The 121896-nt window shown below is 46.8% G+C and overlaps 10 protein-coding genes and 1 non-coding gene across 24 annotated transcripts in view; 5 read left to right on the top strand and 6 right to left on the bottom strand.

The window, feature by feature from the left end:
• Positions 1-6418: 6418 nt before the first annotated feature.
• Positions 6419-20296, bottom strand: SLC25A10 (solute carrier family 25 member 10). Its single transcript, XM_033139085.1, has 11 exons — positions 19999-20296; positions 15139-15258; positions 14029-14143; positions 13892-13940; positions 13243-13284; positions 12853-12896; positions 11552-11622; positions 10380-10472; positions 9171-9248; positions 8828-8884; positions 6419-8418 (listed from the first exon to the last, which is right to left on the bottom strand). The coding sequence occupies exons 1-11, from the start codon at positions 20230-20232 to the stop codon at positions 8317-8319; spliced, it is 1005 nt and encodes a 334-aa protein (XP_032994976.1). The 5' UTR covers positions 20233-20296; the 3' UTR covers positions 6419-8316.
• A 3338-nt stretch (positions 20297-23634) lies between these two features.
• On the bottom strand, positions 23635-30767 carry MRPL12 (mitochondrial ribosomal protein L12). The gene is made up of 6 exons (XM_033136042.1): positions 30753-30767; positions 30068-30249; positions 28689-28875; positions 28412-28486; positions 25006-25143; positions 23635-24035 (listed from the first exon to the last, which is right to left on the bottom strand). The coding sequence occupies exons 1-6, from the start codon at positions 30765-30767 to the stop codon at positions 23919-23921; spliced, it is 714 nt and encodes a 237-aa protein (XP_032991933.1). The 3' UTR covers positions 23635-23918.
• Positions 30768-31730: 963 nt separating this feature from the next.
• Positions 31731-34941, top strand: LOC117040940 (methyltransferase-like 26 B). The gene is made up of 6 exons (XM_033139084.1): positions 31731-32143; positions 33252-33411; positions 33495-33554; positions 34155-34222; positions 34535-34613; positions 34810-34941. The coding sequence occupies exons 1-6, from the start codon at positions 31950-31952 to the stop codon at positions 34861-34863; spliced, it is 615 nt and encodes a 204-aa protein (XP_032994975.1). The 5' UTR covers positions 31731-31949; the 3' UTR covers positions 34864-34941.
• Positions 34942-35153: 212 nt separating this feature from the next.
• On the bottom strand, positions 35154-48222 carry HGS (hepatocyte growth factor-regulated tyrosine kinase substrate). Of its 5 annotated transcripts, none has more exons than XM_033139075.1 (21): positions 48092-48222; positions 45964-46048; positions 44466-44541; positions 43933-44025; positions 43456-43579; positions 42851-42966; positions 41694-41762; positions 41413-41537; positions 40848-40926; positions 40653-40751; positions 39994-40089; positions 39521-39559; positions 39238-39381; positions 38644-38857; positions 38142-38314; positions 37856-37996; positions 37561-37738; positions 37309-37442; positions 36550-36654; positions 36254-36349; positions 35154-36041 (listed from the first exon to the last, which is right to left on the bottom strand). In XM_033139075.1, exons 1-21 carry the CDS (start codon positions 48126-48128, stop codon positions 35928-35930), a joined length of 2337 nt encoding a protein of 778 aa, XP_032994966.1. In that variant the 5' UTR covers positions 48129-48222; the 3' UTR covers positions 35154-35927. The 5 variants fall into 5 exon arrangements, with proteins under 5 accessions (XP_032994966.1, XP_032994967.1, XP_032994968.1 ...); XM_033139076.1 differs by having other exon boundaries at positions 38644-38854; XM_033139077.1 differs by having other exon boundaries at positions 40662-40751.
• Positions 48223-48293: 71 nt separating this feature from the next.
• Positions 48294-56185, top strand: ARL16 (ADP ribosylation factor like GTPase 16). Of its 4 annotated transcripts, none has more exons than XM_033139083.1 (6): positions 48294-48352; positions 49017-49086; positions 51013-51126; positions 51489-51604; positions 51874-52066; positions 55931-56185. In XM_033139083.1, exons 1-5 carry the CDS (start codon positions 48309-48311, stop codon positions 52040-52042), a joined length of 513 nt encoding a protein of 170 aa, XP_032994974.1. In that variant the 5' UTR covers positions 48294-48308; the 3' UTR covers positions 52043-52066; positions 55931-56185. The 4 variants fall into 4 exon arrangements, with proteins under 4 accessions (XP_032994974.1, XP_032994972.1, XP_032994973.1 ...); XM_033139081.1 differs by lacking the exon at positions 55931-56185 and adding an exon at positions 55770-55905; XM_033139082.1 differs by lacking the exon at positions 55931-56185 and adding an exon at positions 52301-52391.
• On the bottom strand, positions 53502-53575 carry TRNAI-GAU. Its single transcript has one exon. It is a non-coding gene; the product is annotated as a tRNA-Ile (tRNA).
• On the bottom strand, positions 53598-81423 carry TMC6 (transmembrane channel like 6). 5 transcript variants are annotated; one of them, XM_033139070.1, is made up of 22 exons: positions 81392-81423; positions 78870-79032; positions 74390-74521; positions 72097-72221; positions 69976-70107; positions 69661-69819; positions 68993-69098; positions 68550-68643; positions 66130-66384; positions 65430-65626; positions 64810-64954; positions 63852-64007; positions 63228-63400; positions 62317-62398; positions 61657-61754; positions 61159-61254; positions 60188-60263; positions 59490-59623; positions 57551-57727; positions 56649-56727; positions 55731-55809; positions 53598-54086 (listed from the first exon to the last, which is right to left on the bottom strand). In XM_033139070.1, the coding sequence occupies exons 3-21, from the start codon at positions 74443-74445 to the stop codon at positions 55753-55755; spliced, it is 2397 nt and encodes a 798-aa protein (XP_032994961.1). In that variant the 5' UTR covers positions 74446-74521; positions 78870-79032; positions 81392-81423; the 3' UTR covers positions 53598-54086; positions 55731-55752. The 5 variants fall into 5 exon arrangements, with proteins under 5 accessions (XP_032994961.1, XP_032994963.1, XP_032994962.1 ...); XM_033139072.1 differs by lacking the exon at positions 78870-79032 and having other exon boundaries at positions 81392-81410; XM_033139071.1 differs by lacking the exons at positions 78870-79032; positions 81392-81423 and adding an exon at positions 81317-81369.
• A 1930-nt stretch (positions 81424-83353) lies between these two features.
• On the top strand, positions 83354-98532 carry TMC8 (transmembrane channel like 8). Its single transcript, XM_033139068.1, has 16 exons — positions 83354-83620; positions 85694-85854; positions 86269-86417; positions 87765-87917; positions 88050-88129; positions 88659-88798; positions 89785-89932; positions 90731-90901; positions 91573-91721; positions 92702-92825; positions 94020-94117; positions 95104-95287; positions 96379-96509; positions 96605-96760; positions 97665-97743; positions 97899-98532. The coding sequence occupies exons 2-16, from the start codon at positions 85706-85708 to the stop codon at positions 97959-97961; spliced, it is 1974 nt and encodes a 657-aa protein (XP_032994959.1). The 5' UTR covers positions 83354-83620; positions 85694-85705; the 3' UTR covers positions 97962-98532.
• A 3863-nt stretch (positions 98533-102395) lies between these two features.
• On the top strand, positions 102396-107517 carry SYNGR2 (synaptogyrin 2). Its single transcript, XM_033139067.1, has 4 exons — positions 102396-102572; positions 104488-104725; positions 106204-106343; positions 106661-107517. The coding sequence occupies exons 1-4, from the start codon at positions 102456-102458 to the stop codon at positions 106859-106861; spliced, it is 696 nt and encodes a 231-aa protein (XP_032994958.1). The 5' UTR covers positions 102396-102455; the 3' UTR covers positions 106862-107517.
• Positions 107518-108439: 922 nt separating this feature from the next.
• TK1 (thymidine kinase 1) lies at positions 108440-114390 on the bottom strand. The gene is made up of 7 exons (XM_033139066.1): positions 114241-114390; positions 113379-113410; positions 112480-112593; positions 111929-112022; positions 109945-110034; positions 109743-109862; positions 108440-109608 (listed from the first exon to the last, which is right to left on the bottom strand). Exons 1-7 carry the CDS (start codon positions 114304-114306, stop codon positions 109414-109416), a joined length of 711 nt encoding a protein of 236 aa, XP_032994957.1. The 5' UTR covers positions 114307-114390; the 3' UTR covers positions 108440-109413.
• Positions 114391-118699: 4309 nt separating this feature from the next.
• Positions 118700-121896, top strand: part of AFMID (arylformamidase) — a 7038-nt gene continuing 3841 nt past the window's right edge. Inside the window, exons 1-7 of one of the 3 annotated variants that reach the window (XM_033139064.1) lie at positions 118714-118863; positions 119803-119893; positions 120465-120569; positions 120720-120768; positions 120884-120969; positions 121055-121127; positions 121810-121896. The exon at positions 121810-121896 is cut by the window's right edge and continues 11 nt beyond it. In XM_033139064.1, coding sequence (XP_032994955.1) covers positions 118834-118863; positions 119803-119893; positions 120465-120569; positions 120720-120768; positions 120884-120969; positions 121055-121127; positions 121810-121896 — 521 coding nt within the window. In that variant the 5' untranslated portion in view covers positions 118714-118833. Of the gene's footprint in view, positions 118864-119802; positions 119894-120464; positions 120570-120719; positions 120769-120883; positions 121135-121614 lie in introns of all 3 variants that reach the window. The other 2 variants (XR_004425909.1, XR_004425908.1) reach the window with 2 other exon arrangements.

The following is a 121896-nucleotide window of genomic DNA, read 5'->3' as shown; positions in this document are numbered from 1 at the left end:
AGGTACCTGTGGGACTTTTCTGCCTCAGCGGCCAACATAACTTCCAGTCATTTTGTTAATTCTTAATTTGTCTAATTCTCAATCTGCTTTCCAGTAATTTATCTTATTCTCCCCCCCCCCCCAAAAGCTGTCTGAGCTAGTGGCCATCAACACAACCTATTGGAAATTAACGCCATCAATTATCTAGGAGGCACTTTTTATTGTCCTGAAAGTTACACTTTTCTCACCAGACAACAGTGGGTCTTAGCAGTCTGGGAAACAGAATTACGTTATTTGCCTCTTGTTTTATTTTATGGTTTTATATCTTTGCCTTTTGCATTTTCCTCAAGGCAGTTAACCAATAGTATACCACACAATATAAAACAATAATAGAACAGCAATGACACGTCAGGAATAAAGTGACTGAGAAGCCACAAAACGATCCAGGGGCAGAAGTTATTAAACAGCAATCAATAAACGTCAAAAAGGGGGAGTTAAGATAAGGTAACCAGATTTTTTTTTTCAATGAATCCGGGGACACTTTCCAACTTCAATGACTTTTGTATGGGGACTGGTTTGTAAATCCGGGGACTGTCCCTGGGAAACGGGGACGTCTGGTAACCTTAAGTTAAGAACCATCGAACAAGAGAATAAGACAGTCTTTGCATGGAGCCAAAATATAGGAACATGGGTACCAGGTGAACACATCTATTCTTCTGCCACCACCACAGAAAAGGCCCCTTGTCTGACAGCCATCATTATCCAAAGGCTTTGGCATCATTGCCAGAGAAATGTATCCAAACACTATCTTAACTGATGGACAGGCTCACCTAGAGAAAACACAGGTTTCTAAAAATGCCACTTTTTAGAACAATCTTCTCACAAAGCAGTTTGCAATACATTAAATAGCAAGTTGCAACTGTAAAGCTGCTGAATCCAATTGTTGTTGTTGTTGTTGTTCAGTCGTGTCCGACTCTTCGTGACCCCATCAGGACCAGAGCACGGCAGGCACGCCTATCCTTCACCGCCTCTCGCAGTTTGGCCAAGCTCATGATAGTAGCTTCGATAACACTGTCCAACCATCTCATCCTCTGTCGTCCCCTTCTCCTTGTGCCTTCCATCTTTACCAACGTCAGGGTCTTTTCTAGGGAGTCTTCTCTATTGTAATCCAATTACAATAACACAATTTGGGACTGCAGAGTTGTTCCACAGCAAGGCATTGTGGTTATGGTGACCTTAAAGAGTGCCTGCTCTGCTGCTTCTTTGTCACGACCGTGACAAGTAGAGGGAACTCTATTTAAAGTTTTAACAGTTTCCTGCTTGCTAAGCTGTATTTCCCAGAGCAATGTGGAGCTGTAGGCATTCTCCATGGCTCCCTCTCCCCAAATGCCGTGCTCTGCGGAAGGGCCCTGTAGGATAGTGCCACGGACCCTTTTGTTGCAGCTGCAAAATGGTGATGGTACTCTTAGTGCTAAATGGTGACAGGCAGGTGGCTAGATCAGTGGAAGGGTGCAGAAATTCACGGTCTTACCCATAGCACCATCCGAGACAGGCAAATTTCTATTCTTCCCCCCCACACACACTTTGTACTTCTACAAATCTCTGCTGTGTTTCTCCTCTTTCCACCCTGGTCATCTTTCTGCAAACAAAGAAGAAGAAGAAGCTCCAGGCGACTATTTCAACATCCCGACCAAGTGTGAAATGATGAAGTTCCCAACCGTTATTGTTCAAGCATACAGCTCGTTCTGCACTCAAAAGAACATGGCTGGCTCCTACCATGCATTTAACAGTAGCTGGCCAGTGACATCTCTCCCATTCTCTCCTCCCCACTGTGTTAGGGGGCCGGCTAAGAGCCAATGAGAATCCAAAAAGAGCATTACGCTGCCCGGCTTGGTGCTCTTAGGAAGGCTTCCAGAATACTTATATCTGCTGCGGGAGCCACTATGGTGGAAAACCTGGCAAAAAAAAAAATTGTAAGAAATATAGCAGCAAAAGGATGACAACAACATCTGTGTTTTCATCTATCAATTTGAACACTTGTCTCATTATCCCAGACGAAAGAAAACGTTTACAAAATGTCAGTAAAATTTTTATTACATTACCCGGAGGCTCATTTTGTGGTACGTAGTCTGAAGTTTTTGTCTGTTGCATTTTATTTATTTATTTGATAAACTTTATATACTGCTTGATTGTAAAAAAACAACAAAAAACAAAAAAACAAAAAAACAACCCAACAATATCAAATGGGGTTAATATCTCACCTTTCTTCCAAGACTTTCCAGATGGAGCACACAGTCCCTCTGCCCCCCCTTTTATCCTTCTAGCAACCCTTTGGGTTAAAGGTAAAGGTAAAGGGACCCCTGACCATTAGGTCCAGTCGCAAACGACTCTGGGGTTGCGGCGCTCATCTCGCTTTATTGGCCGAGGGAGCCGGTGTACAGCTTCTGGGTCATGTGGCTAGCATGACTAAGCCGCTTCTGGCAAACCAGAGCAGCGCACGGAAACACTGTTTACCTTCCCGCCGGAGTGGTTCCTATTTATCTACTTGCACTTTGGCATGCTTTCGAACTGCTAGGTTGGCAGGAGCAGGGACCGAACAACGGGAGAGGTGCAGTGGGAGCTCCCCCCGTCGTGGGGATTCAAACCACTGACCTTCTGATTGGCAAGCCCTAGGCTCTGTGGTTTAACCCACAGCAACAGGTCAAAAGAGGATGACTGGCTAAAAGTCACCTAGGGAGGGGCATGGCTGATGGAGTTTCAAACTGGTATGCCCAGCCCCAGGCTGACATTTTAGCCACATGACAGCAGGCCTCACACCGGAATGTGTATTATATATTGAAACATGTTGCACCTTAAATGCTTACACATTTGTCATGTGAAAGAGAAGAGTGCAGGGAAGGGAAATGTTTCAGGAGGGAGCACTGAAATTATATGCAGCATGAATTGCTACGGCAGCCTTCCTCAACCTCGGCCCTCCAGATGTTTTGAGACTACAATTCCCATCATCCCTGACCACTGGTCCTGCTAGCTAGGGATCATGGGAGCTGTAGGCCAAAAACATCTGGAGGGCCGAGTTCGAGGAAGCCTGTGCTACGGTCTCTGCAGGGAAAACTTCACAGATTGATCCTGTATCAATGCATAAACCCACCCCGAGGGTTCATAAGCACCAGTGCTGAACAGCTTCAGTCCCAAGTACCGATAGGAGCCAATTCGTAGGGGCTGAGGTCCCTTTGCCCCCCCTAAAATATTTAAGTGGGCTAGCATCCCCCAAAGTTGGTGGGCATTGCCTTTCAAATGGTGTGTGCCACATCACGTGACTGATTATGTGGGGCAGGGCTTAACCTGGGTTTACCCCCATATTTTATTCAAGTTGGCACCCCTGCCAGGTACCCTTGCTTATACTACTCAGGGCTCCTTATGCTACCTAAACCAAACTACGCTAGTCAAATGGAAGCAGTAGCAGTCGTGAAAGCAAGTCAGACTACCCTTTTTGTGGTCTAGACCACAGAGCCTAGGGCTTGCCAATCACAAGGTCGGCAGTTCGAATCTCCGTGACGGGGTGAGCTCCCATTGCTCGGTCCCTGCTCCTGCCAACCTAGCAGTTCAAAAGCACGTCAAACTGCAAGTAAATAGGTACTGCTCCAGCGGGAAGGTAAACGGCATTTCCGTGCGCTGCTCTGGTTCGCCAGAAGCGGCTTAGTCATGCTGGCCACATGACCCGGAAGCTGTACGCCAGCTCCCTCGGCCAGTAAAGCGAGATGAGCGCCGCAACCCCAGAGTCATCTGCGTCTGGACCTAATGGTCAGGGGTCCCTTTACGCTTTACCTTTAAGCACCAACTCAGAACAGGGGCTGAGTTTGAGACGCATGTTGGTTGAACTAAATTACACACCCCTTGCCACTGACCCAGTGGGCATTTGTCATATGTGCCATTTCTTCCATGGCCAAGCAAAGTTACACCACTATGACCATTAAGTCAAGCCTAATGAATACTAGAAGCTGAATACCTGATCCCAGTGCCTAGGTTTGCTAGAGCGACACACAAATAGGAGAAATAATGTGCAAAGCTAAGACACTACTCAAATCAGGGATTGTGCAGTTCTGTTCAGTGTTTTGTAGCTCTCTCCACACTCATTTGGCAGTTGTTTTGAATGGCAAGTAGAGGCATTTGCCAGCTTCCTCCTGGCTTCACCCCACCTTGGATAAGCCAGGATATTGTGCAGTCCTTGCTCCATCCTAGGAACAACCAGCGCCCTTCGTAGGAAACACCCAACTATCCTGGCATGTATTTTGTGAATTGACAGGGGTGCAGTTGCTGGACCAAACCATGTGGCTTAGGTTCTTGGCATCTCTGAATGATGTCGCATATATTCATAAAAAAGACTGACTGACCACATCTTCTTTAGTGTTCTGTGGTCAGTTTTACACATTATACAGCAGCAAAGCAAACTACCTGCCATGGTGGATGAATACTGTTTCCAGGACATGTTTCTAAAAACCAGCAGCTGGAGAACAGCAGCAAGAGAGGGGTATTGTGTTTATGCCCCACCTGTAGACATCCCAAAATTCTCTGGCTGGCCACCAACAAGGCAGTTGCATTATGTTCAATCCTAGCTCCCTGACAAGCATAGCCGAGCAGACCTACATTTTTTGACCTGCATTTAAAGCACCATCAGGACATGCCTCTAAAGAAATGCAATGTGTGATACCTCCCTCTGTCGTGCTGCAACACAGGTCAGCCAGACCCAGGTTATCCTGGCAACGTGCTGGAAGGGGTGAGAGAGGAGACAGGAGTCACATATGCTTATCTCCTCTCCAGCACTAATTGGGGCTACGGAAAGCACAGTCGGCACCCAAGCTCCATCTGCTGAGTGCCGACAGTGCCTGGAGCCATCTCCACGGCTCCAGTGCTTTATGCATCATGCAGCAACCTAGCACTGAATGCATCAAGCTGGGGAGAAAGGAAGAGCAGCACACTTGCCTCTGCGGGCAGTAAGCTCTCTGTGCTGTGTAGAACAGTGCAGCTTTCTGTATCCGATATGCATCCTACTTGGAGAGGCTAAATAAATTGGGGAAAGGAACACATAAGTGCCAACAAACAACTGCTGGCCCCCAGAATCACACCAAGACATAGGGATCCACTGTGTCTTAAAAGGGGTGCAAGTCAGATCCCCAGGGGTGAGGAACCTGCGGCTCTGTACATATTAAGACTCCCAACTCCCAGCTGCCACAGTCTGCATGACAAATGGTCCAAGATGATGGGAGAGTTGCAGTAAAAAGGTAAAGGATCTCTGGACGGTTAAGTCCAGTCAAAGGAGACTGTGGGCTGCGGCACTCATCTCGCTTAAGGGCGAGGGAGCCGGCATTTGTCCACAGAAAGCTTTCTGGGTCATGTGGACAGCATGACTAAACCACTTCTGGCGCAACTGAACACCGTGACAGAAGCCAGAGCACACAGAAACGCAGTTTACCTTCCTGCCACAGCAGTACCTATTTATCTACTTGCGCTGGCATGCTTTCGAACTGCTAGGTTGGCAAGTTCAAGAGGCTCTGTGTTTTAGACCACAGCAGCACCCGCGTGATATATGGCATAGGGCCACCCGTCGCCTACCACAGCATTACAACTTCCTGTCTTTTTGTTGCTATGTGCCTCAGCCACTTAAGAGGTCCATAGGTTGTTCTTACCTGGGGATACTGGAATGCGGCCCAAAGAGCAGGGCTGGGAACAAAGCGCTGTTATTGCCAGACCTAATTAAGCTTTGTTAAGATGACGAATTTGCATTCCCTTGGCCTTCTTCTACAGCCCAATTAGCGCCTTGTCCAGACGCACCTCTCATACAAGCCCCACAGTATGGGGTAGATAAATGTTGGCAGCCATGGCGTAGGGACAACACCTGTGTTTGAGACACCGCTTCCTCATGCTCTGTTTGAGACAGAACAGGGCTGCAGATCCCAGGGACTGAACCTGGGACCTTCTGTATGTAAGGCGGAGGCTCTAACACTGGTCCACCCCCTACGTGGGTTTACATTTGCCTCACACAATAAAGGGACTCAATCTTAAGTCCTGTAGCTTCCCGCTGCACTTTGTACCACAGCAAGATACTGCGCAGGAGAAAGTGGATCTACACAATTTGGACATCAAATTCTTTAAAGTCTGGCAACAGAAGCAACTTGCTGCGACATAGACAAGCCCTGCTCACTCAACTATGCTAGGTTGGCACCTCTTGAAAATGAGAATACTTCTCTCTCTCTCTCTCTCTGGAAACTTAACTCAAAATGGTTCAATACACCACATCTGAGGGACATTTCAAATAACAGTACTGTACAAAACTGTTTAGCCTTCTAAGTCATTTTCCCAACAGAGCGAACTTGGAGGATGTAAATCCAAAGTCACATGACACACGTTGAAAGGGTCTGGCGCTACAAGAATGAGCAACACCTGCTTTTCACAATTACTTTATTGTCATGATTACAAAAGTGCTGATTTACTTGCTCTGGTTCTTCGACCCCGCAGAGTCACGACCCTCTGGAATGACGCTTCACACCGGGGTGTGTGTGAGTGTGTGTTTGTGTGTGTGACTGGTGATGGGGGCACCGTATGCTGGCAAAACGAAGGCCAGCAGAAACAAGGGACAAACGGCCGATACGACAATCACTTCATTAGGCATGGGCTGGATCCAGAGGCATTAAAAAAAAAAAAATCAGTGCTACAGAACGGGACCTTGAGAACATCACAGAAAAAGCAAGGCAACGTGGAAAGATTTCACAGCCCTCTAGGCTCCCACCAAAGCTGCCAAGAGGCTCAGAGGAACTGCCAGAGGATAAATCGGGCAGGGAGTAGGGAAAGCTTGGCAGCTTAAGAGGCACACAATGTCTATCTGTGACACCTACTCTATAGTAAACCTAGTAAACAAGAGGGCCTCCCCCTGCCCTGCAACCTTAGCCCATGCCACGGGTTCAAAATATGGACCGTGTTCTCCCCGTCCCAGATCCTCAGTGAAGGCCTTGCTGACTTATAACAGGCCCACCACCCTTCCACCATCATATGCCAAGAGGCCTGCTCACTTGGGGTACATGAGAAGCGAAGGAGGTGTCACAAGGGATTCAAACGTTCTCTCCCCCTGGCTGAGCTAATTTGGCTCTTGCTAGTTAGAGGAATACCTCAGAAACCTATTCTCATTAGTGCCCCCCCGCAGGAGGCCCTTTGGTTTCAGGAGGCTTTGGCTGAACAAGGTTAAAGCGAGAGGCAAAATGAAGGCGGCAAGGCTCGCTAGGCCGGCCGTAGACTGCGGTGTCGCTTGCCCTATGCTACCACTACTACCAGTCACAGTAAATACAAGGGGCCATCCCTGCCTCACACAGTAGACCTGAGGGTTAAGAGGAGACTGAGGTAGGAAAAAGGAAGGAAGCCGGACGCAGTGAGGGAAAGCTTTTGTTTGTAGAAACATTTAAAAATCTGGGACACTGAAGGGTAAGAAGGAAAAGTGCCCGCCAGGTGTATTGCTATCGGCAGCCCCACCATTAACTAACAGAACCGCTCCCCAGCTCACTCGTAAACATTTAAAAATGGACAGAGAACATTATTATTATTATTAAGTTTCTGTCTCCTCACATGGAGACGCACTTCTGCTCCAGAAGAGCAGGGGAGAAAGCAGTACTCAGCATAGCAAGGTGCCTGGGAGCTGGGAGGCTGTGGCACCCAACTCCCCCCACCCCCAATAAACAACAAAGGAGACTGGGAGGACAGAGAAAGATGGTGGTATTGGCGGAAGAGGCAAGTTACTGCCCGTGGCAGAGCGGAGGAGCAACCTCAGTCTTGCAGGGCTCCCGTAGGGAGCGGTAGCAAATGTTGCAATGCCGACAGGCAAGACGAGGGCATTCGTGGGGCTGTTGGGTGTTAAGAGGAGATGCTGTGGGGTCAGCAGGGTTACTACTGCACGGCAGGCAGTATTGTGGTGATGCTGCTAACGGCAAGGAATGGACGCTCCAGTGAACTGCTGGGCATAGGAGAAAGGCATTGTGGGGAGAGGTTGGCCAATTCACTGCTACTGGGCACTAAAGGAGAGAGCTCTGATTGGCTGTCTGTCATACCATCAGGCACCAAGCAATGCCGAAGGCTTGGCTAGCAGCTGTGAGAGACTGCCAGGCACTGAAAGGGGGCATTCTGCGAGAGTCCAGCTGGTGCCGCAGCGCTAAAAAGGGCACTGTTAAGAATGCCGCACCTTGGCAAAGGAATAGTGTGTGATACCCGGGCACTGTGGGGGTCGTAGTGTCCCAGCCCTCCCCGCCCCCGGTCCTCCAGGTTTATGCCTCTGACTAAGGCAGGCCCTTCTCTCTCTCAGGCCAGCACTTTGATCCCAAAGTTTTTGCGCAGCTGTTCCAGGAAAACAAAGGTGAGCACTGTATGAGGGATTAAGCGGACGCCGGCAGGAACAAGGCCCTAGAAGAGAAAATTGGTTATGGTCAGCTTCTGTCAATCCTGGAATTGTCGCCGCAAGCTGCACAGCTAGACCAAGGAGGGAAGGTGGGGTTTGAAAAAGAGGCAGCTGGCAAAGGGTCCCAAAGTGGAGACAAGCCCAGATTTTGATCCCATGAGTCACATGAGGCTTTTTCACTCGCCTGGCGTCCCCTAAAGGCCAGGTAGCCTGGCATGCAGCTGCAGCACTGTGGCAGGGGAAAGGATGCAATGGAGGCAGTGCAGCCATCTTGGGAATAGGGAAGCAAACTGGCTGGGGACCAGAAGGGCAGGAATGCAGGACTAGGAAGGGCTGGGAGTTGTGCTGTCTGCATTGCGTGCCCGGTCTACTTGGTGCAATCACCCATTGACGCTCCTGCTGCATCTGCATTACCTTATAAAAAGCCAGTGGCCCAAGCTTGGCTGTCTCCATTGCACAGTGCACGACACCCTGAGAGAGAATGAGAAAGAAGTCAGCCCATGCCCAGGCAGCCCCCTGTACAGATCCCATCCTTCTCCTTACAAGGCTCAATCTCTGCCAATCACAAACTGATGGAAGAGCTGCAGCAGCCAGAATGATGCTCAGAGATCAGGGACATGGCACCAAGCAGCAGCAAAAGGGAAAAAACAAAAAGCTGGCCAGAAGGCCAGTGATATCTGTAGGATAAGGCTTAGTTCAAGCAACCAATGAATCAAGAGACTGGAAATCTGGACAGCCATTGGCAGGGATCACTCACCCGATACTCCCCCTGGGAGTTCATAAGGCGTGTCTTCAGCACATCCAAGGGCTGACACAGGAATGTGGCACATCCTCCCTGCAATGAAAAGGGGGGGGGGCAGGGAATGTGATGGCAGCAGAGCCTTTTTGAAATCCTGGGTCAGAGGGCACTGTGTGAATGTCACCAGAAGCATGCCCACATTATAAGCTAGTCATCAAGTGACATGGTAGTTGGAGGAAGAGGCATTATCTCACCCCACTGCTGTGTTAAGAGTAGAAATCCCGTGATGCACCAGGGGAGTGGCAAGGCATTTCTTCCCACTTGCAGACCACTGGTTTACCAAACAGTTACCTAAAATCACAGTGTGGCGCGTGCTGTGTTTTCAAGCCGTGGAGCAGAATAAATGGGAGGAGGCCACAAAATTGTCTTGCATGATCTGCGCTGGGATATATAGTTCCCTGTAGCGCCTCCTTCATAGTGCCCTAGACCTGAAAGAATCCCCATCCCTCTATCCAGCTATTTCTCTTTCTCACCAACCTTTCAAAGCCCTCTGTAAAACCAACTTGTTGGGCAAAACCGTTTCAGAATCACAACAGCCTCATCTACACTGCAGTGCCTGCTATTAGCCCTACATTCCCTTTTACCTTTGCCCCTTTGTCAAACCTCGCCCTCTCTCCCATCAGCTCCTCCATCTCCATAAGTCCTCAATCCAGAGGCTCGTGGTCTATTATTAATTCCAAACAGCACCCAGTAGACAAACTACTGGGTCCTAGCAGGTGCTCAGTAATGTAACAGCTTTACAAAGGAGAATGAAACTAGTCATGAGCCTAGTACAGGCTTAAACAGTGTATGGCCCCCACCAAGCCCAAAACAAACCCTCCCCAATATTTTTACAATCTCAGGCAGGCCAAACATTTGTGTTTATCTTGGAGCGTCACCACTTGTGCAGGTCTGGTTTACTGCCCAGCAATGAGATAACTCTTATGGCTCAATAGCCAGGCAATTCGACTTTAAATGATGAGCTTTCTGGGTTTGAAATGCTGTCTTTGCAGGGAAAGGACTAGGACCTTCATAACAATCCATTCTTGGTAGCTCCATGGACTTCGACTTTGGATCTCCATCTCCCCGAGAAGGTGGAACAAGCACCATGGCTCTAACCCCAATGAATACACACAAAAACCAAAACCAAAACCTTGGCTTTACACCCACACCCAGATATCCACTTACAGCAATAAAGCTGGCCAAGAAATGGGTGAGAATATTGTCAGAGAGGAAACCGGTCCCAAGAACCAACTGCTTAGCCTGGTCGTAGCAGGAGAGCTGCAGAGAAGCAGAAAGTTGTGAGACTGGCCCCAAATCTCCCAGCACTCATGAGCAAGCAGGGAGACTGGCCCTGAAACGGAGTGTCTATTCTCCGTTGAACCACAAGGGATCAGGCAAGACAGTGACACCAGCCCCTGCAGTGTGTCAGGAGGACGAGTGGCAAAAGTGTGACTAATCCTCAGCCCTCTCGGACAAATCTCCTGTGCCACCAGTACTGCCAGAGAGACAAGGAAGTCGTAAGCCTAATCTGGGGGAACTTGGGGCTCTCTAGACTACCATCCCTTGTTATTATCTTTGCTGGCTGGAGTTATGAGAGTCCAATAGCATCCGGAGGGCTGCAGGTTCCCCACCGCTGGCCTAATCCATCTTTAAAAGCGCTAAGCCAATATGCTGAGGAACACAGGTGGGCTGGGAAATACAGGATCTCATTCTCCAGCCTACATCAGGTCACTTGTGGTTTTACACCAGCGGAACATTTTTGCAGAAAACTCCAACCTTGAGAAAACAATTGCTAGATGTTCACCCACAGAGCCTGACCTCTCCTCTCCTCTCACCCCCACCCTACCCCCTTGCAGCCCCAGAGACAGGAGAGACAGTACGAAGGAACCTACAAACTAGCCTGTTAACCTTGGGCCCAAAGACTAAGAGAAGTCTTAAAACATTTTAACAGTTTTGAGTCAAAAGCTATTAGTGCTGTCTGCAGGTTTTGCAAATATATGCTGCCTTCTGCATCCTGCTGTCTGAATGCAGCTGCCTATAGCCTCCCAATGGGAAGACTGGCTCTTGTGGGGAGGTCATGCCTGGACTAGAAATCTTACCCTGCATCAACTGCAGAGCAGGTGTCTCTTCCATTACATCTGACTGTAACAGGACAGGATTTCTACGAAATCCTATTTTCCCTCCCCAGGTGGCTAGAGAACATGTCAATCGATTTCATGCCTGGGGTGAAAAGTGGGCATATAGATATGGCCTTGGTGTGCATTATGGTGGGTATATGCCTAGCTGAATATGCACACGTGTAGGCTGGATTTAGGTGCACATCCATCAGCAACTATGGCTCTTTTTTGTATCGCTACCTGTCCAACGGTAACCAGAGCCCCTCGACTTGCTGCCATTGATGCTCCTGAGAACAATTTCTTCACACCCTCTGCAAAGACAAAAGGGATTCAAAGCATGGGGTATACAGGGTAGAGCTCACCAGGCTGCACAGTCTACAAACAGCAGTGATTTTCTGCTCGTCAACTCTTCAGAAACCACAGCCTCCCAGCCCCTAAGACACTGCACAGGGATGGATATTGTCTATTGCTCCCAAAGATACAGGAATGATGTTATAACCTACTAGGTGTTTTAAAAGGTTATGAAATAGCTCCTCATTTAGCCAAAGACAGACGATCAGAAACCGAGATACGGCAAAGATACTGATGCCCCATCACAATAAAATATATGTGGTTGAAAGATTAAAATATAAATCTGTGGTTAGAAATCAAAGCATCAGAGAAGATAAGATCTCCTATTAGATGCCTGTGGAAGAGAGAACACTGCTGAAACTAATCAGGGACAGAAGACAGGGGCAGTTGCTCAGACTGGGTCTCTCCGCTCTTGCACAGTTTCACTTTTGGAAACCAAGTCCAGCTGCCAATCTATGCACACCTGCCTGGGGACAAGCAACAGTGAATCTGAACCAGTGAAGGCTGCATGTCCTCAATTTCCAGAGCAACATGGAGCAGGAAGCTACCATTCCTCATCCTTCCACCGGACTTTAAAGGCAGGAGGAGTAGGTCTTATTTTCTCCACTTGCCAATCTCCCTCTCCTTCCCCCCTACCGCCCCCCTCTCTCTCTAACACACATGAAGGGACAACCCTTTTAGTCTCCTCTCTCCCTTTTCCCTGGGCCCCATATGCTTGTTCTCTGCGACGCTCTAGAAGCCAAGTATGTGGTCAACTTTGAATTCTACCCCTGTGAACTCCAGGCCACCCTATTCCTCTGCACTTCCTATCAGCTTACTCACCCCTCTCCCTTCCTAATGTTCAGCGGCTGCCAGACTCAAGAGGAGCTTGTAAGCAGCTCGCGTCACTGATCCCAAAGAGCCACTAAACAAAGGCTGTACCTGCATCTTTCGCAGGCTCTCATCCTGACACCAGCTTTACTTCCAGGTAGTTTGCCTTGGATGTTGTTGCCCCTTCTCCTGGCACTGGTTTTGCCGGCTTCCTGGCACTGGGACTGGCCTGTAACCTAACGGCTCCCACTTCCGTAAAGGAAAGGGAGCAGAGGCTGCAGCAGATTCTCCCCAAGGCTGATTTCTTTCATTCAGGGTGAGCTCCCTGTGGCCTCTCAGAAGCCCAAACAAGCCACACTGCGCGCTGACCAAATCCTTACCTTCACGAAGTACCCGATACAACCCATCCAAAGCATGCGAGTAGCTAGAAAGCAAAGAGAGACCATATTAGACACCCAAACCTATCTCGCTGCAGCTGCTACTTCTACTGGCCATACCAGACAGAAGGCTGCAACTAAAGACTCTTCCAGATCTAGTAGGGACTTATAGAACCCTGGGCTTTGATCGCCCTGATTCAGAAAGTTGTCTTTGAGCTTCGAACAATTGGAATTTGAGGATCCATGCTGCCCCTCTGTGGCCATGCAGCTTCAATACAACCCTTTTCAGAGGGATAAAGGCTTTCACAGCCCCCCCCCCCTTAATGCTATTATTTGCCTCTCCAGCACTTGTGCATCTCCTGTGCAATCCGCCTCTGCAATCTGGACACTCACTTGCGCCGCAGATGCGCCGGCTGCTTCATGTCATTCTGCATCCTGTGGAGGGAAGAGCAACACAGCGTTAAGGACACTTTCATGGGGGCGGGGAGACAAAAGCCTTTCCCAAATCATCCCCCCACCCCACCCCCGGTAGGATGCTGAGTTTGCCCCAGAGCAAGGCGAATTGCAGAGGCAACGGGCTAAATTCTGTGTAGCTGTTCGTAGTTTTGTGATCATAGAATCTTAGAAATGGAAGGAACCCCATGGGATCAAACCTGCAACCTTGGCATTTTCTAACCAACTGAGCTATCCAGCTAGCACTAAGCAGATTTCTCTGTCGGTGCAAGCATTTCTGCTGGTGAAATGATCAGCCCTCTCCTCCCTCCCCCCCCCCCACCCCGCACGCTGCTGCAGGGGCTCTCCACCCCCCCCCCCCAAGCCAAGTTAAGGGGGCCCAAAGAAGGAAAACACCATTGAACTGGTGGAAAGTCCTTGTGTGGGCTTATGCCAGTGGGACTACTTAGTTAAATCCAGCCCCGTGGAATCTCCCTTGAGTTCATGGAAGTTCAGTAGGGGTGTAAAGAGTTAAGTGAACAGGTCACAGGGAGCTGAACTGGGAAAGGTTGAAGCACAGCCATAGGGAAAGGGGAAGGAGACCACTGACCTGACATTCACCATGTCCGCTGGGGTTCCCACAAACCCACCGGTGAAACCTGCAACCAGAGAACAGCAGGTGAAAGGGGACTGTGCAGCCTGCAATGGCGTGGCCCGTCATCCTGCGCTTGCCAAGCCCCAGCTCACCTCCTACTGCACCTAGCAGCACCTTCTGGTAGAAGGGCATTGGCCCCTGGGCACCCTGGCTCAAGTGGTCCCGCACAGTCTCATAGATGGCAAAGCGGGTGAGGGAGTACGTCATCTGGAGAAGCAGAAAGAGTCAGAGCAGGTTGGCAGCACGCTCTCAGGCCCTGGTCCTGCCCAGCACAGGGCAATCGCTGATCAGAATCACTGTTCAGGAACGGCACCAGCTTGGCAACAGCGCAGCCCCTGCCCTGGCACGGCCACAGCCTTTGCATTATGGAGCTTGTGCCCTTAAGAGCCATGGCAGCAGCGTCCTTTTCGCCAATCAACAGACACCACCCGGTATATATGCAAGGGGTGCAACCCCAAGTGAAGCCCTCTTCTTCCCCAAACCCTGCTTGGCATAGCAGAGACCAACCCTAACACCCAACTATTCAGGAATCATAGATTCTGCAACCAGAATGATATTCAAGCAGGGCTTATGGTGGCTGCAGAAATCAATGTAACCTTATTGCAGAGCTTGTTTGCAAGGATTGAGAATTCCCTTGCAGAGTCGTGGGAGAAGCAACAGTGTGCCGGGAGTGGAGGGAGCCATTGTGACAGTCAGTGCGCTGCTAAATGAACAAGATATTAAGAAGGAAGAAGGATACAACTCAAGAAGCTGTTGCTTCTCTTAGCTTCTCCTCATCTGCACAAGGTGCCTGACTCATCAAAGTCTCGAGGGGGGGGGGGGGACACAGCTTAGAAGCACATGCCTCATTTCAGAAATTCCTAGTCTAAAAACCTGCTTGACCTTCTCAGATGGCAGGTGCTATTGAATCCTTATATTCTATTGACAATATTCTGCAGGATTTTTTTGCCATTAACTGTGACCAAATGGCCTCTCAGTTTCAGAGACTGCAAGTCTACCTAATTTACAAAGCTCTGTCCGTGAAGCCAAACACAGTCTCAGTGTTCAATCTGTGGAATATGCTTTGAAGGGTGCTGGAAGAAACTGCAGAACTCTCACGGGTAACGTGACGGAACCAAAAAACTGGCATGGGAAGCCAGACAAAAGGAGCAGGAATGAACAGACAGGGGTAAAGCAATCGTTGCAGCGGCCCAACAACTCACCTGCCGGCAGAGGGAGGCACTAAGACCACTGTAGAGGGCCAGAAAGCCATCGTTGCGAATCACACGCAAGGCCATGCCCGTCATGCGCATCTTCACTTCCTGCTGGGTTTGCAGGTGGACCTAGAGGCAAGGAAAGCAGGTAGCAAAGAGGTCAGGCTGGATTTGCCAGGCTCTTCGTTCTCCGAGGGATATTCCAGGGGGGCCAGGGCAAGGAAAAGATTAAGCAGCCGCAGCCAATGCACCTCTGATACAACAAACAAATGAAACTGCAACTCCATGTCAACAAGAGCTCAGGAATTCATTGTAAACATCCACTTTGAATCTTCTATTCCAAGAATACTGCCCACCAGAGCTTAAGGAGAGATTCTTTCTATTTTTAAAGCTATGACTGATTCCCCCCCCCCACTCCTAGAGACAACCCCTTTGCATAAGAATTTATATTTTGCTATCCTGCTCCACTCTCCTCATAAAATGTGGGAAAGGATTCCTGACTTCTGGTTTCCTTGCTTTTACAAAACCCTTTCCCCTCCATCTGGACATATGGCTTGCCCAACAAAACCTACTCCTTCCAGAAAGACAAGCCTTACCTCCCAGCTATCTCCCCCAATTCCTGCCAGATATTCTTCCCCCTGGTGAGCTGTAAGAAGATTCCTGCATTCTTCACCCCATAACCTAATGGGTGCTATTGATTTTGGGTGTTTTTGCAATCACAGCTGCGAGGCACTTGTTCCAGCCATGGCAAGGGGCTCCCCTGCCTGCATCCACAGACGATTGCTGACCCATCTGCCTCTGTAGTTTAGAAATGCAGGTCAACATTGGTTTCCCAGATTACCATCCCACCTGCAAGCACCCTGACCTCGCAGTGGAGCAGCTCGTGTTTATAGTACTGTACAGCCAGCTTGGAGAGAATTTAGGTGAAAGGCTGCCACGTTGATTAAAAAAAAAAAACTTGGCAGGGCCATTGGCCAACCAGCCCTTCTCCTGAAGAAGGGGAGAGGTCAAGCCAAGCAACAAGAGAAGGTGGCCTACACGAGTTCTGAACTGGATCCAGAAATGAAATACTGTAGTACAAAACACCTGCACTTCTCAGCACTGGCCTTCTCCCATCCTGCATGATATTACTGTAAGGAACAAGGAGTCCAAGCAATTATCTGGCCAGAGGTTCTTGAATGCAAATGTACCAGTGTGTTATAGGCAGCTGGGGATAGCTCAGTTGATAGAGCACAAGACTCTTAATCTCCGGGTTGTGGGTTCTAGCCCCACATTTGGCAAAATATCCCTGCATTGCAAGGGATTGGACGAGGTGATCCTTGTGGTCCCTTCCAACTCTACAGTGATTCTATATTGGTTAGAGCAGGCATCCCCAAACTTCGGCCCTCCAGATGTTTTGGGCTACAGTTCCCATCATCCCTGAACACTGGTCCTGTTAGCTAGGGATCATGGGAGTTGTAGGCCAAAACATCTGGAGGGCCACAGTTTGGGAGTGCCTGGGTTAGAGTGTCAGATTAGCAGCTGGGAGACCAGGGTTCAAATCCTCACTTGGCCACAGAGCCAGTCACCACCTCACAGGGTTGTCCTGGGGATTAAATGAGCAGGGAAACCATGTACTTGAGTTCCAATAAGAAAAAGCTATAAATAAAATAAAATAAAATATATTTTATATAAATATATAAATTTAAACAAATTTAATTTAAATAAATAATAAATAAAAAAACAATAGATAGATAGATAGATAGATAGATAGATAGATAGATAGATCCAAGAGCCTTCTAGGGGCAGGGGCTGGAATTCAACAACATCTGGAAGACCCACAGCTTCGCCATCTTTCGTAAGACCCACCCTTTTAAGAAGCAAGTGGACTGAAGCAGCCCCAGCAGATGGAAACACACTTCAGCTGAGACTGCAGAAGTACCAGTAGCCAGGAGAGGGCAGTGAAGTGGTGGACAGCAGCAAAGATGGGCAGTGTTCCCAGGCAGCCAGTGGCAGCTCAAAGATCCCATTGTGGAGGATGAAGCTGGAATGTGCTCATCAAGCAGCTGGCAGGCCCAGCAGCGACACAGGGAAAGCAAACGATGGAGGCTCAAATCTGCAGGAATCTCCAGAGTTAGCAGCTTCATGCTGGCATTAGTGTGCCCCTGCCAGACCATAACAAGGGAAAAGAATGTTCCCACCACATTAGGGACCAGGGCTAAGTATGCAGAATGCTCAGGGAGAGGCGGGTGGAGTGGGTGAGAATCTTAGAACAGGCCTTGCCTGGTAACTTGTCAGTGTCTGGGCAGAAAAAAACTTCATAGCCCCACAAGCTATGAAAGAAAGCTAAGAAAGCTATCTTTCAAGTTTATTGAGTTTGACCAGCCCATTCCCTTTCTGTCAGCTCTAAAGCAGCCTGTGGGGCAGACTTGGGCCATGTACACACCATGTATTCCCACCCCCCACAGAATCCTGGGAATTGCAGTTTGATAAGGGTGCTGAGAACTGTAGGTCTGTGAGGGAGTAAACTAGGGTTCCCAGGATTCTCTAAGGTGTGCGAGTGTGTTTCAGATGTATGTTGTGTATGCAGCCTTTGACATTTGACTTTGAAGAGCAATGACCAAAGCTGGGGAGACCCTGGTGCCATGATGAGCAAGGCCTCAAGAGACCACTTTTGCTGGAGTGGGCAACCTTATGCCCCTAGGAGTGCACGCATCTTTTGGCCTAAGTTCATGCAGGTGACAAGGAGGTGGGGAAAGGGGCAGGGGCTGGGGCTGGGCCAGGCAGAAAGGAAGGTGGAAACAGGATGTAGCCTCACTTACCACCAATGTGTGGTCACTGACAAATTACCTCTGAGAAATAGGCCCTAGAGTAGACAGAGAAAGGCAGTTGGCCAATCTCTCGTCTAGGTACACACAAAAGAAAGGCAGGGCAGTCGGGTAATAAAAGGGCTTAGAAAAGTTATCATTAAAATCCCAAGCAGGCTTCTGTGTGGAGATCTAGAGAGCAGCAAGGAGAGGCCTGTTGACACTGGTCTCTTCCTGGATTATAGGACAGATTTGACTAACTGGCACAGCTGGAAGAAGCCCACACGAGGACTGCTACAAGTGCAATGGGGCTTTCTCCCCACGTGACGTCCCCCAAGTTGGCCTGTAGGGGGGAATCAGGAGAACCCTTAGAACAGCACATGGGGGAAGAAAGGGAGGACTGTTCCCTTGAGCAAACAGAAATGCTTGCCCTGCCAGAATGTTTGTTTTAGTGCGACATTTGAATTCTACCCCATGTTTTGGCCTCCCTCTTTCTTCCTTTCTGATTGGCATGCCCCATGTCAAGGACGAATGTATTTGCGTACATTTGAAGAACCTTGGATTCTGTTTTTAAAACAAAAAACAAAAAGACTATGAAGACTAATGTAACTGAGAAATAACAGCAATAAAGATTACAAGGCAAAAGAAAATAATTTATCCCTACCCATTCAACAGGAAAACACTGCATCTGCTGATCGGGGCTGCATGCCAGAAATCATTAAGAGAAAATCTTAATGGCCCCACTGACCTTGGACATGCCACTTTCCCTCTGCCTTTCAGGGCAGAAACTATCTGGCCTCTTGTGAGGGGTGTGCACAACGCCACAAGTGCAGAATCGTGGCTGAGTGGGGCCTCTTTGTTTTTTTGCAGGCCTCTATTCATACCAGGAGATACTGCCACTGAATTCAAGCTGTTATCTAGGAAGTCCTCACTTCCTAACCAACACAATTGGGCCTCAGTCTCTCAAACCAAGAAAATGCAGTGCAAATTCTGTATCACTTGACACATAGTAGAAGCTAGAAACTAGACAGGCTATACCTGTTTTGCAAGTACAGTAATATTTAACAGAGCAGGGGCCCAACTACTGTGATGATAATTATGCCTTGATCTGTGCTCTCTAATTCGTAGTGGAGAACGCTAGCCGGTCAAAATATACTACACATAATGGATTTAACTGTCCAGGGGTCCTTTACCTTTACCTTACATAGAATGAACTGGAAATGAGGTGGGGGGTGGGAGTGCGTCTGTTCTCATTTTTTGTATTTTTATGTTTCGAACTTGCCCTGTGATCTTCAGCTGAATACAAATTTAATCAATCAAACAATCTGAACTGACTCAAGACTGTTGCCTTTAGTTAGCTCCTTGGGCACTGCTTCCTGGAAGGCACCAAACGCCGCCTGGCCACAGGGAGCCAGTACAGGGCACACAGCAGCAGCAGATGCCAGTCTGCTGTGCCTAGGAAACGAGACACCAAGGGGTGCCAGCCAGGGCCGGAATACCAACCGCAGGCCATGTCTCTTGCCTGGGCAACGGGGTACATCTGCGTACCACCGGGTGGTGGTGGTGTCGCCCAGGCAGTTCCAACTTCCTAGTTATCAACGGAGCCAAAATGGCAGATAGAAATCATTGTAACGGTTGGGGAGGGGGGGGGAGAGGAGAAAAGGGAAATGCCACGCCACTGTCAACCCCCTATAGCCTCCAACCACACATCCCAGAGTGGGGGTGGGCTAAGGAAGTGTCTCCTCGCCTTGCCGTCGCTCGCGCTGCCTTAGACGTAAAGGGGCTAAAGGTGAAGCGCCTCCTTAGGGCACTTTGCTGCTCAGCCACCTTTGCCTGCAGCCAAGCGGGAAAAGGAAGCGGCGCAAGGATTTCCCAAGCAGCAAAGGAAACACGCGGCAATATTGAAGCGGAGGGGGCGGCTAGACCGAGAGGCAAACAGACGGATGGGGCCAGCAGAGATCAGTGCAGAGGAGCCATGGGGGGAGACGGGAGGGAGAGGGCCGGAGAGAGATTTTAGGAGCCAGGTCCCCCCCCCATCCGTCTTCAACCTGGCAGGTTTCTCCCCCTCCAACCCAAGACGCACCTTGAGCAGGTCTAGCGGGTGGGTGCAGCATGCTGCCCCGCACGAAGCCAGGCCCCCGAAGTACCAGCGGGACACTCGTTTCTCCACCATCGCGCCGCCGGCTCTGCGTGGCTGCCTCTGCTCCTCACCTCCCCGCTGCACGGAGCCGGGAAGCCCGGCCGCCGCCTCCTCCTTCTTGCCGCCGTCGCTCCCTGCACTGAACCGACGAGGCCTTAAAGGGGCAACGCCCGCCATGGGAGGGACGCCTTAAAAGAGCAACGCGGAGGCCAGACTGGGTGTACCGGGGAGGTAGAATAACTGGGAGAGGGTACGCAGCCTTTCTCCGCTCAGGCTGAGCCCCCGTCTTTGTCCGCCCCCGCGCATTCCGCCTTCTGGACCTTTCTGCGAGGGATTCTGCAGCGTCAGGCGCCACTGATCTCCGCTGCCCGCCCAGATCATGGCTAATCTGGAAGGAAATCCCGGCTCTGTTTAAATCGAGCAGCCAAGATGCTGCTGACTCCTTCGTTGTAAATTCACACACAGTTCCTCGCTCTCCCCTCCCCTTCTTTTTTTGGTTTTGTCGTACAGTATAGATAGGTCAAACGCGAATGCAAAAGGAGAAGAGTGCACTAGTTGGCAACAACAACTCCCTGTCAAGTGTATATTTGGTGGCAAATCTGGACTTGTTCTTGCGTTACATCAGCCAAACACTTATTGTACATAACGCCATTGTGGTTTCTTTTTCTACATATGACTTTCGGAGTGCTGAGAGAAATGTTTATTATGAAGGTGTGTGTTCCTCGCGCAGGTGGATATTTTTGCAGCCTTGTAACAGACATGATTGGCATCAAAATACCAGCCCTTAATGTCTCCTGCCCCCTCAATTAAGAACTTACCCTTTTCCAGGGAATGTTTGTTAACAAAAAACTGTTGACAGTGACTTGTTTACAATATTAAGCTCACATTTCAAAGCCGTGTCATATCGCCTCAATCACGCTATCTTTCATTGGCGACAGTCCTTGTATTCATAGTCCAGGTCTATGGATATTTACTCAGGTGCAAGTTCTACTGTTTATTGACGTTTACTGTACTCCAGTACATGTGTTTAGGATTGCAGGGAGCTGAATTCCACAGAAGATGGAATCCCCTTGGCAAATTCTATACACAGTGAAGGGCAACCATCACATTGGGTATCCCCACCACCATATGGAGCAGAAATATTCACTGTAATATGATGGCACAAGATAAGAACTGTTGAAGGCACAGGCCAGCATCATTCAGCCCACAAGCATAATGTCTATTTCCACTGTTGGCTGTGCATCAACTGGTCCTACAAAAGCAATAGGATCCTAGAGATTTGCTCCCTTCAGGGGGGAGGGGAACCAACCCACCACAATCACAAGCAGGCATGTGTCATAGGCATCTTGTCTAACTCCAGGATAGCAAAGAGATCAAACTCCACTGTTAGGCTGAACTGCCATTCTTGGCAAGTCACACTGCCCTAAACGAAATGGCCGACCTTTTAATTTGGACCTTAGGGTGAAGGGTGGGAATTGATTGATTAATCATTTATATAACATATAATTCTTAACTAGCACCAAAGTGAGTTCCTTTGGAGGAGAAACCTTGGGAGTTTGTACGTTGGAGTACTTCTTGATGAGCCTTGACCTCTTTCAGTGGCTACCTCATAGTTTTGTCTGTTGCATGTAGAGAACCTATGAAACCATTTTACATGAAGTCGGAACATCAGTCCATCCAGTTCAGTACTGTCTTGTTTGGACTGGCAGTGGCTCTTCAGGATTTCTGATATCCCAGAGATTGAAGCTGGGACTTGTATGTGGGAGGGGCAGGAGTGGGGTGTTCTGTGATATTTGTACCATTGCTGCAGGTTGCTGTGCCCACCATGCATGGCTAGTGTAGAAGCAACGGCAGTTGGCAGAGATGCAAGTGAAACACCCACAGGCTACTGGATCTTGTTTCCGTAACTCTTCTTGTATTTAGGATTGTAAACAGTAGTCTTGCCATAGCAGCCACTGCCACAGTGGCACTACAGCACCTTTAGTAGAAAGGAGAGCCTAAATATGTGCCTGGTTACAATTGCACTATGCAGCATCTCAGAGATGTCTGAAGCTGATGAAGGCAATGTAGAAAATTGTGGAAATTTAATTTTGTGTGTTTCTAGCCCCCAGTGTGCAAAAGCATGGAAATACATGGACAGGGTCAAATAAATGTTTCTAAACGTTTCCTTCATTTTGTATTATTTGCTGCATTAAAAAAAACCAAAACAGAAATCAAACTGATTGAAAGTCGAATGTTAGCATTGTGCTCTTCTAAGAGCTGGCCAGGGACACTGTTTATTGTTCAAACTTCTCATCTAAAGCATCCCTTCCCACTCCACTCCCCGCAAACTGCTTTAAGAGCACACACCTTGATGGATGTACTAACAAGGGCGATGCAATAGAGTTCTTTACTGCACTGGGCACAGGAAGCAGGAAACCACGTATTTAGTTTAAAACAAAATGGCATTTAGACACACAGTATGGTTACGAGGGAGGAATTTGGAGTGCTTTAACCATTTTAATATTTTCTCCCCACTATTAATACACCTGCCAGCTTGTTTCACTGGGTGCCTTATCTAAAACCAACTGATAAGATCAATTCTGGCCACTTCAAAATGGTGTAGTGAAAAGGAACACACTGTCATTTATGAAGAGAACATGGAATAGGCTGAAAGAGGTTCAACGTGTCCCAGAGGCCCTTCCCTTTGTGCTCCATTCCTTCCAAGAACGGGCTCTTCCGAGCAGACTCCCCTCATCCCTTGAAACAAGAGCTCCTGTTTGGATAGATTTAGCTGCCCAACTTTCATTTGGTGAAGCTACAAGCCAGCAAGGGCCCGGCCGTAAGAAAAGCCGAGTTGCCTATAAATCACATCTGATGGGGTTGAGGGAAGGAGTGTAAAACTGATCCACTTGTAACAGAGAACAGCCAGGAGTTCTGGAAGATGGCCAGAGAGATTTTCCCACGAGCTCAGGTTCTTGGTGCAGAAAACAGGTGGAAGGAAACAGGGCAACTAGTATTACTCAGGGTACTTATGCATGGTGTGGACCTGCAGAATGCATCGTCCCTGCCTAGGATTACCCGGTGCAGAAAAACCTGTCATATAAGTTAATATCCTGAAGAGAAGAGAGATCAGGCTTTTTCACATTCAATTTTTTTCATGGGGAGGAACAGCTCATGACGGGGAAAGCTGCCTGCAATGCAGCTTCTATGTTGAGTGGTTGGTGATCACCATGCTTCATCAACATGCTTCTCCCCAACCTGGGCTACAGTTCCCATCAAATAATTGAAGAGTTGGAAGGGACTCAAGAGGGACATCTAACCTAACCCCCTGCAATGTAACTAAAGCATGCGTGACAGATGGCCATCCAATCTCTGCTTAAAAACCTTCAAGGAAGGCAAGTCCACAGCCTCCCAGTCAACTGGGAAGGCTGTCCTTGTGGGTCATGTTAGAAATTGCAGCTAAGAGAGTGGCCCTGAATACCACCAAGAGAGCCTAAGATGAGCTGCTAGCAGGCTCTGGTGCAAAAATGCACAAACCAGGGAGCCCTTCCAGGTGAGGAGGGACACTGGTATGCAAGAAAGTCTGCTCACACAACACTTGTTCCAAAGGCATTCGCCCCCGTGTATATTCTTTATAGATTCAGTTCCTTGCAGTGTTGGTACAAACAACAGACCCCATCGTGCCGAAGACATTCATCCCACACTGGGCCATCTCAGTGGACAACCATATTGCAGAGAAAACAAGGCGGGGCACAGCTTCATGGAACTGCACAGCACCCCCACCCCCACCAGTCAGCAGGCAAATAAAAGCTGCAGGTGGGTGACAGAGCGCAGGACTTTCCCCTGCTCTGCTTTAGTCCTTTGGCTGCCGATGCCAACCGTTACTCCAGAACGACAGTCCCTCCTGCTGCCTCCAGAGCAGCTTTGATTTTCTCCGCTTCATCTTTAGGGATGTTTGCCTTGATCTCTTGAGGAAGAGACTCTACCAACTTTTTCGCCTGCAAGAGATAAGAGAGCCGCTCCACTTAGTCACAGAAAGGGATAACGCTGAACCCAAGGAGAAGCTCCCACCTGCTCGCACTAGTATGGGACCCTCTGCGACTTCGCCCTTCTCTCCCTACTTGGTGGATCACACAGCCTAGAAGATGAGCCAAACAGAAGCATTTCCTAGGCTGAAGCTGCAGTATTTATTTTCAGCTGGCAGAGTTCCTGGCAAGAAACAGTAAGCCATTTCTGACCAGAGTCCAAATGCTTAGAAGAATCCTCTTTGGAGCATCGTGATTTGCAAGGGACCCTGCCACACTAGCTGGTACTATCTCAAAGGGTGCCAATTCACTTCCACTAACTCTGCATTAACTCCTCACTTTCCTCATGTGAACGTTCCTTTGGCAGCTCGTCCCCTTGTGATTTGCTGCCCCCAAGTGGTGTGACCGAGGGCTCATCCACTCTTCACCTGAACTGTATTGTGTACTGATTAATTTCCCCTGATTACCGCGTACTGATGAAAAGTCCCAGGGCTTTTCTCATTGTTCTGCGACTGTGCCTTGTGAAAATTTGATCTTTCCCACTGAATCAGATCTTTTTTGATGCGCAGAAAATCCAAAGAGAGATTTTGCTTAATGGAGCTTCAATTCAGCAGGTAGGATCAGATTTTCAGAAGGCACAGCCACAGAAAAAGAAAAGCTCCCGGACCCAGGGGAATAAATTGGTAAACAATACAATCAAAGCACAGGTCAAGCGAAATGTGCATTTGCCCTAAGTACTGACTGCGGACGTCATGCGGATATACCAGACAAGAGGCAGAGAGCAAGGAGGTACTTGCAACACCATTAAATGCACAAAAGTAGCCCAAGGAGATGGGACTACTTAATAATTAAGTTCTGTATAGCACAAGTAAAAGGAAACTTGCTTCCCTCAAGCCTTTAGCACATTCACCTGCTGAGTCATCCTTGAGCACCATCTGCTTACCTGGACAAGGTTTAAGCCTTGCATACAATTCTTCACCTCCTTGATAAGTTTCACCTTATCTGCAGCATTCAATTCAGTCAACTTGACTGTAAAATTTATCTTCTCCGGCTTCTTGGGGACAAAATCCTCTTCAGCTTCCTAGCAAAAAAGATAAAAACCACTCACAATTGGCAACAGGAGCCTGACCCTCACATCCCTAAAGCTTCATTAGCCAATGATAGTACCAAAGCCAGATACAGAGGGAAGACCTAATAAGACTTGCATCAGCTACTCCTTCATTATTTTCCCTAAATTCTTGTGTTGGGTTGCAAGGCCATTGCTGAATCTTTATTTTTATTTAACCATAATGTATATACTACTTGACTGCAACAAAACCTTTATGCGGTTTACAAGAAATGAAAACCATCAATAAAAAGTTAGAAGCAAGTAGTTGATCAAAATCAACAATAAACTAGAAGATTAAAATACCTCACCATCTATGCTAGTTGTCCTTTAATTATGAAGGAATAGAGACAGTAGGTCAGCCCAAAAGCCTTGCCTTAATTGAACACCAGCTTTTTATTATTGGAACCGGCCCAATGAGCATATCTAATCAGTTACTGGAAGTAATGCAGGTGAATTGTTACTGACTTTAAAGGCCCAGCATATGGACCAGAAACTTCTGACTGTCCACAATGGGAAATAGGTGGCGGGCCAAATGGGCATTTCATCTGCTCCACAAATGCTCAAGATCTTAACCAGTGTAATACAGTAAGGCAACTTTCTCTAACCTGCTGCTGTCCAGATGTTTTGGACTACAGCTCCAGATGGCAGTTGTAGTCGAAGACATCTGGAGGGCACCAGGTTGGCAAACGCTGATCTAAAGCTGCAAGGGAGAAGTATCACAAATGTTGTATAAGTAACCTCCTTTGAGAAAGGAGACTTTGATGGGGAAATCTTCACATTTAAGCAGCACTTGCCTGCAGTTTAGGAAGTGTTTGCATGCGGTTTATGCAAATCCCTGCATTTTTTTGGGATGGGAAGATGATCTCAAAACAGAGCTACTATAAAGATTGTTTTGACATGGTACTTCTTATTTTTATTTTGTTTTTATAAAAAAAAATTATTAAAGATTTCCCTTGTTTATAAAAGGCACATGCATTGTCTCTTCAAGCTGTGTTTTCTACAGATCAGTTACATTTGTCATGAAACACTGGTGTTATATGCAGTACAGTCATACCTTGCGTTCGCTGTGGGTTGCGAACAGCGCGGGTTACGAACGCGCCAAACCTGGAAGTACCAGAACGGGTTACTTCCGGGTTCGACAGGTTGCGCATGCGCAGATGCATCAAATGACGTCACACGCATGTACAGAAGCACGAAGCGCGTGTGTGCAGAAGCGGCACTGCGGCTTGCGGGCTGCTCAGGATGCGAACAGGGCTCCGGAATGGATCCCGTTCGCATCTAGAGGTACCACTGTATAGGCTTGGGAAGAAAAGAGGGAGGGGATGGGAGAGGGGTGGGTGGGATGGTAAAGTTTATGTTTTTACTTAGTGTATGTGTGGGGGGGGGGAGTGTTTCAGCGTCACTTGGGTAGGTTCTCTTTCTATTCGCTTATGTTTCCTTGGTGGTGAGAGAGGTTGGGGTGGCCTAGGATGTGTCTTTAGTTGGCTGCAGTGGGATTTGTTTGTGCGTGTGTGAGGGGCCAAAGGGCAATGTATTAATGCCAAATGAACTGTTAGCAAAACATCTACCATTGAGTATTTAATTCTAGTGAACTTTACTGACCAGGAATATAGAACTAAGAACGCAGTGCATAATTCAAGCCGACCTGTTTTGATCCAACAGCTCCCAACTTGATTCTTGATGTAGTGTCAGCCATGAGATGTCAACTGCGGTAAGAGTTATTACAACTATCTGCCCAGTCTTAGGTAAAGGGTTTTAACATCTATGTCCAGGCTTCCATATCACCTGCAGCTCAGGTCTCTCCTTGGTTATTGCAGGCCCAACACATCATGTGCTAGATTTAAATTGTTGCAGTGGCCCAAAAGTATGTGCTGCAATGGCACCCTCTTTTTCATGGGCAGACTATCTGATGAACCACAAAAACCCACAGCTTATAACACTTGAGGAAGGCAGGAGAGAAGAGACTTAAAAACTCAACTCGTTTCCAGAATTCTGCAGTAACAGTTGCTTATCCAAATGCTCTTCTGTCAATAGCCTAGATGGCCTCTCTCCTGCTTTGCTAGTTTGAACTTTGGCAACACATTTAGAATGCAAGTAGCAGGAGAGTTGACTGCATTTGACAGAATGTGGCACAGAGGCCATTTGAAGAGATATGCCATGGCAGTGAAGAATCTTTCTTCTCTGCCACCACTGTATCTATATCTACAACATGTTACGGGTGGTTAATCCTCAGTCAGAGCAGACTAAGCTATGTGCAGCCCATTGTGCCACATTTCCTAGTCACTGGGTCAGCCTGGAAACAAACTTTAGAAACAAAACAAAACTATATTTTGCATTACATTTAGAGGCTTGGTATAATTCTTAGTGAAGTGGCCCTGCCACTTATGCTCACTTTACTTATACTGCTGCAACCTTATGCTGGTGGTGAAGTAAGTAAGAAAGTAAATAGTAGGGGGAACCTGCCATTTCCCCCACTCTCAATTTATTTATTCCCCACCCACCTAGGTTTTTCTTGCTTACCTGGGTTTGGGAAGGTCACAGGAGGGCCTGGGATGCTCCCAGAGCCCTCACATCACCTTCCCAGAAGCAAGGGTTCCAGGAGTTTCTGACTTTGCATGATTTTGCCTTTACACATGGACCCCCGGAACTGAACCTCACATACGTGGCAGGCCCACTGCACTGGTGTTAGTGCTATTTAATCTTTAGATAGGTTAATGGCTTTGTGTGGCTTTTATATACAGTAAATGGTATTTTGGTTCTGAATATCTTATTTATTAACAGCTCATAAGACAGGGTATATAAATAAATAAATGTGGCAAGACGATTGCGACACCAAGCACAACCACAAAGTAAGCCCCTATTAGCAGAGAACTTTTCTCACCCCTGCAGTCCCATCTCCAGTTGCTGAGTTTGTTATGCACCAGTAACATCCAGGAAAATGTCATTTGACGAGTTAGCAACACTGAAACAACCTTTTCCATGACACTGCAGCAGAACTGCTTCTCTTTCTGCTTCAAAAGCCACTGCTAAATGCAGGGCAACAACAGGCTGGCTGCATGCTTAGTCCAACAGCCTCAAGCAATCAACATGCCTGTTAAGTAATATTTTGGTGCCTTCACACACAACTCTCGCAACAGAATGCTCATTTGTAGGGCTGCTGAAGTTTTCCATTCAGACATTTGCCCAGCTACAGCTGCTACTCAGCCCAAATAAACAACAAGTAAAAAGGACGATCCCTTACTGGAGTTGCTGCTTGTGCTGGTGGCATCATCCCAGCCATTGGCATGAGTCCCATATCTTGGATCTTGAGGGTTTTCTGAAGAAAAAGACAGTGTAAGCAGTGTTAGAGAAATATTAATCCTTCTATATCGTATGCGTCACAGAAACTGGGGAAGGAATTCCAAAGCACCCCATCCCACTGTTACAGAAAGAGAAAGACACGACCAACAATGAGCTGTCTGCTGCCCTATCTTTCCCTAGTACAGCAATCACCCTGCTTCCCATGCAAACACTGGCACCTTCAGCAGTTCATTGAGGTCAGAAATCTCCAGTAGGGTGAGGCTGGCAATGTCTTGAACAAGCTGCTGAATCTTGGGCGAGTACTCCTTGGGAACATTATCAAGAGGCGGAGTTGCTAAGGCTTCACTTCGCTGTGAGCAGGTAGTCTTCAGCATCCTAACAGCACATGCTCGCGGCTGATGCTGCCTGTAGAAAAATCAACAAAGAGTTTGTCAGCACTTCATGGTTCACAACATAAAGACCTGTGCAAGCAGCAAATGAACAAAAGAATGTGAACAGATGTGCTTCAGGAGAAACAGAAAGGCCAACCAAATGAGAAGAAAAGGTGATATAAACATGGATTGGTCTAGGTGCTGTGGAAAAGGGGGAGGGAGAAGCAACTCCTCTCCGCAGCAACAAAACTGTAATTTTAAAAACAAATTTAAGGACATGTCCATATTACTAAAAGGCATTTTTAAAAGCTTGAAATGTTTTCCAATGTGAGGTATAGATAAATTTGTTTTTGCACTGTGAGATCTACAGTGGGATAACTCAGAGCAGATAGCTGTCAACAGAGCAGGTGAAGTAAAGTGCAGGGATGGACTGACTTCAATCTTGCATGGTCTACTCTAATTTTCAAAAAGGAAGTCCTCTGCTCCACAAAGCAAGAAAGTATATTCATATCTTAATAGGGGTTAAGTAACCTCAAATGTGCCTTCTTACTTATAAACATAAAAATTACCTTGGAACAGATTAAGAGCCAGCTAATCTACCATTTTTTGTCAAAAAATAGTCCAGACAGTTCACAGCTTCTGTCTTCCGGTTCTACACGGACTATTTCTCAAACTTGCTGTTTGTGACTGGAAACTGGATATTGAGAACAAAGGGACACCTGCAGAGATAGCCCTAGGTTGTCCATTAGAAACTGGCCAGTGGTTGACCTTCTCTTGATGTTGCAGGGGGTTGGACTAGATGACCCTTGGAAACCCCTTCCTTGGTTCAGCTTTAAGCTCGTACCCACTCCTAGCCTATTGACTAAAAGCAGGAGCCAGGAAGCAGGAAGTTTCTGGTTTTAAGTCTCGCCTCAGCCATAAAAACCAGCAGGCGTGGGCCTTTGGCAAACTTGCCACCAGCTTCGCCCTCTCGATGGGGATTTGGGGTTAGCGAGGGCGGCCCATCTTTCAGAGCTGTCGCGGGCACCACCAAACGGGAAGCACCCGAAGCAGCTTTGAACATTTCACGGCTGAGTAAGCGCGCGTGGGCACCTGCCCTCATCCCTCACGCGGGAAAGGCGGGATTCCGCTGGGAGTTTGGCACGTGAACTCGCCTAACCTCGACCTCTTTCGGGCCCCTCCGCGCCCCGAGGAACCGCCCAGCCCACCTCCCGCCTCTTGCATACCGCAGCAGCAGGCGGATAACGGTACCGAGCCGGCCCGCGGGCAACATGGCCATGGCGGCAGCTCCAGGAGGCGGGCAGGACGGAGACACACCGGCGCTCTCCTCTGTCTCCGGCGTGCAAGCAGCAGAGGACGCCGAGGGAACGCTCTGCCCGCTCCTTCTCTCTGATCCAGCGGGGTGCTCCTATCGCGGCCGAGTTTGGTCGACGGCGCTCTAGGCAGCTCGCAGTGCAATCTCTGTGGTTGACGGAGGTGACGTTGGGGTCGCTTCCCCCCCCTTCACAGTGCCGCGCTAGGGATGGAGAGAATCTATGGCAAGCGTTGCTGCTCTTGGCAACGGCAGAAGTCGCGCGGGATTTGGGAACGAGTTTTCTTTGCGCGGGAAGAGGAAGGCGGAGCCTGTGGAATTGAGGCGGTATAAAATGGGTGTAAAATGGTGTTCCCGGAACGTGCCGCTTAGCTCTTCAGAGGTGGTTGTTTGAATCGTTTAGCAAGGAGACAGGTGGGATTCAAAAGCTGGGAAGGCATAATTTGATATTGCCAAGTGCTCATACTAACAGCACGGCTCTGGGGGTGGGAGTGGCAATTAAAATTCGGCCTAGCAAATCACAGGGTATGTTTTCTAAGGTGCTACTGGAAGGATTTTTTATTTTGTTTTGACTATGGCAGACCAACACGGCTACCTACCTGTAAGCTAAGCATGCAGCCCTAAAACACTTGGGAGCAAGCCCTACTGGATTCAATGGGACTGAGTAAACAATTTCCAAAAGGATTTTGGTGATGTACAGAATTAGTCCTGACCCTTATAATTTTTTGTAATTTGATATATCCCAGCATGCTGGATATGTACAGAACACAAAGATGTGCAGTCTAAATTGGCTTGGATCCAGAATTAGCTTTGTAGTGTTTCACCCAGTCTGCCTTCCTGAAACAAAGGGAGAGATGCAGAGACAAGGATTTGCATTAGTTTGATTTTAGCCAATGCTGATAAGAACTGAAAGTTTTTAGAAACAGACTTGCCCATCAGACACCACAAATGAAGAACTCGGTGGGGAAAGCTCCCAAAGAATGCTGCCTCCCAAAGAATGCTGCACACCAGAAGCCCCATGGTAGAGCTCATCCTGCCCTCTGAAGGCTTTATCAGTATTAATTATCAACAAGGTGCCTTTTTGTATTGTTTTTCAATGCCTGCTAAAACCTTTTTCTTTAGACAAGCATGTATTAATGTGATCCTTCACAATAAAATGAAGTACTTTTTATTTTCAGCAGTTCCATTTCTTGACCTCTTATACAGTGAGTGATGGTCACAAGTCTCAGCACTGTTGATTAAGAACACATTCCTGATTCAGGAGTATTGCAGCCAGCCAAGTACCAATAGCTGGCACTGATCTTAATAGCCTACGAAACAAACTCCTAGACAAAAGTGATCTCGTATAGTAATGCTGTTAAAGTTATGTATTACTGTACTGCATTTGCATATAAATAAAATCTTAACAAAAAAAATCCCAATAGAAAGAATATCCCAAAGACAACATGTTTCTGAATAAAAACAACAGGATTCTGTGACCCCTTAAAAGGATTGCAGCATGATGAGTATTTGATCAGCCTACTTTGTAGAATAGATCATCAGGTGTATGAAGCAGACACACAGCTCAGAGGTCTGTACAAAATATCCCAGTGAAAACGTGGTGTTGAATCTTGCAGCAGGATTGTCTGAGCTGCAGGTGCAAGGGCAACACGTGCCTTCCTGCTGTAGCCAAGTGCATCTCAGTGTAATCTCCTTTGCTTTAATAAATCTAGCTTAGGGCATCATTGTAGGGCTGGAGATATCAGAAAGCAAACAGAAATCCCGGGAGAAGAGAACAGAGACTATCTCCAGAAAAGATGCTAGTTTCACCGATGGCTGAGAGAAACAAGGAAACCATCCTCGAGGTGCTGGCTGACTATGTGGATGACACAAGCTCAGCTTTTGGGCTTGAACTGGGATCTGGCACAGGACAACATGTGGTGCACTTTGCCCAGGCCTTGCCCACGGTCATCTGGCAACCCTCAGAGATCAGCCCAGCTTCTCAACAGAGGTACACTAGGGCCTGTGGTGACAGCAAAGGATGGGTGTTGTAGTAGTGTGTGGATCATGCTTTCGCTTGGCCCCAGCAGAATGTTGGCACAAAATCTGCACTAAAAAGAACTGGCTCTTTTAGTCCTTGTTTATAGTCAGCCAAAAGGGACTGTCAAAAACCATATGGAAGCTTGTGTTCAGTAGCCTGGAAATCACTTTCCAATAAATAGCTAGACTGTTATGCATTGGACAGATCCTAACTCTGCATATATTCTTGGTAAGCAAAAAAGGCTTGCTGCTGAAGCAGTAACAGCATATGTACATTTCAACAGAATAGTGAGAACTCCTTGGTGGGAACCCCTTAGAGGTCCACTATAGAATAACCTGGCAATAAAACAGTATATGCCAAGGTAGATGCATTTTTTAAAAACTTGGCTGTAATACCCGGTGTTGCTTTGACTGCTTAGCCTGGGTCTGTGAGTTGTGGGTAGATTAAAATTATCATAGACAATGTGCACTAGATTACTGTATGAGAACAGCATTTCGTAGGTCGCATCTTTGCCTGTGCAAAAATCATCTGGCACAAACATCTTAAGTCAACAGATGGAGTAAAGAGGGTGTTGTGTGGGGCATTCATTTTCAAAATAGCAATAACATTTCGAATAGTCATTGCTCACCAAGAGGTGTTGAGAGGGGTGAGGACAGAAACTGAAGGGCGTAAAATGGCATGGGAGATAGTTCCAATGTGCTGTATTACCTGTTGCTAGCGTCACATACACATGTAATTGAGTGCCCGTTTCATTTACACTGACCATAATTCATAGAGCAGTCACATCTGAAATCTTAGCACTGTCACTTGGAAAAATCATAAAAATTTGTCCACCCCTTTAACTTGTAGAAACAATGTTTGATGCATGTATCATAACCCCTTGTCTAGCCTTTCTCTGGTTCAGAGAAAGAAGTTACATACATTTCCCACTAGCATCCTACTATATTGTCTGACAGTATTTCAACCCCAGTGCTGCTTTTTTTGTGGGGCCAGGGGGAAAGAAACCGGAGAAAGTAATTCTTATTTTTTTATTACTGCTTTTCACGCAAAAATAAGAATTTTCCATCTTTTCCCACAGCATCTCTGCTTACATCCAAGCCACCAAGGTGACCAATGTCCGAGAACCCCTTGCCATAGATGTAACACAGCCATGGGACCAGTGGGCTGGCTTGAGTCAAGGTTGTTGTGACTTCATCATTATTATTAACCTGCTGCACATGACTGATCAAGGCCTGGAGGTATGACAAAGCACTTAGGTCAATATTATGGAAACTGACCTCTGCAAAGGATCTTATTCAACAGATAACCTTTTGTGTTATAGGGAATGTTTAAAGGCATAGGACAACTGCTGAAACCTGGAGGCATTTGCTTAGCCTATGGGGTGAGTATAGGAAAACGATCCATTACAGCTTAAGCTCAGTGGGAAGGCAATCACAGGCAAAGTCCAGGCTTGCCAGGATTCCCCATCTGACCTGCAAGGTCATTATTTCATTACATCTAGGTATGGGTGGGGCTTGCTAGAAGTCTTGATTTGTGCAGCTCTCAAAGTACCTGGCCAGCAGCTTGTTGGGAGCCTTTGAATCGATGTACAAAACAGGAGCCCCAAGGATCACTCTCCCTCCACATCAGCCAACATGAAGGCCGAGTGCTTCTGCTTATTGCTCTGATCGGATGCATCCGAGTTTTGTGCACCCAAGCCCAGCACTAAGCAGTATCCCCCACCGCCCCTGCATCAACTTGATGGGAACGAGGAACCTCAGGGTTGGAAAGCAGCTCATGTTTTGATCCACAAGACTTCCACAAACGTGCTCATGAGTCTTAACAGCACAATGTCTCCTCAGAAGTAAATCCTACTGAATTCAATGGGGCTGGCTCAAGGGTCACTGATGTTAGGCTTGTTGCCTTCATTCTAGACCTTTGGCCCAAGAGCCCCATAGAATGCTGGTCCGGTGTTAATGCTCACTCTGCTTCCACTCCACAGCCCTTTGCTGTTAATGGGATCATCCTCCCAGAGTGCAATGTGCAACTGGATAACATGCTCCAAGCCAGGTATGTTAGAGCTGAAGGACAGGATTCCATCACTTGTCTCCCTTGTGGTGACCACCAAAGGCCTAGTGAGATCAAGACGGGATGAGGGAAGGCTACTTGGAAAGCTCCCCTTTATTTCCTCACTATTTACGTTTTCTAATAGCATGGATGATGGACAGGGCAAGACTGAGTTAGGCAATGAAGATGAACTACAGGCAGAGACCGTGTTTAGCTTTTAGCCTACTGTTTCTCCTTCCTTGGGAAAGACTCTAAGGATTTTGTTATGATGAGGCCATGTTCTACTTTTAACACATCATGCTTTTAAAATGGCAGAAATCCTGAGTGGGGACTGAGAGATGTGGAGGAGCTTCGTCAACTGGCAAACACTAATGCACTCCGGCTTGAGCGCATGGTAAGAGGCTGAGGTCAGCCTACAACATTGTAGGTGTCAATGAAATAGAACTGCAGAAACCAATACCACCATTTCCCACTCTTGCTCTTTGTTTCCTGGGAAGGGGGATCCCACCAGCTCTGCAGTGTCTCCCATAGGCTTCCATTTTGCTCATCCTCCCTCATGCAATAACTCAGTGCCTATTTTTCTTCCTCAGCTGGAGATGCCTGAATACACCAAATGTTTGATCTTTCGGCGGAGGGAGTTATGATCTCTGGCTACGAAAAAGTCAAAGGAGGACTGCCCTATTTATATGGATGGGTGCGGAAATTAAATTAAGAAAAAGAAATGGATGCTTCTGTAGCTTCTTTTTTTTGGGGGGGGGGATAACATTTTCAGAATGGCTTTAAGAAAATCTGTTCTCTTCGCTGCCCCAGGATGACGAATGCCCCCTGTACCCACTTTTAAGACCTTGCATACGCTGGTGGTCACAACCCACCAACTAGTTCTGCAGAGACAGAAACTTTTAACCCAAGGCCTATGAGGAAGCAGAGACTGAAAAAAGTTTTAAATACTTTATTGTCACTGGTTCCATTCTGTCTACACCAGCACTAAACACAAGAGATGAGTCTTCAAAAGCAGCGAGCATAAGTAGGGCAGAGGAAGGGGAGAAGAAACGCAGGCCTGGAGCAGGCTGTGTTCAATGTTGTGGGTTCTCCAAAGGGATTGAGAAGAGAGACATGGAGGGCTGTGAGATCATGGAGGGGGAGGGGGGCAATGGTGTTTGAGGTGAAGGCCACTTGATTGGCAAGATGCAACCATAGAATGTACTAAAGGGGGGGAGAGAAGGATGTAGGCCCAGATCATGCTGTGGGCTGGACCCATTTACTCTGGCTTTGGAGCATGCTTAAATGCAGTTTCCAACAAGAGAAGAGCAGCTCTCCAACCTGTAACTGCGCACATAGGAGGCACTCCTTGGGAATTCTGCTCTGCTACCCAGCCAACACAAAGCTAGGAGGATCAGGCAGTGGGCTGCTTCTCTCTCTCTCTCTCTCTCTCTCTCTCTCCCCACAGCCAAGGAGCAGTGTATAAGGTTATTTGAGCACAGATGTCTCTCGCTCCTCCCAAAAGGCTCACTTAGTGAGGGATGGAGGGGGGAGGTACAGGTAGCCAACGGGAAACTACCTAGGACAGCGGGGGCTCAGCTCTCCGTTCCCCAGGGTGGGGATGGCGCAAGGTAATAGCAATGGTGTAGCGAGTACAGCAGTGACCAACAGATGGTAGTGTTACCATGTCTTAGAAACCCACCCCTCCCTTTCCTCATAAGCCAAGAGATTAGTCAAAGGAGATCAGCTGAGCCTCTCCGCTGCCTCCTTGTGCCTGTTGAACCTGGACTGGAGGCTGCTGAGGAGGCTGCTGCTGCTGGGGAGGTCCTCCAGGAGGTGCCATCTGTAAGGAGGCAAACAGGGAAGCGAATAAGGAGGTCTTGTTTAAAAAAGGCATCCCCCCTCCCCCCTTTAAAGCTTATGTAGATAATGGTCCTCCAACCCATGGATTGGCACAGAGGCTAAAAAGCCAATGTTGAGCTGAAGGACATCAGCCTAACACAATGAAGAAGTCTCCAAAACAGTTGCCCCCAAAGTGGTTGGTCGAAGACTCACCTGCTGATACATAGGCTGCTGTCCTGACATATAAGGCTGCTGGGGTGGCAGGTTACTCAAACCCTGTTCCTGGCCAGGGAGGGTTGACATGAGGTTCTAGCAGGAAAAGAAGAGGGCATAAGACTTTCTGCCAATCCACATGGCTTCATTCATAACAGAAGGCAGCCTGGAGCTTAGGGGTGGCTTTGCTACCTCTATGCACATAAAAGAATTCCCCTTCAGTCCTGTCTGTTGGCTGCCCTCACACTGGACACTGGAGAAGGCGCACAGCGCAACAGTTTCAAGGAGTCTCTCACCTGCATGTTGTAGGGCTGGTAGCCCATGGAGACCGACTGATTGCCCATGTAGCCCTGTGGCGCTTGTGTCATGGCTGGGATAGTCTGGGAAGGGGCAGCTGCGTTCTGAAAGGTAAAGGAGGCAGGAATGGGTAAGAAGTCTAGACAAACTTCAACACGCTGGCAAGAACACACAGGGAGAACCTTTTGCTACTTGCAAGCTGGCAAAGACACTATATTTCACTCTTCCTCCAAGGAGCTCAAGGCGGCATGCACAGTCCTCTCCACTTTATTCACACAACCAACCTGGGATGTAGGTGATATAGGTAAGATGGAGAGCTTGCTACTTGCACTGTGCTTGATGGCAATGGGAAGACTTGAACCTGGATTTCCCGGGTCCAAATTCAAAAACCTGAACCACAACACACATAATGTGATGAACTGGACTGTAGTTCATTGAAGCTTATGCAATGATTTTTTCAAAAAATTTTTTGGGGTATTTTATGTTGCCAGAAGGCTCCGTTATTTTTGCTGCAGCAGACTTAACTTGGCTACCCTTCCAAAAATGGTTTAAAATAGGTGCTTCAGCTTCATAATAACAGAAGCATCACCACTAGAATGATTCAAACTTGGATCTTCTCTGTCCTAGTCAAACACTAATGACATCACCATACTGGCTTGAACTCTTCCTCCTCCACTTTCACAACAGCACATATAACCTGCTGGGATTTAATCCCCCGATTTGGGGCAGAGGAAATTTGGGCTGTGGGTCAAACTTGCCTGGTAGCCTTGGGTAGGTGTAGGTTGGTAGGAGGAATAGGCAGGATTCGTGGTGGACACAGCCTGCCCTTGCGGAGCTGCCTGGGCATTATTAGTGCTTGCTGAGTACATGTAGGTGCTCACCATGTTGGGATCTGAAATACAGATGAAATATGAGAAAAGGGCAGCCTTCCGAGACCAGGCCAACTAGCCCAGTATCCCGTTTCAGGTGCTTTCAGCTAACACGTTCCCCCTCCATTCTATTGCTCTTACCTGTTCCTGCCACAGGCATTGCAGTGTACGGTCCGGTGCTGCCCTGGGCAGGCTGGCTCATGTACACTGTGTGCATAGGTGAGCCCTCTACAGAGCCTGCTGGGCTGAAGGTGCCTGGGAAGCTTGTGGGGCCTGATGGCTGGTAGATCACCCCACCAGCAGGAGGCATGGCCTGCAGCTACAGAGACAGGAAGCAGGTTAAGAGAGGGACGGTGACTTAGCTGGTGTATTTGCAAAGAGAACAGCCATGGAAGGGAAGAGGAGGGGGGATTCTCGGCCTCTCCACCCGTCATACCTGAGCATACGGCAAGGAGAAAGCAGGCATCTGGGCCCGCATTTGGATCGTTTGCTTCTGCTGCTCCAGCCGCAGCTGGCGCTCCTTCTCTTGCTCCTGAAGGCGCTGGATCGCCAACTGCCGTTGCATCTCCAGGTATTCCTACAAGTTGGAGAAGCACATGGGGTGCATCACAACACGGGAGCCATGGGGCTTCATGCTTTACTAAGCAGCACCGCTTGCAAACCATTCTGCAGAGGGCAGGTGTACCTTTACTACCGGACGCACTTGGCACCGGCCAGCTCACCTGTTTCTTCTGCCGCATAATCTCAAGCTTCTGGGCTAGCTGGATCTGGCGCTGGCGCTCGGCCTCCTCGGCAGCACGGCGCAGCTTCTCCCTGTGTTCCTCCCGCAGAGCGTTCAGGGCTCCCCGCGCATCCCGGATCTGGGCAAGTTTATCTTGAAGTCCCTCATAGTACACTGGGCGGCGGGGGGGGGGGGGGGGGGGGGCGAAAAAAGGCGCTGTCAGAAGCCCCACCTCCATGAGATCCATAGGAGGTATAGCTCCCACCTCGAGGAAAGCCAGGGCAAACTCCTAAGCGTGTGCCAAAGGCATCATGCCATCTTCCCTTCCTTCCCACCCCAATGCTAAAAAAGTGGAAAGGAAGCCCCAATGCCCATTTTGGTTCAAAGCAAGGAAGTCAATTAACTGCCTATGATTTAACGGGGAGAGGGGGGATCCCAACCGTGCTACAAGTTCCTCCCGCAGGTCTCTGCCCACATTAAGGGCCGGGGCCCTGGGAACTTACGCCGGCGCTCATCCAACTGGTTCAGCAGCTCCAGGAGCTGAGGGTGCATGCTGTTGATGGACTGGAAGAGCGAGCACACGGCGGAGTCATTGGTGATGCTCCGGCCCCGCAGGTGGTTGCTCTTCATGCGGTTGACGAAGGTGGTGACGGCGTTCTGCAGAGCTTTCAGGAACTGGTCGTGGCTCTCGTCTGTCTCACCGTTTTGGTATTGCTGCTGGGGAGACCATCAAAGAGAGATGGGGAGACCATTAATCGGAAGCTGCAATTCCAACTAAGTTAAAGCTCAACCGAGTTCATTTTTCAATGTGGCTTCAGCTGCCTTGGGTTACCCTTGCTCTGTTTCCCTGCAAGGCAACGCATCTCCTGTAAAAACCTTAAAACTTCCAGACTGTTCAAATGCAGCACAGCAAGCTTGCCACACTCCGTGCCCGGCCTCCTTTAATTCCGCTGCTCACACTGGAGAAAGAATCAGCAGTTGCTCACCAGCTGGCAACCATTTCAGGGGGGAAAACCAAACAAACCGAGCAGCTGAGCTTAATTCTGCCTTACTGTGGAGCATCCTAAGACCACACAGGAAAGGAAGGTTGCTCTTACCTCCACCACACTGAGTGGGGCAGGCTGGACCTCGGTGTTTTGGGTTGCTGGCTCCCCCATGGATAGCGGGGCTGAAGGGGTGGGGCTCTTGCGCACCTCCTCCTGCTTCTTCTCCCAGTAGTTGCGGTTCAGGTACCGAGCCAACTGCAAGGAGATGTTGGGAAACAGGAAGCAAGCTGGTTGTCAGTAGCCAAGGTGTCGCTGATACCAGTGAACTACAAAATGGCTTATGGGGACAGTGTGTGTGTGTGTGTGTGTGTGTGTGTGTGTGTGTGTGTCTTACCTCAGGGTCAATGTCCTCGGCCAGAGGTGCAGAGGAGTTCTGAAATAAGAGACATATTACATGATTAACCACCCATGCAAAGATGGGTACCTCAAGAGTGCCCCCACTGCCTCCCCTTCTCTTAGGAGATCAAGCTTGAAACACTGCCTGTTTCAAGCTTCAAGACCAGGCATAGGCAAACTCGGCCCTCCAGATGTTTTGGGACTACAACTCCCATCATCCCTAGCTAACAGGACCAGTGGTCAGGGGTGATGGGAGTTGTAGTCCCAAAACATCTGGAGGGCCGAGTTTGCCTATGCCTGTTCAAGGCAGTGAGCAGGAGCTGCTGAAGCAAGGTGAGAGGAAAAGCCAACACACATTCTCTTCTTCCATGGACTTGGTTGGACTTACCAAAGAACCACAGAATGTTCATGACACGGGAGAAGTGTCTAAATGGCAGTAGGGGAAATCTCTCCAGGTGGGTGGGCACTTACCACAGGTGAGGAATAGAGGGTGTTGACTGGTGGAGCCGATGAAGTGACTGGTGTCGGCTCAGCCTTGGGGTATGTGGAATACGTGCTTTTCTGTCTCTGCAGAGGAAAAGCAAGAGGGAGAACGATATAGGAATGCTTCACCGATTCCTGAACTTGCACAGCAAGCCAGGAACCACTTTTGCAGTCTGCCAGCAAGCCAGAAGCTGATCGGGAATGAAGCATGAAGCATGCCTCCCGACAGTTACCCGCCATCTCAGAATGGCACAAATAAGTGTGCAGTTAGTGATGAAATTAGATTCACCCAGAATCAGCATGGTCTTTATCTGCTCTTAATTAGACAACAAAATGGGAAAGTTAGTGCAGCATTTTAATTAACTTAACACGACGTAACGTGTATGTTTTCCAAAATCGCTTCCGGTAGTTACAAACACCCGATTGGAAAGTACCCAACAATTAAAATGCCTCCTTTTGGCGGGGGGAGACTTGACACCAGCACAAGTTTCCCATATTTGAGGACTAGGCTGTTGCAGGGAAAGAGGGAGTTTATGCAGAACATTGAACTACCTAAGCTCTTTGGGCGCTACAAGGTAGTCAACCTTGCGGAGTACCTCCGAGTATTAACGTCACAGGAATCCCCCCCTAATTCTCAAGACACAAACCATCCTTTCCTTCTCCTCTGCCTCTGACTGGGAGAGTGCAATGGCCAGCTGCAGCTCCTCCTCCTCCTGCAGGGCAGTTTCATCACGCTTGGGAGGCAGCTGAGGGCAGAAGAGACAGCAGTCACTGTAACCTGGGTGAAGAGGTGACGGGTGAAGCCGGAGCCCCATCCCTTGCCATCACAGCCAAGTGCTCACCTGGGACTGCTGGGAAAGAGGGCTGGTCAGGTACTCAGGAGGAAGCTCCGTGGTTGCAGTTCCTTTCCCTTCTGCTTTCCTGTGTATACAGAGAAGCTAGGATCATGACCACAGCTGAACTGCAATCTGGTGGTCGGCCAGGGGTTTGGGGGTGGGGGGGAAAGAGGATCACTCAACACCTACTTTACTGTAGCATCTGTTGATCTGCAATAAGCCAATTAGCTCTTTCTCTTTAAGCTGCAATTTGCTAGACTACAGTGGAAACTTGGTTCTCGAACTTAATCCATTCGGCTCCCGAAATAGTTCGAAAACCAAGGCGCAGCTTCCTATTGGCTGTAGGAGCTTCCTGCACCCAAGTGGAAGCCGTGTTGGATGTTCAACACGAGTATCAAGGCATTCAAGAACCAAGGTACGACTGTATTCAGTTTACTGTTAGAGGAATAACAACTCTCTCCCTCTGGAGTCTGCACATGTAGAAAGAAAGGCTGCCAAAAAGAAACCCCTCATCCTTCCCCAACCCTTCCATGCCAATGACCCTCTTCATTAGCTGAGCTCTGATACTTACTTGTTGAGATGCTCGTAGCAGGGCTCACACACCCGCACCTCCTTCTCTATGCCAAACTTGGGAATGGTGGAATACTTGGAGGAACACTTCCCACAGAAAATCTGCCCGCATGCCCGGCAGTGGTGCTGCGAACACAAGGAGAGGTCGAGAATAGAAGCCCACTAGAATTTAAATCTCCCGGCCACCACCCTCCTCTCGCTGCCATTATAACATGGCTCTGTGTCATGTCAGCTGTCACAGGAAAGGAGCTCCAGGATGGGACAGGGAGCTGCGCCACTCACCTTACGAGTCACCACCCCAAACTGGACTCTGCACCGGTGACATTCCTCTGCGTCCACCCAGTCTGGGGCCTGCCGCACAGAAACAAAGCAAGTATTGGGTAACAAAAGGCTGTCATAAAGCCTTGAAGTGACCCTAAGAGCCCGAGAAAAGCACCCCCAAGAGCAGCAGTATTTGAGGAGGGATCCCAGATAGAGAAAAAGCATGTGTAACATAAAGAGGCAGTACTAAATAGGTGGTTCTTTTCCTGATCTGGAATGTTGGTCATTCTTGGGATACCCTTGTCAATGATCCATGCTCTGATAGCCTCACAGTTAGACTACTGCAATGCATTCTATGTGGAGCTGCCCTTGGAAGATGGTTAGGAGGCTGCAGATACTGTAGAATGCCACTGCTTGTTTATTGAATGAGATGCAAAGACATCAATTTTCTGTGATCTGCACCAGCTAGCTATTTGATTCCAAGTCTACTTCAAGGTATTAATATTGGCTTAAATTACACTAAATGACTTGGGACCCAAGTATATGTTTGAGTTCTTCTCTGATTGTGTGCCACTTGCAAGCTGATATCTGTGGAAGGGGCCCTTATTGTGGGCCCATCCCTGAGTTGTTATAGTGTGTGGTTGTGTGTGAGAGAGACCCATGTGAGGGCCTTCACATCAGTTGTGGCACCCTCAATGTGAAATTACACTGCCTCTGGAGATCTACCAGGTGTCCTTCCTACTTCAGTTACATAGATTGCTTAAAATGCACTAAGGCAGTCATGTCCAAAGTCTGTTTCAGGGGCCTAATCCGGCCCCTGTGGCAGTAGGGCAAAATCCTTTAAAAAGATCAGCAACTTCAATCCCAAATGGGGTATGAGCAATCCGATTCCGTAACAATCTATTAGAAGTATTTACTTTCTGCTGTTGCTTTTACTTCGGCGCATTTTTTACCTTTTGTGAACCACTCTGGGATGCTGTTGTGAAGAACATTATAAAAATGAGATAAGCAAGTAAGTAACACAATTAGCTTCTCTTACTTCCCACATCCCACAATGTACAAATCGAATGGGATACTTCCTATTTTTGCTATCACCCACCCCCAGGCAGCTGGATTTTCACTGGAGACTGATTCAGCCCAAACTCAGCAACAGAAGTATCAAGACAGATTATAATTACCACAAAAAAGTCCAAATCATTTCCATATGTGAGGCGTGCCCCTTTCCCAACTGGGACACTCACCCTTTCCGCTGCAAACATGGCATCACTCTCCTTGAATTCTGGGAAAACATGACCTGCAGGAAAGATCAACAATGTCACTCTGCTGGACTCTTCAACCACAGGCACCTGCTGGTACTTGGGATGGAGGCACCAAGTGGCAGACCTGAGAAGATGTGTACAAATGCACACAAGCCATTCACCTGTTCACGTTTCCTTTTCCAACCAAAGAAAACATGACATTTCCACAAAGGTACTGAAGGGATGAGGCTAGAGGGATTGGCATAGATTGGCCTTCCAGAATTCAGTCCGAGAGACCACCTGACCCACCACGCAACATACCATAACATCACAAGTGACAAAGATCACAGAAATTCTTTTCGGCTCTGGAAGCTACTGTGTTCCATTAGGGCTTATACCTAAGACACTGACACGCTACATGGAAGCCGGTCATTGCTGTTTCTTAAAACAAATGCACCAGTGTACTTTCTCCAGATCCTCAACTGAACATACTCCATCTTCCCCCCCGCCCCCCAGTCTTCACAGCACATGTCACTCATCCTTACCTTCAACCTTCATGATCTGGTAAGTGTCCTGCACCACCTTGTACTTGGGTTCATTGCGGAAGGCATGAGCCCATGCCTGGATCAAGTACAGGATCTTGTTGCGAACATTGGCTTCAACTTGTCTCTGTAGAAATGAGCAGAGCCAGGATCAGGCAATATGCCCAATGGAAACGAACCCACAACCTTCCAAGGGAACAGCGTAAGCGCAATTTAATTGGGATATGACACTCGGAGCAATGCCCCTTGCCATCTAGTATCAGAAACCCAACCTCAGTTATTCTCTTTGCTCACTACTTGTATAGTCATCTTCTACTAGGGGTGGGAAGGACAGAAAGAGGGATTTTCCTTGTAAATTTCCTCCTGCTGGAAAGGAACTCCATGTCTGGCCTATGAGGGTGCTTCACTGTTTATAAATTTGGGTTTCTTTTTCTTTAAACAGCTGCTTACAGAGAGGAGAAACAGTCAAAAAGCTCCTACCTTCAGCAGTTCCTTCAACTCCTCCATGGTCTGTTTGTTAGCCACTTCATCGTGAACTGTTTGACCACAGTTCTTGACCACAGATTCCAAGACCTACAAGGAAAATATATTCACGAGCATGCACTGTACCTGACCAAATATCCAAAGAGGTGCCCTGCTGGATCAGGCCAAAGGCCTATCTAGTCAAGTATCCTGTTTCCCCCAGTAGCCAACCAGATGTCCATGGAAATACCACCAGCAACAAATACAAACGCAACAGCCCTTTCCCACTGTTTTCCCCCAGAGGACTGATATTGAGAGGCATACCGCCTCTGGTATTGGAGGCACTGATAGCTTTATCCTCCAGGAATCTGTCTAATCCCCTTTTAATGTTGCCCTAGTTACAAGTAATTGGCAGCAGAAGTTCTGGTCCTCCTTTGAACAAAAAGTGGGCTGGCTACACATCTCTCTCGCAAGGTTAGGGAAAGAAAGCTTCTCTCAATTGACCTGGGAGAGTGAATGCATCCTGAGGAAATGGTTTCACTTTAGCTTACCTCTAGTGCGTAGAGAGCCACATGTGGATTCTTGTCATTGACTTTCTTCTTTATTGCACCAACAGCATATTTAGCCCTGGACAACAAAATGCAAAGAATAACAACTCAGTCTAACAGCAGCGTAGAAGGACCAGTTGTCATTCTGAAGCCACCTCAAAATCCCTGCTCTCATGAAATATAATAGCAGCGCTTATAAGGGAAGAGGAAAAGGTGTCAATATGTGTCAAGATTCGAAGCTAAATTATTTGACTAATCTACGATAACTGTTCCATTTACAAATCAAAATAATTTACATGTGAGGCAGTGAATATCTTGCACGTCTGTGAGTTTACTACGTAATGTGGAAACTGCTGTACGATGAAAGAATATGCTTCATTTTCTTAAGTATCAGTAGTTGTAGAAAACACTTGGAAATACATGCAGTGCCTTCATTTTCCTATACTTTTCTACAGATACCTTCCTTGTCAAATATTTTCAGACAATTTCATTAGTAAAGCAGAACACACAGAACCAAGCCAATATAAGCAAACATAATTGTCACATAATTATTATTATTTTCCTTTTGCACAAGGGCTGGAACTTCCTTGTTGACAGCATGTCTCTAGTTTCACAGGACAAGAAACCCACAAAACAATTTTCTCATCTCCTTCAGGAGAGGCTGTATATCTAGAAGAGCAGATCTCGTATGTAGTTTTAAGAGTTGTTCTGTTAATAAATACACTGGGATGAGATGGAATGTTAAGACCCAAAAATACTGACATTAATAGATGACTTATTTGACTGTCCTGACAATCCATTTTTCTGAAGAAAATTTGCAGCTACACTCATCAACTGCTCACTTGGTTAGCCTCTCACTTAGCTAAACTTTTTTGGTCAAGGGCCATATTAACCATAAATTACCACTCCAATTGACTGGATGCCAAGGCCATTTTCCACCCACTATTGTAGCTGCAGATCAGCAATGGGGATGGAAGAGCAAATGCTGTTCCTTGATCTTCAGGGAGTGATGGGGCTCAACAACATCACTCCCCCTGCTCATCAGATCAATCTGATGAATAAGGGGAGATCCCCATCACTGCACTGGTCTGGGTGGTGGAGCTGAAACCTCTCTGCTCACACCAGTACAACATGACAGTGCTCAGCAACACCAAGTCCTTCTCAGTAAACAATGACAGCAGTCAAATTGTTGGGGGCCACCAGAAATCACTTGAGGGGGTCCACACATGGCCCACATGTTATCTACCTCTGTATTAGTTTCATAAGACACAGAGCATGCCATAGTAGCAACAATGGTGGCTTTGGATGTGGAAACCCCCAGGTTCAAATTTCTGCTCACCCTTGAGGCTCAAAAGATGAACCTGGGCAACCACAAATACTCAACTTTACCACAAAGGGCAGTTGCAAGGTTAAAATGTGGGACAGCTCAGTGTCCTAAACATATCAATAAACCTTGATGCACATGGAGTGAAGAAAGATTGGTGCAGGCACCAGCACTTACTGGGTGTCACCCTGACGAATCATATCACAAATCTGGAGGATGGACTCCCAGTCTGTCTCCAGCAGAAGCTGACTGGTAGCTTTATCTGAAATACATTGAAATAACCATTAACCATTCAGGTCAAGTGCTAATATACTTATTCACTTTGGGAGTCTGTTGGAAAAATAAGCCGTCCTTCGTATTTGTTGGTAGAGTACACCAGAAATTTGAGAACCTAGAGCAGGCATCCCCAACCTTCGGCCCTCCAGATGTTTTGGACTTAAATTCCCATCTCCTGTTAGCTAGGGATCATGGGAGTTGTAGGCCAAAACATCTGGAGGGTCGCAGGTTGGGGATGTGTGACCTAGAGTATTTTGTTTTGTGACCTACTGTTCACCTAACAGTATCTTGCAAAATATCTTACATGCCTATGCTTGGCACCACTCCTTTGTATGTGGATTGTAATTTTATTGAGTAATTTTATTGGTTGACAGAGATAATGTTGAGGTAGTGAACAATTGTAGCAGTTACATGGAATGGATGGTGAGTGGGATTGGGTGAGTGGTTGTATGAATGATGTGCATTGTTTTGGTTGAAATTTTATGTTGTACCGTATTGCTTTGTAACATTCTCTGACTTTATAATTGATATTATGTTATGATGTATATAGAAACGGATATTGTTTATGAATTTATTTTGTTTATATATAAATCATTTGATATGGTTTTTATTTTAATTACTGTGTTTCTAAATTTATTTTTCTCTATTGTAAACTGTTGAGATTTTCATATAGTTTGCAATCTGTAAATGGAAACAACAACAGTTATGTTGCTGCTAAATGGTGGCCCCTTACAAAGAGAATTTCTAACCCCCAATAGCACAGTCAATATTACTTGCAGAGCATACTTGCTGCCTAGTGACCCTGCCCATGTTTGCTACTCCAACTCTGCCATCCACAAAGCCTAATTATTTGCAACTGTTTCTGTGCATTTTCATCCTCTCACTTATATTGTAAAAAAAATTACTGTAAGCTTCTTTGACGTTTTTCTCTTTCTTTTGCTTATGTTACTCTAAAGTTCAATGTTTGTGGACAGTACTATATAAAATTTGGCAAAGGAGCTCATAATCTAATGACAATTCTGTGCTGTGCCCATCCTCCATCACCCTTTTCTTGTTTTCTGGTAGGCAATGTTATTGTCACCCCCACAGCAGCTGACACATTTCAAACTCCTTCCCCATGTGACATCTGCCCTCCTGCACCACTGTGTCTTGACTGAGTCAATTGAGATTTCTGTTTTTGCTCTGTCACTTCCTGGATTGTTAGTCACCTTGCAGAGCCTGATTTTAATAATACTGGTGAGATCAGCAGTGTTGTACTGTAAAAGCATAAAGCTTTTCATTTCTCAAAAGACTGTTAACTTTTCCCCAGAATTCAAAAAGGGCCAGATTAGTCAGTTAAACCATCACCACAGCTCTGATCCAGTGATAACCCCTTAATTCGTCACTGAACAAGGTGTATATGTGTGTGTGTGTGTTGTGTGTGTGACTTTATTTTTGTAAGGGTTGTATCCAGTGCTATTTGTATTCAGAGTAGATCCACTGACCTTTATGAACGTGGCTTAGATCCAATGCACCCATACTGAGTAGGGCAAACACTGGTTAAAACCCCAAACGCCCATTTTCGAGATCAAAGGGCAGCAAAATGAATGTTGTCATCCTGTCTGTGTCTGGCAGACAAAGTCGGTTACAGCTGCTAGGCCCAAACACGGTTTTATTTTGTTTTTTTACGTTGGGAGCTTCAACCTGGGCGTATGTGGGGCGACCATAGTAAATAACTATAGCAAAATTAATAGGGGGCGGGAGGGGGAGGGGCAGCGAACAGAGAAGCAGCTTTGAGGGGGTAAAACCCATTTGGCTTCCAGAGTAATGGGAGCTGATGGAAAGGGGAGGTCCTACGCGCAGGAGCTCCGGACTTCGACGTTCCCCACAGGAGCTCAGCCCGAAGAAGCGCAGCATCGGGCGAAGGTGCGAGGAGGGCGAAGGTGGGGAGAGGAAGGGGAAGGGTCAGAACAGAACACCCCACCCAGGTATTTGGGGTCACAGGTTAACGGGACAGGTCGCTACCGGGACTCCCTCCCGCGCCCAGTACCTAGAAGCCGCTCGAAGGTGCCGCCGCCTCGCCCCATGGCGATCTCCGTTCAAGAGCAAGTAGCACCGACCGCTGTATCTGGTTCGCCTCGGAAACCCGCTTCCGCAGCCTAGGCCCCGCTTCCGGCTTCCGCTGAACGCCGAGGCGGGACTTCCGGCGGCAGCCATTTGGCGATTGGCGGACGTGGCGACCGGAGCGGCCTGTCGTCCTAGTACGGATGGGTTCGTGGCCGGGAGGAAACGGTCGCCTCTGGTTGCTATGGTGATGGCCGGCGGCGGCAGCAGCGGCGGTTCTACTTACTTGCTTCTGGGGGCTTCGGGCGCGGGCAAAACCCTGCTGGTGAAGCGGCTGCAGAATATCCCCTCGCGGCTGGGAGGAGGGCCAGGGCTGGGGGAGGGGGGGCAGGTGGTCGGTGTAGCCGGGCAGAGAAGGAAGCGAGGAGGCTGTCTAGGCTGGAAAGGGGTAGTGGGTGAGTTGCATCTCTCTGGCCTGCCTGGGAGGGGCGGGCAGGCGGGCTTTGTGCCCTTCTTGCTGGTCATCCATGCCTGCCTGGCAGTGCGACTGGGCACTAGTTGGGGCATAAGCCATGGAAGGAGGGAGAGGGGGAGGAGATAGTTCCTGGTGACAGAAAGTTAAGTGTGGTGGGAGGTTGGCTTCATGACAACAGACCCTTCCCGTGAGGGTTGCCGTATTTTGAAAAGCAAAACTTTCGTGACTTCCACTTTTAACTATGGATCACTACGGCGACTGCAACCATGAAAAAAAAGAGGACGTGCCCTGGGAAAAGAGAGGACATATGGCAACCCTACTCCCATCCTCTCCTCTCCTGGGGGTTGAAAGGAACCCCTTGCACCTGTTTGGGCTCTATCTGTGCTGTGTTGTACCGAACCTTTCTTCATTCCATTCCCACCACTTTCCTTAACAGTCTCTCTGCACAGCTGAGCTCCAAAGATGGTGCCAAAGACCTTGGGGAGCCGCCAGCTACTCTGCCTACGGTATGGCCTTTCTTGTCTTTGGTTTGGTTCTTATGGCGCAGCTGTAGAGCATGTGCTCTGCAAGCAGAAGGTGCCAGCAGGTTTGCTCCTGAACATCTTGTTCAAAGGATCTTGAGTAGCACCAGTAGGAAAGAACCACTATCAGCCCAAGTAAATATTGCCCAGCTAGCCCACCAACAGTATGACTTGGCATAAAGCAGCTTCTTGTGTTCCGATTGGTACAGGATGCTGTGGTACCCAGATTAGAGATGATTTACTGCTCCTGACAGGAAGATGTGGCAAAATCTTTGACAAAAGCAAATTGTGGTAAAGATAAGGGCATTGCTGTGGTCACACTAGCTAATGTTTTACACTTCTGTCATCAATGAAATCAAACTTCATTGAGCAAATTTCATCAATGAAACTGAATACTGTATATACAGATTGGTTTATTTCAGAGTGGTTTTTGCTTGTGTGATAATGGCCAGTAGGTGGCTCTCAGGGAGGGGTTGTTCTAAGACAGGCCCCAACTTCTTCCTATAGTTTCTGCTGTGATACCTTTGTTGCATTTTGTCACTCTTCTTGGTACAAAGGAAAAACTTCTGTTAATACATGTGAGTGTATAGCTTACACATGGCTGTGTGTTGTAGTCGGCCTACATTTAGTTGCACACTGCAAAACTATTATCACGTTACCCTCGTGCTGACCTTTAAAGCCCTAAACGGCCTCGGTCCAGTAAACCTGAAGGAGTGTCTCCACCCCAATCGTTCTGCCCGGACACTGAGGTCCAATGCCAAGGGCCTTCTGGCAGTTCCCTCGCTGCGAGAAGCCAAGTTACAGGGAACCAGGCAGAGGGCCTTCTCGGTAGTGGCACCCACCCTGTGGAACACCCTCCCACCAGATGTCAAAGAGAAAAACATCTACCAGACTTTTAGAGGACATCTGAAAGCAGCCCTGTTTAGGGAAGCTTTTCATGTTTAATAGATAACTGTATTTTATCATTCTGTTGGAAGCTGCCCAAAGTGGCTGGGGAAACCCAGCCAGATGGGCGGGGTATAAATAAATAAAAATATTATTATTACCCTGTCCCCAGCCTCCTGCAAGTATTAATATTGCTCCAAATATTTTCAAAATAAGCTTGGAGAAGCTCAGCAACTTTGGGAAAAGAAGCAATTGTACATAAGATGAGGACATAGTTCAGTGGCATGTATAAGGCAAGACCACATTCAGCATTTTGGGGTTTCTGGGCAACACACCATCAATAAAAAAAACCAAGAAACTTGTAGTGCTCTCAAGACACTGGTTGAAACTATTGAGTTATCCTTAAGCACTGTGGTTTTGATCGCACAAACATTCCTAGAGCCCTCTGCCCAGATGAGTCATGTAAACTAAACCTCAAACCTAAAACAACACTTTGACCAACTCTCTGTGATGTAGCTCAAGGGTAGCTTCACCATTCTCTATACCAGTACTCCCTGGGAACACTTATTTCACACCCCATAGCTCTTAGGTTACCTACACAAAACGACACTTTTACAGTCTGCATTAGTCCACAACAGGCCATGAGATATGTACAGTGTGATCCCATAAATGCCTACTGAGAAGCAAGTCCCACAGAACTCAGTGGGACTTACTGCCAGTAGAAGACTTCAAACCTATGCACGTATTTGGGAGTAAGACACATTGAGTTATTTAACTTCCAACTAAGTATGCACAGGATTGCAATGTCATTATAAGGCAGCAATAGCTTGTTTTGAGAATTTTAACTGTATCTCCAGCTTATCAGGCTTTTTAAGGGCATGGAAGAGCTCCAATCAGATTCTTCCAGTGCCAAGAGTTGAGTCATGCTTGACAGAAGTACCTGGACCAATCCCTTTGCCTATGTTGTGAATAACAGCTCAGTTACCCACCAGCATACAAGTCTAATTGGTGGTTGTCCCTTTGCAGGTTGGCACAAACCTTACTGACCTTCAAATAGGAAAGAAAATCACAATTCGTGAACTGGGAGGATGCATGGGCCCCATCTGGTCTAGTTATTACAGTGACTGTTGCTGCGTCCTGGTAAGGGAAATCTGTCCGCTCCTGTGGCTGTTTGCTGCTCTTATTTACTTACTTTCATTAAAAATGAAAGCTTAGGGTCTGAGGGGCCTGGAACATCAGCACGTCCTGCAGCTGCCCCTTGGCAGCCCTATGTACAATACTTCCACTTAGGGGGGGAAAATAACTAAAAATTTCTAGAAAATCTTGCTCTGATCAGATAACAACTAGGCAGTTTGAATGCTGCAGCACCTCAGTAGTTCATGCATATTTCCAAATTCTTCTGGCTATGATCAGAGTTGGAAAACTTTGGAACTTGAGAAACAAGCAGTTTTTCCACTTTGGGGCTGTCTTTGAACCATTCCCTTTTTCTGTCTCTCCTGCAGTACATGATTGATGCTGCTAAGCCTACGCAAATCTCCTCATCCTGCATCCAGCTTCTGTCACTTCTTTCTGCTGAGCAGCTATCATCAGTCCCTGTACTCATCATTTTCAACAAGATGTAAGAGATATTTAACTTTAATCTCTGTGCAGGGGACTCTGGAAGGGGGGGGGGAGCAGAATTTGATGGGCTTCAGTGACTGTTGGTAGCCAATGGCAAGGCAGTGGGGTGATGATGACTACCTGCAGTTAGCAGAATGGGGATATTTTAATTTTCAGTTGATTTGCAACCTGCTCACAATGTTCCACTGCAGGGCTTCTTATTGGAAACAGTTCAGCAGGCAGTAAAAAGTGTGTGACTACTGTTTTCTCTCTCTACTCGGACTTCAGTGACCTACCCTGCTATATGTCCCTTGTGGAGATGAAGTCATTGTTCCGACTCCAGGATATCATTGCCTGTGCCAAGCAGCCCATCACTGTTGTAGAGACCAGTGCGCGTGATGGCAATGGCTTATCCAACGTGATGCAGTGGTTTCATTCTACGACCCGATGTGATTGAAGCTGGAGATTGCTCTCACCTCAGGTACCTTGGTTGGACATGGAGCAGCAGAAATAGAGCTAGGCAACAGTCCTAGTCTTATCACTTAGGAAGCGGCAGCTAGCAAAATTTATAGCCATCAAAACTTAATAGTTCCCTGCAGGCAGTGGAAACAACATTGCTACTATGGACTCTGGATGTAGTTTGAACCCGAAAGTAAATATTTTCATATTTAAATCATTCAGTATATTGCCTCTTCTGTTTTGCATGTGCTACTAGGATGCTGGAAGAGAATGCTTCTATGGAAGGGGAGGACAAACTACATGTCTGTCTCATCCATTTATTTTAATTAAGGTCTTCATTTCTCACAGTCCAAGTTCCCATGGCGTCTGTGCCAGTTCTCAAATTCCTTCTGTGGCTTAGAGCCTCTTTGCAAGATTCTTTGTTCATGCAATGAATGCAGAGTTGTTAACAAAGGATCCAAAAGGTAGCCCTTTGTTTCAGGGATATTGTAACTTTTACACATTCTAAGTGGACTATAATATAGAATAAATTTCTCCCTTCAGGTATTCACACAACAGCAGTTGCAACTGGCCTGTGGAATGTGGTTGCGTGTCAAGGGCACCTATTTGATTATATGTGGCATGAAACTTAGCTTCTGCCATATCCTTTTGTGACATTATTAGCTGCATGTCATTCTCACTAACCATTGTCGTATACACCAAACCCCATGCCCCTTGCTTAATCTGCTACAATGGCAAGATCTTTGATTAACATAATGGTGAAATAGCAAAAGATCCATTTGTCCGTCCATCTTGTACATCAGTGAGTGAGGCCATTGCCACAAGTGGAGGAAGCGACTTGCTTGGACTCATTTTCTGTGCCGAGCCCTGCCTCCTTTTGCCCAGAATCAATCACAGACTTTGGGCCATGTGAAGGAGGTGACACTTTGAAAGTTTAAAAGTAGCCACCCCTCTCACCCTTTAAATACCTGATAGAATAAAAACGGTGTCACTAATTTTTTGACGGTTAGGACAGAACAAATCTGGAGAATTTCCTTGGGAAGGTATTTTGGGCTAAGCAGTGTAACACTGCCAAGAAAAGTGCTTTAAATGTTCAGGAAATGGTCCAGAAGCAATTGGGGGGGGGGATCAAACTAAGATACATTTAAGCATAACAGTACATTTAAACTAAGGAATCCTGAAAAAGATGGTGGTGATCTGTTATATTATCATCAGCTATAATCTATGCTGTTTTTCTGACAATTGTTGTCTCTCACAGCTACTCAGATCAATAATAATAAAAAGATGTACTGCCACCAGGCTCACAAGCGAAGGGAACAACAAAAGAGGAAAGGATGGGGGCAGGGGAGAAGGTGGAGTGAAAACAAATATTCACAAGTAGAATCACAGAATTGTAGTGTTGGAAGGGACCCTGAGATTCCATTTAGTCCAACCCCTGCAATGCAGGAATATGCTGCTGTCCCATACAGGGATCGAACCTGCCACCTTGGCGTTATCAGCACCAAACTCTAACCAACTGAGCTACCCAGGCTTCATGAACAGCTGTAATTGGGTAGTTTTTCAAAAGAGAATGTTTTTAATAGCATCAAATCAAGATGTCCTGGTAAAAATGGCATCCTGCCAACAAATGTCTTACAATCTTCTTATTGTGCTATGGCCCTACAGATCCACTATGCAAAGCCCAAAAGGAAGGGCCATTACAATTCTTAAAAATTCAGTGTTTGGTTCTTCTCTTTTAAATATCATTAGTTTCTGTATCATTCAAGTACTTGGGTCCAGCTCAAGGAACAATTTCAATTTGCCTGTTCATGGAAGTTGGAACTGCCAGCAAATATTAAGAATTGATGTTATTGGGCTGAAGGTGGATGAGATTCTCATGATCTTCTGAACACAGAGAAGCTTGAAGGCAGACAAGAGGAGACTGACATTTCCAGAAGCATGGGCTGTTCCTCAAAGCATTCCCAGAGCAGCCGACATCAATTTTCCATTTCACAAGGAGCATTTCAGGCAAAAGTTCATCTTGCCCATCCACTGATATACTGCTGGATTGAAAGGGAAATTTCAGTTGCCATTGTTATTAGAGAACTGGTTTTATTTTTTACAATCAGAATAATGGTCCTAAATATGCACCACTCAGCAACAACACCTATATTTTTCAGTTCTTCCTTTTAGTGCTCTTTTACATTCCTCACTTACCAGAATGGCTGTTAGTAACACACCCTCCACCTCTAATCTTGCTTGTAAATTATTGCCTTGGGAGTGTGCTGGGAAGTGAACAGAAGAACTAAGAGATTGCCAGCATCCAAGGACAAACAAGATGCAACAGTGGCACAATCCTGTGTTAGCGGATGATGCCAAATTCCTATTAAGCAGGGTGGTGGTAATTTAAAATGAAACCTAGGTGACAGCAGTACTAAGCCCTTCTCCCACCTGCCCTCCCCCCCCATTTATTTTTGACAGGCACTGTTTCTGATGGAAGAAAAAAACAGCTTGAGGAAAAGTACAGGCAGAGCAAGAGTTCAGCACCCCTCCCACTTTCCCATGCTGCACTTTAAATTGTTCCCCTGCCCTGTTTCATAGGAAATTGATAGCAATCCGATTCCCTCCAATCTGCTACCATTATATCTTGTTTGCCTCCAAGGTCCTGCAATTTACTTCCATCAGTTTGATTTCCTAGTGAAATACATTTTCAAAAATGGACTGCATTTCCTGTCTCTGTGTATGTACATATGCATACACTCAGCAGTAACAGGAGAGAGCGCTACAACACAGCCAAGCTTGTCTCATTTCCAGTCTCTGCAGATGTTTTATTTACATAAAATCCACACATAAGCAGGGTGCGGGGGGGGGGGAGCATGCAAAGCTCTTGCCATCCTCATCACCTCCTAGATCAGGGGTCCCCAAACTTACCAGGCTTCGGGCTGGTTCCTCCTCCACCATGGGCCAGGGGCGTAGAAGCGCGCCCCCATATGCACGCACTCGCTTTTTCCGGTGCACTTCCGGGTTGGCGTGGCACCGGGAATAGCTTGTGCGCGTGCGCACGGGCCTCTGCAGACCTGAATGTGTGCCGGAAATGAAGTTTTGTGCATGCGCAAAAGCTATTTCCGTCGCCGCGCCAACCCGGAGATGGGCAACTGCGCTGCGCCGGTAAGAGCAGATGGCGGGGGTCGGCGGAGGCCGCACAATTGGCTTGCGCAGACCACATCCAGCCCGCGGGCCTTAGTTTGGAGATGTCTGTCCTAGAAACTGCAGGACCAGCCTCCTGTATTCATGGAGGCTCCCTGCACAATTCAGGACAAGGAAAGATCAAGGTGCCTTGATGCATCAAACTGCACAGGCAAGAAGCCACAGGCTAGGTGGGCTTAGGGATCATCGGGTAAGCAGGAAGCAAAGGGAGTGGAGAAAAAGTTTCCTAATATCCAGCATGTTTTGGACCTCTCGGGTGCTTCATCAGGAAGTTACAAACTTCTGTTATACTGTCTCCACTTTCCTTCCACAGTACCTTTTCCTCCTACCTTTTTGCTTCCTCTGCCCCGCCCCATTAGCCTCCGCTGCACCCGCATGGACTCAGTGTAAGGTGTACACTAGCTTTGGCTAAGGCACTAGTCCATTATGTATGTGCTACCCAGCCAAGCAGCTTGGCAGCAGCAGCTTGTCAGTTCCATGGACCCACTCAATAGTCTTACCTCACCTTCAACTGCTGCATTCTCATTTCCCATATATAGTATGAAGCTTCTGAATGAGAAACATCTTGTCTTCCCCTTCCTGGAACATTAGAGACATTAATGTGAGTTGCGGGAAAGTGGCTTTCTTGAACAAATGCTAGCGATGTTAGAAATCTATATAAAAGGTTGAAACAAATGCGATCTGTGCTCACTTCATCCAGCTCAAGGAAACATTTCCATTTGCCTTTCCATGGAAGCTGGGATTGCTTGCAATTGGTAAGAATGGACGTTCTGGGATTGAAGGTGGATGAGATTAGTGTGAAATTTCCTGAACAGGAAGAAGCTTGAAGGGGAGGCAACAGGAGACTGACATTTTCAGCAGCATAGGCCTGTTTGCCATTCCTGGAGGGCTTAAAATCTATTCTGCCATCTCCCAAGAAGCATTTCAGGCAGATAATAAAAGTTTGTAATGCCCATTGCTTTTTCCTAAGCGCTGTAGGGGTCTACTGCAAGTTTAATCTATTATTAATGAAGTGTCCTGCCATTATGACTAGCACGATTCATGCAGACAAAGGGACTTCACAGCAGGGACCTAATGTGGAAGACGCACTGCATCTGTAGAATTTTGTATATAAGCACTTTGCGTGAGCACACATACAGCAGTCTTCAGAAATATCTTTCAATGGAAGCTGAGAAACCAAGTATGCTTCTACTGCACTGCTTTTCACCACAGGGGAAATAATCCTCCATTCATTCATTCATTCATTCAGGGAAAGAAACAGACTGCAGACCATTTGCTTTGGTTCCAATAAATTCCAAGAACTAAGGGCCTAGTTCTTAAGGCTCCACTCAGCATAGTACTCAAATTCTCCGACAAAGCAGGAATTAGCAGCACTTTCAGGTCTCAGAATTGCACAGGACAAAGCAGACTCCACTCACATTGGCAATCTGCTCCTTCAGCAGGGTAATGATTTTCCGCTGACCTTTCACCACTTGGAAGTTGAGGTAGATCACAGCTCTGCAAAATCACAAAGGCGCGGGACAGAATGAGCACACTGAGAGATGTTAAGTGAGAAATGCGCAGAAGAGTAATATGCACACCAGGGATGTGGAACAGATTGGTGACAGAACTGATGCATCATGGTCTGCCCTCATACAGAGAAGAGGGAGGGCACTAAACCCCCCATATCCATTGGGTAGTCAGAAATCCTGGGTGTTGGTGCATCTAAGTCACTCCTTCCCATGAGTATATTGGTGCCTCAGCCTCTGACAGCTTTGAGATGCACATCCCATTAGGTATGGTTAGCTGGACACAGAAACACCCCAAAATTTCCTTTTCTGGATTGCATCGTAATTGGATTACGTAACAAATGTGGTCCCTCCAAATGTTGTGCAACTTCTATCAGCCTCAGCCAGGTGGCCAGTTGCTACAGATGTTGGAAATGGGAATCCAGCAACAAATGAAGGCCACCAAATTGTGGTGGCGTTGGAACAGCACATGGCATCAACAGTGCTAAAGAAAAGCTTGAAATGTGCAGATTATATTTACAGGTTTAGTAAATTGCATTAGTGCTAGTTTATGAGGTACCCCAGCCTGATATGGGGAGGTGTCCCGCAGTGGAAGCCCATCAACCTTTTACAGAAGAGAACAGCTCTGAGCACTGACTGATGCTACTGAAGCTGAACTATGCTGAGAACAGGGCACACAATCAGCCTTCCTTCCAATTATATGACAGGTTGAGGTATATGCTATTCCCGGTAATCCTTGTATTCACCAAACCACTTTGATTTTTGGGGGTTGGGAAGGGGGAAACCATAAATAGTGGAGTCTTTCCACTTACAGCAAAATTCCAGCAATCAAAAACAGGAAGAAGCTATTTTGGATCAGGTGCTGGTGGATCCAGGTAAACCAGGTGAGGTTTGGGTTGGATTTCTCCAGCTTTAGAACCCAGGTCTTCCCAGACTCATAGATGGTCTCGTGGTCTCGGAAGGGTCCACATATCTTTGATGGTTTAACTCTGGATGGACAAAGAGCAGCTCAGCATCAAAGAGCTATTCAAATGATTGTTGCTCTACTTGGGCATACAAAAGCTACACACGTAATCATTTTGTTTTTACAACATTTATACAGCGTTTTCCGATAATTTACAAAGCCATTTGTAGCATAAAAATGTAAGTTCAAAGGTGAGCGTCACTGATTAAAATGACACAAGAGGGAGATACCAGCAAGCTTGGGAAAACCTAAAGGTTTACAGAAATGCAAAAATGAAACAACCTTTAGACAGAAACCAAAACAAAGGACAGCTGAATAAGAACCGAGTGTGCTCAGCAGCCATGGAATGCTGACTGACTGTTTGAGTTAAAGAAAACAATAGAAAAATGGGTGGGAGGGGAATATCTTGCAGAAGACCATGGCTGACTGAACAGGAGTACTCCACTCTGCAACCTTTTACTGCAGGCCCCACAGGGGTTTAACTAATAACTGATTGTGTAACTGTCTGAATATTCAGCTGTCTGCAGTAACAGACGCCCCTTTTCAACTATAGTCATACTTTGTGTTGCGTATGCTCCATGTTGCGTATGTTCGAGTTACGGACCTCTGCGACCCGCAAGTCCTCCACGGAGCGTGCACAGGTGTGCAGAAACATTCTGCGCACTTCGCACATGCGCAAAAGCGCAAAAAACTGCTAACTTCCAGGTTTTTTCTTTTGTTCGTTTGTGTTACGTACGCCCGGGTTACGTATCACACATTCAAGGCAGCCGCCACCGCACATGCACGCATTACAGCAAACCCAGAAGTGGCCCAAAAAGGGGCGAAACAGCAAAAATGGTGCAAGAACAGCATCTAGCACAAGCCTTGGCAATTGTGATCCCAGAAATGCTTGCACTGACCTCTGAGGCCTGTGGAGAGTTTGAGCATGGAGGTTTGGAGGGTCTTTGCAGACTTTTCAATAGTGTTCCCAATATTCACGAATTCACTTAAGCGTGCAGCGCCTCAGAACGTAACCCCCGCATAAATGGGGAGTTGCCTGCATTTCTCTTATATGCCAATTTGCACAAAGACAAGTTTTTAATATGTTACCTATTATTTCCCATACCATACTTTATTTAGCAGTATCAAAACAGGTGCGCATGTCTGCCAGAATGAAAGCAAAAATCCTTAATTATGTTTGACCCCCAACCCCATATGGAAAGAGTGGTTTACAGTATGTCCTGTGAGCAGGATGCGGCATGCAAGACTTCTGACACATTCTTCAAAGGAACAGCAAGAAATTGTATGTTTTAAAAATGCAGCACATCAGAGGCCGCGATGACAGCATGCTCACCAGCATCAGAGAAGTCGTTCAGACTTTAGTGCCTTGAAGATAGGCTAGTGTGGCTGCAGTAGCGCTAGGTGGAAGGTGAGCTTTTTATGAGTGAGGGAGCAATGTAGACTAGTAACAAGGTGCCTTGGGGAAAAGCTCTGCAGAAGAATGGGACGGAGAATCATAGAATCATAGAATTGGAAGAGACCACAAGGGCCATCCAGTCCAACCCCCTGCCAAGCAGGAAACACCATCAAAGCATTCCTGACAGGTGGCTGTCAAGCATCTGCTTAAAGACCTCCAAAGAAGGAGACTCCACCACACTCCTTGGTAGCAAATTCCACTGCCGAAGCCCAAACGGGCTGAGAGAACCGGAATTAACAGAAGTATGGCAAAAGACCCAGCAGTCATAGCATTCCCCTAACACCAGGAATGTAACTGCAGCCAGTTACAATTGAACAGAAAATCTACTCACGCCCAGATGGTGTAGGAGAGGAATATGGAGGCACCCAGGAAAGAAGGGAAGCACAGCAAGGTGATGAAAATGGTGCTCATGTGAGATGCACGCCAGGGTTTACTGGGAGACTGGCAATTTCTCATCAAGCTGGTCTAGGAGGGTGGAAAAAAATACAGAGTTTAAACTAGCTTACTCACTCTCAGCCATATACTGAAGAAGACTGACCATAGCAAGCACTTTAAAGGGCAACGTGCTTCTAGAATCCTGCAGAAAGAAAAGCAACCCAGTAGGGAAATGGCCAATGGGAAAAGCAATAAGCACCCCTTCTCTCCCACTGCTTTTCTGCTCAGAATTGCACCTCCCAAGGCTGTTTTTCATTTTAAAATGGTGTGTGTGTGTGTTATAATATAATACACTTCTATACACATGTATTCGACTCTCAGCTTCTCATGACTGATAAAAGTAAAATCTAGGTTGCTTCCTGCAGGTCAAGGACCTCTATCAGGTTTCCATTTCCTTTAATTGTCTTCGGGACAGAGCGAGCTACAGATCTGGGAGGCAGTCCTCCATCCACTCAGTGTGATTTGCTAGCTTTTCTCCATCCCAATTTCTCTGCCCACAACGAAACTTCCATAAGCCAACCCTCTGCTAATGCATGTCACCTCAGTGCAATGGAAAGTGCATTAGTGCCCCTTGGAGATGGGCAGATAAATTACCTTCTTAATATAGAACAGCAGCAGCAACTTGAAGATTTGGACAACAGGGAGGAGTGGGGCAAAGAAGACTCCCAGCCTGGGCAGGGGGGACAAAAAGGAGAGATCAGTCGTTTACTTAAGCTGAGCTTGTGAACCCCTGCACATTTTTTGCACCAGAATCTCAAATTACGCAACCAGAATCCTGTGAACTATTTTACATTATTCAATCTAGTTCCTGGCTTTTAAAGGAGGTGGAATTCTTTAGCAGAGTCTGGAAGAAATGAATGCACAGAAAGATCGAAGGTGGAGATCGATGGGCTGCAAGGGGTCCATGAATAAGGAGCTTTTGCTTGACCTAGAGGCTCCACCCCATTGCATGTTTTTTGGTGGTGTGGCGATCCTATTTTAAAAGTCGGAATGGTACAAAATAGGGTAAAAATACTGTAAATAAACAACCAACAACAAGGTGCAGATGTGCAGCAGTACCTGAAAGACTGCGGCAGCAGAGATTTAAAGGAAATTTAAAGCCTTCCTGCTTCAAAGTGGTTAATTAGGATTGTTTAATTTACTGCTGGTCTTGATATTTGTTTAAATAGGATTGCTATTTGAGAAAGCTGCAGCTCGAGGGTAGAACAAGATGCTTTGCATGCATAAGTCCCAGGCTTTTCCAGGTAAGGCTGTGAAAACCTTAAGAGAGCCCCTGCCAGTCAGTGTAGACAATATCAAGTAGGTGGTCCAGTGGTCTAATTCAGTAGAAGGCAGCTTCCTCTGTTAACATATGTTATTGCACTAAAAGCCACCCTGAGCACCTCACATGAGACAGGGTGTAGATGTTTTAAATAAAATGCATGCGATCTAAAGATCCTCTGCCTTTCTTTGAAAATAGTTTGGTGCTTTTAACTGCAGGGTGAACAGAACGTAAGACTATAACAAGAATATGGAAAGGGAAAAGTAAAGTGACCCAGCAAAAAATGGAAACGGGCATCTCTCACCAGGTCAAGGTCTGTCCATAAATGAGCTCCAGAACATTTCGAGCAATGTCAAATTCAGGCCTCCTCTTACTCTGTAGCTTCTTCTCCAAAATAACCCTGAGTAGTAGTCAGAGATTGAGAGAAAGAGATTGGGTTGCATCCCATGAAGTCATTGCACAAGGGGGACAACTTCTGCTCTGAGGATTCCCCAACCCTCTGGAGCAGATTCTGTGGAGTGTAGGAGAAGAAGATGTTCCATTGTGCCCATTAAAGTAGTTCTGCTTATGCAATGACTCCACTGGATTCAACCCAGGACACAGCTATACAGCTGCAGATATAATGTTTGAAGTGCATTATACAAATGTGAGCTAATGGCAAATTCAATATACTTTTTCAAAATGCTTTTTTAAAAAGCATTTTATATGTGCCTAGATTCCACCCCAGTCAGTCCGAGTTGCAAAGCAGAGCTTTGCCAGAGTAAGTTTTGGCATTTGGGAAAGGGACTGGCCTGATAATTACCTCCACATCAGCTCTGCGAAGAAGGTGTCCAAGAGACAGAAAATGAAATCCATCACCACCAAGCGGTAGAGCTCTTGCCCCACAAAGTTCTCCCAGCACTGTGGAAAAATGGAAAAAATGAAGAGGTGTTTCTCTTTCTGGAGCTCTTGGCCAGCCAGTTGCTTCAGACATCCCTAGCAATAGAAGTTGAGTCCATCCCTGCTATGGGCAAACGTGCCAGCAAAAAGATGACATTTTGCCTCTTGCTTTTGAAGGAGCAGGGCTCTATTTGCTGCAGGTTAAAACAAGGGAAAGCAAGGCTGCCTTTGCTGCAGCTGGTCAACTCTCCTCCTGTTCCACAAGATACTTTGCATTGTTCCAGTTTTAGCATGTCCAATGAATGGATTTAAGAAACTAATATTTGGCATAAATAAGGTTTAAAAGGTTATTCAAAGCACCATAAAAGGTTTCCTGCTGCAAAGACCTTTCCCCTTTCTCATGAGCTATTTTCTGGAAATTATGAACCATTGGGAGGTGGGGGTGGGGAGGTCACTTTGTTCCAAGTACACAGAACCATTTTTTGTGTGTCTGGCTTGGTTCAATATGATAAAAACCACAGAAGACCAGCAGTTGCTAGAAATGTCCCAGCAGCAGCTTCACTCGCCACAATTTCACACTGACCTCCATTTCCGAAGTCGTGTCTTTCCTGCTCAGCCAGTGATAACACAGCAACCCTAAGATGACCATCTTCAGAATTAAGTTCCTGAAGACAAAAACAAAAAGAAAGAAAGAAAAAGAGGAAAGGAATTTCCTAAGAAACAATATTCTGAGGAAGAAAATTGTTTCCAAGTTAGATCGACTAAACCCACCCACTCCACCTCCAATTGTCAGAATGGCCAGAATGTTACCTGGAGAATCTGGTCACATCCACAGCATGCATTTAAAGCACATGGCTTCCCCCCCAAAGATTCCTGGGAGATGAATTTGTTTAAACGGGTGCTGGGAATTGTAGCTCTGTAAGGGGTACACTAGAGTTCCCAGGATTCTTTGGCGGAATCCATGTGCTTTAAGTGTGATCCACTTAGTCCTCTTGTTCTTCTGCTGGCAGGAGTAAAGAGGGAGGGGGAAAGCTATCACCAGCACATTCAAGCAAGGAGTACGAACGCCAATAGTAAAGGTAAAGGGACCCCATATCATTAGTTCCAGTCGTGTCCGACTCTGGGGTTGCAGCGCTCATCTCGCGTTACTGGCCGAGGGAGCCAGCGTACAGCTTCCAGGTCATGTGGCTAGCATGACAAAGCCGCTTCTGGCGAACCAGAACAGCACACGGAAACGCCGTTTAACTTCCCGCCAGAGCGGTACCTATTTATCTACTTGCACTTTGACATGCTTTCGAACTGCTAGGTGGGCAGGAGCTGGGACCGAGCAATGGGAGCTCATCCCGTCGCGGGGATTCGAACCGCCGACCTTCTGATCAGCAAGCCCTAGGCTCTGTGGTTTAACCCACAGCACCACCCGCGTCCCAATACTCAGACACAAAATGCAGAGGAAGCAACATGCTCCTCTGTTTCAGCTGCTAGGCTCTATGTTACCTGCAGATGGCGACATAAACCTCTAGGACAGGCGATTCCTGCTTCTCCCAGGCAGCCAGGAGGTTGTAAATGTAGGGGATGAGCAAGTTAATCAGAGACACCAGCAGAGGCAGAGCCAGGAGCAGGGCTTCTTTGCCCATGTAGTTGCTTGTCAAGAGCTTCTCATGATGAACCTGCGGAAATGGTGCACCGTGGGTTACCTGTTCAACTCTTATCAACTCCCCGCATTTAATGCAAACAGAGCTCTAAATTCTAGGAACAGGGTATAAGCATCGCAGGGTCTCCTTTATGACTATCACTGAACTCGCAACTTTCAGGCTGGGAAATTGCAGGAGATAATAATCTACATCTGCCTGTTTATTAGAGTGAAAAGTGGCCACCTTTCATGGAAGAAACAAGTGGAAAGCTAGCACTGTTGTACTACAACTCCCACCACTCCAGGCCAGCAGGGGATGATGGGGATTGTAGTCCAATAACATCTGGGGACCCAAAGCTGGAGAAGGGAGGCCTCATTTGAGCCCAAAGAGGCCAAGGAGTCCCTGCCACAGACCCAGAAAATCAGAGATAATGCTTGCTGCCAAGAACACAGCATGCCCTTGGATGGCAATGTAGCACCCATCTCACCTGGTAAATGTATATAGAGAAGTAGTGAACTCCTAGGACACACCCCAGAACAATGCCCAGAGACAGAGTCCAGGCTATCAGTAGGATTGCCAGCCTCTGCAGTCTCTTGCACAGGTTTAATGGGCGAGACCTGGATCGCCGCTCAGCCAGACACTCCTGATAAAGGAAAAGAAGAAAAACAACCACCTGAGTGATACATGAGGACAAGGGCTGCAACATGACTTCCTAGTTACATGGCCAATCTGCATTTCTTAGGAGTAGGCAATATACCCAATGCAAAAGGAGCCAGCACTAAATCCGTGGGAGAGGCACCTGGGAGTTCAAAGGAATCAAAGATTGTGACTATAATCTGCTCTGTAGTATGGGGAGGTTATCTGTACAAAAGAGCAGATCAGAGCTGTTGTCATCAAATAATTGTAGAGTTGGAAGGGATCCCCAAGGGTCATCTAGTCCAACACCCTGCAATGCAGGATTCACGGCTAAATAATCCCTGACAAATGGCCATCCAAAGTCTGCTGAAAAACCTCCAGTGGAGTCCACCATTCCACTGTTGGAACAGCTCTTACTGTCAGAAAGTTCTTCCTAATGTTTAATTGGAATCTCCTTTCTTGTAACTTGAAGCCATTGGTTTGGGTCCTACCCTCTGAGCAGCGACTCCATCTTCCACGTGGCATCATCTCTCAGCATAAGTTTATATAGTTTGGAGAGGTACGAGCATCATGGCATAGATATCACTGCCGTACAAAATGCTTTGTTCCTTCTCATTTCTAGCTACCCAGAGTGGCTACGGCAAGCCAGTCAGATGAGTGGGGTACAAAGAATAGAATTATAATAATTATTATTATATCCTGCAGCACGGGATCTCGAGAGCCCCATCACTCAGCCTTCCCAGGAAGACCAGTTTACCCACCAAGCTTGTTGCATTTTTACAGCCTGAATTGGCACATTCAGCACTTGCCTTCAGGTGAGTGCAGATGTTTTCACTCTGAAGTCGCACGGAGCGTTTCTGGATCACCTTGTAGTCCCAGGCACAGAAGACTTTGATTGCCAGGTCCCCTGATGCACTGTCCACACGGTAGCTCTCCCCAAAGGAGTGGGACATACTGCGAGGAAGGGAGAAGATACTGTCAATCAAGAGTGCTTGTGTTAGAAATACTTCCTTTAAATCAAGTCCTCCAAGCAAGACCCTTCATGATTCTTTTTTTCGTTTCTTTAAGTTATTTGCACTTTTTCTGATACCAGATTGTTGACCATCTGGCAACAAAAAGACTCTGACACTGCCTGAGTTAAGTAAGTCCCATCATGTTCCATGGCGCTTAAAGGTAAAGGGACCCCTGACCATTAGATCCAGTTGTGTCTGACTCTGGGGTTGTGGTGCTCATCTCACGTTACTGGCCGAGGGAGCCAGCGTACAGCTTCCGGGTCATGTGGCCAGCATGACTAAGCCGCTTCTGGAGAACCAGAGCAGCACATGGAAACGCTGTTTACCTTCCCACCAGAGACAAAATGAAAAAGTTGAGGACGGGTCCTGTGTAAGAGAAAAAGCAAATAAAATTCCTGAAACCTGTATCATCTCACCTGTACACCAGCAGAAGGCAGGTCACAAAGAAGGAGACCCCAGTGGCTAACACATAAGCCAGTGGCATATTGTATGGCAGACGGACAGGCCTGGCCTGCCGGCAAGTTGTGCTGCTGTTAGGGCTGAATGTGCAGGGGTCATTCAGTGTGAAGTTACTGTAGTAGCCGTAATACATCAATGTGTGATTGAAGTAGCCCTGAAAGGAGAAGAAAGAAATGGTTTCCAGCCCTTCAAGTGCCTTACCCTTTGCCCAGAGAACTTGGGCACAGCAACATGGGGATGGCTCACACATGCATGCTTGACACAACCACTGATGACACTGAATACTTACAATTCCCCTATTTCTACTCAGAGTAGAGGAGTCTGGGTTTTTTAAAAAGCCTCATGGGCTAAGCAAACACCTCTGCTGTGCAATTGTTTCCAGAAGTAGTGTTGGAATAAGGAGAAAGGCATATTTTACGTTGTGATGGGGGATTTGTGGCCCTACCAATCTTGCTGTACTACAGCTCCTATCATGCCTGACCACTGCCTGTGCTGTCTGGGCCTGATGGGAATAAAACTCCTAGGAAATCTGAATGGCCAAAGTTTCCACACACCCGTTTTTAATATCACTCCACACATGCCACTATTAGAAGTACACTGCTTTATTCCAGTGGCAGCAAAGGGACATCAGATGTACAGTATTCAACAAATGCTTACCGCTCCAGTGAGGGGCTCAAGCCCCGTGAAGGCTTTGCTGTTGGGTGTGGTAGGAGGGTAAGCAGCCTGCACGGCAACCACGAAGACCAGCAGGAGCAGAAACAAGAAGAGATTGAACATGAGCAAAGTCTTGAGGAACAGGAAGTAGGAGAGGATGCTGGACCCAAAGCGACCGCTGATCTGCTTGAGGGAATAATGCCAGGGCTGGAGGGTGTGGCGGAGGGACAGAAGGCTGTACCAGAGATTCCGGAACCCCTGCAGGGAAAACAGCCTTTGATCAGAGAAGCCCTTCAGCTGAAGAGATGGTAGCTTTCAGCAAGCCATAGGTTGGGGTCCTACAGGTGTGTTTCACCAACACACAGTTAAGCAGATTGTTCCATTTCCTGGTGAGGGTGCAGGTCATGTGCAAGAAGAGAAGGAGAGGGAGGAAATCCCATTGCATTAATGCAACTATTCAGTTGACCCCTAAGCACCTGAGCTACACTGTTCTAAGCAGCCAACCAACCCTGCTGGACTCCTTCCCATTGGCCTTGGCAGGATAAGTAAAACCACTGCAATCCATTGTGTCAGGGGTTCCCAAACTGTGGTCTGCTAGCTTCATTCAGGGGGTCTGCTGAGCATCTGAGAATTTGTGGTTGAAGATGGGAGATGCCACATTCATCACACTAGATATTCGTATTGATTTTTAATCGTATTTTCATTGCTTATTTCTTATATTGTATTTTATCGTTGAATTCTATGGAACTACAGTTGCCACAACAGGCAGAAAACCCATTAAGTGGTCCCACCAAGACCCTCAGCCATTTTCAAGTGGTCTGTGGCCGCTACATTATGTGAAACATGCAGTCGCAGCCTGTTTTGAGCAAACCACTGGGCCACAATCTCTGAAGTGTGAATTACAATGTTCTAGCTCACTGAGGTGCGGCACAAAATGAGTAAATATTTGCTTTGCATGTGGCACAGTAAGAATGTCATGAGAATATTAATTGCCTCCTCCCCAAGCCCAGCTTGGAGCCTAACATGGTGCCTTCTCAAAATGCAAGCAGAGCCAAAAATGAACTTGTGCTGAAGAGAAAGCTGACATAGGTTTTCCATTATCTGTTTACTACATTTCTACCCCACCTTTTCTTGAAGGTGATCACGGTAATGTGCTTGATTCTCTCCCCCCGCAAAAAAAAAAAATTAAAAAAAAATCATCCCCACAACACTCCTGCGAGGTAGGTCAAGCTACTGGCCCAAAGTCACTGAGAGAGCTTCATGTCTGAGTGGGAATTTGAAGCCAGGCCTTGAGTACAACACACTAATGGCACTTAGAAAGAGGCTCCTAAAACATTTTAATTCCTTGATGGCATTAACATAAACTCCATAACTGGCAAAAGTTGGGCCGAAGCCTTCCAGAGTTATTGTCTCAAATCCTTAAATACCCCATGGATTTCTTTGAAGGATTCTGATGGATATTTCCACAGCTATGTAAGGAAGATTCTGGAGGCCACATTTCTTCTCAGAGGCCTCTGAGTCTGTTTTTCTCCTCACAATATAGATATACTAATGGAGTGCTTGGGAAGCTGTTGCATGGACCAATGAGGGATTTCATTAGTTGTATGAAAGGAATTGGCCCCAATTAGGCAACCTTGCTGATAAAGGGGGAAGGAGCCTATCTAGAAAGGGTGTTGGTAAAGTTATGCCCTCATTTAGCAGCACCTTCAATGGGCATAAGCAGAGATTCTTCTCTCTTTCTGCAGGGAGCTGGTGGTGCCAAAGCAGGCTGACCTTTCCAGGGCTACTTCTACAGCATACATTTAAATCAGTAGTATATCACTTAAATAGTCACAGCTTCCTCCAAACAAATCCTGGGAACTGTAGTTTGTTAAGGGTGCTGCAGGTTGCTAGGAGACCCCTATATGCTTCGCAGAGCTGCAATTCCCAGAGTTCACCAAGAAGAGGGACTGATTGTTAAAGCACTCTGGGTACTGTGGCTCTGTGAGGGGAACAGAGGTGTCCTAATACCACTCAGCACCCTTAAAAACAGTTCCCACGATTCTTTGGGGGAAGTCATGAATTGCTGCTTGGGTTCCGAGATATTCAGGGGAGGCCTTTCTCTCAGTCCCGCCATCCTCACAGGCACGCTTGGAAGGGACGTGGGAGAGAGCCTTCTCAGTGGCTTCTCCCAGACTTTGGCACTCTCTCCCTAGAGAAGCTAGACCTGCTCCCTCCTTGTTGTCCTTCTGCCTGCAGGTGAAGCCTTTCTTATTGCAACAGGCTTTTGGGAACTGACTGTGTTTAAGGAAAAGGCTGGTGCTATGCTGTTTCATTGAAATAAACAAACAAACAAATAATAATAATGGGGTATAAAAGTGTTTTAAAGGTATGGCACAGACGCGGCCCAGGACTATGCAGGGCAGGTGAAGTTCATGACTTACTATGATGATGTGGTATTTAAGCCGGCTGCAATGTGACAAAGGAGCTCTTGTCTTGGGTTTCATCAGGGTGCCTGAGTGCCCACTTGATTCCTGCCTACAAAGGGACAGACAGAAGGATTTTTATAAAATCATTGCAAAAAGCCGCTCTTTAGATGAGAAGTACGAGCTCCTCGTGTCGTTCAGCACACTCAGCAACTGCTCCCTTGATTGCATTAATAAATAATAATAATAATAATAATAATAATAATAATAATAATAATAATAATTTATTACTTACACCCCGCTCATCTGGCTGGGCCTCCCCAACCACTCAGATATCTTCTAAAAGTCAGGTAGTTGTTTATTTCCTCGACATCTGGTGGGAGGGCATTCCACAAGGCGGGCGCCACTGCATGTCATTCCTGCCCATTTTAGTAGTGCTGAAATGGCTTAAAGGCACTGACCTCAGGTTGCACTTCTCGCCCAGGCTTAGAGGCATTGTTCTCAACATGGCGATGCGCTGGCTGGCTGGCAGGCTCCGGAGTTCTTTCACCAGCAGGCTGCGTTTGGCTAGGGAGGGAAGTATACAGGATGTTTAAAGGCCACTGCTGGAGGAGGTAAGGCCAGCTGCATTTCCAATGGCAGGCATTTTGGCGAAAGAGAGAAAATGTCAATAATAATAATAATTGTACCTTCTTGGCTCCCCTTCCTTACACATTTTGAACTAGGTCTTAAAACAAAGAAGTCATACAGAAAGCAAGGGGGGGAAACCACACACTGGATTCTGCAGCTCTGGAAAAGTATTTGTTCGTGGCCCTTCTTGGCAAGGCTGACCCTGTGCATTTTCTTGAGATAGGGCCATAACATGACAATGCCACCTTGAAGGGCTACGGTAGTTGGTCTTCTGAGCCGTCATTGGCTTGGAAAGGTATTCTGCCCCACCTGCTCTGATGAAAAAGTCCAATTGTTCTAATGATGCAAACATTTGGAAGGGCGAACCATATGCACAGAACAACGACCATTATTTCCCTAAAATGCTCATCACTCATAGACAGCTGCACAATGGGTACACGGCCCCTTCCAATTTCTTGCCAGAGTGTGCATCCCCCCAAGCTTTCCATGGCGGACTTACTATACTCTTCCTCGTGGCTGGAATCTAGGTCTAGATCAAGCTGCCGGATGCTGGGCCGCGCAGAGCGGGACACTTCTTGAAGAGGGGCGCGGTTGCTCTTCCGGCGCAGCCTGGCAGTGCGGTTACAATACTGGGAGATGACAGCTCCTCTGCTGCGGCCTGCAAGTGGATGGGAAAGAAGATGAGAGGAAGGCTCCTGGTCTGATACCATGGAGAACTTTCAGCCCCTATCATTTGTGCCCCATGCTGAAAAGCCTTAACTCTGAGACCCTGACTCTTGCAAAGGCACTTCCTTGCAGGCTTGCTCCAACTCACCAATAGTTCGGCTGGGCATGCTGGCCAGGATGCGCAGAGTGGCTGAGGAGAAGTCAAGATGTTCTGCCATCTGTCCTGGTGCCTCCCAAGCCTCAGTCCGGCGGGGAGGAGAAACCATGTAGGCCAGGTTCTCTGGAGGGAAGGGAGGAACAAAATGATTTACTGCGTAGTCTTGGGTAGGGAGGTGGAAGGGGTGTTGCCAAGCTCCTGAGAACTGCCCCATTGGAGCAGGGGTCCTCCTTACCTACTTTTCATTTCCAGTTCCGTGCATGCTCCCTCGTTTTAAATAAAAGCAGCGCTTCTCAAACTTTGAAATACTTTGCTTCCACTTTTGAACTTATTGTGCCTTCTCTCCCCAACCTCAACTCAGGAACAACCTTTCGTTCCACAGCAGACTTAAGAACAAAAGAACCACCCTGTTGAATCAGGCATACAACCCCTCTGGTCCAGCATTAAATCTTTAATGAACCGTAGCATAAAACATAAATTTTCTGTGAGTATTGCAACACTCCAGTTCTGCTAGTGCAACAGACTTCCATTTGCACAACGGAACTTCCTTCTTCTCTCCCCTGAAGGCCCCCACCACATGCCAGAGATGGCAAAAATTAGGTGTGCTAATAGAATGTACTTATTCACAGATATGTGAAACTTGTATGCATGGTACAGCAATTATGCTGCCTTCCTGATGGTCTGAGACATTGCATTGTTGTGGAAACCCATCCTTGCATTGAGGGGTGTGTGTGTGTGTGTGTGTGTAGGTTCTTTGGTTTCTACACCTTTTGAGTTCTCCACAGCTTCAATGCTGTTAACAAAGGAAGCTTCAAGGAGCCCTTGGGAGATTATTATAATTAAATTAAATTAAATTAAATGGCACATTCTGTCATGTAGGCTGAGTCGTCTATACCCTTGGGAAATCTCCCCCAGTGTTTCTTGCCAGAGGCTTCCGAAAGCACATGCGGAGTGAAATTAATATTCAGCACAACAAAAAAGCAAAACAACAACAACCCAAAAAATCTCAACTTTCATCACATCTGAGAATCTCACAAGTTCACTGCCAAATCTGTCTCTTAGTCTGCAAGTTCATGAATTCACAGTTTTGTTATTTGTATTTCATTCTTCAGTATCCAGTAATTTAGTTCACTCATCTAGCACATCAGGTTGCTTAAAATCCAAAAATTAATGTCACAATTACAACTGGTATTTTATATAAATATTTTTTTCAAATAAACAAGAAAACAAAACAGCCTAAATATGTGGAAGTTCTTAAAGCACACAATTCCAAAAATCTCTTATCACTATGTCTTGGGGACATCTAAAGTTCCTGAGTAAACAGAACAAAACCAAGAGTATATAACTTACATAGGGGCACTTTCTATATACACATCTCAGACCATTTGAAGGTCTTTGTCATGGTAGCAATGCTCTCATCCTTGAGTGCTGTAGCAGTGTTAGCTTGGAAAGAATATTATACAGTATTAACCAAGGAACAGACAGAGATGATTCTTCTCTATTTGCCAAAGTACCGGTAACTGAATTTTGCTTTGGGTAAAATTCACCGGCTTCTGCAAGCCAGTGTGGTGCAGTTGTTAAGAGGCCCAGGCTAGGGCTAGGGACACCAAGGTTCAAATACCCACTCAGTCATTAAGGTCATTGAGTGCACTGTCACCATGTCTTAGCCTAACCTACCTTGCAGGGTTGTTGTAGAAGAAAGAACTGGCTGGAAATGGAATAAATAAATAGGCGTGAAAATATAAGTTTGTTCTCATTCTACTTTCACTACATACAGATCGGATTGCAAAATCAGCTTCTCGGAAATAAAAACAATTCTGATTAGCTGTAGTACTCCTGCATTTTAGGGGAGGCTAAAATGTTCTGAAATTAGGATGCTGTGCATTTAGCAATATCTGTCAACCCTGACTTTCTAAGTGAGAACTTGGAAGCTACCATCAAAACACTTCCCCAGGTCTTTCTCCTGCTCTGTAACCACACTGGCCTCTGAGGAAAAGCAGAATCAAGAAAAATTACTTTCACCACACAAATCACACTCTATTTTCCTGCAGCAATCAGAGGGATAATATCCAACCAGCAATTCTCAACAGTAAGCCGCATTGTCTGCCTCACCTCTGCCCCTGGGAGCCAGATTCTGCATCTCCACCTCCTCCTGTTCAGCCAGCCAGCTCTGCTCCTTGATGAGCTGGTGGAAGGAATCGTGCACAGCACCTTCATCGTAAGGACTTATGTCCTGGCTGTGGGGGGACAGAGAACCGGGATACAGAATTATTCATAGAAACCCAGAATGGTAGAGTTGGAAGGGATCCCGAGGTTCATCTGGTCCAACCCCTTGCAATGAAGGAATTTCAACTAAAGCATTAAGCTGGTGCATTGCCTAAGAAAACAGCATCCCAACTCCCAGCTAGATCCATGTGTAGGATAATGCTAGGAGTCAGATGTATATAGAGCCTAAGAAAAGAGATATCCCACAAGGCAGTGTTTATTATCAGTCAACAAAGCAGTAACTGTGGACCACCAGTTTTAGAATGCAGCACACATGTCCTCCACCACACCTAAAGCAACAGACCTAAGAGAGGGCCTATGACAACAGTGAGGAATGGCTAGGGGAGGGGAAGCTCAAGAGGAGCAGGGGCCTGCTGCTGCCCCCAGCACCTGTCACCTGAGGGGGCTGCCTCACTCTACCTAATGAAAAGGATTTTGAGAAGTGCCTTAGTTCAGAGGCAAGATTAATGAAATGTATATGTACCATTTCCCTCTTCTTGCAGAGCCCATAGGTGCATAAATCCTGTACCTCCACAGGTGAAACTCGAAAAATTAGAATATCATGGAAAAGTCCATTTATGTAAGCAATTGTTTTCATTAGCTACTGGAGTTTAATATATGAGATAGACTCATGGCATGCAAAGTGAGATATGTCAAGCCTCTGCTTGTTGTAACTGTGATGATTATGGCGTGCAGCTGATGAAAACCCCAAAGTTGAAATTGTTAATTTGGGGTTCTCATCAGCTGTACGCCATAATCATCACAATTATAACAAATAAAGGCTTGACATAGCTTGCTTTGCATGACATGAGTCTATCTCGTATATTAGTTTCACCTTTTAAGTTGAATTACTGAAAGAAATGAACCTTTCCACGATATTCTAATTTTTCGAGTTTCACCTGTAGTTTCCCAGTTCAAAGCTTTGCCATTTGTACTGCAAGGAACTGTGGAACTCATTGCCACATGGTCCAATAATGGGAAGTAGAATATATTTCATCAAAAGATCAGACAATTTTTATAAAAGGAAATGAACATTTTAAAAGTTTAGGTAGGGGGATCAGCATCCTCCTGCTGTTTTGAAACATGCTGGGGATGGATGCGAATTACATATGTGGTGGAGTAATCTATTATTGCTCTGTGCAGTTGGTTGCAGGCTTCTCCCAACTTGTCCACAGCTGAATAAATTTTGGAGCCAAGGACTAAAATAGAACACCTGCCTGTCCCAGTAAGTTTTTTCTAGTGCCATTAAAGAAAGCTTGCATTCTGCAAACATAGATGCTACTGGAGGTGGCACACACACAGAGAGAGAGAGAGAGAGAGAGAGAGAGAGAGAGAGATGAATCTGAAGAACTTCCCAATATTCCATCACATCTGTGCTGGAATCTATCCTCTACAATGGAGTAAATCCCTCAGGCCCTATCTTTTGAACAAAAATGTCTAATTTCCAGGTATTTCTAACAGTTGGGGTGTCCATAACTTTGTGCATGCCAAAGTTCAGCTTTCTGGGGGGCTTGGAAGTATCCTTGTGGCACATTTATTTGCCCCCTGCTTCTAGGGAGAGCCTTGGAAGCCCCCCCCCCCCCCCCGCTTCGGACTTCTGTGGTTATCAGGGTACCACATTTCAGCTTCTTAGTTACCAAAGAAGTGGTGTAACCACCTGGGTTCTGTTTTGCATACAAGATAGGACAATCATTTCCTCTTTCAGACTTTCCCTGTTGCCAGGTTAGTGCATCTAGATTTCTGGGAATATCTTTTTGAGTCTTCCATTTGAAGGAAAATAAGGCACGAGTGACTAGGATGCCTTCGAACAGGAACACAGGAAGTTGCCTTATACTGACTAAAGTCACCAGACCAACTGTCCATCTAGATCAGTTTTGTCTGGGACCCTCCCAGCCCTACCTGGAGATGCTAGTGATTGAACATGGGACCTTCAGCATGCAAAGTAGATCCGCTACCTACTGAGTTACGTAATCCCTTCTCTAAAACATTACACAGATACCAAATTTCAGGATGAAGACAGTTTATGGCAAAAAAACCCAAAAAACCCATATTGGCAATTTCAATACCCCTGGCACCATGGAGTTAATGAGGCCCGAGTGTATTTTCATTAATTTACATCATTTAAAATACTGTCACTCACCTGGCAGCCTCCCTGCTCTCGGTGGCAGGAAAGGTGAAGGCCACCGTGTGAGACATCTTGTCCTCCCTCAACAGCACCAATTGCTTGCCTACTGGTTTGCTTGTCTCTTCATGGCTCAGTCCGACGGCGTTTCTAAATGCAAGTTAGAGAGGGATCCCATCACCGATGAGCTGCTTCTGCTGAGGTGGCCCCACTTTGGTGCTCAGCGCTGCTACACTTGAGATCACAAGACTTTTGAGGTTAGGACGACTGATCTGGCTTAATCCTGTTGACTCCCACAGACAGCAAAGTTAGGTCTGGAGTTATGAGCTCCCTCTATGCTACAAGGAGGGCCACCAAGACCAGGAACTCAAAGCTACCTTCAACTCCCGCTGCAAGACTCTTTTAAACAGAAGGCAAATGTCTACCGCCACAGCAGCCCAGTCAGCTAGGAGTAAAACACTGCGAAGAGGAAGGAAACGGAGGTCGAGACAAAGGCTGCAATTCAGCATGGTGCAGTGACCTTGCTCTGCGTTTCACCACTGAGATAACACACAAACACAGAGCAGCAGATTCCAGGACGGTCAGAACTCCACCCGCTCAGGGGAGGAAAAGAGTGCCTTTCTCCATTCTCTTGACTGAAAGGGCAGGGGAGCACTTCTCATGAACCCACCCACATGCAGGTGTTTCTCATACATCCGCCTGCGCTGCTCTGGGAGCAGACAAACTCACTAAAGTTTATTTTGACTGCCTCGGCCTTCATCAGACAACACCAGCTGTCGCCACATGTTGCCAGGGAGATAAGGGGTTGGTTTTTTTTTTTTTTTGCAGTTCAGTGCACAAGGGCTGCTTGGCTTCCAAGGGGTAAGGAGACCCTGTCATCACTCGGAATTTAGGGGTCAGCAAACTTTTTCAGGGGGGGGCGGTCCACTGTCCCTGAGACCTTGTGTGGGGCCAGACTATATTTTTTTTGGGGGGGGAATAATGAACCAATTCCTATGCCCCACAAATAACCCAAGAGATGCATTTTAAATAAAAACAAACATTTTACTCATGTAAAAACAGCAGGCAGGTGCCACAAGTAACCCAGAGATGCATTTTAAATAAAAGCACACATTCTACTCATGTAAAAACACGCTGATTCCTAGACCGTCCACGGGCCGGATTTAGAAGGCGACTGGGCCGGATCCGACCTCTGGGCCTTAGTTTGCCTACCGATGGATTAAATAGTTCCCTCACAAAACGCCTCACTTGCTTCAATGCACTGAAAACTACAGCAACAGTACAAGCAAACAAAGCAGCTGGTGCTTCCTGTCTGACAGGAAACACCAGGAACTCCTGCTTCAGGTTCCAGGAAAAGTCTGAAGCTTTTAGGGCACACGGGAGAATGAAGGAAATAAATGATTGGATGCCTGAAGTGTGTTTTACACACAAGATAAAAGCTGAGCATGGTTGCCCATAGTTCTGACGTCCATAGCCAGGAAATGACTTTGTTCATACTGTGTCACTCAGTTCGGGAGGAGTTGCAACATATTTTTTGCTTTGAAGGAGGTCTCATTTCAAGAGCCTGGTGCAAGGGACACCCGTTATTTCACAAGCCTATATCAATACTGCAGAAGAAAAACAACAACAACAGTGTAGTGCCCTTACTTCTTGAAACCGTAACCCCATTGTTTTAAGTAAGGGCGAGGGAACTTGTGGCCCTCCAGACGTTGTTGAACTTTTATCTTTCATCAGCCACAGCCAGCATGAAATATGGGCAGGGACGATGGGAACTGGAGGTCAGTAACATCTGGTGGACCAGAGGTGCCTCACTGCTGGACCACAACTACTATTATCCCCAAACACAGACCATGATGGCAGGTGCCAGCTACAGGTTACCCAATCTTGTTTGGAGATGCTGGGGATTGAACCTGGGACTGCATGCACGGCAGATGTTTTACCACTGGGCTATGGCCCCTCCTCAGACCATCTGTGAGAGATATTTATTATGGGAATGCAGCACTCCCATGGGAACTTTTGTTAGTGACTCATCTCACAGTTAGGAAGCCTTGCTTAAATACTGGATTTATTCTAGAGCATTCCTTATTATATGCCGACCCTACTTATTTCCCCTCACTCTGTTGACATTTTGGGCTCTTTTAGGCTTTTTCTATGTGGCAAAAGTTGTTCTGTCTTCTTTTCATTTCAGCCTTCCATAGGCCGGAACCATCTTACCACGCCTCCACCCAGAGCTTCCACGCTTCCCTCACAGTTACAGCTCCCTGAACCCTTTGGCCTTTCTTTTGACCTTGCTTAACATTATTCATCAACTTCTCTCTTTTGACTAAAGTGGGAATTGTATTAGAAGTATTGACGGAGGCAGGTCTTACAGCAAAATGCTCTGCTCCTCTCCTTCAAGTAGCCCTGAAAGAGATTTCAGCTAAAATGTCCAGGAGCTGCATTTTAATTATTAGGCCTGCAGAAAGGAAGGCGACTGGCTGATGTGAAACCTATTGCGAAGGTAATGTGAAACTTAACAACGTACCATACTACTGCCCTGGCTGCCTCCAAGAACAAGCCTGAGGAAACCTTGGCTCCAAGTTCATCCTAGCTTAGGAACAACCACTGATCTTCAGAATGCCTTATCAGAGCGAGCAGAAAGGTTTAGCCCTGTACAGTAATGGCGTTTGATGCAGACTGGAATTGTTGGAACACTTACAATTCCTCCTCTATACACACTATTTATTTAAAGCACATCGCACCCCTGCCAAGAATTCTGGGAACTGCAATTTATCCCTCAAAGAGCTACAATTCCCAGCCCCCTTAACAAACTAGAGTTCCCAGGATTCTTGGGGAGCTTTAAATGTGTGGTGTGTAAGCTGCCTGTATGTAAACCCCAAGCTTTACACTCTCTCGCTTCTCACCAGAATGCAGGGGGCCTGGCAGCTGGTACAGCAAGGATGCAACAAAAGGCATTTGTTTGCCCAGTCGAGGCTGCCAGCCCTTCTCCAGCCTCCATATAAATTAGAATGCTTTCTTCTGCTTTAGCATCAGCCTAATAAAATGCCAGAATGCCAGGCCTTTGCTACAGCCTTTGTCCAAGCAAAGAGTCACACCCGTCTCCTGCAGTTTGGTCTTGAGAGCGTCTATATATCCCTAACATTCACACTTTATGCATTCCCCCATTTTTAATGGGACTATTCTCTTTGGGCTGAAGTAGACTTGCACCCTGGCCAGTTTTCATTTAACATCTGCAAAACTAGGCAGCAGGCACCGGTCAAATTTATGCATGTGTAAATGAACTCTTAACTATGCAATTGGCCAGAGGCAGTATTCTTTCCCCCTTCTTGGAATAAATGCCAAATCACAGAGAAACAGTGATTTTGTATGGTATGGGGGCACACACAGACTCTCATTACTACAGCAGGCACAGGGTTATGTTGGGGAGCAGCTGCATCCACTTCTAACTCAACACAAATCTCAGTGGTGGCTTAATTATCGCTTCTTGGCAGCCACACAGTAGAAGAATCATTACAACAGGCATGGCCACCACTGGACATGGAAGAGTTAATCACAGTACATTCAGGCCTCTCCTCCCAGCCCCCAGCAGCAGGAATTTCAGAGTGTTTTGCTCACCCAGCCTGTGGTGGGCATGTTTGGACAGATATGGGTTGGGCTGCATACCCATTCCTATACATTCACCAGAACAGGAACAGTTCTATGTAGGGAAAAGGATGAAACTCATGTGCAGATTGTTACATGTGATGTCTGCATGCATCTTTTTCACTGGGTATATATTAGGATGGAAACAGAGACGTGTAAAATTGTCACATGATGCTTCCGCACTTTCTTCCATATGGAAGTATGTTTTCCTGTAAGAATTCTTAAGAACCAAGAAGCCCATATTCAACACCAGAACTGCTAAAGCCACTGTTTCTCAGTTAGAGTGAAACCTGCTACACTAGGTCACATGTAGGGGAGGATGGACAGGTCAGGACCATCATGTGGGAATCCTAGAACATTGGGAGGGGGTACATATGCCCCTCCAGATGTTGCTAGACTACAACTCTCATCATCCCTGACCCTTAGCCATGCTGGCTGGGGCAGCTAGAAGTTGGGAGTCCAACATCTGGAGGGAAATAGGTTCACCGCCTCCTGTCCCAAATGAAAAAATCAAAGCAATCTCAGGATGGTCACCCATGAGAGCCAGGATTGGCTAAGCAATTAGAAGCACTGCTCTGGTGCCTTCGTGCTGCTGCATTCCAGATGTAGTGGGTTTTTTGGACTGAACTGATCACCTGCCAGTTAACAAGGACAGGGCTGGGCTCACATCTGGCTTCCTGCAGTGAGTAGGGTGGTGCCCCCAGAGAAACAGTGCCTCTTTCAAAAACACTTTTTGCACTGCCAGTTCAACACCCTGCAGCACCCAAATAGGAATGCAGAAATAAAGCTGGCAGGGTGTGCCCTTAGTGCTGTGCAATTGGTAATTCTCACCCCCCAAACCAGATAGCTTACTTACCAGTGTAAGGACACCCAGAAGACCTCTGAACTCCATGAAATTTCTCACGCTTCCAGGGCTAGAGAGAGCCTTGACCAGAGCATCCTACTTCCCTGGCAGAAGGCAAAGGCATGCTTCCATCCTGACATACCTTTGCATTCTTACTTTCTCTCCACAGCAGCTTCTGAAACAATGGAAACAATAGAAATGCTGCATGCCCAAGGCTTGCCTGCAGGGCCAAGAAAGTGTTCCAAAGATCTCTGCTTCTGCTGTGCCAAGAAGCACAGGCTGCAGCCTCATCCTCCACCCTCCCCCTATCCCTTTTCTGCAGACAGCTCTTTCATATTATCTGGTCTGATACAGCAGGACAGCCCAGGAGTCAGAGAAGCACAGTGGAGGGGTTAATCCAAACAAAATAAAAAAAAATCCTTCCAGTAGCACCTTAGAGCAGTGTTTTTCAACCACTGTTCCGTGGCACACTAGTGTGCCGCGAGATGTTGCCTGGTGTGCCGTGGGAAAAATTGAAAAATTACTTTATATATAGTCAATATAGGCACAGAGTTAAATTTTTAAACATTTTCTAATGGTGGTGTGCCTCGTGATTTTCTTCATGAAACAAGTGTGCCTTTGCCCAAAAAAGGTTGAAAAACACTGCCTTAGAGACCAACTAAGTTTGTTATTGGTATGAGCTTTCGTGTGCATGCACACTTCTTCAGATACCACACTTCTTTCGTGTGCATGCACACTTCTTCAGATACCAAGTGTGCATGCACACGAAAGCTCATACCAATAACAAACGTAGTTAGTCTCTAAGGTGCTACTGGAAGCATTTTTTTATATTTTGTTTGGACTATGGCAGACCAACACGGCTACCTACCTGTAACTAGAACTAGGGGTTAATCAAAACAGCTTTCACTCGAAGGAGAGTACAACACACCGACACCCACACCCAGCAAGCAGGACCACTTAGCAGAATATCCAATTTATTAGGATCATCCCAACTGCAATCATATACAGTACAGTATATAATTACCTAGGAGTATAGTTTCAATTTGTAAAGCACACTGACATTTAACAAAATATCTCTAGTCAGCTGAAAAAACAACCTTTAACTTTTAATGAAGCTTCCATTTAAACTGCCACTGTGAAGCAAGGACGACATCAAAGAAAAGGAAAGCAGTACCCAGCCTTTGCTCATTTTCCTCAACCCCAAACTTCCTCTTTGCTAATCTGTCACAAACATTTTCACCTCATTTACTTGCCAGAACAAGGAGACTGTCAATCACACTGGCACTCTGGCAGAAGGCACTACCTTAGAAAAAAAAAAAAGTCCAAGCACCCCTACGCTACTGGAAAAGCATCATTTCCGTTTACTACAACCCACTACCCAATTCCCCTTTATTACATTGGCGCTTAACATCTCGGGCTACTGGGAAGCAAGTCAACCGAGGTCATTGACACTTTCTTGCAAGTAAACTTGCTTGTGACCCTAGCATTACTTTTCATTTGAAAGTGCTCCAGTAGGGTACGTGGAATATGAAAGGTGGGGCCCAGCTAACGCTACTAACTAGAAAAATTCCACACACACCAAGTCACAGGGGGGGCTGACTTTAAAATCATGTTATAGTGAAAATAAAAGGTTTCAGAGCTTTCTTGCATCCAAAATTTCCGTATAATTACTGCAGCTATGTTATATTTCTCATCATGAACTATATTTAGCAATGTCTTGGGCATTTTGCTACAAGTAAATAAAACAATACTTCGGTTGAGGCAAGGGAAGCTTTACTGTGTGCAGGAGTGACTTTAGAACTTCTAAAAGCAATAACTGTACATCTAATAACTCCACACCACCTTGACCCACTGGAAAACCTTTTGCCCATCAAGCCAATAGTACCCCATTTCTGCTTGTACCCCAGCCCCTCTTTGAAGGCTTTCAATAGAGAGAAAGGCAGATTTATTCATTTTTACTAAAAAAAAATCAAATCAAATCAAAACAGACCTGATTCCAGCCCACGACTCCTGGCGAGGCACTACGGTAGTTTTAGGACCCTGCAGCTTACTAAGCTGCTCCTGTTGCCTTTTTCTATCTCCCTTTGCTGCTTGGAGGGAGAGAATGAGGAAGGGAGCAAAGGCAGCTGCTCGTTGTGTACATGCACGCCACGGGCATTTTATTCCCTTTCTCTCTTGAACCATAAAGGATGGGCCAGAAAGCGTTTTGGCCAAATACGATAGAGTATCTAAGAGGCCGTACTTCTGCATATGCAACAGAGTGGGTGTGAGAAGGGACGGTCACGGGTCTTCAATCCAGAGCAGTTTTGTTACCTTCCCACGCTGAGACTATTGAGAATCAGAACGATGATGCATCGGGGACACAAAAGAAGTCCTCAGTTTGCAGCCCATCTCCACTCAGAATACAGCGGCAGATCATCAGAGGCAATAACAATGCAAGAAAATGTTCCAGTACTTACAAAACAAGGGGAACTGAGTTATTTCTCAGTCCAGCAAGTCACAAGCAGCCTTTCTGCGGCATCTTACTCACTAACCTGGTGGGATCCTGTGGTTTTGATCAGTAGAAGTAGAATCTTAGCCACAAGATTCAGAAAACTTTCACACACCCCCCGTCTCCTTTGTCCCGTCTCGGCAGTCTCAGACCACACCCTGCGCCTCACCTGTTATACAAAGGACGCTGGGAGATGTAGTCCTCCCCCCCCCCCGTCCCAGCATCTACCTGGAGCAAACTCCTAGGTTAGGTTTGTATTGAACGGCGGCTTGCAAAGAAATCAACAACTTCATTTATTCAAAGGGGCCACGTTCGAACCAAATAAGCACAAGTCTCCCAAGTTATCAGAGAGGACTATTATGGTATCATAGCTGTCAAGTTTCGGATTTGAAAATAAGGGATCAGCACCCTCAGTCCACGCCATGGTAATCCCCCCCAGGCTACAAATTAATTTACAGCAGGCTACACACCATCATCTTTCCCCACATTCATATGTGGGATTTGACTGGAGTAACACATGACTGGAAAGGTTTGCAGTTCCACAAACATAGGTGTGCACTGCCTCAAAATAAAAAGAAGTGAACAAAAAAAGCCTCACTAGGGGGGCATTACTAAAAAAAATGTCAACTTTGTAACCAGAGGTTCAACTGAATAGAATCTGAATCACATGCAGCACAAGGCCTATGCAGCCTCAACTTAAGGTGGCTCCTGGCCTGGCTTTTTACACACCCCAGCTGACTGCACAACCTGGCCTTTGGAAAGGCCATATAGACAGATGCCTTTAGCTTCTGCACCCCTCCTTTGCACACCTGTCAACCCAACCACATAGGCATTTTCCACAACAGCTCCGCAGCACAAATCCCTTCTGCAGGTAGGCACCCATGCGCAATAAATGCGCTCCGCTCCCCACAGCAGACCCATGCTCCATCGCCCTCTTGAATTTCCCCTCTGCAAGCTGCATCCATGGATAGAACATTGCACCTAAATATTTCCATTCTGCACAACGCGCAGCATTTGCATGACCCCCTCCTGACAGCACCCACACACAGATATAAAAGTTTCCAATATATATAAAAAAACATAATAAAACATTAAACTTTTTAAAAAAAAAAACTTCCCTGTACAGGATTGCCTTTAGATGGCTCAGGGGTTGGATAACTCCATACCCTCCAACATTTCTCCAATGGAAATAGGGACATCCTAAGGAAAAGTAGGACATTCCAGGATCAAATCAGTAACCAGGATGGCTTCTCTAAAACAGGGTCATCCCTGGAAAATAGGGACACTTGGAAGGTCTGTGATACTGCTTTAGATGTAAAGTTCAGATGGGGTTTCTGCATAGCTACACTTTACAGGAAACTTCGCTCTACATATGCTTGCCTCACTAACAGGATATACTACACTGCAACCTATATCAGATTTATACTAAAGTAACAAGCTTCTATTTCCCCCAAAGAATCTTGGGAACTGTAGTTTGGTGAGACAGCACTAACAACTCTGCCAAATAACCTATTCTCCCTCAGGACTATTCCCAGGATTCCCTGGGAAGAGGAAATGTCTGATGAACCAATTTAAAGGTGCAACCTTACATTTGCTAACTTAGGAGTAAACCCCATTGAACTCAGTGGGATCTCCTTCCAAGTAAACATATTTATGACTGCACTGTGCACCTATGAACTTAGACCTGCTACTGCAGTGTGTTGTTGGACTCCAACTCCCATCAGCTGCCCCAGTCAGCATGAACAATGGTCAGGAGCGATGGGAGTAGTAGTCCGATAACATCTGGAGGGCCCCAGGTTCCCTATCCCTGATGTAAACAAAATGCTGATTCCTAGGGAAACTTGAGGGAATGGGGAATGGTAGAAAGGGGGAAGAAAGTGGAATTATACTTCAAATAAGCTTTTTAAATAATGGAAAATAAGCAGTTCTAACATAGCATTGGTCTGGCATTTTATAAGAACTAGCAAAAGAAACACAAAAATGTGTTCATCTCTACCATTTCCAACAAGTGTAATCTACCAAGTGCAACGTATGAACCCAACACGATGACTTGGTGCGATACAGGAAATTGCGTCTTCCTGTCACATGGGTTTGCCACTAGCATCTCCACAGATAATCAAACAAAAACCCACAGCTAGGATGAAGACGCTGTACTTCCGTTTGGTTCTCTAATCCACAGGAGAGCTGTATCGCCAGAACTGTACTTCAGGTTGACTGGATTTGGTGTGGTGCTGTATTGGTGATACATGATAAGAAGCTAAAAGGACAAGGGGTGAGTTGCTTCCTTTTTCAGAGGCCGCATGCAACACCATACATTTAAATCACATTTAAAGCACATGACTTGCCCCAAAGCATGCTGGGAACTGTAGCTTGTCAAGGGGTGCTGAGAATTGCAGCTCTCTGAAGGGTGAACTATAGTTCCCAGGATTCTTTGGGGGGGGTGAGCCATGTGCTTGTGTATGGTGTGTATACATGCAAGAGTACAAAGTGAACGTGTAGCCTTTATTTCACCAGGAATAGCACAGACAGGGGTGAACAGTTGTTCTTCTGTGTCCAGCTGACCCACATAGATGTGTGAAAATCCTGTGAGAGGGAACAGCCACCTAGGGAAAAAACAGAAAGTAAAATTAAGTACCAGTCATATTGTTTTCTCTCTCTTCCATTTCCTCTCAGTGGTGGTTACTCAGCAGACAGCTGATCTGAGGACTGGGGCTGTCTGTGTAAACTGGAACGTGAACAGAACTGCACCCAATAGCTGCAAGTTGGCTCTAACTGGTGCACATTGTTAATCACAACACAGGGTTAGGATAACAGTAAACTGAAGGCCTATTGATGCTTCCTTTCTAGAGTTGCACTCTAGGAAAGAGGCACCAACAGCTATTAAATACAGCATGATCTTAGCATGGTGTAACCCCCCCCCCCAATACTAAAATTTGCCCCATCTTTTTTTTAAAATGGGCTGTGGTATGTTTTTAGGAGGCTGTTCAAGATTCTGGGGTTGTTGGTTATTTAAATGCTTCACCACAATATGCACCTTTAAATGTGAAACAGTCATTTTATCATTTCACTGGCAGATGTTGAAATCCTAATTTACTTTGGGTATCGTCCCAATTTCCTGTCAAACATGAAGTGGAACAAATTAGAATTTAGGCTGTGGTTGCGGCCTAAAAGGCAGTCATGGGACATTAGGAGTGTTGTGTGGGTTTTTTTGTGGTCTGCAACTAACAGATAAATTCAAATGATAATAGAGATATCAGGTATTCAGGTTGAGGGGAATTTTTTTTAGTTCAGACCTGGGGGCTAAATTCAGCCTTCCAAGCCTCTCTTTATGGCCCCTGGTATTCTTCCTAGGCCATATTATTCACCAACCCTGCTCTGTACCCACCCCCCTAGTGTTTTTGCGTGGCTCGGAAAGTGTCCTTGAATAGAGAAAATATTGTTTGTTTGCCTGGATAGAGAGGTGTGCATCTGTATGTAGAAGCCTTTGAGTTTTGTATGGCTGGAATGCAGCCAATTGTATAAAGGCAAAGCTGTGTACACATTACCATTTACTCTGGCACCAGTGCGCTTCCACCGCTGGTGTTTGAAGCCATCCATGTACAGATGCTGGCCACAATCAACATCTATCCTGTAGTTCAGGCATAGGCAAACTCAGCCCTCCAGATGTTTTGAGACTACAATTCTCATCATCCCTGATCACTGGTCCTGTTAGCTAGGAATGATGGGAGTTGTAGTCCCAAAACATCTGGAGGGCCGAGTTTGCCTATGCCTACCAGTGTAGTTTCTTGAGAAATATGGCTGTTTGATGCATTTCTCCTCAAACCAGCTCCTATCTGATTTAAAAACATAAGCCACATTCTCAAAAATTTGAATTAATTTGGTTATAATTTGTTTAAAAATTATGGAAAATCAATAAAATAATTTGGCAAAAAGAGAGAGAAAAACCATAAGCCACATTCACTTCACAGTTACGCTGAGGTGAGTGCATTTGAGACATCCATTGCGCATGCACAGATGACAGCTTCATGAATAGGAGTTTGGGGTGGTGGTATGGTAGCTGTGGTCACAAGGGAAACAAATAAAGTAATGTTCTGTGGGTAAAGATATCCCTGCTCCCTCTCTGGTGTGCAAATGTGACTTAAAATGCAGCAAGGGGGAAACAACCTCACTGCTTTATAAGCCACTGATTTGTACATAGCCCAAGAGTCACATCTACTTTTTGCCTCTGGCCCTGCTCACCTTCCGTCCTCCAGAGGGTTCTGACCTCAGGCTAAAAAAGGTTTCCCACATCTGGTTTATTCTGTGCCCAGGTCCCCGCACCTTATCACATGCACACTTGTTCCAGGAATCTCAAGCGATGGATGGCACCCAGATCCTGAGGAACAGACTTGTCCAGCACGATGCTCTTTCTGATTCCAGCACAGAAGACTCCTTGGAGGAACTGGGTAGCCAGGAGTTGCTGCTTAGGGACTTGCCCTGCTCCATGAAGGAGAAGCGCCTCCTCAGGTCTGGAGCAAGGTCACATGGGAAAACATCCTTAGTATGTACTTGATTGTAATTGTGCAGGCTGGTTGCTAAAACCACACAGTACTTGGCAAGAAAAGGTACCCATTTTTGTTCCCCCTTCCCTTCCTTCCCAAAACAGAGCTGGTTTGTTTCTATAGATAGATCACTTTAACCCAACCAGGTGGTATAAAAACCTGTGGATTTTTGGTAGCCAACTGTACAAAGGGAAGAGTCACAGTCATTGTTCCACTCACAGTTGCCCTTGGCCAGGCTTTGTCCCGGCATGAGGCAGGTAAGTGCAGATATTCCACCGGAAGATGGGGTGGGATGTGTGGTCCTCTCCTAACCTCATCTCCCAAAGCTTCACTGATTCAGAAGGCCCATTGTAAACTCAACCCACTCTCCCTTGCACAGGCAGCTGAGAGCATCCGCAGGGAGAGATGTGTCCTGCTGGGTGGTCTGGAGACAAAGACAATCCAGGGCCCAGAAGCAGTTTCAAGAAGGAATCTGGAACCTTGTCAGGATCTTCCAGCTCTGGAAGCCTTCCCTGGATGAGATTGAAGGTAACAGTAGGAAATGGTTTTTCACCTTTAAAAGTTAATCTACCCAAAGAATGTCACTGGGGTATCAGTTCGGTCCAGTGGCAGCAAACAAGGTGGGGCTACTTCTAAAGGGAAAATGGGTGGGATCAGAGGCAGATTTAGGTGAGCACAACTGGTTCAGTCAAACTGGGTGCAGAACCTCGTGGGCAATGCAGGGGACACTGCAATTATGCTTTAGAATGGAGTGCAAGAGGCTGGGGGTGCCAAATTTAGGCATTGCACAGGACACCCCTGGTATTTGAAACACAGGGTCCACCACTTGTAGGACGTCAGATCAACAGCTGCACTTGAAGAAAATATAAAGTTCTCTCTGTGTTGAGAAGGGACTTGGTTTTATAAATGGCAGGGGCTGCTTATTATATATACTAAATACAGTGGTACCTTGGGTTACAGATGCTTCAGGTTACAGACTCTACTAACCCAGAAATAGTACCTCAGGTTAAGAACTTTGCTTCAGGATGAGAACAGAAATTGCGCGGTGGCAACGGGAGGCCCCATTAGCTAAAGTGGTGCTTCAGGTTAAGAACAGTTTCAGGTTAAGAACGGACCTCCAGAACGAATTAAGCTCTTAACCCGAGGTACCACTGTACAACAACTGGACTACTGATAACCTGTCTCTAACTGGTGTGAGGCAAGGGAGACCTCTGCAGGCTGGTTGACCGCATGGTTTGGGGAGAAGAAAAATAAATACCGTAAATCTTGCTTTCCTCTAGCAGAGGGTAACCATGGAGTTGTGGATTTGTTGTGTATATTAGGAAGGGGAGGCAGTTTGTAAGGCTGCCACTTCTAAATAAACTACAGTGGTACCTCGGGTTAAAAACTTAATTCGTTCTGGAGGTCCGTTCTTAACCTGAAACTGTTCTTAACCTGAAGCACCACTTTAGCTAATGGGTCCTCCCGCTGCCACTGCGCCACCAGAGCACAATTTCTGTTCTTATCCTGAAGCAAAATTCTTAACCTGAAGTGTTATTTCTGGGTTAGCGGAGTATGTAACCTGAAGCGTATGTAACCTGAAGTACCACTGTACCCACTTTGGTTATTATGCTCATAGATATGTGTGAACAGTTTCAAAATGCAAGATAACCTCTGCTTGACTGGCACTGAAGTAGACACAGCAGGCAGAATCCCCTGTCAGACCAGATAGGAACCAGCCACGTAGCAATACTACATGTGAATGAAGAAAGGGCTGTGGATCTGGGACAGAATTTATCCTGTGTGTCACTTTCATGCTCCCCATCCCCTCTGATGCCTGTCTGCTTGCCTTTCTGTGTTGCCCACTTTTGCTATCCTCTTCAACATACTGTACAGGGAACTTTGGTCCTGGCATCCAGTCCTACTTTACCTTCCTGAGGTTCCTGCTCTCCATCAACTTCCTGGCTGTGTTGCTGGCCACAGGCTTCATACTGTTGCCTGTTGCCATTTCTCAAAATACGACGATATTTCCTACAGGTCTGAGTTCAGGTGAGTCTCTGCTGGTACTTCCAAGAGCATTTGTGCTTTCCCCAACATCCCATCTGGATTAGATCCTATACTGACATCTAAGTGTCAGAGTGTCTAGTGCTATAAAGCTACCCAGTCTCCCCCCCCCCCCAGATCCTGAATGCATGAAGTACAGCAGTAACGTCAGTTATCGATCTGCCTGGCAACGATTCCAAGATATCTTCACCGGGGAGGTGAGTCTGCTGGAAATAGAGACTGGAGTTTACTGTGCTGGAGAGGGGAGGCCGATTGAGGGGCAAATGCTGCCTAAGCAAGTGGTTATAGATGGGGGTGCGTGTGTGAAGAAGAAGGATGGACAAAAATGGAGCAATTGGGAAGACAAATATAGCTTGGAGTGGAGCAGGAAGGATTGGATTAATGGCTGGTGGTTCTTATCCAAACTTTGTACTCACTGTTACAGGTGGGTAGCCGTGTTGGTCTGCCATAGTCGAAACAAAATAGAAAAGAATTTTCTATTTTGTACTCACTGCATTCTATTATTCAAACTTAGAAAGTCCTTAGAAAAGTATTATGGCAGTGGACAGGAAGCAGTGGCCCTCCAAGAGGCCCAGCCAGCATGGTCAATCAGTGGTTAGAGGTGAGAGGAGTTGGAGTCCTGCAAACATCTGAAGGACCCACAGGTTCCATACTCCTCTGCTATGAGTTGGGTTAATCTGCAAGCATAAGGCTGGCTTGTAATTTCCTTTTACGTTCCATCCTTAGGGCTCTCTGGAGTATTCGTACCTGTTTTATGGTGCTTATCATGTGGCACAGGATAGCAAGAACCACTACAACGTACACTTAGCATACCTGCTTAGCATCCTGGGATACTTCTTTGCCTGCCTCATTTGGATCCTCCGGCGGTAAGGGCCCTGATGATGGCTGAGACCCAGGCCTTTCTAGGCTTGACAGCAGGGGTTTGGAAAAGGGAGCAGGAGAGAAGCAAGAAGTTAACAGGGCAAGGTTGTGGATTCATGAATAGGGATTTACATGCACAATGGCTTATGATGACCCACTTAAAATGCTAACCCTTTCCTTGTAGTAATTCAGTAAGTTATATACTCCACATATCTCACATACAGTCAGAATAACATTTCTCTAACCCAAGGATGGGGAGCCTGTGGTCCTCCAGGTGTTACTGAAGTTCAGCTCCCATTGGCCCCATTGGAAGCTGTAATTCAGCAACATCTGGAGGGTTGCAAGTTCCCCAACTTGTGCTCTAACCTATTCCTGGCATGTTCAAATTCCCTGGGAATGGAAATTATACACTTTCTGTTGGGAGCATATCTCAGTGCCCAATCATTCTCACAGAGTGTTCGATCTAATCAGACATTGATGGGCAAAAAAAATTTCTTCTTCCTTCTTCACTCCCTACCTTTTCTCCAATAAGTCTAGCATTTATTCATGTTACAACAACATTCTGTTTGTTGAGATCCTGCCATAGTAGATCAGCTCAGTCTTCCTGTGACTCTGCATCCCTAACTCATTCCCATCAAATTTTCCTACTATTCCCAGAAAACATTCCTACTCTGAAGCATCACTAGGTAATCCTCCTCCAGTGGACCAAGCTAATATTCCTAAACTGTTGCATCTTTTCGGCCTTCATCACCCCCTGCAACTGATTTGCACACTTTCACATCATACCATACATCCCCATGCAGACTTGCAATCTCCTTCTTTCTGGAAACTGGGTGTTACTCCCATGTTGATTCACCCGCTGCAGTCACACAGTGGAACTTCTTATGCAACACACTGAGTTCTATATACTGCTCCGGGCAAAGGAATTAATTTTGCTAGGAGAAAAGTCTTGCTTGCCTATGACAATCTTCACTCCTGTCCCAATATTCAGGATTGTAGCCAGCATGGCCCGGTGGCAGATGCTGCGGTGGAAATTCAAACCATGTGTCAGTGCCAGGATCTTCACGGAGTGGGATTTCTGCATCCAGAGCCCAGAGGCAGCCACCCTCAAACAGAGAAATATTTACAATCACCTAAAGGTACATGAAAATTGCCTATGGGGTTTCATGATAATTTGATCATGTCCTCAAAAGTCCCACCTCTTTCACTGCGTCATCCTTTCAAGTATGTATACACATCCATTCATTTAAAAAATATTTTTTGATGAAACCTCAGCCATTGCCTAAATTTGGCTGAACTGAAACAAAACAAACAAACAAACAAAGATTGAATCCAATGCTGCACTAGTGGAGTTCTGCTTGCATAATGAGGCTTCCTTTTCTTGTCCTCCCACTGTGTACCCTCCGTCCAATCTGCTCTGGAAGGTCTCCCAACCCTCTGGAGCTGATTTTGAGGGGAAAGGAAGAGGAAGTTCTGTTGCATGCATAGAATATTGCACAAGTGGAGCTGCAGAATTTGATACAGGCGTCATTATTTTCTTTTATTCAGGCCCTGTGTCACTTCCTTGCTTATTTCACTTGCAAGTTAGGCAGCAACAATTAACACTACCTGTCTTGGGTGAAAGCAAAGAGAACAAGCATTTTAGGGGCAACAAGCAAAGGGAAACAGGAATCATACCCTTTAATTCCTGTTCCCACCTCAAAGGACATTTCCCGAGGCGACAAAGTATTGCTTTGCTTGTTTCAGTCATTCTTTCTCGCCTCAGATTATTATGTCCCTTCTGTGCTCAAGGTGTTATGGTTCTCCTGGGCCGTGCATGCCTACTAGATTGGCTGGCTATTCCCTCTCCTTTACATGCTGAAGCACTGGAAGCAAACCTCTCCTCTGCATGCTCAGCTGCACAAATAGCAAGTGACCAACTCGGTTTCTCTTCACAGATAGACCTAGCGGAGCAGATCCGGCATTTGCAGAACCAACAGCGCACACGGAAGCAGCTTGCTAAGCTCTACCTGCTACGCCTTCTGATCAATGGTGTCATCTTGCTGCTGACAGGGGCTGCTTTCTACTGTATCTACGCAGCCACAGAGTTTTCCCAGGGGCACAGTCAAGTAGGCCAACCCTTCATCCCTTGCCAGGGTCAGAGTGGGGCTGTGGGTGGCTGTACCTCAATCCAGAACTCAGCTGTATGCTCTTGGAGAACAGCTGCTGCAGCTGGACCAGGAATCTGAGATAGTGTGAGGGATTAAGCCTGACACGCATTAAGCAGAAGGTAAAAAGGTAAAGGACCCCTGACAGTTAAGTCCAGTCGCAAACGACTCTGGGATTGCGGCGCTCATCTCACTTTACTGGCCGAGGGAGCTGACGTTTGTCCGCAGATAGTTTTTCCGGGTCATGTGGCCCGCATGACTAAGCCGCTTCTGGCGAAACCAGAGCAGCCCATGGAAATGCCGTTTACCTTCCCACAGGAGCAGTACCTATTTATCTACATGCTTTCGAACTGCTAGGTTGGCAGGAGCTGGGACTGAGCAACGGGAGCTCACCCCGTCGCGGGGATTCAAACCGCCGACCTTCCGATCGGCAAGCCCTAGGCTCAGTGGTTTAGTCCACAGCTCCACCCGCATCCCTAAGCAGAAGGTACTGCTCTGAAAATTCATTAAGTTTGGTGGTCCTGACTTTTTGCACTGTGTTTTGGCACTGAGTGGTCAGGAAATATTCCTCTATGTTTTGATTCTAGGCACAAATGTGCCTCCCCATAACAAATCCATCTCTGTACTTCCAGAAAAATGCTGCCAGCCTTGATGTACTGAGCCAGTACCTGCCACCAGTGGTCATCTCCATAGTGAATGTTATCCTGCCTTTACTTTTTCATGTCTTGACCCAGTTGGAAGGCTACTCTCCTAATACTGAAGTCAACCTCACCCTGGTCAGGTAGGTGTTCTCATCTTGGTGGGGAACCTGGGGCAGATATATTTCCTGTGGTATAAGGGGTTTGCAGGGTAGGCCTTAAATTACTTTGAGCAGCAAGCAGAGCTTTTTATGCTTTGTTTTAGTTTCGCTATTCTCTCTTTCTAAGTTGGGAAGCACTAGCTAGTCCAGCCAGTCATCAAGCCCAATATCCTTCATTGTAAATATGGCAGTGAAAGTATAAGGGAAGAAGCAGAACAATCAAGAAGGGGTTGATACCCCTTACAATGGCACAATGATTCAAGCGGGCAAACGGGAATGCAGTAAAATCAATATTTCCCGAGACAGGCAGGTGCCGACAGCAACAATAAATATTTTTAAAATGTGTATTTTATTGATTCCCGTTGACAAATACTAAACACAAAGAAAACTTGAAGAGTGCAGTTCAAAAAATATTATTATATTTTCAGGGGAAATGCAGTCATGTAATGTATGTGTTTATGAACATCAGCAATGCATTTCTAATATACCTTAGTTCTTTTATTGTCAAAATTCCCCGTTCCTTTGTCTTCCTAAACTAATAGGATAGTAGTTGACTAAATTGTGCTCAGAGTAAACCCTTCGAAATAAATGGCTCATTTAGATCTACTCTGAGTAAAACTTAGTTGAATGCCCCTCATAACAATTACAATTATAATACCCTAACCCAAAGAACAACCAAATATATACAGATTTAAGATATGCAATGCAGCAGCTGTTCTAAAAATATATTGTGGAACATTAAAAAGATCCGGATCTTTCAGAAGTTTTGAAGTGCAAAGTGCATCAGGACCAAGCAACACCCCACTTTAGGGACAGATGTGTGGGGAAATGTGTGGTAAGATGGATATTTGGATCCATTCATGGTCAGGTGGTAATCTCAAGCACTGGCTTATATGGTAGGATTAGTGGGGTGGAAACCAAGTGTAAGGTGCAGGCCCGATCTCTCTTGTGGTCTCTCGCAGGTGTGTAATCCTGAAACTGTCCAGCCTGGGAATGTTCATGTTCTTCTTGGGACGCAGAGTGCTATGCATAGGGAGCAGCAGTGCTCCTCAGTGCCACCAATGCGGTTACAACAAACTCTATCAGGTGACATGGGAGTGGATGGGATATTTCAGCTGAACTTTTCCTGTTTAGAGCAAATGTGGCCCAGACATAATGTGTTTGGATATGAAGTATTCTAAAGCAAGGTGTAAGATCTCTGGTTCGTTGCTCATGAGTAACCAGCCGATTCCGTTGCTTCTTTTTATAGTTTTATTGTGCAGAAACTATTTACAGTGCAGAGCTAACAAATACATGTCTGTATCATCCATCAGCAGAATCCGGGAGTGCCCCTTTCCGGTTACCCCCCCCCCAGCAAAAAAGACGCAGGATGCGGAATCTCCTTCTCCTTGCCCTACGTGGCACCCCTCTGCACAATTGGGGTGACGGAAGTGGCGTGCCGCCCTCTGCGCCCGCGGGGCAAGGGCTCTCTCACCTCCCTAGAGCCTTCGCTGCCCGTTCCCTGAGAAACCTCCCCTTCCTCGCTTGAGGTCTCATTGCTGCCCCCAATGGATGAACGGGGCTCTCTGTAACGTCCCAAACCTCTGTCACCCTCACTGTGCTGTTCCCTGACACAAGGTATCATTAGCCTGCATGGCAAAGAGCTACTTAGCCTTGACTTGATGCAGTGACAAAAGTATACTTCACCTTTAAGCACCGAGCTGCATGCCGGTAACTTGGTTTTCAATTTCTAGAATGGCTCTTCAGCTGTCTAGACATCTTTGAGTATTCCTTTTCCTGGTATTTCTTTTGTCTGCGTGTCGATGTATCATTTTTCACTTATTTTGCAGATTCAAACTCCCCACCCCCACCCTGTTCCCTTGTTTGATCCCAATTCCAGCAATGAGGAAAGCCTGGTTGATCATTAGCAATTAAATTCCACCTGATTTGGGGTTATTAATGCATAGCTGTAAACGTTTCACTTTTTTTAAAGGCAAATTCCCTTATTCTGAATAGGATTCCTCGCAAGAAAAGGGAAAAGTTGACAGCTGTGTTAATGTGTTAGAAATTTGCAACTTATACAACAATTCTCCATACATTCTATTACCTATATAACGTATTGTGCATGCTTAATGTGAACTTAGCTTTTCTTTCTTTCTTTTGCATTTAACACCATATACTGTGCTATGCTTATAATAATATGCCTGACATGTCTAGGATTCCTTTCCCCCCTTCTCTTTCTTTCCCCCCCTTCCATATACTCATCATAAGCCATTATCTCTCTCCTGATTGTGCATGCAGTGCTGGGAAACCCACATTGGACAAGAGATGTACAAGATGACCCTCTTCAGTTTCTTGACCACCTTGGCATCTGCTTTCCTTATCAGCCTACCCCGGAGGTGAGGCAAGAGATCGTAACTAATTCTAGTGCCCCTACTCTTCTGGTTTCCTTGATTCTTGGCCTGACCCAGGGCTTTTCTTTCCCATACTTACCTTTTGCCTGCTCTTTCCAGGCACAGGTCTGCACTCTAAAGCTCTGTGTCTAAGCACATCTTCTATGTTCCAGAGCTTTCCCTGTGAAATCTTTAAAGCTGTATCGGAGCAAATGGCTATTCGGGTTTTCCATGGATTGTCGTGTGCTCCAATTGAGCTTTAAAGAGTGGGTTTTCCTGGGAAAGCTTGAACAAAAAAAAAGGGGGGGGTGCTTGGATGCAGAGCTTTAAAGTGTGGACAGTCCCTGGAAAGCATGGAGGGAATTTAAGTGTGGTTAAGCCCTCATCCAGCCTTTTCTTTCCACAAATGGGCAAACCATTCCTTCCTTGGGAAAGTATTATGTATAGCCAACATGATGCATGCCATACATTGTTAGACTATAACTCTAATTGTCGCTGACCACTGGCTAGATTGGCTGGAGGTGATAGGAACTGGAGCCAAAAAAACACACATACCCAAAAGGCACCACATTGACTACCCCTGATCTACAGGTATTTATCTCTTCTTCCTGCCTCCCAGTAGTGATGCCAGGTGGTCCAGTTGCAGGATAGCTGTCATTGGGTAGATGCATGCTCTGCATTCAAAGCATATTCAACACACATGAACTTCCCCAAAGAATCCTGGGAACTGTACTTTGTTAAGGATGCTGGAAATTGTAGCTCTGTGAGGGGGAAGCTTGACTTCTATGGGCGAAGTCATATGCTTTAAATGTGCGGATCTGCCCATTGTATTGTTGTTGACTGCAGGGTGCTTTTACTAAAGGAGAATAAGCATATGTGCTCCCTTTGCAAAAGAGGCAGAATTCAGTGGCATGATACCCAGCTGCACTCTCTCTCTCTCTCTCTCTCTCTCTCTCTCTCTCTCTCTCTCTCACTCTCTCTCTCTCTCTCAGACTGATTGCTAAGCATTCCTCCTGTGGACTGGCTCAGTGGCTTGGCAAAGAAGAGTTCCTGGTGCCTCACAATGTACTGGATATTGTAGCAGCTCAAACAGTCATATGGATCGGGATTTTCTTCTGCCCACTTCTGCCTTTGCTTTCCTGTGTCTTCGTCTTCTTCACATTCTATATAAAAAAGGTCAGTGGCATGCGGTCATTGGACTAGGGGGACCAGGGTAGTCCCCTAAATGTTCCCCTGGCGCCTCATTCCCAAAGCCCGGGAAGCTTCTGCCTGGCTTAGGGAAGGAGGCGCGATGTTCACGGGTGCGACATCAGCCCCGCCCCAATCGCCCTTGCAAGCTGGTGTCTCTTGCCCTAACTGTTCCCCTATGAAAAATTTCACCGCACACTACTGAAAAAGGTAAAGGTTGTGTATACATGTGTGTATGTGTGGGTGTTTGAGAGTACACACAAAGAGTACCTATCATGCCCATCATGTGGGTTGTGGATCCGGACCTATCTATTTTGAGCCCCTCATCCTCTTGGCTTGTACCATGCCAGGGAAGATGGCCATGATCCTGGCTAAGGGACTGTAGAGGAGTCTGGGAGTTACAAATTCTCAAACCAGAGAAATTGCTGGTAGTAGCAAGCAACCCACACAGGAAGACCAGAGGTGGAGGGTAAGGAACTTGCTTCTCTGAACTCAACTCTCTTGGAGGCAGTCCCACCCAGACTCAGACCTTCACTTTGGTGGTTACTGACCTCATCCTGCCCACAGCTGTTGCTTGCATGTATGCATTTGAAGCCATTGAACCTGGCTGTAGCAGGTCGGATGCAACCTGGCCCTGGGTACTGTGAACATCTGGACTGCATATCACTCATAATTTAAAGCACCCCCACAAAAAAGTAATCATGGGAACTGTCATTTCTTAAGTTTGCTGGGAATTGTAGTTGTGTGAGGGGTAAACTGCAGTTCCCATGATTCTTCATGGGGTGTTTCAATATATGTTTGCAGCTCTGATGTGAAGGCTTTAGCAATATACCTATTTGAAAGTGGTATTGAGCTGTTTGGCTTTGGGGTCAAGGAGCCACATGTGTTGGGGGAACTGAAGTTGCTGGCTGAATCCCAGGAAGTATGGTGTAAAAGCAACTGCTTCCTAATGAAGGCCCTTCACTCTCTCTCTCCCCACCCCAGGTCATCCTTCTGCAAAGCCTCATGGGTTTTATATCTCTGGAAATGTGTGAGGATGCAGGAGGCGTGCTCACTCACTCTCTTTTTCTCACCCACAGTACACCTTATTCCAGAACTGCCAGCCTTCAACTCAGCTGTTTCGAGCATCCCGTTCTAAATTCCTCTTCCAGATCATGCTACTCTTAGGCCTTTTCCAGGCCTACGTCCCTCTGGGCTATGTCATCAGTAGGTGAGCTGAGGGGTGGGGAGCTAAAGGGTTGAGCATGTTAAGAGCACAGGGGTTGATGAAGCCTATATTCTGACAGTCATTCTTTTTCCTCCCAGGGTCTCTCCTTCCCAAGCTTGTGGGCTCTTTACTAATTATTCAACTCCATGGGAGGCAGTACCTACGGCTTTGTCCCATTTACCCATGTCAACACAACGTGCCTTGAGCTATGTGACATCCAATGTCTTTTGTTTCTTACTTCTGATGGTACTCAGGTGGGTACTTTGGGAGGGATGTGGGTGGAGCAATACCAAAGGAGGGAGGGCTGGCCATATGTTGTTGAATTATTTGCAAGGCAAGCAACCTCCTTGTTTCTTGGCCTGGACCCTGTTGGAAAAGTGGTGTGTTACCGTCACTGGCCTTACCAGCCACAGCCTCCATGGCTCCTTTCAAGCTAAATCTGACCATCTGCCTGACCACTCAGGGCCACTTGAGCAAGAGACGTTGAGCAAGAGACCTGTCCTCTATAAACACTACTTCTTCTACTGCTTCACTCCAAAAGGAAGGTGGCTCAAGCACACCTCAGTGTTGGATTGTGATCAGTGTGTGTAATTCCAATGGAAACTTTGTCACTAATGAAAAAGGAGTGTAGCTTCCCCCCCCCCCTCTTTTAGTTAATGAAAGTCCCGTAGTTCTGGAAAATGAAGAGTCACATCTGAAAAAATTACTGCACCAATATTTTAGGAAATGTCAGAGTCCTGGCAGGCCTCTGTGTAACTACACATGACAGTGTAGCTGTGGATCCATTGAGTGGTCTGGAAGCAGATGCTGCAGCTGAACTAAGCAGGTGTGGAGCTGGTCAATCCCTTGTATGGGAGACCAGTATAATAGTCAAGTGATAAGGATGGAATTTTTTAATAGCATCAGCATCAGACATTTGCTAGCACACCTGATCATCACTTTGATGCCTTGATGTTACTAGCAGGACCCAACTACAAATGCTCTAAAAGAGATTGCTATTTCTCAGTTTAACCTTGATTAAATTTAACCTAGCAGATGGTAATGTACTCACCCAGCCTTTTGCAGGTGGCATCCCGTTTCCCTGTCTGGCCTGGTGTATAAGTGGGAACCAAGATTCCACAAACTATTGGTGTGATAGCCTCTCTTTTTCTTCCGTAGCCTCATCCTTACAGTGTATGTTTCTCAGGTGCAAGCAAACAGACACATCATTGAAAGGCTCAAGAGGCAACGTGTGCAGGTAAAGTGGTCCTGCAATGTTACAGAAGGATGCCAGGTGGCGTGCAATAATCATGCACCTCTGGTAACCTGTCACTGTGTGATGATCTGTTCTCTGGCCCATGTAATGTTAGGTTATGTACTGTAACCTGTTTCTCCTTTTGCTCCTCTGTCCAGTGTGTCAAGGAGAAATGGTGTTTGGTGAGGAAGCTGGCTCAGCGGCTGGTGAAACAACTGTGAGTTGGGTTGCAGGGGGGAAAGACCTCCCAGAGGATGAAAACTTCTGGTGGCAGGGCAACAGGCAGGAAAAAATGGTTTTGCTCCTGAAGAAAGCAAAGACCACAGAATGGTCAAAGCATATCTGGATTAAAGAAGCAAGAGAAGCCCCCGAGTGTGATTTGAACATTATATCCTGGAAGACCTCATTTTCTTGTGAACACAAGTTTGCTTATAGTACTACCCCATCATACCCTTTATCTTTTAAATAGTTACAATACATAATTTTTCACTGTGCATACAGGTCCCTGGGATGTGCATTTGATACGTAATATCATATCTTCCCTGTGAGTTGCTGTACCTTATTTGGCCAACTTCATATTAGAACAAGTTCCCGCAAGCCTGAAAATGATGTTTTGGGTAAAGAACAAGGTGTATGGCAAGAATATATACAGCTTTATCATGTCAAAGTAATTCTAATTCAACAAAAAACTGAAACTGAGTATGTCACCAGTCCTCACTGAGGTGGATTGCTTACTAACTGGAACATGATCTTTTGGTATTGCAAAATAAAACAAATGCTTTGTCTAATAAATGTCAAGAGGGCATGGGCATATGAGTCGTGTGTTGTACACAATGTGGATCAGATTGACAAATCACATGAAGAGTTCTGCATAACTTGGAAGCTTGCATAGTCCTAAACCAACATACATCAATCTGTCAAAACAGTGGTTTTCAACCAGTGTGCCCTGGGGTACTTTGAATGGTGGTCAGGGGTGCCGCAGGCAACACTTGCCTCTGCCCCTCTTTCCTTCACTCCCTCCTCTGATACCCTCTCACATAGCGGCTGTTGGTTGCAGCAGCCCTGGCTACAAGCTTCCCAGGGGATTGGTGCCTTGGGAGCTGTCCAGGAGGTGCTTCCCAGGCCCCTGTAGGGCAGTGTGAGGAGGCCACTTCTCTTTAGGGGAGCAGCTCAGAGATCGGGCAGCAGCTGCGGCTTCCAAGAGGACTCCCAAGGAGAGGGGAGAAGAGAGGAGGCTGAGGAAACACTCCAGAAGGGATGGTGTTTGAAAAGGGGTGAGGGGCTGCCAGCTCTGCAGGCAAGGGGTGACATAACTGGATGCCTGAGCCCCACAGGGGAGCCGCAGAAAGAATGTAGTTGGTCAAAGGAGCTGTGGACCCAAAAAGGTTGAATACCTCTGTGTTAAAACATACATTCCCACCATGTTGCACTTGTGTCAGAGGCAAACTTGGAAACTGTGGTCCAAACCTTTCATACCTTTCCCTGCGTTCCGTATCTATTAGCAACACTCTCCCCACTTAAGACTGTAAGCGGCAGATATCTTCATACAAAGTGTACGCACAGTCTTGCCTCTGGCTAGATGTGAATTCATGCTGTTGTCTAAGAATCAAGCCTCGTGTTCTCTTCTTGTTGCATGCTGTGTGCAACGCAGGGTTCCTGCAAGTTCGCCCAGTAACTACAGAATGTAATGCATTGTTTATAATGTGGCACTCTCAGACTCTCTAAACAGTTATCTGACATGTTCTTTACAGAGAAGCAGAACAGTATGGGCAATGTCTGGCGAGGGCTTAGTTAGGCACAGATTCCAGCAGTCAGAGGGATTGGGTGTTCTATACAGCTAAACCATTTGTTGCACTTCTCTCTTAATAACTCTTATTCAATTTCTTTGCCTGTTTTTTTCACATCTGCAGTGCTTATAGTTTGCCCTGCAACAAACTAGGGGGTAACCTCATGTGCTCTCAGACCATTTCAAGAACCAGGGCTTTAAATGGTTTTGCCTCCAGAGAAGCCAGCCCAGTGAACCCAGATATGTACTAGGGGATTATATTAGCAAAAACGAGTTAGAGGCACTAAATTACATCTTACAAAGAAAATTAAACCTGCCTTTCAGGAAACAGCTGCAGAGGATGTAGGCTGAGGTTTATTCACCCGACAGCTGACCGTATCCTTATGGGTGTCTTCCAACTGTCAAGAGGTGTGAAGGAGAATTGGGTATATAAACTAAGAGAACCCACAATCCTCTTTTCCACCACAGGAAACTATATGGGGGGCAGCCTCACTTGGTGCAGTGTTCTACCAAGTTTGATATAGTGCCCCATTACCTCTGACCTGGCTGGTCTCCATGCCAAGAGAAGGTCAAGAAGGCAGCAATGGCTCTGAAGAGATGAATGGGCTTAGGGAGTCTGGGTTATGGTTAAGTCATGTTTCTACTGAGAGACCAGGCTGGGTGACTCTATACCAAATGGTTATTTTTTGCTCCCTGTACTGGGCCGGATAAAGGAAGCTGGATAAAGCTTCCTGTTCCTCCTCACCAAATGAGATCTCTGGCCTTCTGTCAAAGGTGGGGGAACTACAACTCCCATCATCTCTGTTGTGACAGTAGACCTGGCTGGAGTGGTGGGAGTCAGAGTCCAACAACAGGTTCCTCACCACTGTTTTATATGCATCGTTCATACATTACTTACGTTGATTCTGTTTCCTAGGGCAGTTAAGAGCTTATTTTGTCTCCCTCTGGAGTTTTAGGTGGTACAGAAATATTTCAACAAACAAACAAATGGGTCAGGACTGTGCAGATAAAACATCAGCTCTTCTCTGATTTAGGACAGTGATTATTGTTGTCTCTGTTGTTGTTTTTGGACAAAGCTGTGGTGAGAAATTGGATTTCCTGGGTGTTTTCCATCCATTGTACTAATCCCACCCAATTATCACCCCATCTTCTTTTTCTCTGCCAAGGAATTCATATAGAATACCCCTCCTTCTGTTGCTCTAGTTCAGGGAAATGTAGTTCATTAGGAGAGTCTAAGTTTCAATTTTTAATTTAAAAAAAATAAAAATTAGATCTGTTTTATCCTTCACAGAGCAAACCTCCCAACAGCTTGGTTTTTACGATGAATCTATGGTAGTTTAAGCTACCCTTGTGGTGCAAAAAAAAAAAAAAAAGGTGCAGCATAATCATAATAATGTCTTCATGTGGTCTAGTTGGATTTTGTTTGGGGAGGGGTTGTTTTTATAGTATGACCCCCAACACTCTCTAACAGGGATCCTACTGCCCTGCGTAAAAGAGCAAGCCTGAAGTCCATTGGTGTCTCCCCATCAATTGAACTAAGTAGCCATAAATCAAACAAGTTCAAAACGATTTTGAAATGGTATTAATCTACAAACACAGACCAAGAAAAGAAAAAGCAACATTAACAAAGCTACTTGTTCTTATGTGAAATGGTCTCTTAGCTTGCAAGCATGGGTGATGTCCGATTGCCTCAAGAATTCCACTCAGAGTGGAATTCAACACTGCACTGTTACAAACGTTCTGTCTGAGAAAGCATTTCAGAAACAATTCATCCTGTGCACTGTTCTAAGGATTCTCCCTCCCGCCTCGAGACAATTTGAGAGGGGCCATGACTGGGAAGAGATTAGGAAAAGCACCTTTGTGCAATGCTTCCACTGACATGGTTCTTAGGGGAATCCCACCGTCTGGGTCTGGTTTCTCTTCCTGCTTCTATGACCGCTTACACTCACTAGCTGAAGTTCCTCAAGTTTCTCCTGAAACTGTCAAACGACAACCTTTCATCCTCTTTTGCTATGGCCATTCAACTTGTGGTGTCTTTCCCCCTATATTTCTATCTTCTCCTTGATGAAAATTTCTGACTCATTTTCTTGCCCTGCTGTCCCAGCCAACAAGTTGAAATACGGTTTTATATTTTTTCCTTTGTACGGTAGACTAGTTTCTACTTGCACACACCACACTCTGACCCTATCTGCGTTATTCATGTAAAGTGGCGCTTAAGCAGTCGTGGCTTTCACCCAAGGAATCTTGGGAAGTGTAGTCCGTTAAAGATGCTGAGCCTTGAGACCTCCTCTTCCTATCACAAAGTTACAATTCCCATTCAAACTCTATTTTAGGGGGTGCTAGGAGTTATAGCTCTCTGGTGGGGAAAGCGGGTCTCCTAACCTCCCTCATCACTCTTAATCTACAGTTCTCAGGGTATTATTTTTGAGGGGGGGATTCTTTAGTTGCATACAGCTTTAAACGTATAGCGCTTATGGGGTCTCTGTCCTCCATCCAGAGACGAAAAGAGGCATTGTCAAAGTTGAAAGAGCGAGCAAAAAACAAACAAACAGAGGATATGAAACGGCGCTGGTGAGGAGGGGTGTAGCCTGGGCTGAGTTGCAGGTTGGGGGAAGTTCCGGGCCCGCCCGAGACTCTCTATCCCTGAAGTACGGGCGGCTTGCACCTTAGTTCCAAGCGGCCATAAATCTGAAACCCAGCCTGCGAAGTGCGGAAGCACGAGAAGCCGGGGCTGTTCTCCAGTGAGCCGCTCAAGGCACGAAACCCGGCGGGCGCGACCCTCCTGACTTCCATGGTCCCGGGTCGGCTCTCCTCCCCTGGGGGCGGAGTGGAAAGGCGGGGCTTGCGGACGCGCAAACACAAGTCGGGGCGAGGCGGGCACCGCGAGTTCCGGGCCGGGAGCGGGGCAACAGAGCGCTGCGCCTGAGTCATGGAGAGCGGCGACGGCGGCGGCGGCGGTGCCTACGGAGCTGCCAAAGCGGGCGGCACGTTCGACCCGTGGCGCTTCTTGCAGCAGCCGCAGGTCATCGCACGCATTCTGAGTGCGGTGAGTGGCGTCGGGCTGGGGCTCCGTAACGCAGCGCGGAAGTTGGGCTCTGAACTTTTGCAGAGGCCGCCCGGCTCCTTCTTAACAGCCCCCACCGCACCCCGGGCAAGTCGGCGCGCGCGCGCCCGCCCGCCCACGCGAAGGAGGGCGAGCTGGTGCCCAGGGTGCCACTAACTAGTGGCCCAGGTGAGGCAGGCATAGCTGAGGTGGGGCCGTTAGGCACCTGGGCCGTGTCTCCTGCCACCAACAGCAGCACCCTAGGAGGGGAAGTAGTTGAGGCGGAGCAATGCAGTGTCATGCAGCGCCGTCGGGAATGGAGACACCTGCTGGAGGCAACGGAAGCCGCCGCCGCCACCCCGGGCGTCGGCTAGGAGGAGTCTCTCCTTGTTGTTCCGCTTCTGAAGAAGACGCGTGTCCAAGTCCTCTCTGGAAAGTGTCCGATTCGGGCCAGTCTCCCGCGCTGCGCCCAGTTTCTCTCGGCCGGTGGGGAGCCCCGCGCGTGGGAACCGGGCAGGGGCCGCTGCCTCGCTCGGTCCCATTCACTTGCTTAGGATTGGGCAACTCTGCCGAATAAAGTCCACCGCTTTGTATTGCGGGTTGTTTGAGGAGAAGCAGCCTGGTCATATGGCTGTCAGCTGATAGGCCTTGAGCGCAGCTAGGGTGCTGCCTTCCTTGTGTTTTGACCAGCTGGTTGCTCAAGGCTTCTGGGTCTGTAACAGAAAGAGGAGCGCCCTTCCCTATCGGCAGCGTTTGTAGATGGAGAGAAACTCTTCATATATATGGAGCGTTTGCTTGGCAGTGAGGAAGAGCAAAACTGCTTAGGAAGCAGCTGGCTCCCGAGTTTTGCTAAACTCAGTAAGACAGATCCTTTCATGTCTGGTTCCTACAAAAGAGCGTTTCCCAAGCTTGGGTCTTCAGCTGTTTTGGACTACAGTTCCCACTGGTCCTGATAACTACAGGTGATGGGAGTCCCATCAGCTGGAGGCCCAAGTTTGGGAAGCTCTGCTCCAAACATTCTGAGGGAAAGTTATGCTTCTAGGCCTTTGGTTTTCAGTGAGGGTTCTAGGAGCATCTTCCAGAGGTGATGTGAAATTCTGTCAATAATGGCACTCCTTAAGGACAATCTAAAAGTATTATCAGGTGCTACTTATAATGGGAGGGGGCAGGCATGGAAGGTTGAAGTCATGTAGGAAATCATGTCATGTTAACAGGGGTTAACGTGCCCGAGTCCTGCTTGCCTCATTTGAAATACATTTTCTTGAGAGGTGAGCGAGTGCACTTCAAGCGTGCTTGGTTTTTGACGTGGCTGAGAGCAGCTTGTTACTGGTGAGGAGAAAATGACAGCTTTAAAATTAGTTGGGGAGGTGGAGAGATCCGTCTGAACCCTTAAGCGGCTTTGTCTGAAAAGTCAAGGGGGAAGGCTCCTCAGCCATTTGTATGGTTCTTTTTCTGGGATGCACCGATCTCCAGTGCCAGGGGGTCTCAAACAAGACTCCTTATCTTAGCTGGCATGATGTCTAGCACCCAGATATAATTATTGCTCCTCTTTTCCTTAGGGTGAGGTTTGAACTATTGAGGCCTCTGCTGCTCCGTACTTTGTTCAGAATGAATGCAATGCAACTCTCAGCTGTGCACAAAGATGCAGGTTGGGACCTTGCAAGGGTAATGTTTTGCATAGAGGTGGGATTTAGGGATTTAGTGGCCTCAAGTTATGATGTTAAAAGCACTTGAGGCCACCATCTTGCTGAAGCTAAGCAGGTCTGGATGGGTGACCACCTCAGAACATGTACACTGCTGGGTTCCATGATGGCAGAGTGATGGGATATAAATGAAATCATGGTTGATTTGTGCCTTAACGGAGGCACCTCACTACTCTGGAAGATGGTGGGTAGCATTGTACTTCTTTTTGTTGCAGATTTTTGCACTCATAGTTTTCTCCTGCATCATTGGTGAAGGCTACACCAACCATTCTTCATCCGACAAGCTGTTCTGCATCTTCAACCACAGTGAGGATGCTTGTCGTTACGGCATTGGCATCGGAGTTATTGCCTTCCTGGCTTGTGTATTCTTCTTGATGGTGGATATCTACTTCCCACAGATTAGCAATGCCACTGATCGCAAGTACCTCGTTATGGCCGACCTGGGCTTTTCAGGTATTTCTTATTGGGAGGTGTGACATGAAATAAATCCTCGTGGGGAGGGAGGGCAAGGCTCCGTACATGTTCCCTTCCTCCTCTCTCTTTTCCCTACCCCCTTTGCAGAGCTGGACAATGCCTTCCCTTGTTTTGTTCTCAGTATGATGTGAGTCTGGAACAGCTCAGCTCCCCTGGCATGCTGCCTGCTAGGGCTTGTTTTGTCTGAATGAAAGTGTCTTCCAGGAGAGACTGCCTGTGTTCCTAAAAACACTGGGATGCTATATTATTGGTAAAGAGCGGTGCTGGGCCAGGAGGAGACACAGACACCATTGAATTGGTGCCCCTTTGTTCCCTGACGTAAACGCCATGTGCCTTAATACCCTGGAAAAAAAGTCATACGTTTCTTTAAGGGGGCTTCTAGATAGCGTTTGTTCTACTTTGAGAAACAGGAGTTTCTGGACTCCCATTCCAAGCCTCTGCCTAGATTAACTAATAATCAAAACTTGGCCAACACATCCTTCCGAGAATGTTACAGAATATGCCCATTTTTGTTCAGTGAAAGGTCTTCTCCAGACTGTCAATACCGGTACTTTGTGGGAGGGATTCAAGTGCATACCAGAACTTCAAAGCACTTCAAATCTGCAAATCTAAAGTGCTTCGCTGCCCTAGAACAATAAATCCATTAAACAAATTATGTAGTTTGGAAAGTGATGGGGGGAAAGTGTGATGCATTGAAAAAGGTAAGATAAACAAATGACTAACAGGAAGACGTGGAACATCCCACAGGCAAATCAGGATGAATGCTGTTACATAACTGCCCCCCAAAATTATAAATGAATGCTCAGTAACGATCAGACAAAAAGCAGGGTAGCTTTTGTGCAAGCAAGCTGGAAAGAATGTTCATTAAACAAGTTGTCTGGAGGAGCTGTAGAATTTCCTGATAACCAGAGCACAAGTGGCAGGTATTTTATCATATAGTTGTAGCCCCAGCAAGAGCAGAATGATAGTGCTCTGTACTGCAGGCTCCCCCAGCTTGGTGCCCTCCAGATATTGCCAACTATCTCCAACCATGGGCTGTTCTGGCTGCAGTTAGTGGGAGATGTATGTCCCAGCACACCTGGAGGACACTAAGCTGGGGTAAGTTGTTCTCCTGTAACATCAGCTGAAGGGTGCCTGTGCCTCTGTTAAATTTGGAGACTGGGAGAATAACCAGCAGGTAAGCAAAAAGGAATAGAGACCAACATTTGTATCCAATGCTGTGCAAGCAGAATGGGACATTCCCCTCCTTCTGCAGCATGCCCCAAAATCAGCTCCAGAGGGTCCCCAAGCCTCAGGAACTGAGAGTATTGCCTGCCTAGAAGTCTGTTTTGGCACTGAAGCTGCGGCATCAAATACAGCCCTTAGAACAGGGTTTATCGTAGGCCTTCATATTCTGTTTATAAGTCACCCAGTCCCTTCCACTCTTGCTAAATATCTTTTTTTTTTCCTCTGTGCAGCTCTCTGGGCCTTTCTGTGGTTTATTGGGTTCTGCGTGCTGACAAACCAGTGGGCATCAACACCGCCCAAAGATGTATCGATTGGAGCCGACTCTGCCCGTGCTTCAATTGCCTTCAGCTTTTTCTCCATCTTCTCATGGGTGAGTGAGGGTTTCTTTCTGGTCCTAGGTTGAAGTCAGGCAGGCTGCAGGCCACCGGCCCTGAACTAGGAATTGTCTATGAAACTGATAATAAGTTTGCCAACGCCTGTTAAACTGAGCTCAGAACAAGTAACCAGCTCAGATCTCTCTAGCATTGCCTCACAAGGTGGCCATAGAATTTCCCTGGCCTTCCCATCCGAAACAAAGCAATACTACTAAACTACCTTACAGAGGAATGGCTGTTGCATGTGACCAACTCTTCACAGACCCATCCTGGTCCTTGCCGGCCAGAGCTAATATCTTTTTTCTGTCCACAGGGGCTCCTGATCACCTTTGCACTTCAGCGCTACCGCATGGGGGTGCAAGATTTTGACCACAGCTACATTGACCCAGCTCCAGGTCCTGTGCCCCCCTACTCAAGCTACCCCAATGTTGGTCATGACAGCTACCAGCAGCCACCCTTCACTCCTCGCACCGGAGAGGACTCTGAAGGCTATCAGCCTCCGCCTGTGTACTGATTGCTACTAGCACTGTTTAAAGCAGCTCATGGGGAATAGCCACCTAAGTGCAATTGATTCACTTGCTTGGGTTGGGGAAAGGCATCTACTGTGAAGAGTAAGAATGCCACAGCTTAACTTTTGTGTGTGTGCGTGTATTGGGTTCTGGGGTATCCTTGCTGTTTTCTACCCTTGCAGAAAATACTTCGCTCCCCCCTCAGGGGTGCGAGAGGCTTTCTTTCTGGCCTGTGTGTGACGTGCAAGGCATAATAGTTGCCAAAAAAAAATATGCAGAGGATATTCAGCTAACTCTATAACAGGAGCTAGAGATTCCATCCAGCAGTAAGGGAAGCGCCCTGTTACGTTGCTTCCTACTGCAGTTATTGTAGTGGGACCCTTGCTGCTGGCCAAAATACTTTGTGCCTTTTTCTGCAGATGCTGTTACATCCTTGACTCATACCAGCCACTGAGTGGGGTGCGGGGTTAGTTCCCATGGCTCCTATGGTGCTGCCTTTCTAGATAGGATAGTGCAGATGCAGTGCTTTCCTTACGGCTTTTCACTTGCTGCTGGATGGACCTGATGCCAAAGCTTAGGCCTAAAGGCCCCCTCATTTCTTTTCTTTTTAAAAAAATAACAATTTGTATATAAAGTGCTGGACTGAGCAATGTTGAATTTTTCCAGTGTGCCTTGTCTTGTTTCCCTCCCTCAATTCAATCCTAGTTCAATATGGGGGGGGGGGGACCACCAGCTCCCTATCTGCAGAGATATACTAATAGTGAAGAAACATAGCTGGGGTGCGGTGCAGGTACTACTCTGTATGCCTGTTGGGGTGGGAAGCCCACTTGCCCAAAACGTAGTCACACTTTCCTGGGTACCCAACAAGCCTTTCTGGGAAAGCTCTATCTTCTCAGGTTGGTTTCCCAACTGTACCTGTTTGGGGGGGGGGCAGGAGACAACCCCTCCCCCCCCACATGGGAAGCTATTTGAGGATTTGGGAAGTGTATCGTGGCAGAAATAAACCTCGTCACTCCCACCACTTGGAATGCGAGATTTTATTATACATCCTCCCCATGGCTTTAGCGGAGATGCTTATGTGTTAGCCCAACTATGTGGCCGAGGGCTAGCTGTGGGAAAATAATTACGCTGGCTGTAGCAAAGCAGTGGTGTAAGCTCTTGGCACCTACAGAAACAAGTACCATAAGCCTTATCTCAGCTCCTTTTTAAAGGCTGGGCTTTTCACCTCCTGCTGTTCTGGGTTTTGGCCAACCAAGCACTCTTAAGCAGCTGATGCTGTTTCTCCCAGTGCAGCTCTTAACATGAAAGGGTTCTGTACTATCGGGAGAAGGAGTATGGGCATTTTCAGTGGTGGTCCTACAAGTTTCCAAGCAAGAAGTGTCTTCAACACTTCTGATGGGGAGGGGATTGAGAGCTGGCTGTCTCCTACCGTCTGTAAGTGGGTAGCCTTTAAAAACAAAATAGACACCTTGCTCTGAAGCCTGGTGAAATGATAGTGGAAATAAATAAAAAAGGTCAAAGACGACATTCAGTACTAAGTTATTTATTAAAATAGCCTCATGAATAAAACATTTTTCTCTTATTCACTATGGGAGAAGACAGCAAATATTCATGGGGAACAGAAGTGACAGCAGAGCAGTCTTGGGGCATGTTTTAAGTGCAAAACTGATGGTTTGCTGAATCAAATGCAGAAATAGCTACTACCATTCATCATGCAGAAGACAGTAAGATCGAACTGCCAGAAGTTATACGACAGGTACATGCCCCAAGTTTCATATATAATGAACATGATTGATGCTATCGGCCATCCTGAATAAATTAGGAAATAAAAGCCTGACACAGGACACAAAATTTTAAAGCCAAGACTACAAAGAACATAAGAATTGCTTATTGCCCACTTCTGGAGACACATTATATCTATCAAACCCTTCTACAGAAAAGCAGAGGCCTCATAATTTATGCAGGATTAGTAATAATTTTGTTAGTTTGGATGCCTCACCGAACTGCTATATACCCAACATGTAGCTAGATGTTGGATCAGAGAGCTACACATAGAATTGAGGAAAATATGTTTTGCTCAGGCAGTCTAGTCTAGAGTTGAACATTATGTTCCATATTCCATGTTCCAAGAAGGGTGAAAGACTGGGAAAGAGACTAGCCCTTCTAAGGTAAATTGTTCAACAAGGACACTGGTGTCTGCTGAAATAAGAGACAATGGCTTTAAGATATAAATAATATTCTAGTTTGACTAGGAAACAGGTTCTGCTAGTGAACATAGAGGAATCTCCCAGTTCTTTGTGACAGTAGGAAGTCTTTCCCCATAAGTATGAAGCTACTAAGAGGTGAGCTTTCAGTTTTTAGCACACCTAAATCATTAGCCTTTTGCAACATGCCCCAGCCTCATTTCCTTCTTTAAAAGCAGTTCATTCTTTCTAGTGCTTTCACTAGTATTGTCCTTTGATCCACGCCACCTTATTAACGGTATACAGTAGAGTTGGAATGAAGAACAGCACATCAATTAACCCCACTGAAGAAAAATGGCTGTCACTTTCCTAGTTCAGTGTGATGGGCTCCACTGCATGATTTGACGAGCAGCCAAAGCCTTTCGGGAACCAGAGATATCTAGCTGCTTATTTCCTCCTGGTAGATTCTCTTTGTCGTCAGTTGGCTGCTGCTGCTGCTGTGGCCGTTTCTTGAAGTAGCAGACACGGCAGACTGAATGGTACTTGTCTGCTCCTCCTATCACTTCCACCTAAAGAAGGAGAGAAGCGTTAATTACTCAGCGGGTAAAAAGCACTTTTCTGCTGTCAGATGGATAGCAGGCACATCTCTGCCTCACAGATGGAAAGGAACCTTTCCGAGAAGGAAAGTGCAGTGGACTCTTACCTCCTTCTCTGTCCCCAGCCTCTTTGTGTAAGAGGCTTCACGGTAACACTCCATGCAGACGGCGTTTAGTTTCACCACACTCTCCGCTAAAGGGACCAGCTGCAAGATGTTGCCAAAGGCCTGCAATGAAACAACCAGATGCACCGTTGGGTTGGGACACGTACCAGCCGGAAGAGAAAATTAAGAATTTAGAGAGGTTTACCTTTCTCTGGAAGGTTGCATCGAGGGCGGCCACAATGACAGTCTTCCCCGCATTGGCCATTGCTTCACAGAACTCTACAATGTCTGTAAACTAGACAGGAACAGAGGGGGAAAGTTATGTTCCTCCACAGTGGACAATTCGTATCTCTTAGAAATTCATAGTACTACATGTGACACAACCAGTTCTTTGGTTGTGAGGAGACGGTGACATTCTTAAGAGTATTTTCATGGTACTCTTACAGTGAAAGTCTATGGGGTGGGGAGAATAGCCAGTGTGGGGGCCTCCTGCGGTTGCTGAACTACAGTTGCCATCAGCTTCAGCCAACGGTCAGGATCACAGAAGCTGTAGCCCACCCTCATTGGCTAACTCTGGCCCACACATACCCATTCAGAAATAAGCGTTCCATGGAACTTACTCCCAGGTAATAGTATAGAACTGTACCTTAACCCGCCTATGTTTAAAGCAAAGTTAAGGGAGCCAACAGGTCTCACATTCTCTAACTGAAGACTTTAAGGTATTCCCTGATAGGAACTCTATCTGCTACTGCTAGAAAGGTCTCAATTATGGGAGGAAAGGATGATGGCTTGGTGATAGATCATATGCTCTCTCTCTCTCTCTCTTTTGCAGAAGGCCCCAAGTTTAATAGCTGGCAAGCCTGCCGCCGCCACCATCACATCACCTGAATTTACAAAAAGTCTTTAAAGGGGTGGGCCAACTGTAGTGTGGGCTTCTCATGGTCCAAGACAGGCAATTATCACCCAATAAGCTTTTAAATGGAAATGTTCCTTGCTCATCCATCTCCACATACTCAACATGGGTGAGCTGAGGTCAGTCTTGTATATATGGGTTTCTTTGTTTTCGTTAAAACTCCCAATGTCTACTAATGCATTTTACATGTACAAAGCAAGAGTACATCCTGGGGTCTCTTAACAGCTAAAGAACAGCTAATTTGTGTAACAATCTGAAACACGCACTTGTTCTTAGGGAGACAAGCAACACTATATCGGACCAATCTCCACCTACTCCTGCATTATTGACAATACTAGCAGTCACAGTGTAGTCCACACCAAGAACTGACCAGTGGATTGTTCATTTACGTTCTCACCCCTGCTCTACACCCCTTTAAATTAATGTCTCTCCTAACCTTCCAGCAATACAGTGGTGCCTTGCTAGACGAAAATAATTCGTTCTGCGAGTATTTTCGTCTAGCGAAGCACCAATGCAAATCGCGGTTTTCGCTAGACGAATTTTTTTTTCGTCTTGCGAGGCAGCCCCATTGACAAATTCGTCTTGCGGGGCAGCCTTCCGCTAGACGAATGCCTTCGTCTAGTGGGGCACCACTGTACATTGTCCAAGTTCAGCTAACACTGCCAACACGGTCAAGAAAATAACTTCCAGAGAACCCACTAACAGCAACCCGTGTGTGTTCTAGATAAAGATGTACTCCAATTACGGTAGGATTGTTGTTAGAATGTAACTACATTCTATTTAGCAATGATACATAAGAGCCTGCTGGATCTAGTCCAACATCCTATTTTCACAGCGGCCAACCAGATGCTTGCTGGAAACCCACAAAGAGGACATCAGTACAACAGCACTCTAGACACCTGCAATTCCCGGCATTTGATATTCATAGCAACCCCTTCCATGTTCCTTTACACTGTTCTGTGTAAAAAAGGACTGCAATCCTACATCTACTCAGAAGTCCCAATGAGCTCAATGGGGCTTATTTTAGGAGCATAAAACGGCAGCCCAAGTCCCCATAGAGTGTGAAACAGACTTACGCAGTAGTGCTTGACTGTTGACCCAAGCCAGATTTATTTTATTTATATATCGTTTATTTTATAAACAAGAATAATGTTATACAAACAAGTATGCCAAGTTTTCTCATGTCATTTGTACAGTATATCACAAAAATAGCATAATGTGGGGGAAAATATGCACAACTTATGTTTCATTATTTAGAGAAGATAAAAGAACTTACAAACTGGCCTTCATCGATGCCAATCACAGCAGCGTTAAGGGCCTCTTGATGCACATCTTTGAGACAACAAGCTGAATAGGCTTCCATGGTATTCCTACATAGAAACAGATATATAGTGGTACCTCGGGTTAAGTACGCTTCAGGTTATAACTCCGCTTAAGAACAGAAATCGTGCTCTGGCGGCGCAGCAGCAGCAGGAGGCCCCATTAGCTAAAGTGGTGCTTCAGGTTAAGAACGGACCTCCGGAATGACTTAAGTACTTAACCCGAGATACCACTGTATTTGTGATAATTGGATTGCTTTGGGTATAAGCCTACTCCATGGCAAAGAGTTCAGATTCCAGTGGCACTTGCAGAATGCTCTCAAATCTAAATGGCAACTACGTGAGAGAACACTAAGCCAGGGAAGATTCTTGAATCCCCAGAGGTCATAATGCAAAGCATTATAGTGCCAACAGTTTTAGATAACAGTTTGTGAAAAATGGTGTGCCTGCTTGAAATTTCCCAAGCATATACACAGTATAGATTGGCTCTGACATTTTAGCAATTTACCTGTCATGTGTGGAGACGCCATTGACGCAGTAGCGTGTGTCCTTGGAATACTTGATCAGCAGACATTTGTACTGTGCAATTTGGAACCGGCGGACCCGGCGCATGAGTTCAGTGCTGCAAAACAAGAATGGAGATGTCCAGTGGCAAGCATAATCCAGGAAAGACTAAAGTGTTTCTGGTCAGAGAGAAACAAGCTCTTTTACTAGAAGGGCACATGTGGCTCTATTTTGAGTCAAAAAAGCTGCAGCTGTTACATGAGGGAAATTACGAAAGCACATGACTGATTTAGTCACTTCAATACTAAAGATAACACCTACAAACATGAAAAACACATTTCCCTCCCAGCTCTGGCAGAGACTTGCATTTTAAGGCATTGGCTTTTGTTCTACAGAAGGCAGCACTATAAGTTTGGAGGTGAGGAGTAAAGAAATGGCAATTGCCTCTATTCAGTCCATGGGGTCTACTCCTTGCCGTACAGTCCTGATTGGCTAAGGCATGGCAAGGTTTCATTTGATTTGTCTGCCAAGTGGCACGGCCCATTATTTGCTCTGGTAAGAGCAAATGATGGCCAGAGCCTGTTTTATAGAAAGCAAACTTTTTTTGGGCAATCAAGGTGCAAATCCAGCATAGGAGACAGTGCCACTTTTGCACTCATTGAAGGATTTGCAGGCCATTAGCCCATGCCTTGATCTATTTTCACCTCTTGCTTACTGACTGAGGGAGGAAGCAGTAGCGTAGTGGTGATCAAGCAGGTAGAACTCCAGCCAGTTGTGCCTCTTGTCCTATGCATGTTACAGATCAGCCACGCCAGTTAACAGAAAACTGGCATGCTAGGCCCAACATCCAGACTACTAGTACAAATAATAGTAGCACTTATTTCAAATCTGCAGTGTACATACCTTTTCCCAGAGAACATGGGTCCAAAGATGACCTATAGAGGTTGGAGGGGGGAAAGGATTTAGGAATGTTTTCTTCTTAAAGCCAAGTACCAAATACACAGGTTGCAAGATGAATGGCTGCAGTCAGAAACAGGTTGTTGAACCAGATTGAGCTCTTTTTAAGCCTGCAATCCCTACAAGAGCCCGTCCATTATCACAGGGGTGGCCAACTCCCAAGTGACTGCGATCTACTCACAGAGTTAAAAACTGTCAGCGATCTAACCCCTTTTGGGGGGTCCAGGTCAAAGTTGTTGAGCTTGTTTAGGAAGGAAATCCCCGTTTTTAGGGGTCCAGGGCAAAATTGTTGAGCTTTTTTTTTTTAGGGGAGCCGAGCCGAAGTTGGTGGGCTTCTTTGGGGGGAACCAGTGATCTACCACAGACGTCCAGTGATCTACCGGTAGATGATGGTCCTACCTGTTGGACGTGCCTGCATTATCAGATGCGGCAGCTCTCTAAATGCCACATCCTAGGAATCCCAAGAGGGGAGGTGGCGGTTGTGCCCATGCCCTTCCCATCTGCATCATGAGAACAGGATGCTGGGCTGGGGGGGGGGGGCCTTTGGTCAGATCCAGCTGGGCCCTTCCCGCGCCCTCACGTAGCCTTTACTCCCGTTCGGAGCCGGAGAGGCGAATATCGCTTTCGCACCCCCAGTTCCGCAATCGAGGTTGCTACCCAAAACCTCTCCCTCGCTCTCCTCTCTAGTACCCCGAAAAGCCAAGGGCCCCGAAAACATCACTATAAAGGCGAACCTCCAGCCTCAGAACTATCAACCGCTCCCATTAACAAACCCCTGTCACATACAATGACACCAACTTCTACGTGCCTGTATCTGGCCGCGGGCCTTGAGGGGCGACCCCGGCTGCACTCCCGGCATCATCAGGCAGTTCATGGCTCCGATTCCAAGTCCTTGCCCGGGCAGATCCACCTAACGCCGGCCTTTTTTCCCTTTCGCGCTCCCGGCTTCGGCAGTTTTTATACCCAGGGGGAAGCACTGTCCAATCAGAACAGACCGCGGCGTTCCACAGACCATCCAAAGGAAACCCCCTCCGTCCCTTGGCCAATCAGAGTCAAGGCGGGAAAAAACTTTCTTGAAAGTATTTGGCAAGGGCCGCGTAGGCGCTTAAGCTATCTCCCGGCATGCTCTGCGAAAGTGAGGATTTTAATTTTTTTTTTAAGGGGCGGGGGAGACACTTGCGTCTGGTCTCCCGTCACTCATAGTTCCTCTTGCCTGGCGTTTCCCCCCCCCCCCCTGCTTGGCAGTCGGAGAGCAGCGCCTAAAATCAGCTCTCCAGCTTTGCTTGTGCAAAGGTTGCCATGTTTTCCTTTCATCATTTCTGATCTCTGATTAACCGAGGAACCCGCACGTATTCGCTCAAGGTTGTGTAATTATGTTAAAAAATGGGTGTGAGGGTTTCAGTCATAGCTTCTTTGTCCCAGAACTTGTGGCCTGCAGCAGCACTGAGCGGAGACTCATCCAATCCATTGCCAGAGTTGCAATAGTCTGGGTTGAAAGCAAAAGCGAAGATTGGCACCATTTATTGTGCTATAACTATTGAGCTTTAACATGCTGCAATGCTCTTTTGTTTAATCCTGTTCAGTTTGCCATCTCCATCTTGAGATGGAATCTACATAAAGATATTACAGTACAGCAATGGGGCCTTTTTGTCCTTAAGCTAAACCATAGCTTGGTTCCCAGCTGCAAGGTGGTTGTAAGAGTAGGGAAAGATTGCAACGACTGTTGTTTTCAGCCATGCACTAGCAGCACTGCATTTTTCCCTTTAAACCATAGTTAAACTTAACTGGTTAAAAGTATGTCCAAACACTGTCTCTCAGTTGTCTCTTCTCCGTGCTAAACATGTCCAGTCCCTTCAACCTTTCCTCATAGGACATTTATTTGTGTTCAGGTGCTCAGAAAGTAATATACAGGTGTGTCCTGTAGGCAAATGTTCCATGTGATGCAAACTGCTGAATGTGAAATATCTGAATCAGCTTATTCCTTTCCTATTAAAATAAAAGTGTGTATTAGTCTAGACAGAGCAGGGGTCAGCAAACTTTTTCAGCAGGGGGCCGGTCCGCTGTCCTTCAGACCTTGTGGGGGGCCAGACTATATTTTGAAGGGGGGGGAATGAACGAATTCCTATGCCCCACAAACAACCCAGAGATGCATTTTAAATAAAAGCACACATTCTACTCATGTAAAAACACACTGATTCCCTGACTGTCTGCAGGCTGGATTTAGAAGGCGATTGGGCTGGATCCGGCCCTCAGGCCTTAGTTTGCCTACCTATGGTCTAGAGCAGGGTAGTCCAACATCTGGCCTGAGGGCCACATGCGGCCCTTAATGCCTTTTTTGGTAGCCCTTGGTAACATCTGACACATACACACACCTCTCTTGCTGCCTTCCCAAAGCCTATGAGGCTTGATGGCTCTGACAGGGTCCCAGAGTCCTCCCTACTTCTCCCCAAAGCCAATAAGTGCTTTCCCAGCTTTGGGGAGGTGGGAGGACCCTCAGACCCTGCCAGAGCCTCAGGCCTCCTTCCCAAAGCTTGGTGCCTCTCTTAACCAGTTCTGGGAAGGCAGTGTGAGGGCTGGGCAGGGGCATTACATTTTGGCCTCGCTCCCCACCCCCACCCCCACCCCGTGCAACGAGGCAGTGTGCAGCCTGTGGGTTCTGGTATGAAAAGCTGGACCACCCTGGTCCAGAGAGCCATTCTTTCTCAATAACTCAATTCCTTTCTACTTGTTACTCAGACACCTCCACTTAGCCATCAGGGACACAAATACTTGATCTTCATGGATAATTTCACCCCAGGACATCTCACTTGGCCACATCATACCTGTATGACACATCTACTTTTCTTTGGTCTTTCTCTAAAATTTCCTTCACACATCCTCCCTTATACAAATAGTAAATTGACTTCCAATGATATATATATTTTAGATACCGGTACTGGGGATGTGTTTCTTTTTTAATACCTAAAAATAATCTTTCAATTTACAACTGACACTGAATACTGCAAGAAAGTAGCAAAACTGATCACCATGTTCTAGCTCTTTCTTATTTCTTGTATAGGCTGCAGTAGAGTGTTAAACGTGTTAAGACTAGATTCTCTCTCCGCCCCCCCCCCATTCAACCCACACACTATCTACCGGTTGCTGATTATCCAGCAGCTGCCACAGTACAATTAGTACTACATGCTAACTAATTTTCTTTTTCACATTTCCTCCCCCCCTTTTCTTTTCAGGTGTGATTAAACAGCTGTCCTATTTGAATCATAAAATGGGAAAACAGCACATAACAGAGATTTGCAATGTGAAAGCTATTATAATTACTGATGTGTTCATTAATAAGGGGGGAAATTGGAGTGTTTCACAGCGAGGCTTGGCATATTTCTTGGTACATTTGCATATTGAGCTCACTAGCACAACATTGTTGATAATGTTATCAAATATAACCTTCTGGCCTGTTGGGAATCCAACTATCAACACTCCCATTTGCTTGGTAGCAAGGAGAATTGCTCCTCTCATAAGGTTTATTTACGGGGCGTCCTGCCTGTCGCCTTCTTAGATTCATTCTCAGATGAGATCCACCCCACCCCCCCCAGTGAACTAGCTCATTTCACAGCATAAAAATCTTGAAAGCTTTGCCGAGTGAAAAATGTTATAATGAGTTGATTATATTGTGACTGGAACACATCAGCAAAGGTGGGAAGGGTCAGATGAGGGATTTTAGCTAAAATCTGTAGAAGGAAAAGGAATAAGAACAGAGTGATGAATAGTGGCAGCAAAGCAGCAGAGAATTAGGGGACCCAGGCAGGGAATCTGTGGCCCTCTGGATGTAACTAGACGACAATCACATAACCCTCACCAGTGCCATGGTAGCTGGGGCTGAAAGAAGTTGCAGACCAGCAACACTGGGGGTGGGGTGGGGGCAGATTTCTCATCTCTGTAGCAGGTAGGTAGACATCCAATACTAATAGTTCATTCATTCCCAAGTGCCTGTCTTGATGCAGCCAAAACTGCACCATCCACAACACAAGAGGAAGGTATCGGCAGGCTTGGAGGAAGACGCAAGGTTTGCAGAAGTACCAAAAAGGGTGGACGGACACCAAAACCAACCCAGTGAGGATTGAAAATGCTTGGTGGGTATGCAATGCTAACTGATGGGAGGAGAAATGCAGGAAAGCTTGGGGGGAATGAAATGGAGTATCCTGGGATGAGGGGTGGCTGAGTGGAACACCATGCAACAACGTTTTGTTGCAGGCCCCACCTAGTATACTTACATGTCTAGGAGTGGTCAGTGTGATGCAGCAGCACTGTAGATCAGCCCTCCTGACACAGGCAGGGTAGGGTGGCAGCGAGGTTGGGAATGCCAGGACCCACCAGCAGAGCCATTCAGGCACTTCCGCTGGTATGTCTGCACAAACCTGACCTCACCACCCCTACCCCCCAATTTGCAGGAGCAAAATTCACTCCGTTTTCAAAGGAGCAGCATTATGCAAATATATACTATGAGGCTGCCGTCATAACTAAAAAGAGGCAATGAGAAACCATGGAAACCTCCTTCGGAGCTATTCAGGAGTTATGTTCCTTTCTAAGTGGGTTATGCTGCTTAAAGCATATCTGAGAGTGCTTTGATCTTACATACTTTGGCAGCCAGGACACAGATCCGAAAATAGTATCCTCCAACTGAGCTGAGAGTCTGCATCAATGGTTGGTGTTTTTTTAAGTGCATTGGAAAATACAAGAATTGCTACATTGGGCAAATATTTTAATAATAATAATAATAATAATAATAATAATAATAATAATAATTTTTTATTTACCGGTATATCCCACCCATCTGGCTGGGATTCCCCAGTGTGAGCAAGATTTAAAGATCACTTCTCAAAAAGTGTTTGTTTGTTTGTTTGTTTGTTTGTTTAAACAAAAAAAAATCCTTCCAGTAGCACCTTAGAGACCAACTAAGTTTGTTCTTGGTATGAGCTTTCGTGTGTTTGCTTGTTTGTTTTTGGCTGGGGTGGGGGGAATTACCTGGCTACAAAAATAGCTTCCCCTGAATTTGTGCACGGATTTGAGCTTGTGTCTTGCAGCTGGACGATATCAGTTGCCTTGGGATAGCTGTTCTGGAGTCAGCGCTGAGAGTAAATATGCACTGCCCTCCACCTACCGGTAAATCCCAGCACGGGTTTGTTTATTTGCAGAGAGCATAGTTCCCTATGTCAGAGTTTGCTGACCCCCCACTCCGCCCCAGTTCATGGAGCAACCAGTGGCCAAGGAGGAACACATGATCTGTTCTACAATTTGTTCCCAGAGGCTGCATTTGGTCACATGGCTGGCTCTTCTAACTAGTTGCTTTGCAGCATAGAAAACGTATGTAAGAAGATACAGCAAAGGTCACATCTGAGCCGGTGACATGGGAAAGTGGCAGGAAATGACCAAGGAGGTAAAGGAGGGGGTGGGGGGAATGGTATTACCTCTGTGTGAGAGAGATTTTGAAAGATCTTGTTTTGTGTGAGTTTGGTGGTTACAGCCAGGAAAAGATTTGAGACGTCCTCTAGAGAAAAAGAAAATGCATAGGCAAACTTGGCCCTCCATATGTTTTGGGACTACAACTCCCATCATCCCTGACCACTGCTCCTGTTAGCCAGGGATGATGGGAGTTGTAGTCCCAAAACATATGGAGGGCCAAGTTTGGCTATGCTTGTTCTAGAAACTCTGTTACACTGATGCTGACAAAGTCTCCTTTAAGATGGGGGTGGCAAACCCCTGGCCCCCCAGATGTGGATGGACACTCATCATCCCTGACTGTTGGCTATGCTGGCCGGAGCTGATGAGAGTCAAACAACACCCAGAATGCTACTCATTAGCCACCCTTGCGTCGCGGACTAGCAGATATATTGCTTTTGTACATCAGATATGTGGAAATGCAAATGCAAATGATATACACAAGGGAAAATGTGGGAGGAAGAACTGTTGGGCAACATTCAAAAGATAAACATAAATATCCTGAAAGCAGAGAGATGCCTAAATCAAACGGATGCATTTCTCAGGGTGGTCTCAGCAATACCCAAATATTTGCAGGGCTGTGTTCAACATGCACAACACCAATGGGAACTTTTACCCCTAAGGTTTCTTCCTAGCTGTGCAAGGTGGGGTTGGTTCATTTGGTAAGTTCTCCCCCCCCCATGCACTGCCTTACTGACAAGGATCTCCGCTCCATGCCTGCCCATTATTAAGTAAGAAATGCATAGCTGTATGCTACTTATTTTGCAATTCTTTGTTTGGCACCTAATCTGCCTGTGTTTCTACTCAGAGCCCTTGTCACCTTACTCTGAGTGAAAAGAGAGCCGCTATGGCTGTGCCTTGCTTCCTCTCTTTGCAGGAGCTGGAGACACAGTACTCCCCTAGCAGGTGGTCTCCACGGTTGGATGCGGATGCTGTGATTGAGGCTCACGTACAGGCAGTGAGCGAAGGTAAAGGGTCCCTGGGCAGTCCACTATCCAGCAATAAGTGGGATGGGAGCGGGCAGATCACCAAGGGGCCACTAACTTCCAACAGACCTCCCAGTGCCTGCTGGTTGTTGGCATTCTTGCAAAGAGCCCTAGAGTTGGTGGACCTGGTTCTGATCCAGCGAGAAGGGCATGTTTATCCTTAAGCAAGACTGCATACCCAGGGTCACTGAACATGGATCAGTTATGCTTTAGCAGTTAAGCAACCCTGAGGATGCACTCCGGCCAAAAAAGTTCTAGTGGGCACAGCTCACCTCCAGTGCTGGAGAGGGCAAAATCTCACAAGAGGTTCTGAAGAGGGATTGGAAAGAACGCTCTCCTTTGGAACTTGCGAGGAACGTTTCTTCCCCTTGGGACTATATAACAGTGGCAAAGCCTACCTCAGTTTTCCAGAAGGTTAGCAGGATGGCATGCAGTTTTGAATGAGGACAGGCACCGACAATCTGAAAACTCCTCTGCAGTGTGGGAGGGCAGCCCAGATACAGCCAGGCAAGCCGCGGACTCCCATCTCTCTGTGCCTTCCTTTGCTCTGCAGGTACCCGCCGTGCCCAGATTGGCACCCAGACTCTGCTGAATGTGCCCTACGGGTTGGGCGAGGGAGAGAAGCTTGATGTGTATCTTCCTAAGGAACACACTGAAAGTAAGAGTACAGGAGCAGCAGGGGAATGATCGGGAAACTGGGATGTTGGTGAAGTGCTGGTTGTGGTGAAGAGCCAATGTCAGAAAGCAAGGGGTGGTACATTAGTGGGAGTTTGTGCTAAGTGATGGTCTTTGCTGCCTGACTTTTCAGCCTTCCCTCTGGTCCTCTATATCCATGGTGGCTACTGGCAATTCCTGAGGTGAGTTGTGCTGGAGGTTGCCCAGGCCCTGGTCCTTTGACTGCAGGACCCTGATGGGATTATGTCCCGCCTAGCGGAACCATCTGGGACTGCTGTTCTCTTTCTCCTCCTCTAGCAAAGATGCTTCAGGCTTTGCTGCGGGGCCCCTAGCGACCCACGGCGTCGCCTTGGCTGCAGTTGGCTACGATGTGGCTCCCAAAGGTACGCAACTGTGGTGGAAACCGTTTTCCTGTTCTGCTCTCCTTGGCATCTCATGTCTAACCTGGATATTGTGGTTTGTGCTCAGGCCAGCTGGAGGTGATGGTCAGGCAGGTCCGACGCAGCGTGGCCTTCGCAGTTCAGCAGTACACAGGGATCAGGTAAGAGGTGCAAGCAGAGCCGTCTCATCCATAGAGGCCGGTGGCGCGGCGCGCCAGGGCGCTGGGCACCCCAGGGGCGCCCCCGCGAGCCCGCCGGCATACCGGGCTCCCCCTCCCCAACCCGCCCCCGCGGGCAGGCGGGCACTCGCGCGCCGGCGGGCGGGCTGTAAGCCGCCCGCCCTCGCCTCCTGGAGCCCCAGCTGGAGCGCTGGAGCGGCGCGGGGCTTTGCGCGACCTTCCAGCACTCCAGCTGGGGCTCTGGGAGGCGAGGGCGGCCGGCTTGCAGCCCGCCCCCCCGCCCGCCCCTCATCCTCCGCCCGCCGGCGCGCGAGCGCCTGCTCCAACGCCACGCCCCTCATCCCCCGCTCGCCCACCCCCCCTCCCGAGGGGCGGTCAGCGCGGGAGGGAGGCGGGCGGAGAGGCGGCAGGCTGGGGGCGCCGAGGGATCGCTGCGCCAGGGCGGCTGATCCCTCTAAGACGGGCCTGGGTGCAAGCAGGGTGAAAACACAGAGCACCTTGGGGAAAAGAGACCAAGGGGCCTGTCATATCCTGATGAAGCCCTACGGGGTTGATGGAGGCCCTGGAAGGCTTTTGAGTTTTGACTCCTCTGGCAATCCTACTCCGTCTGACACCGTCGGAACCTCTCACCTGCTCATTTCAGCTGCGTCTCATTTGCCTTTAGCGGTGTTTATCTGCTTGGACACTCAGCAGGGGCCCACCTGGCAGCCATGGTGCTCTCTACAGATTGGGCAGAATTTGGTGTTGTGCC

This window comes from Lacerta agilis, chromosome 2 (assembly GCF_009819535.1).
Source record: "Lacerta agilis isolate rLacAgi1 chromosome 2, rLacAgi1.pri, whole genome shotgun sequence".
NCBI classification, from domain to species: Eukaryota; Metazoa; Chordata; class Lepidosauria; order Squamata; family Lacertidae; genus Lacerta; species Lacerta agilis.
The sequence above is the reverse complement of the archived record's forward strand: the minus strand, read 5'-3'. Positions and strand labels throughout refer to the sequence as shown.

Bases quoted from the DNA above. Each gene is read 5' to 3' on its own strand.
- SLC25A10 (XM_033139085.1), bottom strand. From the start codon at position 20,232: ATGGCGGGCGTTGCCCCTTTAAGGCCTCGTCGGTTCAGTGCAGGGAGC. The intron at 15,259-19,998 runs GTGCGTCTTGGG...CCTTGCCTCTAG, and splicing joins ACCCGCTAGACCTGCTCAAG to GTCCACCTGCAAACCCAGCA. The intron at 14,144-15,138 runs GTGAGTTGTTGG...CTGCTTCTCCAG, and splicing joins GTGCCTCCCTCTGCCGGCAG to ATGACGTACTCCCTCACCCG.
- MRPL12 (XM_033136042.1), bottom strand. The intron at 25,144-28,411 runs GTAAGGGATCGT...CTTTTTTGCTAG, and splicing joins CAGCACAAGCAGCAACTCCA to GAAGCTGAAGAGGATTTTGT. The intron at 24,036-25,005 runs GTAAGCAGATGG...TATCTCTTGCAG, and splicing joins AAGGCTTAAACCTTGTCCAG to GCGAAAAAGTTGGTAGAGTC.
- LOC117040940 (XM_033139084.1), top strand. From the start codon at position 31,950: ATGCTAGTTTCACCGATGGCTGAGAGAAACAAGGAAACCATCCTCGAG. The intron at 32,144-33,251 runs GTACACTAGGGC...CTTTTCCCACAG, and splicing joins AGCCCAGCTTCTCAACAGAG to CATCTCTGCTTACATCCAAG. The intron at 33,412-33,494 runs GTATGACAAAGC...TTTGTGTTATAG, and splicing joins TGACTGATCAAGGCCTGGAG to GGAATGTTTAAAGGCATAGG.
- HGS (XM_033139075.1), bottom strand. From the start codon at position 48,128: ATGGGGCGAGGCGGCGGCACCTTCGAGCGGCTTCTAG. The intron at 39,382-39,520 runs GTAAGACACACA...ATCTCCTTGCAG, and splicing joins CCGAGGACATTGACCCTGAG to TTGGCTCGGTACCTGAACCG. The intron at 36,350-36,549 runs GTGAGAGACTCC...TTTTCCTGCTAG, and splicing joins ACCAGCCCTACAACATGCAG to AACCTCATGTCAACCCTCCC.
- ARL16 (XM_033139083.1), top strand. From the start codon at position 48,309: ATGGGTTCGTGGCCGGGAGGAAACGGTCGCCTCTGGTTGCTATG. The intron at 48,353-49,016 runs GTGATGGCCGGC...TTTCCTTAACAG, and splicing joins GGTCGCCTCTGGTTGCTATG to TCTCTCTGCACAGCTGAGCT. The intron at 49,087-51,012 runs GTATGGCCTTTC...GTCCCTTTGCAG, and splicing joins CGCCAGCTACTCTGCCTACG to GTTGGCACAAACCTTACTGA.
- TMC6 (XM_033139070.1), bottom strand. From the start codon at position 74,445: ATGTCTCACACGGTGGCCTTCACCTTTCCTGCCACCGAGAGCAGGGAG. The intron at 72,222-74,389 runs GTGAGTGACAGT...GTCCCCCCACAG, and splicing joins GAGAGCAGGGAGGCTGCCAG to CCAGGACATAAGTCCTTACG. The intron at 56,728-57,550 runs GTAAGTGGAAAG...GTGATTTTGCAG, and splicing joins TTGATTGCTGGAATTTTGCT to AGCTGTGATCTACCTCAACT.
- TMC8 (XM_033139068.1), top strand. From the start codon at position 85,706: ATGGATGGCACCCAGATCCTGAGGAACAGACTTGTCCAGCACGATGCT. The intron at 95,288-96,378 runs GTCAGTGGCATG...TCTCACCCACAG, and splicing joins TCACATTCTATATAAAAAAG to TACACCTTATTCCAGAACTG. The intron at 96,761-97,664 runs GTGGGTACTTTG...TTTCTTCCGTAG, and splicing joins TTACTTCTGATGGTACTCAG to CCTCATCCTTACAGTGTATG.
- SYNGR2 (XM_033139067.1), top strand. From the start codon at position 102,456: ATGGAGAGCGGCGACGGCGGCGGCGGCGGTGCCTACGGAGCTGCCAAA. The intron at 102,573-104,487 runs GTGAGTGGCGTC...TTTTTGTTGCAG, and splicing joins TCGCACGCATTCTGAGTGCG to ATTTTTGCACTCATAGTTTT. The intron at 104,726-106,203 runs GTATTTCTTATT...TCCTCTGTGCAG, and splicing joins GGCCGACCTGGGCTTTTCAG to CTCTCTGGGCCTTTCTGTGG.
- TK1 (XM_033139066.1), bottom strand. From the start codon at position 114,306: ATGAACTGCCTGATGATGCCGGGAGTGCAGCCGGGGTCGCCCCTCAAG. The intron at 113,411-114,240 runs GCACGTAGAAGT...CAACCTCTATAG, and splicing joins AGGCCCGCGGCCAGATACAG to GTCATCTTTGGACCCATGTT. The intron at 110,035-111,928 runs GTAAGTTCTTTT...GTTCCTGTCTAG, and splicing joins GCATCGATGAAGGCCAGTTT to TTTACAGACATTGTAGAGTT.